Source organism: Onychomys torridus, chromosome 17 (genome assembly GCF_903995425.1).
Source record: "Onychomys torridus chromosome 17, mOncTor1.1, whole genome shotgun sequence".
NCBI lineage: Eukaryota > Metazoa > Chordata > Mammalia > Rodentia > Cricetidae > Onychomys > Onychomys torridus.
The window spans coordinates 20,619,399-20,763,577 of record NC_050459.1 but is presented as its reverse complement, the minus strand read 5'-3'; the positions used below and the strand labels follow the sequence as shown (position 1 = coordinate 20,763,577).

Here is a 144,179-nt window from a genome sequence, read left to right as displayed (position 1 = left end):
ACAAGAAGTTGACTGAGGCACCCCCACAGTGACACACTTCTTCCAACAAGGTCATACCCACTCAAACAAAGCCACACCTCCTAATAGTGCCACTCTCTATGAGATTATGGGGGCCAATTATATTCAAACTACCACATTCCACTCCCTGACTCCCAGAAGCTTGTAACAATATCATAATCCAAAATGCATTTAGTCCAAAATGCAAAAGTCCCCATAGTCTATCACAGTTTCAACAATGTTTTAAAGTCTAAAGTTCAAAGTCTATTCTTCTGAGATGCATGCACTCTCTTAACTGTAATAATCCCCTGTAAAATCAAAAATTTAAAAACCCAGATCCAACATATAATGGCATAGCATATACATTAGAATTCCAAAACGTAGGAAAGGGAGCATAGTGAGGAAATGCTGGACCAAAGCAAGACTGAAAACCAGCTGGGCAAACTCCAAATTCTGCATCTCCATGTCTAATGTCAAAATGCATTTCATATTTCTAACTTTATTCAGCTTTGTTGTGTAGGGTCCTGGAACCCCCAATTTGGATAACTGTTGCCTGCTTGCCGACCTTGGCCAGATGTCCTCCCTATGCTGATTCCCTGCTGGGTTTCCTTCTTTCTGAACGCTCAGCTTACCGGGGGTTCTTTGTTCGAGTATCCTGCATTTGGTGTAAACAGCTAAGATGCAAGAATGTAGAACACTGGGTAATGAACTTCTGCCCTCCAGGATTCTCCTATTGTGCTGTAAGCCTGTATTCAAGGTTTCCTCCCCCTTCAATAAACCGCATTCAGCATTCTGCTGAAATGAGTGAGCCGCTGTCTTTTGTCTCTGTTTTTGGATCCACAGCTCCTCGCTGGGACATGGTGAACAGGTGGTGGTAGCACAGGCACTACTGAAACATTGTTGACTGCAACATACTTCTTTCTCTTGGGCTGGTTCCATTCCCTGTTAGCAGCTTTTCCCAGCAGGTATCCCACGGCTCTGGCATCTCTAACATCTTGGGTTCTCCAAGGCAATCCAGCATTCAACTTCACAGCTTCACACAAGGCCTCTTCTGGGCCTCCATTCAGAGACACCCCTGACACATGCCTGGCCTCAGTGGCTTTCACTAGTCTCAGAGGCAAATTCCACAACCCCTTTCTTCTATCCTTAACTCTAAAGCCAGAACCGCATGGCCGAAGCTGCCACGTTCTGCTGCTTGCTTGGGCTGGAACATGGTCCCCTCATTCAATTACATCTTCAACTTTCTGTTTTTGATGGTTTCCTTCAATAAGCTTGTCTGTCCTGAAACTGGATCTATGGACCAAGCTGGCCTTGAACTCAGAGATCTTCACCAGCTTTGTTTTCAGTGATTTCCTTCAGTGCCTAAGCTTGGCTGTTCTGAGACTTGCTCTGTAGATTAGGTTGGCTTCAAACTCAAGAGTTCCACCACTTATGCCTTCCCAGTGCTGGGATTAAAGGTGCACACCACCATACCTGGCTCTAAGCATTTCTTTAATTCCTTTTCACAAATTGGAAACTTAGCTGGGTTGGGTCCTGAGGTCACCACTCCCTTTACTCCATTTCTTAATCTGTTTATCTCTTCAAACACAGGACTTAGCTCCATTCCACTTCTTGGTGCTCCTTTTCTCTTCAAATTTTACTTTTGTATTTTTCCTTTATCAGCTTGCTCCTTTTCGTTTTAAATCTTCATTAGCGTTAACACTAATGAAAAAAATGACAAGTGTCTATACTAGGCTGTTGTGGATTTCCTCTGCCAACAGAGTTAATCCAAAACTCTTCCCTTTAGGCTCAGGCAGACTCTTCAGACAAGGGCAAAAGGCAGCCACTTTCTTCACTATAATATCACAAGAATGATCTCTAGGCAACATATTAAAATTCCTCTCTGAAACCTTGAGCCAGGTCCTGACACTGCAAATCATTATCAGCACCATTGTCTAACATGCTCCTGCTAGTATACCCCATTAAGCAGTGCTTAAAGCACTCCACTGCTTTCCTAACCCAAAGTACCAAAGTCCACTTTACTCCAGATGAAAGTATGGTCAGGCATATCACAGCAATACCCCAGTCCCTGGTACCAACTTCTGTCTTAGTATGGGTTTTTGTTTTGTTTTGTTTTGCTTTGTTTTGGTTTTTTTGAGACAGGGTTTCTCTGTAGCTTTGGAGGCTGTCCTGGACTTGCTCTGTAGATCAGGCTGGCCTCGAACTCACAGAGATCCGCCTGCCTCTGCCTCCCAGTCCTGGGATTACAGGCGTGCGCCACCACCGCCTGGCTTAGTTTGGGTTTTTACTGCTGTCAGGAGACACCATGACCATTGCAACTCTTATTAAAACAAACAAACAAACAAAAACCATTTAATGAGGGTGGGGGCTTGCTTACAGTTTCAGAGGTTCAGTCCATTATCAGCATGATGCGGAGCATGGTGTCATGCAGGCAGGTGTGGTGCTGGAGCTGAGGGTGCTACAGCTTGCAGGCAACAGGAAGTCAACTGACAGTCACACTGAGGGAAGCTTGAGCAAGAGAGGCCTCAAAGCCCACCTCCACAGTGACACACTTTCTCCAAGGCCACACCTCCCAATAGTGCTACTCCCTTTGGGAGACGTTTTCTTTCAAACCATAAGCCAAGTTCTCAGTTCTTGCTCTAATCCACCTACCTAATGTGCCAAAAGTATCTCAAAAGTATCTTGATTTGTGGCTTTGTTGTGTTGCTACAAAGTTCATGAAAATTGCTACCTCACCATTAAATAGTATTTGGAGAGATCGAAATCTATGTTCCTGGGCTGTGATTACTCAAATTTAGCTTTTGTTTTTGTTGTTCTAAGAGCTGTTTCTTCTGCTTACCACAAAGCTGGGTTCCCTGAGTACCCAGTGAAGACTGCCATCCCTTAGTTGATTCTAAACAAAGCTAATATTCTAAGTAAATAATCCAATTATTTTACACTTTGTTTTTTTGCCGGAGCCGAGGATCGAACCCAGGGCCTTGCGCTTGCTAGGCAAGTGCTCTACCACTGAGCTAAATCCCCAACCCTTATTTTACACTTTTAAACTACTGATCCACATGGAGCATAGTGATACACACTTGTAACCCCAGCATTTGGCAAGTTGAAGACAGGATTGCTACAAGTTCAATGAGAGCCCAGGGTACCTAATTCAAAGCCAGCCAGAGATAAAAAGCCAAACTGTGTCTCAAAAAAGGTGAGGGGGTTTGGGGGCATGGGTTAGACATGGTGGCATGATAATGCCTCTAATCCCAGCATTTGGGAGGCAGAGGTAGGCAGATCAACCTGGTCTGCACAGTGAGGCCAGATGAGGGCATCAGATCACCAGGAACCAGAGTCACAGGAAGGAGGCTGTGAGCTGCCATGTGGTTGCTGGGAACCCAACTTAGGGCTTCAGAAAGAATTTTAGGTGTTCTTAACCACTGAGACATCTCTCCAGCCACATAAAATGTATCTTTAAAAAATTACTAATTGGGGGCCAGGCTTTGGTGGTACACGCCTTAAATCCCAGCACTCAATAAACAGAAGCAGGTAGTTCTCTGTAGGTCCGAGGCCAGCCTGGTATACATAGTGAGTTCTAGGATAGCCAGAGCTACATAGTGAGACCCTGTCTCAAAACAAAACAAAAAAATAATAGTAAGAAAAAGAATAGAGAATAGAGAGATTCAGATATAGCTTGGGGGTAGGGTGTTTGCCTAGCACCAAGAAAGAGATGTTCATAAAACTACCAAAATTCCATAAATGAGAAATGCTACCTATTCTCAGCATGGCAGTACATCAGAAAGAAAAAGCAGATCCACAAATGATACTTGAATAGCATATCTTTAATACTGTCTTAAAAGGTCTGCTACTCCTTGACTACGGTGTACTCTGAATATAAAATGTGCTTCTCCTAAACCTAAATAGAGAATTCTTTTATCAATATTTGTCTACTCAGAACATATTTTCATTTCAAATTTATGTAAGCTTTCTCACAAAGTCAGAACACAATCCACAGTATGAACAGAAACTGCAATATTTCAGTCTCAACACTTTTGGACATAAACACAGCACATTACTTTTGAACGTAAGTCACTTGAAGTAAATTAGATACAATTTCTCTAACAAGTGAAAAAAATAATTTTTATGCAATGGCTTGACCAAAATTGAACAGATAAGGGAAAAATTACTATATTCTGATACAAACCAAACTCTATGAAAATAATGTTAAAAGTTTGAATGTAGATTAACTACAGCTGTAGAATTAGATGCCTTTCGGTAGGGGATAATGAGAGCACATGAGGAACCAGGTCCCAATTTCATTTTCTGCAAGTGTGCACATGTGCCACAGTACACATGTGGAGGTCTGAAGACAACCCTGTGGAGCTGGTTCTCTCTACCTTTCTGTGGGTCCCAGGGCTTACTCAGGTGGCCAGGCTTGAAAGATAAGCACTGCCCCCAGGGGAGCACCTCAGTAGCCCAACTTTCTCCTCACTGTGAACAATACCTCTCTTTGAGGCCTTCATTCCCCAAGACACACCTCCAATTTTATAAAGTTATGGATAAAAAGGACCTACTTTTGAAAATCTACTTTATGAAGTTATTGATTAAACATGGAATGACTCTTCTGAAGACAGCAAAATAGTTTTCCTCAAATATTGACTTGACATTTCATTTTTGACAAGTGATTGAGAAAAATAAATGAAGCTCTGACTATAAATACAAATGTGTATGTACATTTCTATATTCTGAGAGGCTGTCCTATGATCTCACTTACACTTCTGATTTAAATAAGTTCTCTCAATAAAGGACATTAATTTTAACTTTGAAACTTAAATCTTCTTTACTATACCATTATCCTCTCTACTTCTCATTTTTACATTATTTCTATAAATACTTAACTGGAAAACAATCCACCATCTTGAAAACAATATACAACATCATATTAGTGGTCTAAGGTTTTTTTTAAATATTTTGTTAAAATGTAAAAACTCTGAAATTACAAACAAAAAAAATTACAATTTTACAGTATATAACTACTTTATTTTAAAAAAATATTCTGTTTTTTTTATACAAGTCATCAAGTGCTAGTTTTTCAAACGAACTCCTGTGTGTAGGCTAAAAGAGAGCATGTAGTCTTGTCCCACTAATACATCTCATTTTTCATGCTGGTACTTCAACAATTTCAAAGTAGTCATGGGGGAGAACCACATAGCCCCTCTCTGAGGCATCGTCTTTCTCTCTCTGGAAATGCACGACCTCCTTGAGCTTCTCCAGCTGTCTCTCCTGCCTCCTGCACCGCTGCTGGGCAGTCTTGAGTTTCTTCCGGAGCTTCTCCACCTGCTGCTCCAGCTGGTGGATCCTCTTCCTCTGGTGCATTGTGTCCTCCACAGTGTAATTGTGGTCACAGAACACCGAGAGATTATCGGGCGTCTGCAGAGGAGGCATTAGCAGCCCGAGAGCAGCATCAACCTGGGAAGTGGGGGGTGAAGGAGGAGAGGGAAGCTGTTCTTGGGGTTCCAGATCTTCCTTCTAAAACAGCAATACACAAGCACATGTGAGTTTAGTGACGAAATGATGGCATCAAAATATCTGTACAGTTTTAGCATTAGACTTTTTTGTCACTGCATGGTACCAAAAAATTCCAAAATGAGAAAACAGATTGTCTTGGAGGCGATTTTTACAATACTGGCATGGGATCCAGGGCGCCAGGACTTCAAAGCTTTTTATCACTAAAACTCTATCTTCCAGGCTAAAAATTTCAACATGAGGTTTTGGCTTGTTTGGGGATTTTGAAAAACAGGGTCCTGCTGAGCAGCCTAGGCTGGACTCACACTTGAGCTCCTCCTGCCTCCACCTCCCAAGTTCTAGGATATCAAGAATATGTAACCCTGTCTGGCATCAGTTTGCGGTGGGTTTTGCTCTTCTGTTTTTGTTTTGGGGTGGTGGTGATGGTGGCCCTCACTGTATAATCCAGGCTGGCCTGGAACTTACTATGTTTGTACCAAGCTAGCCTCAAACTTGTGGTGATCCTCATTGGCTGTTCTGGTGCTCGGATTGCAGGTGTGTGCCACCACAGGGCGTTTTCAGTCCTAACGCTACTTTTCTATTTGAAGTCCAAGTGGGATTTGTGAAACAGATAAAGTGATTTAGTTAGATATAAGTAAATACTAGACACCTAAAACAGGAGAGAAACCATTTGAAAATAAACTGTCACTAGGAATGAAAAATAAAACTTATCAACATGTAAATAAAGAAATAGAACTATCTTTAACTTACAAAACTAGACTGAGTTCTTTAGTGTGAGATATTCAATACATAGAAGTCTATGTTTTTAACAAGTATACTATTGTCAATAGTGGTTATTTTTATGTTTTCTTCAAAAAGATTTCTTTTTAATCATGTGCATATACATGTATGTGTCTGTGTGAGTGTCTGCCGTGGGGCTGGGAGTGGAGGTGCACGAGGCCAGAGATATTAGATCTCCTGGAGCTGGAGTTCCAGGAATTGTGAGCCACCTGGCTGGGTGCTAGGAATCAAATTCAGGTCTTCTGGAAGAGTAATACACACTCTTTATTACTGAGCCCCAACAGTGGTTACTTTCAAACAATGTGTTTCAAATACACTTGTTTTCTTATCCCTTCCGATTTTCCCAAAGTTTCCACCATGAACACCTTAGTTTCGTTAAGTTTTACAGTGTACAGACAAAAACCAAAAATCCTAGATTTGGGGAGGCAGAGGCAGGATCGGGAGTTCCAATTCAGCCTCGGCTATACAATGATCAAAGCCAGCCTGGGCTATGAAAGCCCTGCCTCACACAAGAGCTATGAGGGGAGAGAAGAGAGGGAGGAAGAAATGAACGGTAAGGAAGGGAAAGAAAAACAGCCCAACACTTAAAAGCCGAATTACCTTGTCATGTGGCTCCGTACAAAGAAATATTGTGGGCACGGCATTCTCCTTGAGTAGCTTGTTGTTACACTCTCTCTTAAAGCAGTCTGGAGTAAAATGCTCTGAACAGATACTGCTGTACTTGGTGGGCTTGAAGTTTTTCCTTCTAACAGCTGCCTCCCACTGTTTACAAAGACTGGGACGAGTCAGAGGAAACCTAAGAAGACACAATTCGGTTCTCTGACTTGAAGAAAAGGAGTAAAAAGCACCCACATGCTCCTGCTTATTAGCTTCTGTTGTTGTCGATGCACTCAGGAGAATCTGACTGAAGGTTAGCTCCAGTTACTTAGCTCATTGATTAAGGTTGATCTTTTCATAAGGAAGGCACCAACAGTTCAACAAGTGAAATAGACAGTGTACAGTACAATTCTACTCATAGAAAAACAAAAGTTGTACATATGCCTGTATCCTGAGATACGCAGCTAGCTCTTCCTGAATCAGCCCAATAAATATAAAGACGAAATCCTGACTGCCTGAATTACAGACAAATGATAAAGAAATAAAGGACATATTTTATCTCATCGCTAACTCAGCCTAGAATTGGGGACCCTTTATCTGTATGGTCACTATGCTTTTCCATGTCAAAGGCTTGGTGGCACGCTGGAGGGGCTGGAGAGGCTGGAGAAAGCACAAGAATGTTTCAATTTAGGCTCCATAGTTTTCCTACCACACAAGGTCTGCCAGACCCTGATTCTTCACCAAGACCTAACTGTTGGGGAATATTATTTTAAGGTGTGTTACTTTTGTTTTGTTTAACTCTGTGAAGCTGTGTTACTGTGCCTGTCTAGACACCTGATGGTCTAATAAAGAGCTGAACTGCCAATAGCAAGGCAGGAGGGGGCTGGCAGGCTGAGAGAATTAACACAAGGAGAAATCTGGGAAGAGGGAGGAGATGTAAGAAGGAGATCTAGGAGCCAGAGAAGGAGGAGGACTCAAGGCCAGCCACCCAGCTACACAGCAGGCCACAGAGTAAGAGTAAGATTTACAGAAGTAAGAGAACAGGAAAAGCCCAGAGGTAAAAGGTAGACGGGATGATTTAAGATAGCTGGCAAAAACAAAAAAAAAAAAACCAAGTCAAGCTAAGGCCAGACATTCATAAGCCTCTGTATGTGTGATTTATTTGGGAGCTGGGTGGTGGACCCCCAAAAGAGCAAAACCAACCAACGACACCTAACCAAACTTCATGTTAGTGCTTATTCTTTGCACATCTTTTGGCACTGCCACTATATACACTCTGGAAAAAACAAACAACAAAATCGTATTCCTAGAAAGAAGTACAAACCAGTGGGGACTTCTTATAAATCTTAGTATCTAGTCTCCCAGTCTAGGAGCACAAATGCTAGCTCTGTCAATCAAGGTCTCTGCCATTTACTGTTCTTTTACATAATGGATAAGATGCATGTTAGCCCTTCTGTTTTATTTTTCAACATCCAGCAACTCAGATAGTATCTTTAATGTGTGTCATCTTTAACTGTTCTCCAACTTTTGTTTTGTGTTTGTTTTTCGAGACAGGGTTTCTCTGTGTAGCTTTGCGCCTTTCCTGGAACTCACTTGGTAGCCCAGGCTGACCTCAAACTCACAGAGATCAGCCTGCCTCTGCCTCCCGAGTGCTGGGATTAAAAGCGTGCTCCAACACCGCCAGGGCACTAAATTGTATCATTTACCAGTGAATCTGATCTCTTAGTTCCCTGCATAGAGGGTCAGGAATTCTTTCAAAAACCTACTGTAAGACTTGTAACAATGAACGTGGCTGCTTAAGAATATCACATTTTGTGGACCATCATCAGCGTTAACAATTACTCGTAGCGTTAAATCTGCAGCTTTCTTACACTTTAAGGAATGTATTTTTCACCCTGGGATTCTTGTTTGCGGTACCGACCACACGAAGCAGCCCTGACGGCGGCGGGAAAGGCTGGCATTAGCTCCTTTACTACGGCGACTGAATAAAGTGTACGGGACCGTCCTCCTTACCACCACTGTGTGTGGGAAGACGGGGGTTCATCTTAGCCAAAGAGATCTATACCCCAGAGATGCTTAAAAGGTTGGTTCCTTGAGACTGGGTCTAAAAGCCCTCCCTGACATCCTGGTCAGATGTCAACCCTTAAATGCCGTGCATCCCTCCTAACCCCCAACAGCGAGGTCGGAAAACTCTCTTCCTCCTAAGCGTTTCCAAAGTTGATCCCTACGGACCATTTCTCCGGGGCGGCTCGTGACGAAACCCGGAGGGCGGCGAGAGGCCTCTGGGCGTCGCTCGCACGCCGGAAACCCTCCTCCTCCTCCTTCTCCTCCTCCGCCGCCGCGCAGAGCCCGAAGGCGCGCTCCGGGCCCCGGCGGAGGCGAGCCCACCGAGCCGGCGCGCACCGGGGGACGCGCAGCCGCGGGTCCCCGCCCCTCCCGCCGCCCGAGCCCGCCGGCCGCCCCGCCTTCTCCAGGTCTCGCGCGGACACGCGCCGAGCTCCGCCTCCGCCTCCGCCCGCCCGCGCGCCCCTGGCCCCGGCCGCGGCCGCGGAGCACGCCAGTTACCTACTTGTGGAAAGAGACCGGCTTGTCCTTATCGTATCGGTTCTTGCAGCCGTAGGCGGAACAGGACTGCACCATCCTTCCGGCCCTCCACACTTCCCTTCTGCCCGGGAAGCAGGTGGAGGCGGGGGGGAAGGGGGAGGCTCTCGGGGGTCGCTGCGCTCGGCTTCGACACGCTCGCCGCTTTCGGTGGCTTTGGTCAGCAGTTACAGGGGCGATTACCTGACTGTGGGGGTGACTACTCTGCCCGTTGTGGTGTTTGCTTTAGCAGAAAGACCACAGCTTTCGCCCGTCTCCCATCTTCAAGATGGCGGAGGCAGCTTCAGCCTCACCTCTCGCGAGGAGTGCGCTCGTGGCCGCTGATTAGCCGAAGGTAACGTTCCCAGGGACGCCGGCCATTGGCTGAGGCGAGGCTCTGGGGCGTGGTCACCGGTGCGGAAGTGGGTGGGCCCGCTGCGCTGTGGCCGGAAGGAAGGGCGTTTGTTTGGGAGCCGTGCTGAAGCAGCAGGTGTGGTGGTGGTCGCTGTGGCTCATTTGTCCGTGTTTTTTCTGCTGCCACTTGAGAAAGAACGGAAACCTAAAGGAAACGTGGGAAAGCGCTAGTTCCTGGCAACACGTATATATATTTTTTTTTAAGAGCGGCCGCGGAGGTGTCATTTCGTACAAACGGGATCCGATTCGGAACCCAGTTGAGAAAGCAGAAGCACTTCTGAACGCTGTGTCGTGTCGTGTGCTGTGCTGAAATTTGCGAGCTGCTGCAGAGTTTTTTTCATGCGGGAGAGAGGTTTTACGTCCTTGCCCCTCTGTAGTTTTGAGTCGAGCGCATTCTCCCTTTAGACTATTTTCTGCCCCCTTAAATATTGCTTCCCTCAGGGATCCATTTAATGCCCGCCATTTCTGCAACACTTTGATTCTTGAACCCACATACCATGATTTCCTAGCTCTTTTACTTCTACATACATGGGGCTTGCCTTCTGAGTTATCAGGTGTATGGATTAAGTATTCAGCAACTGCTTAAACCTAAAACCTTGGTATTACTGATATTTAAAAAAAAAAGAAAAGAAAAGAAAGAACTTAACTCAGTGATTAAGAGCACTTGTTACCTTGCAGAGGACCCAGGTTCAATTCTCAGCACCCACATGGCAGCTCACAACAATCTGTAACTCCAGGGGATTGGCACCAGGCACACACACGTGAACATACATATACGAAGGCAAAATACACACCTATGTAGGTCAGAGGACAACTTGTGGGAGAGACAACTCCTTCCATTCTGTGGGTTTAGGGGAGCAAACTTAGGTCATCAGCCTTAGTGCCAAGTGTTTTAACAGCTGAGCAATCTTGCTTGCTCCCAGGATTTTTTGCCCCTTCCTCAAGACTTAGGTTAATCTTATGGAATGAAAAGAATAGCTTTGGTCACTCTTTCATCACCATTATCGTTCAAGTCCTCAGTTTCCTACCCAACAACTCGTCAGCCCTAGTTTCCAGCTCTCTCTCCCCCATAGAAACATTGCCAGCTCCTTGCTTAAAAGCCTATAGACTTCAGGGGATACCTCCATACTGAATAAAATCCAAATTGCTTATGGTGGCCTATACAGCCCAAGGAACAAGTACTTCTGTGTTTCACCATCTTTCCCTGCTTGTCAAACTTCCAGAATTGCTCAAATAGGCTGGGATGACCTGGGATGTCCATCCCCTGACATCCTGTCTATCCTTAAGATGTATCTTATGTGTTCTCTTCTGCCAAGCTTTACTTACCTTCTCCAACTAAAGCATCAACCTTTTTTGTCCCTGTGAAATCCTGTACTTAGCTCAGTAAGTAATTATATGCTATAGTGTTTGTGTGCCTCATCTCAACTGAGGTGCTGTTGAAGGCAGCATCTTACTGAACACAGTAGCCCCAGCAGGTTTGTATGTCACAGATTGTTTAGGAAATGTTGAATTAAACGGACCTAGAAACTACCTAAATTAGCTTCAGAGTTAGAAACACCAGAATATTAACATTTTGAAAGGTACTGAGACTAGGTGATCTCTCTCTCTAGTCCACTGTAAAGATCAGGAGATGATTAACAGATTGGCTCCCCAAAATAATTTCACTTAGTTACCTTAAACTCCTTGCACATCAACTAGTTTGTTTGATAAATAATTGGAAATCTGGTGTGACCGTCTAAGGGCTAGGCTGTGTTTGTGAAAATGGCTGGTACACTCGTCTGCCTAACTTTTATGAAGCTCATATTCTGCAATGAGGAGAAGGGGAGGCAAACAGATGTGCAGAGTACTGTGAGGAGGCTGCAGTTTAAAAAAACGTGGGTGGGCTGGAGAGATGGCTCAGAGCACTGACTTCTCTTCCAGAGGTCCTGAGTTCAATTCCCAGCAACCACGCAGTGGCTCACAACCATCTGTAATGAGATCTGGCGCCCTCTTCTGGCCTGCAGTCATACATGCTGTATACATAATAAATAAATAAATCTTTTTTTAAAAAAAAAGGTAAAAAAGTGTGGGTAGGACTGGCCTTGAGGAGGAAGTAACTTTGGAACAAAGATTCAGAGTCAGTGAGTTAACTATGAGAACGGACATCTTCTGGACCCTGGAGTAGGAGGAATGGCGGGGGCAGATCTCCCGAGGCTTAGTGCCTCCGGCCTGTTCAAAGGAGAGCAGAAGTGTGTTGAGATGCTGAGTGCAGTAGCCTGTGGGACAAGTAGATGAGGTCAGAGAGGAAGGTAGAAGACAGCCTAAAGAGTTTTGTAGGCTGGGATAAGCTATTTTGCTCTAAATGGAGAATAGGCTTATTTGTCATGCTGAGGTTATTGTACTACTGAGCAACATCCTATGTCCAAAGCCAGCTTTTAAGCAAAAGGGTAATACAGTTTTAAACATACTCTGCAAGGTCAGGCTTCACAAGGAAAGACAAGAACTGTGCTGTGAGTTTGGGAACAACGTGGTCTTAGTGAATTCTAGCCAACCAAAGGGTACACAATCAAACCAATCCAAAATCACGAATTCTGCTGTATTGTTGAAATGGAAGTGGAGGTAACTTTAGAGTCTGAGACTGGTCTCTGGGAATGTGAGATACAAAGTGGGTGATTTAGGAAGTGGTCATCCCTCTTTTTCATTTATTTTTACATATTGTACACCTAATGCAGTTAGCCTGTTATGTCTGAAACTATTAGTGAGACATTAGTGTACCACCCATCTTCAGAGCTTATATTCTACAGAGGGGAAGATGGAATAAAACGTAAATTATACTGAAGTGCCTGAATAAGGGTGATTAAGAGAAAAGTCCCTAACTGCTATAATTAGAGTAGTTATCCCATACCAGGAACAAACATTTGCATTGGAAACCGCAGGCTGGAGTGAATGAAGGTGAGGAGGAGCATTACAGACACTGGGAGTATGTGGTACAGCACCAGCTTGTGTTTGAAAGTACAGCCAGCAGAAAAGGTCCAGGCTGTGGTGGTGGTGGAGCAGCACAGTTAGGAGAGGAACATCAAGTAAAGATTGAAGGATTCGAGTCAAGTAGTAGTTTGGATGAAGTTCAATGGGAGGCCAGTGAGCCATTTCAGGCATTAACCAATATTTTTAAAAGGTAATTCTACCTATTTTAAGAGCTGGAGAAGGGCAACAATTCCAAAACGAACCAATTAAGAGCCTGTTGCTGGTGAGCAAAGAGGTGGTCACTTGGGTGAAGGTGGTAGCAGAGATGCTGAGAGTGGTAGGATTCAAGATGTCTGTCTGTAGGGCAAGAGCCACAGCTCAGAGAGTGGTTGTGAGAAGTGGGTGGGGTTTGAGCACGGTTTCTAAATTAAACAACTGGCTTGAGCTTTGGCTATATGTATGGACGGAATGCAAAGGCCAGAGATCTACTCACAACAAAGTAGAGACTTGGAAGGGGTGGGAACAACTTAAGCTGGGGGCAGGTTGTAGGACTGAGGACACTGGAAGAGAAAGTCAAAAGTGGTGTTAGTATGCAGTCGAGGCCCATTAAGGAAAAACTTTGTGGTCCAAAGAATAGCATCTCTAGCCTTGGTGAAGACCTAACCATCCAATTGGGCCAGATCAGTCACTCACCAGCCAACAGCCTACCTCTAGGAAGGCAGGGTCACATGAAGACATGATAAAAGAGATAGGTGGAACAAGATTCTGCACTTAATCTTGCCAGAATCCCTGCCCCTACTGGTGTTGAGTAAGCCTACCTACTTTTCTTCTCCCTTCTCTAAGCATGCTTTCCTTAATACTTGGGATTTCCCCCCAACTTTTGAGGCCTCCTTACTTTCTCTAAAGCCTCCCTCCCCAGCCTATGGCTTGCTTGTCCACCGTGTGTTTATGCCAGCTTAAGTGGCACAGCTTGTCCCCTCTTCTCTATTCTTCAGGCAGCAGCTGACCTTGACATCCTGCCTGCCCTGGGCTTTTTCTTTTAACTTCTAATAAAATTTTCCATGATCTTCATTTGAGTACATTCTTTAATTCTTGTGTTAATAAGACTGAGAACTCCAAGAGGGAACTCCAGCTTTCCTATATTGCTGGTTCTGTGCTTAAGATTGTAAGCCACTAAGGAAGTATACAAGGATCACCCTAGAATGCCTGTTTTGTGGTCATTGATTCAATGTAAAACCAGTCAGGTTGTTAGATGGCTGGATTTTCCTCTCTTGTTCATTGTCTTTTATCTGTTTTATTGTTCATAACTTGAAAATGAAATACTTTTAATTTGTTGGATGTAATCTTTAATTGCCTCTATTTCAAAATGGTAAGCTATAGATTTGGTAAATTGCATATAATTTTAAGAATAAGCCTATTGAACTAAATACATTATAATTTTCTAAATAAAATATCTTCCACCCTAAATTTTTACTGTTATCTGCAAATTCATTGGTTTATTGGAAAAATAACTTTCACCTTTTTAAACATACTCCTTGACTGTTTTGCCTGTTTTTTATTTGACATTTCTTAATATTTCCTGAGGTTGGAATAATAGTGTTACTTATCAAAGGATAAGGCAGGGAAGTATTTTCCCTTTTTTTTTTCTTCCAGAGTCTCACATACCTTGTTATTTGATATGTAGCCAAGGATGACCATGAACTCCTAATCTGCTCTCCTCTACTCCCTGTATGCTGGAATCACACCTATAATCTCACCAATTTGTGGTGCTAGGAGTTCAGCTCAAGGTTTCACGGTTTCTAGGGATGCACTCTACCAACTGAGCTACACCTCCAGCCCCATTTTGCACTTCTTAAGATGACATTCCAGCTTTTTTGAAACAGCTCACTTTGTAACCCCTAGCTGACCTGGAACTGTCATATAGACTAGGCTAGCCTTAAGAGAGATCTTCTGCCTCCCAATTGAAGGCACACGCCATCACATTCATGTCCCACCATTTTGAAAGGGTTGGTGAAACTAAACTACATGTCCATTAACAGTTCAGTGAATAAAAATGGCATGGCCCACCATCAGCACTCAAAGTAATGAAGCTCTGGGCTGACCATGGAGCTCAGTTGGCAATGCTTCCCCTTGCATGCACTTAAACTGGGCATGACGACACACACTGGGAATCCTAGCACTCAGGAGGTAAGAGACTGGAGGATCCAAAGTTGAAGGTCATCCTTGTCTATCAAGTTCAAGACCAGCCTGAATTCTGAGACCATCCCATAAAAATGTCAGAACCCACAATGGATTATTCCTCCATACATAATGTTGAAGAAGCCAGACAAAAAAAAGAATAATATAGATGTTTGAAAAATATGTAGATGAAACTACAGTCAGGAGTAGTTACTTCAGAGGAAAGATTCGATTAGCAGAGTGCTGGCCAGTTTGTGTAGAACTCATTGGCAGTGCTGTATGGCTAGATAAACAGGCTTGATAAAACTGGAGCTGGACCCTTCCCTTAATAATCAACAGACTGAATACCAAAGGCTGGATCTGCAAGATCAGTTACTGGCCAGAAGAATGGAACCCGAGTCCTATCTCTGGCCCTGAGAGATGTGACATGCTGGTCTGCCTGTGAGGTTATCAATAATATAATTAAAGCAACCTGGCTCCAGGAGCCTGACTTCTTAAATGACTATAGTACTTGGCTTTCTGAGGGAGAATGAAGATGTAACACCGCTGCCTTGTAAGAGTCAAACCAGTGGGCCTGTCAACGACCTACACAAGACACACCCTCTGGAAACTGTTTTGTTTTAGAAATGGAATGCATCTTACCTAAAATATAGATCAGTACAATGGTCCCTTTGGTCATTGTGCACTCTCAACCTCTTGAGACTGTGTTCTACTTTACTCTGTAAAAAGTACTCAGCAATAAAACACCTATTTTTAATCTACTCTGTGTGTCTCATCTCAGGTTTTTTTTGGGGGTGGGTGGGTAGGGGGACAAAGATGAAAGGGATAGGTAGCTGAGGTGAACTCAGACCAAGACCCCAGTGATAATATAGTTTATACACTTTTTGGTGTTTATTTTATTTCTAAAAGAGCTTATTAAATAGGGCTATACAAAAGTGCAAGTGTGCTCTTTTCTTGAAGGAACAATAAATGTTTATAGACTCATTTGGTCTCTTTGACATTTCAATAAATATCAAAGGTCAAACCTTGGCTGTAACATCTGGCCAATCAAGAGAAAGAGATTAATAGGAACAAGAGTGTTAATTCTAACAATAATGTCTTGAGGGGTCAAGAACTCCATTTACTGATAGAACACCATTTAAGGAAAAATGAAAAAGCTAAATTTTAATCAGCAGTGGGTGGTGGTGGTGATCCCTATCAAGGAAGGGACTGTGAAGTTAAGGAAGACACTGTCTCAAAAATGTTTTTACGTGTATGAAATTATGTCCAGTGATGGTGATGCACATCTTTAACCCCAGCACTTCGAAGGCAGAAGCAGATGAAACTCTAGTTTGAGGCCAGCCTGATCTACAGAGCACAGACAGGGATACACAGAGAAACCTTGTCTCAAAAAACAAAAACAAAATTTAAAAAAGGAAGGAAATGCTTGGAGAATACAAACACCTAAAAAGACTGCACTTGAAATACACTTTAATAATGCTGTTTTGTCAGCTATAGACAAACGAGGATGTCTAATTTACAAGAGAGAAAAAAAATGAGTCATCTGGTTTCTACAAAACTGCTGTGAACTGTACCTCTCCCAGGTTCCCACGTGGAAGCCTAACCTCTACTGTGGCAGGTAGAGATGTGGGGAAGAGTCCTCATGAATGACATTAGGGACCTTGAAAGAGACAGGAGAGATCTCTCTCTTGTATGAGCATACAGCAGTGAGCAGGGCCATTACCAGAACCCAAATGTGTTGGCACTTTCACCTTGGGCTAAAGTACCCCAATGACTTTGTGTGTGTGTACACACATGGGAGTGTTCATGAGATTATGTGTACATGTGCACACAAGAGTCCAAGGAGGCCAGAACGAATCAGATCCCTTGGAAGAGTGACAGACCAATGGGAACCACTGTGTAGATAGTAGGAACCTGCATCCTCATCAAGAGCAGTAATTACTCTTGATGACTGAGCCTTATCTCCAGTCTCTATTTTTGATACAGCATTCAAGCTTTCTAGACCATACTTTCAGTGTGTGTGTGTGTGTGTGTGTGTGTGTGTGTGTGTGTGTGTGTGTGTAAGCTGTAGTACTGCTGGGCAGTGGTGGTGTTCACTTTTAATCCCAGCACTCAGAGGCAGAGCCAGGCGGATCTCTGTGAGTTCAAGGCCAGCCTGGTCCACAGACGAGATCCAGGAGAGGCAACAAAACTACCTGGAGAAACCCTGTCTTGAAAAAAAAACAAAACAAAAGCTGTAGTACTAAATTTAAAAAAAAAAAAAAAAAAAAAAAAAGCTTTAAAGTGAGATTCACAAATAGGTTTTGAATCCCCAGAAATTAGCGCTCACTTTATATACAAACACACGTGTACAGTGTTATATTTTAAGGATCCAGCATGACTGCCCATGGCCACTTTGGTTTTAACTGACATTTTGCCTACCAAATGACCCTGGCATTCATTCCAAACCATATAAACAAAAGTTATTACATGTCAGATGTTGGTCTAGGCTCCAAGGTAGAGTACTTGCCTAACTGCACAGGCCTTGGCCTTTATCTCCAATACTGTAGCACTAAAAATACGGAACAGGAAAAAGGCCAGCCTGGCATTTTATACTGGCAACTGAGAAGACATCCAGACTCTCTTAACTGACAATTTAGTATCAGTGGTTTACAAGAAGGCCACACTTGTATAGCTTAGAGTAAGCCCTATTCTTTCTGGGGTGCAGCTGCCAAAGGTTACTATTTTTCTGAACACTAGCTATTTTTTCCCTTTAAATTGTGTTTTTAAACTAATTGGGTTGGGGATGTCGCCCAATGCTTGCCTAGTATAAACAAGGCCCTAGGTTGGATTCCAAGCATAATAAATGAGCTAATTAAAGTCCAGATTATTAGATGTCAGTGACCTTAAAACATCTGATGGAGGCAAGAAGAGGGCTCAGCAAATTAAAGACACCCGATGACCTTAATTCAGTCTCCAGATTCCACACTGTAGGAGGAAGAAATGACTTGTAATTCGTCCTCCGATCCCAAGTGCAGTGGCATGCATGGAACAGCACAGACATATTTTTTCCTCCATCTGTCCCTTAATCCTTTACTGCACCATGGTATATATCCTCTAAAAGACTACTCGGAGAAAGCCAAACATGATGGTACAGACCTGAAATCCCAGCTCTTAGGAGCTGGAGACAAGAGAATCAGCTATCCAATGCCACCTAACCTAGGTGGCCAGAAAGACTAAACAAGATCCCGTCTCAAAAATAGGGAGGTAATCCCATAGTCTCCAAGAATAAAGCCTGCACTTTAAGGGACTTTGAACAGATAACTAGTTTGTGTTTTGAGTCAAGGGCTCACTTTATAGCCCAGACTGGCCTCAAACTTGCAATGATCCTCCTGCCTCTACCTCCAGAGTGATGGGATTATAAGCATGTACCACCAAAGCTGAATTAGATGGCATGTTTCCTCATGGTGCACCCACTCTTTCAGTTTGGGATATAGGATATATCAGAAGATGCAGACAGTGACTGATAAAACCCAAGTTTGCTTAAGGTCAAGCACTGAATGCTTACAGCCAATATTAATGCCATGAAATGGTTTAAGCCCTTGCTGGCAGGCCTCAAAGTTTATTGACCTAATGCTGGAGATCTCTTAAGTCTTAATGTCTCAGAGCAGTGGTCCTCAACCTTCCTAATGCTTCGACCTTTAAATACAATTCCTCATGTTGTGTCCCACAACCATAAAATGATTTTGTAATTTCACTACTGTGATGAATTTTTAATATAAATATTTGTGTTTTCTGGTGGTCTCAGGTAACCTGTGAAAGGGTTGAGAACCATTGGTCTGAGAGCCTTGGTACCTCTAGTTTCTCCACAGCTGAGTCCCAGGTTTATGGACAATAGTTTAACAAAATGGAGAGGTATGGAACACATAGTACACTGGAACTGGGGTAGGGCAAGGGATGCTACTGCTAACACGGGGGTGCAAAATCAAAATGCATTACCCAACATACAATTTAAACACACAAGAGCAAGCCAGGCAGTGAGTAATAAAGTGCAAGCTTGTTTAAATCTACACTCTACCTTGTTTTCTTTATATATTTGTTTACAGTAACCTTAAGAATGTTGTCAGATGTGGTGATACATGCCTTTAATCCCAGCACTCAGGGGGCAAAGAGAGGCAGGCAGATCTCTGAATTTACGCCTGCCTGGTACACACAGCAAGTTCCAAGCCAGCTAAGGATATACAGTGAGACCCTGTCTCATGCAAAACAAACTAAATGGGCTGGGGATGTAGTCCAATGCTTGCCTGATATAGACAAGCCCCTGGGTTTGACTCCAAGCACAATAAACAAGCCAATTAACATCCAAATTATTAGTTTCCAGGGACCTTAAAACATCTGTTGGACCCAGGAAGATGGCTCAGCAAGCTAAAGCACTTGCCACCTAGCCTGAACAATCTAGATTACTTTAGTGGATGGTTCTCCCCCACCCTCCAGTTCCTGAATAACTACTCCAAGGCTTAATTATAAATGATCAGCTGGTAGCTCAGGGTTATTACTAACTAGCTTTTTTTTTTTTTTCTTTTAGAGCTGAGGACTGAACCCAGGGCCTTGCACTTGCTAGGCAAGTGCTCTACCACTGAGCTAAATCCCTAACCTACTAACTAGCTCTTACTCTTAAATTAACCCATATTTCTCATCTATACTTTGCCACATAGTTCATGGCTTGTTGCCTCATTTTCTACACATTTTGCTTCCTCAGCAGCTGGCTGGCGGCTGCCTGACTCTGCAGCTCTCTTCCCTTCTTAGTTTGGTTGTCTTGCTCATACTTCCTGCCTGGCTACCAGCCAGTCAAGCTTTATTATTAACGATGAGAGCAACACACATTCACAGCATACAGAAGGACATCCCACAGACCAAGTTGGCTTTGAACTCAGAAATCCTCCTGCCTCTGCCTCCTGAATGCTGTAATTAAAGGTAGGTACCACTAAGCCTAAGTATTATTCTCAAAAGTGTCAAAATTATAGAAAGGAGAGCACATTAGTGGTTATGAGGCCAAGCAGTGGTGGCTCACAACTTTAATCCCAGCATTCAGGAGGCAGAGGCAATCGGATTTCATTCGAGGCCAGCCTGGTCTACAAAATGAGTTCCAGGGCAGCCAAGGCTACTCAGAGAAACCCTGTCTCGAAAAAAATTAAGAAAACAAACAAGGTTATCAGGGAGGGAAGAAAAGTGTGAGTGAAAAGGGGTATGAAGAATCCTTGTGGTGATAAAACTCTCCTACAGAAGTCTTGACTAACAGAATCAGTATCTTGGTTCTGATTCTAGTTGCTAATGCCAATGACTGTACTGTAGTTTTATAAGATGCTACCACTGGATGAAACTGGGTAAATTATACACAGGATCTTGTATCTATGTCTGATGCTACATATGCGTCAACAACTGTCTTTAAAGGCTTCATTTTAAAGATTAAACTGTTCTCAAGGTTGAATTAGCCAGGAGAGAGGAGAGAAAGACTTTCTGAATAGAAAGACAAACTGAAATTGGGTCAGCAAAACTTGAATGCAAGATGTGTGTTAGCCTGAGGAATGAGTGGTCAGCCAAGGACAATTCTAAAGAGATACTGTTTAAGAACTGGGTACAGTGGTTCACCCCTGCAATCCCAGAAAGGTCACCACAAGTTTTAGACTAGCCTGGTTTACTTATGCTAACAGGGCTCCATGGTGAGATCTCTGAACAAACAAACAAAGAGACATTGAGGTAACTTCAACCTTTTGTATCCAGAATTAACAGATTACCAAATTAATTTGCTTTCTTTAAAAACACAATTTTGTTTTCTTTTAATTTAAGAATATATAAACAGCTGGGCAGTGGTGGTGCACGCCTTTAATCTCAGCACTTAGGAGGCAGAGGCAGGCGAATCTCTGTGAGTTCGAGGCCAGGCTGGGCTACAGTGTGAGTTCCAGGAAAGGCTCCAAAGTCACACAGAGAAACCCTGTCTCAAAAAAACAAAAACAAAACAAAACAAAAGAATAAAGAGGCCAGGTGTTGTGACACACAGCTTTGATTACAGCACTTAAGAGGTAAGGTCAGGCATTTCTCTGTAAAATCAAAGCCAGCCAAGCTATGTATTGAGACTCTGTCTTAAAAAGGAAAAAAACAACAACAAAAGATCCAGGGCTGGCAAGATGGCATATATACATAAGGGCTGCCAAGCATGATGACCTGAGATCAGTCCCTGGAACTCACATGGTAGAAAGACAGAACCAACTCCTGAAAGTTGTCCTCTGACCTCTGGGAGCACTATGATATAAAAAAAAAAAAAAAAAAAGGATAACTAAACAAGGTCTAGGGATGATAGCTCACTAAGGTTGTCAGTGTGCTTGCCTAACATGCAGAAAGGTCCGGAGTTCAATTCCCAGCAAACCACAAACTAGACAGTGTCCATGCTTGTAATCACAGCACTCAGACAATAAAGGCCGGAAGAGAGGATATTTAAGGTTATCCTTGTTCATGGGCATTCAAGACCAGCCTGTGACAGATGAGACTATGTCTCAAAACAAAAGAGCCAGCAAGATGGCTCAGCAGGTAAGAGTGCTTGCTGCCAAGCCTGACAGCTTGAGTCTGATCCCTGGGACGTCCCTAGTGGAAGGGAAGAACTAACTCTCCCAAGTTGTCCTATGACCTCCACACACATGCCCCTACAACACACAAAATAAATGTTTGAAGAAACCAGACAAAAATTAAAATACCCAAACAAAATTAATTTGAAATGTGATGTGCTATTGGATGGCCACTGGTGATAAAGAAAACCACTGTGAAGTGGTTACTAGATGCTAGAGGCTGGAGGCAACAAGGAAAGATCATGTTTTACCAAATATCTGGAAAAGATCGAGTGTTTTATCAAAAGGAGATGTTTCAAGCCAGGCATGGTGGTATATACTTTTGTTTTTGTTTTGTTTTGTTTTTTTGTTTTTCGAGACAGGGTTTCTCTGTAGCTTTGGAGCCTGTTCTGGACTAGCTCTGTAGACCAGGCTGGCCTCGAACTCACAGAGATCCACCTATCTCTGCCTCCCGAGTGCTAGGATTACAGGCATGCGCCACCACCGCCCAGCTTTTTTAGGTTTTGGGTTTTTTTTGTTTTGTTTTTTGTTTTTGTTTTTGTTTTTGTTTTTGTTTTTTTTTTTGGTATATACTTTTAATACCAGCACTTGCAAGAGGAGCAGAGGCAGGTGAGTTCAAAGCCATTCTGGTTTTGAGACAGAGAGAGACTTGTCTCAAAAAACAACAAAAAAAGATGTTTTAGATAATAAAATAACCTATTTTTTTTCCACTCAAGAAAAAATGCTCTTGAAAAATCAAAAAAGGGAAAAAAAAAGAAAAAATGTATTTGATGCCTGTGGAGTAGTTATATGTTGGAAGGAAAAAACATAGATACTACTGTTGCCTAGCAAGCATTACAAGATTCTAACTTATACCCCTTTCTTTCACTAGGCGGCACCTTGTTTTTCTGTATATCCACACAAGCCGGAAGAGGGCATCAGATACCCTGGGACTGAAGTTAGCATGTGAATGCTGGGAATTGAACCTGCATCCTCCAGAAAAGCAGCCAGTGTTCTTAATCACTGATCTATCTCTTCAGTCCCTGGTCTCTCCTGTGCTCACACTGGACCCAGACTTTCTGGATTCAGGTGATGGGCAATGTTCACACCCTAAGTTGAGCACGTACAAATGTGTAAAAATATCACATTCTACCCTATAAAAATGAGAAAGGGAAAATTCTCCTCCTGTAGTTCATCATTAATACTGAGTTGAGCTGCAGCATAAATCAAAAAAATGTATAGCCAAAATTAGCACTGAGTAAATAAATTACAATAAAGTGGATATTATTTTGGACACACATCTATAAAGGAATTTATACGTACAGAAACAAATGTATACAATGTATGGAATATAGTAAAGAGTAAAATATTAATATCCAATATGTTTTAAAAGCTACCGTGACTGTGGTCTTTGAAGAGTTGTAAACTTTAAAGTAAACAAAGAAATAAACACAACACCTTAAAATTTTTAGATACACTATTTTTATTCCAAAGAATAAATGCTGAACAAACTCCAAATCACAAATTTGAAAGACGCCTCTGACCTTCTGCATGGGCTGAGGTAGGCGTCTGCACAGCTGTGGGGCTCAGGAACAGTCTGCTGTCCTGTGGACCACTGAGGATGGCAGGCGGCCGAACCCCTGTTCTAGTGAGCTGTTAACCTAAGTTTCCCTTCCTAGTCCCCAGAGAGCTGCTCAAACTGTTGTCGGTTCTGGGCTTATACCATCTCTTTTGTGACTGTTTTGTTTAAAAAATCAAATTGTTGCTTTTCATGACCTCTGAGCACAGAAGTATCACTGTGATGTTTAAAACACTGATTGGCCAGTCGGGGTGGCTCACACCTTTAATCCCAGTACTCAAGAGGCAGATGTAGGCAGCTCTCTGTGAGTTCGAGGCCAGCCTGGGCTACAAAGCGAGTTCCAGAAAGGCGCAAAGCTACACAGAGAAACCCTGTCTCGAAAAAACAAAAAACAAACAAAAACAAACAAAAAACAAAAAACACTGATTGACTGCATGTGCTTAAATACTTCAAATGGATTTTGCATTTATCTCTAATGATCAGTAAAGATGAGGGAGTGGGAGGTATACAATTCTAAGATATCAGTATGTTCCCTTTTGGTTTAGGAAGACTTCAGTCACACAGAGGTTTTTTTGCACAGTACACCCCTTTCCAGGTATTAGCAGTAACTCCAAATATTACAGAACTGACATCTGGAACAGAACGCCAGCACACAAAATCATTTCAGAATCACACTGTCGGTAGCCCACACTGAATTTTTTTAAAGGTGTTTTAAAAGGGAAAAAAATGTCTTCCAGTCTGGTAACAAGCTCCACTCAACAGCTTTCCAAGTTAGTGATGAGTGGCCATGTTTTCTATGGTGCATGCCACTCTGACTTGATTTGGAATATACACTCAAGACTGATGAAGCCTTTGATGAATTTTCCTTCTTGAGCTTTCTGCTCAGAAGCACCAAAACTGTTCCAGTGAAGGAATAATATTATGAAAACCTGACTTCCAAAGAATTCCAGCTTCTCCTCAAAGCTTTCATGTCTACCTAAATATCACTAGTTCCATTATATGTTAGGAAATAAAACAAAAATTTTTCATCCACAGGATGAAGATTTCATCTCTGAAACAGGAAGCTGATGACACCCTACCTTGCCTAGAAAATTCCCTAAGGATAAGAGGAAAAATGATGAGAAATTGCATTGATCGTGTTATATATAAGTGCTCTTTTTTGGTATTTTGTTTCTAATGGCAGACAACAGCTCTCTTAAGTCTAAATTAGGAAACAAATAGATATTTCATTCAGAATCTCATTATTTGGCAGCTAATCTGGTAAACTTGAGAATGTGACAGATTTTAGCTTTATGTCCTGTCCCTAAATACACACACTGATGCTGACTATGACGACAATAATTTCAGATGACCTCTGGGCATCATCTTAAACACTCCTATTAGCTGGAGTAAGGATCTCACGCTTAGGGTACTCACTCTTCTCAAACAGAGAACCACAGGCCCTACATTCTGTGTCACGAGCATCACAAAACAAGGAACTTCACCACATAGCCATCTCCTACACATTTCCTCATTCTGCCCAAGACATGATGAATCTGAGCCAAATAGTGCCACCTACAAGATAGTATTTGCATTTTCAGGGCAGCAGACAACTAATCAAATGTCTTCATTTTGCTGCAAGAGTTAACTCATACTTTGTAAAATATAAACACCGTTCTTACTACCTTCCCAAATCCCCTAACACCAACAGAAGTGAAGATCCTGTTTCCTCAAAAATGTGTCCAACTTCTAAGTGTTTGCAATATTACTTAGGTTCCTAAAACAAATAAGTTCCCTTTACAAGCTGCTTTTATGTTTTCTTTTTGATTGCAATTTATTTACTTTATGTGTGTGCGCACACATGGGCCACAGTGCACATGTGAAGGTCAGAGACAACTTGTAGAATCTGTTCTCTACTTCCACTATGTGAGACCCAGGGTTTGAACCTGGGTTGTCAAGCTTGACAGCAAGCACCTTTACCCACAGCCTTGCTTTTGGTTTGAGCAGGACATTACTCTAAAGCTCAAGTTGATCTGGAACTCATCATATAGCCTAGGCAGACCTTGAACTTTTGGCAATCTCCTATCTCAGCTTCCTGAATGCAGAAATTACAAGTATAAAGCCACTGCAACTAGCTACAAGTTACTTTAATATTTGTTTCTATAAAAAGGCCAACTCTTGGTTAAATGTCATAACTGAATGTCAAAAGTGCCTCCAGGAGATGCACTGTTTTTCACTTTGTTAATTCTCTTATTGATTACAGTGTTCCATACACTGAAATACATGAAGTTCAAGTTTCTTTCATTTTCAGCTGATCACAAAGAATTAGACAAAAATGAAAAAGCAGAGCTGCTCCAGGTCCACAAAGCATAGAAAACACTGAGACACTGGCTTTTCCCTAGTATCATACAATATTTGACTTTAGCAAAAATATTTAAATAAGTTTCAAAGTCCTCTATTAATGTATGGGTACCCACTGAGGATGATGATTTGTACATTTAGCAATATTGGACTATGTATCTAATTAAGCTAAGTAATTTGGAGAAAAAGAAAACAACAAAGTATCCTTTTTCAATTGGTTCCATATTTTTTTACAGATACACAGAATTGAGATAAAGCTGTAGATCACTATAATCTGATCTTAACATTAGAACTTGCATTATGTAAAAATTCCAGTTGTATATTGTTAGGCATTTGTCAAATGATAACCAAAAGCTTTAAGCTTGTAAAATAATAGTTGGGTGACTGGTATTGCCATGGATCTTTTTGTTGGATTTTTAAATATAAGCTCGGATAGTCTAGTAAACTAATTTTTCTCATCTAGCTAGTCTTTGGGTTATCACTTCTCGGTACATAATAGAGATGTAGATAAGCAACAAAAAGATAACAAAGAAGTCATCTAGAAAGCCCAGAATTCCAAACAAGGCTTCAGGTACAAAATCTAGAGGCGATATTAGATAGAAAAAAGCTCCCATTAAACAAAGCATTATCCTAATTCGGAACATCCAGAAGAGACCCCCAACTGAAAACACTTCCCTGAATGCATGTCTCAGCAAGGTGGGGAGATCCATGATTCTTTCCATAATCTGAAGGAGGAAAAACAAGTACTATGATTTAACATCTAATATATCAAATTAAAAAGTAATAAAATTTTTGTACAATGTACAAATTCAGCTAAGATGAATTAAGGTGTTTCACACACTTAATACCAGACTTTCCAATTATGCATTATACTTAAAAATAGTTTAGTTAGTAGATTCTTATAAAACAGGTTTTATTATAGACAACTAAAAAGTCATAAAGTACCAAAATGCTTAAAATGTGGGAGATTGAGTACACGCTATCTGAAAGTCTGATACTTCAAATGCTACATAATTTTGACATGTTCTGAAATATAAAAGGCTCTAAAGTCTAAAACTATGGAACCAAAATGTTTTGGAATTCCAAATGTCAAATTTATGATTTTATGATTTTCAGATTTGGGAGGCTCTATTTGTAAAAATCCATGCAAATACTCTGAATCTGAAAACTCTGATAAGTGGTTCTAAGTCTAAAGTCATGCAAAACTCGTTTTATCAATAATCTGACTTAACAAAATGAGCCAAGAAACCATAGGCCAAAAATGGTAGTTCACACTGTAATTCCCAGCATCAGGAGATGGGAAAGCAGGAGAATCAACAACAGCTCAAAGACCACCCTAGACTGCAGAATGAGACCCTGTCTCAAAAAAATAATAAAATAAAAATAAATAAATAAAATTAATATATAGGCTTACAGTCTGAGATTTGTTCCTAAATGCCAGATATACTATCAAGATATATCTGGGCTGGATTCAAAAGCAATCAATTATCACATGAGGTGACCTTGAGTTACAATTTTCTAACATGCTAGAGATAATTTAACAATAATTGAGTATTTAATTCCAAAACAATTATGAAAGATGTTGTACAGAAAAGACCATTGTAATAATAAGTAAGTAATAAAAGGCCAGACTATATACACTCCGTAACAATGGGGATTGAACCCAGGGCCTTGGTAAGCAAGTGTCCTACTCTCAGCTATATCTCTGTATCTCTTTTTAACTTTTTATTTGGAGAGCATCTCATCAAGTTGCAAAGGCTCACCTTGAATTTGTGATTCTCCTGCCTCAGCCTCCCAAAACGTGTCTGCTCCACAAGGCCTTGGTAAGTACTATACATTAAAAACACACTAAGGTGTGTGCACACACATGTGCAGGGCAGAGGTGTCCCTAGAGGATATGTGTAAAACAAATAAAATAACACGGGGTTGGAGAGACAGCTCAGAGGTTAGGAGCACTTGTTACCATGTGGAGGACCCAAGTTCAGTCTCCAACACTCACAATGGGCGGCTCACAATCACCATTCCAGTTCCAGAGACACTAATGTCCTCTTAGGCCTCCACGGACATCTACATGCTTGTGGTGCACATACACACATGCTGCAAGCACACATACATATACAGAAATAAAACTTTTTTAATGCTAGGTCAAAAACAGGAAAGGAATGGGCATGGTGGTACATGCTTTTAATCCCAGCACTTGGGAGGCAGAGTCAAGTAGACCTGTGTGATTTCAAGGCCAGACTAGTTATTTATCAAGTTCCAGACAAGCCAGGGCTACATAGTGAGGCTCTGTCTCAAAAATAAACTGTGGCCCCTGGAAAACTCTAACGCAGGGACTGGCGATGATGGTTAAAACTTGGTCCAAATCACATAAGACTTTGCATCTCTAAGAGCTGGTTGTAAGTCTGATTTTACAAAAAGAACTTAAAGGCTCTCTGACTTTGCACCTACTATACCATTACTTACAGATCTAGGCTGCCCTGAGAATCTCCGGTTATAATCATTAACATCTTGACGCAATCTTACAACATCCTGAGATTGATCATCTTCACCAAATACTGTTAGGAGTAGAGTTACCTGTGTATGACAGGAAAAAGCTGTTACACCTTCTGCACTATTATTATTACTTTTTCACTTTGTGTTGTTCAAGAGAACAAGAAAAGCTTCTGAATGTGTATTTCATTCATTCTTTTGAATAAAGGCAACATGGGGGAACAAGTAAATAATTACTGCCTTATAGTAAAGCATAATACAAAATGTAAATTTTAATTCCTCCAAGATAAAATGAGTTCCACATCTAAACACTTACTCTAAATATTAATTTTCCTACCCAATTCAGGGGCTAAAACCCATAGTTCTCTGGAAAATGCACACTTGGAGATAAAAGGGTGATAGGAAAATCTTCAGTAACAAAGTTAAAAATATTTTAAAAAACATTAAAAATATAGACCTATCATTTTCAGAGGAAAAATTAAGCATTTCTGAATGACTCATTTTTACACATATTCGACATATTTTTGAGTGCTCTTATAATACAGAAATTACAGTACTGTATGGCCTGACTCTGAAACACCAATTCCTTTTGTAATAAGCAGATATAAGTGTTCGTACTATCACTAACAAAGATTAGCTTTGCTACTTTCAAGGCCATAGTAAAGACAGCAGACCATTGCCTCAGGACAATACAGGGACCTTATAAAATAAGTATAGTTAAGAACATAACAATACGTAAAGAATAATCACTGAAATATGAGATAAAAATGGAAGGGACTCAAAACAGGTTTAGTCGGCTGGAGAGATGATTTATAGAGTAGGAGCTGGCTATTCTTCCAGAGATCCTGAGTTCAATGCCTAGCAACTATATGGTGACTCATAACCACTATAATGGGATCCAATGCCCTCTTCTGACTCACAGACGGACATGTGAACAGTGTACTCACATACATAGTACATAAATAAATAAATGTAGGTTTGGTTTTTAACCATTCTAGATGTTTTTATCCTTCCTCCGGTTAAGAAAACCACTGATCAGATATTTTTCAAACAGTTAAACGAAGGAGTGACTGAATGGTATGAACAGCAGACATAGTCATCCATTCCTTCACAGATTTGTTAGTAAAAATACAGTCTCTGAAATAAAGCAGTAATTTTAAGTCTCTAGCATGATTAACCCTTAAATGTCAAGACAGTCAAATCAAATCTTTAGAGATTTAACCTCATGGTGTTTTCCTTCTTGCAACTGTTCTTTTCTAAAAGCCCGAACTGTTTGTTTGTTTGTTTTAAATGCAGTCTTTTTAAGGAGTAGTGGCATATGCTTTAATCCCAGTACTAGGGAGGCAGAGGCAGGCAGATCTCTGTGAGTTCAAGGCCATCCTGATCTACATAGTGAGTTCTAGGACAGCCAGGGCTGCATAGTGAGACCCTGTCTCAAAACGAATGAATGAATGTAGTCCTTCAATAAATATTAACTGAGCATCTCCTGTGAGCTAGGCACTATGTTAGTGCTATGCATGCATGCATGGAAAAAAAGAGGACATAGATTCACCATGAATGACCTCAACATTTACAGAGAAACAGGGAGGCCAGCCTGTTACACCGCCTGTTATATGATACTGCAGGTGGTTTTACAACGAAAATAAACTTTTCCCTGGGATGTCTAGTAAACCTGAGGAGTAAGGGAGTGTTTTCAAGTTCACGTACAGAGAGGAGTGAGTGACAAGTGTGCTCTAGTCAGGGACAGGAGCCTACATCTGATCTCCACGGCCTTTTGTCTGGCGAGACAAGAGGTACAGCAGCACTTCCTGTCTTGCCTGCAGGTTGAAGGACTAGAGTTATGGAAGTAACGGCTATCCGACAAGACAGCTTCATCACCTTACTGATCCCTGCTCAGTTTTCAGTGCAGCATGCACACACTCTAGGAAGGCCATGGGTGAAGTCAAAAAGAGGGGCAGAGCCGTGTGTGGTGCTTTGAACAGCCATGGCTCCCACAGGCTCAGAGACCTCCATGCTTGGTCACAGAGTGATACTACTTAACGGGTTGGGGGCGTGGCCTTGCTGGAGGAAGTGTGTCACTGAGGGTGGACTCTGGGGTTTTACATGCTCAAGCCTGGCCCAGTGTCTCTCTTTTCTGCTGCCTTCGAATCTGGATGTAGAACTCTCAGGTGCCTCTCCAGCACCATGTCTACCTGCGTGCTACCATGCTTCCTGCCATGATGATAAACCAACTGTAAGTAAGTTCCAATTACATGTTTTCCTTTTTAAGAGTTGCCGTGATCATGGTGTCTCTTCACAGCAATAGAACACTGGCTAAGACATGGTGGAACTCAGTTCAAGGTACACTACCTGGCCTCCATGTTTCTGGCAAAAGGTAAGAGCTACTGGCAGTTAGCTTATGGCAAACTGATTGCCTATGCCACACATCAAATTAGCCACAGAAACAATGTAAGGGGGGAGAAATCAACTTCACTTCTAACCATGGGAGAAAAAGGAAAAAGTGAATGAGGTCAAGTTTGTGACTACAGAAATAAAAAGGAAATGAGAAGAAAATCTAGCTCTCCTGCTCTAACAGTAATGGGAAATGATAGCTAGAACAAAGGATACGCACATGTAAGAATACCTGTGAGTTTCATTTCTAAGGTTCAAAGAACATGGTGCACACTAAATATTTCTAAAAGGAAGAACATATTTTTCTAAAAGACAACAGTATGTAGGAGATAACACGCTGCCATGTGATTATCTAGTTCATTTATTCCTTTGCTGATCATACAAGAAAGGCTTAGGAGTTGGGACAAACTCATTTATCACTTGCTTTTCACTACAACTGTAGGAGTTCAAATAGAATTCCTTTTTTATGATACTATAATGATTTTTTTAATGTATTTTTTAAAAAAATTAGTGAAGTCACAGACAGTTTGTAAAACTACAGTTTGGCTGAAAGGGTAGCTCAATTTAAATTTTAAAACTGCCAATACTGGGCAGGAGAGATGGCTCAGTGGTTAAGAAAGCTTAGCTCCTGCAGATGACTGGGTTCAGTTCTCAAACCTAATAGGGTAGCTCAGTCACTATAACTTCAGCTTGAGAGGATCCAATACCTTCTTCTGACCTCTACGGACTCTTGCACACACAGGATGCACATACAGACACTCAGGCACATACATATAAAACACTTGAAAAAAAAAAACTACTAATGTTTATGAAATGACATAAGTGATGCTTTATATATATAGAAGAACACTACCGTTTGTCTACAGATTGGACAACTGATTGCACCAAGCCAGGACCCATATCGCCAGTATGCAATTATGCAGGAACCTAGTGGAATAAGAAAATATCAACAATGAAGCTTTAAAGTCCATATATACTAGTCAAGTTTCAACAACTTAACAGCATTACCTTCCTGAAAACATTGCTTTAGTACACTGTTTATCTACATTATTAAATGTTCCTTGAAAAAAAATTTATTTCATCCAACCAAATCTTCAGGTAAGTTAAAATCTGGCAATCATTTCCAACTACTAAAAAACATTTTTATTTCAGCTACTAATTAAGCAACAGACATTTTTATACAATAAAAAACAAGTATTAACCCCCTCAGTTACTGAGGCCTCATAGAAAGTAGTTTCCTATATATAATAATCATGGTATTAAATATGATAAACTCTCAGATATTTTTTGTTCCAAATTTGACATATCACTGAACCAGCAGGGTGTTGCGACACATACCTATAATTCCAGTACTTGGGAAGCACAGACAGCTGGATTTCAAGTTAGAGGCCACACTGGGTTACCCAGTGAAACCTTGTCTCAACAATAAGGGTTTAGAAAGCCAAATTAAGTGAGATATGGTAGCTATAATCCCTTCACTTACAAGGTTGAGGTGAGAAGGTCAGGATTTTAAGATCAACTTCAACTACACAGCAAGTTCATGACCAGCCTAAGGCTACATGAGACCTTTCCTCCCTGCCACTCCAAAAAGCGAAAACAAAATCACTGAAATACTAGGCTTCCTTGATAAAATTTATATCCTAGTTCAATATTTGAAGTACTTACTTACTAGGTGATATTCATGAGGATGGGGGAGATGGCTTAATCAGTAAAGTCTTTTTTGTACAAGCATGAGGACCTCAGTTAGTTCCCAAGGGCCAATGTAAAATATTTGGACATTGTGGCACACACATGGGATCTCAGTACTGGGGAGGCAATGACAGGTGGATGGATCCCTGGGGCTCACTGGCCAACCAGCCTAGCCTACCTAGTAAGCTCCATAACAGTAAGAGGACCACCTCTCACCTCAAAAGAGAGAAAAGGTGAGACCTGGGGAATTGGCTGAGTATGTAAAGTCAGAGTGAGTATGAGAACTTTGATCCCAGTACTCACATTCATTTTACATTACTGTTTAAATCTGGGTTCTGCAGTATGGCAATATTGTATTCCCCAAAATATTGTACACTCTAATAAACTAATCTGGGGTCAGAGAACAGAACTGCCACAATATTAAACATAGAGGTTAGGCAGTGGTAGCACACGCCTTTAATCCTAGCATTTCAGAGGCAGAAATCCGCCTGGATCTCTGTGAGTTCAAGGCCACATTGGAAACAGCCAGGCATGGTAACAAGAGCCTTTAATCCCAGAGAGTGATGGCAGAAAGCAGAAAGGTATATAAGGCTTGAAGACCAGAAACTAGAAGCTTTTGCCTGGTTAAGCTTTTAGGATTTTGAGCACAGTTCAGCTGAGATTCATTTAGATGAGGACTCAGAGGCTTCCAGTCTGAGGAAACAGGATCAGCCGAGGAATTGGCAAGGTGAGGCTGTGGCTTGTTCTGCTTCTCTGATCTTCCAGTGTTGACCCCAGTACCTGGCTCCAGGTTTGATTTTTATTAATAAGAACTTTTAAGATTCATGCTACACTGCAGTTTGTACCTGAGATGCCAAAGCAGAAAAGGTGGCAATATGAACATTTCTGAGCCTTGCTGGCCAGCCAGCCTAGCCAAATAAGCAAGCTCCAGGTTGAGTGAGAGTCTCTATCTCAGAAATAAGGTAGAGAGTGTCTGAGGAAGACACCACCACATGCATGCACACCCACCCACCCACATACACAAACGAAAAAGACGATGGTATCCTGAGGACCAACACCTGAGGTTAACATGGGCCTCCACAAGCACCCACACACATGTACACTCATATGAACACAAATACACATAAACACACACACACACAACACACAACACACACACAACACACACACACATTCATGGGCAACAAAACAACCAAAGATGGCAACCCTGCCTGAAAGAAGACCTCAAAAGGGTTGGGGATTTAGCTCAGTGGTAGAGTGCTTGCTTTCACAAGGCCCTGGGTTCGATCCTCAGCTCCACCAAAAAAAAAAAAAAAAAAAAGTGTGTAAGGGCGCTCAGTAAATAAACACTTAACTTTAACCCAGTAAAATGAAGATTTTTACTGTCTGATGCTTTTAAAGAGCCAAACAGAAAGCTTCATGTATGTTAGGCAAGTACTCTACTAACTGAGCTACATTCCCAGCCCATGTTCCTGACTCTGACCTCTCTAAGTCAGAATTTAGAGGATGCAATAGCAACCCAATTGTGGGAAACAAAGTGACATACTCAAATCAGAAGATAGCTAGTCTTGTTTGTTTGTTTGTTTGTTTTTAAGATTTATTTATTATATATACAGCATGTATGACTACAGATCTCATTACAGATGATTGCGAGCCACTATGTGGGTGCTGGGAATTGAACTCAGGACCTCTGGAAGAGCAGTCAGTGCTCTTAACCTCTGAGCCATCTCTCCAGCCCCCCCCCCCCCACTTTTTAAAGATTTATTTATTTATTATGTATACTGTGTTCTGCCTGCATGTGTCCCTGAAGGCCAGAAGAGGGCACCAGATCTCATTACAGATGGTTGTGAGCCACCATGTGGTTGCTGGGAATTGAACTCAGGACCTCTGGAGGAGCAGCCAGTGTTCTTAACCTCTGAGCCATCTCTCCTGCCTGATAGAGCTAGTCTTCAACTGTGCAATGTGAAATGAAAAGGGGTAGATCTGTGCAGAGCAACCTGAGTCCAGCACTGAACTGAAATTCATAGGATAGCTAAGGTTTATTCAGGCAGAAAACAGAAGACAAGACACTTGTGTTCTTTACACACAAGAGTTAAAGCAGAAAGGAAGGGTCTGTGAGAATACTGGTGAGCAACCAATGGCATTAGCAGATGTAGTGGGTAGCCATCCCAGCATTGGCCTGGAAGTTCCAACCCCCATTGAGGCTTCAGTAATGATCACGCCCACAAGGCGGGGCAGAGGAAGGAGCGGAAGACCGAGGATCAAGAGGAGGTGGCTCTCTTGGTTCCAGGACACGGGACGCAGGAAGGGACCGAGCAGAGTTCTCCAGAGAACACCGCCGGACTGCGCCATACCTTTGCCAGACCCTGCAACCTACCCCTTCATTTGTAAGCTACCCCACAAAATAAACCTCCCTTTTAACTACGTGGAGTGGCCTTAATAATTTCACCAATAAGCAGAAGCTGACCAAATTAGGAAACAGCCAATTTACCAACTTCGAGAGGAATTTAAAAGCTAAACTGGGTTGGGAATTTAGCTCAGTGGTAGAGCGCTTGCCTAGCAAGCGCAAGGCCCTGGGTTCGATAAAAAAAGCTAAACCATCATCTCACACCTATACCTTCATGGAGATCTGTGTTAATTACGAAGTTTATTAAGTACTTTGGGCATTCTAATTTCACACAAAACCTGTATGAAAGCAACACTTTGGGGCTATAGAGATAGCTCAGTTGCTGAAGTGGTTGTCCCCGGAGTTCATGTGAAACAAAGGCAGGCCAGGAAGATAGGGAGCTGCATTAGTCCCCGAGTTTGGCCCTGCAGCATCAATGTAAAAACCAGGTACAGTGGCATGTTTGTAACCCCAGCATGAGGGGGAGATCATCGGGGCTTGTTGGCCAGCTAGTCTAACCTAATCACTGCACTCCAGGTTGGGAGAGGAACTGTATAAACTAAGATAAGCCAGATGTGGTAGCCTAGACCTTTAACCTTAGCACACTAGGGTGACTGAGGAAAGTGGATCTCTATGAATTTGAAACCAGACTGGTCTACAGAGTGAGTTCCAGGAGAGTCAAAGCTACATTAATAGAGAGACCCTGTCTCAAAAACAAATACACACCAACAACTAAAACCACCACCAACAACAACAAAAATAAGATTGGCAACAATACCAGCACCAATCTCTGACCTCAACACGTATGTGTGTATGTGTATACACACACACACTGGCACACACATATGTATGCGTACACAAATACATGAACCTGTACACATACAATTATGTACACAGGTGCATACATACACAAAAAGAAGACAGAATTTAATCTATTAGTGATATTTTCATCTGATATCATGTCTTAGCTTTATCTATGACCTTTTCACCCAAAAATTCAACCTACTTTGACAGACATTACACTCATTTAATCTCGAGTATCTTTTCCTGAAACGAGGGTGTGGGTGTCCTTATTTTGCCGATTATGTAACACCATTTGGCTTCACTGAAAAACTATGAGTCAGCAGATTAAATGCTTCAGTTCATCGGCTATTAGATGCTTGATGTTTTTTTATTCACATTTCTCCCTCCACAGAAAAAAGATACTTAGGTATCATCTGGTGCAAGAAATGAGTGAACTTACATCTGGGTCACAATCTTTCTGAACCTACTTAATTTGCCAAGTGAGACCACAGTCTCAGAGGCCTGAGAGTTAAACAATGCAGATTATAGATGCCAATGAGATGATTCTGTCGCTGTCACCATCCTAATTTACTGCAGAAGAGCAGAGGTGTTCTGCTACATAAAAGAATTACTGAACTAAGTGCTCTTGATACATGTGGTATTAACATATTGAACTACTGTCCAAAGAATTGAGAAATTGCATAACAAGTTTTTTACTTTTGAATTTACTAAATAATAAATGTGTTACATGGCTCAGCTGGAGGAGTGGTAGCTTAACAAGCACAAGGCCTTGGGTTATCAATCCCCCTCAGCACAGAAACTAGGCCTGGTAGTGCATGCCTGAAATCTCAGCACCTGGGAGGTAATGCGGATCAGAAGTTCAAGGTCATCCTGGGCTACACTACTCATTTGAGGCCAATCTAGGATCCACAAGACCCATCTCAAAAGAAAAATGTACCTAACAAGTAGAGCAGGATATCAGAAGCAATCTACCCTATTACCTCAGACCCAGAGGTAAAAGCAAGAACACAATACAGCCATCTTTCAATTGCCAGGATTATCCACTCAGTGAATTGGCTACGCCTGAGTTGGCAAATAAGTTCATTTTGCCTGCCAAGCCTCACAGACTGCTAACACCTGCTGGGAGGGTGACCAAGGCCCTGTCTAGATTCAGAAGGCAGGTCAGGTGGATCAGGAATACCTATCACAGGTCTGAGAGCAGCAAGCTGTCTCTCCTGACGGCCATTAGCTTCCCTCCCCCAGGTGATCCTTCTTATCCTGCTACTCTTCAGCATTCCCCAGACAGTTAAAAGACTGACACTGGGCAGGACAGATGCGACAGCCAACAGCGCACTTGCTCTCTAAGCTTGAGGACCTGAGTTCAGACCCCTAGGACCCATGCAAGGCTGGATGCAGTGGCCCATGTCTATAATCTCGGTGCCCTAGAGATGGGATGTGGAGATGGGAGAACAGGCAGAAGCTTGTAGGCCAGCTAGCTTAGCATCTGCAGAAGTGAACAAGAAACCCTCTCTCAAGGTAGAAAGGCAAGGACTCGCCGGGATTTGTCCTTTAACACCTCTACACACACCAGGACACCTGAACTGATGCACACAAACACAGAAAGTCTTAAACCGAAACAAAGAAAAGCTGAAAGATCCTAAGTAGAGCTCAGAGAAGGGCTGGGCAAAGTTCCTGAGAGAACTGTCCTCCCTTGGCAGAGGTAAATAATACATGCCACAGATAATTCAGTGTTCTACCATATGTTAGGGACTTGGGCTAAAAACCTTAGTGAAGTAGGCCAAGGTGGTACACACCTGTATCCCAACATTTTGGAGGTTGAGGTAGAAATGCCAGTTGGTTCCGTGCCTGGCTGGTGTACAAAGCAATATATCGTCTCAAAAAAAAAAAAAAAAAATCCAAACTAAAACCACAGCTGGGTCTGGCGGCATATGCTTTTAGTCCCAGTATTTAGAAGACAGAGGGAAGTGAACCTCCGGGTTTGAAGCAAGTTCTAGGCCAGCCAGGGCTACAAGATGAGACCCAGTATTTAAGAACAGAATCTTGGGGAGTTTGAAATTAATGGCTGATGGAACACAGAACTAGATTCAGTACAATAAGCACAATGTATGGAAAACTGCACTGCATGGTAGGGATTTCAAATATTCCTATCAAACACAGCAACATCAATAATAAAACTGTAAGAATTCTATGATGAAGTCAAACAAAGACACACAAGGGAGGATACTAATAAAGGATCAGGCTACGTTACAGTGTAGTCTTTAAGTGAAAACTCAGAACACACTGGGAATAATCAAGATCTATCTTAATTATATAGACTATATATATTGTATATGGACTGCTTCTAATATCCTACTCAGGCATTTTTATGTAGTATCTGTAGGTTCAAAAGTACATAAAAACACTGTTATGCAACTTGTGACTAACAGGAATACTATTACTGAAAAATAGGTCTAATGACTGGACATCTCTAACTTGGGGGCAGCTCTTAGAGTGTTCATCTTCTGTAAGCCACCGATCAAAGCAGAATTCAACACAGAGCTTAAAGGCAGATCTAGGTTGTTTGATGGCTGGGTTACCCATTATGGAATTTCTTGCCCTCTCTGAGCCTCAGTTTCTGACTTGTGGGTCTGGATGAGATTAAGTGTGTTATGCTTCCAGTCTGCATAGGGCCCCTCCCAACCTTGTGTGGACATAAGAATCAATGGTATCTTGATACTCTCTATGAAGTCTTTCTGGGAACCAGGAAAGCCAATGGGAGAAAGAAGGTACCTCTCATTGATAATGAAGGTGAAAATACTTCCTCTTTATGTGTTCTAGGTTTCTCATTCTCTATCTCCAACTCCTTAAGGTCACACAGAAAGAATAAAGACAGGCAGTAGAGGTTTGTGACTTAGTTCTTGAGAGAACAATCTTGCCATGGCAAGTTTGAATACCATATAAAATTGACAAAACTTGAAGGAGGACTCAGTGGACCCATGTTACTAGGAAACTTGAACTATTCATCCAAGAAACCCAGTGCTCATGATATAGAAGCTTAATGAGTTCAGCTTTTTGTCTAGAGCTTGGAACCCAAATGCTAACACACTAAATAGGAATAGTGCCTTAGTACCTGTCTGTCTGTGGGTATCCTACCACACAGGCACGGGTATGCACTTTTCTCATGTGTTGTCTTTCCTTGTACTGTTGCTGTCCTAACGGCAACTGCAGCTCCACTGCTACAGCGGTTTGCCAGACTGCAAAGGCTGCAGCCCGCGGGGATCTGTTCCCTCAGGCACCGGCTCTTTCAAAGCTTCCCAGGGAACTTATCTAAATCTCCTGTCCCTCTAAAGAACTCAAGATTCAAAGGCTGAGGGAGAATTCTGCTCTTCAGAGAGGCTGAATAGCATGTCGCTCCTCCTCTCCTTGCTCAAATCTCCCAAAAACCCTCCTCCTTCTCCCAGCCCCCACTTAAAAGTCCCCTTCCTCCTCCTCCCTACCACTTCCTGTCAGCTAGTTGCTGATGCAACCTCCTGACCGCAGGTGAATTTTATTTAATCAAACAAAATGTAACACTATTTTTGCATCATTAAACAAATGTTCCAGAGCATAAACAAAAGTAACACACATTAAATAATATTCTACTACCCTCATGTAACCCAGGCTGTTCTTGAACTTGCTGTCTAGCTGAGGATGACTTTGAACTTCTAATCCTCCTTCCTCCAGTGAGTACTAGGATTCAGGCCTGCACCGCCATGCCTGGTTTATACAATCCCAGGGATCAAGTGCATATGCTGGCACTCTACCAACTGATCTACATCCTCAGACCTTAGTATATTGACATCTAAATAATATACTATCGTTTGGATATCAACTATAGCAGGACATCAGAAGCAACCTCATTTTCTCAGGAAATAGGAGATGTGATAAAAAGAAAATTATCAATTCAGCCTATGTACACACATAGGTCATGCCTAGTCACTTTCAAAGAATGATGTTGTTTGCTTACCACAAAAAAGATGTCCACAGTTTGTTTCAACAGGAAAGGAGGCCTGATGTAAGCAGATTGGACAGTACATTTCAGTGTAGAACTGCTGTCGAGCAGGAGCAGGGACATCCTGGTGAGAGAACACGGACACGCATCTCAGAACGGAAATTACACACACACAGTAGTTTAAGGTCTTGCAAGACTGAGAAGCTTACAAAGTTATATTGTTTTATTTAAACTACTTGGCCTCCACCTTCCTTCCTAAACATAATTTGAAAACAAAATATAGATTAACTCAAAGTTTGTCTTTTACTTTATTACAATGCATATGTTATTTTGAGTTGCACAAGCTCGTCTATAAACTAGAGAATAAGAAACACCAGGCTTCATAGCAGAATTGTCATTAAGAGGCCAAAGAGACTTCATCTAGCAACTGATGGGAGCAGATGCAGAGTCCCACAGCCAAGCAGTAGCTGGAGCTCGGGGAGTCTGAGGAGGAGGGAGGAACGACAGGACACAGCCCACAGAATCAACTGACCAGACTCAGCTCGCAGAGATCAGGGAAGGGGTCTGATGTAGGTCCTCTGCATAGATGTTACGGCTGAGTATCATGGTGTTCATGTGGTACTCCTCACTTGGGAGCAGGGGCTGTCTCTGACTCTTCTGCCTGCTTGTGGGACTCTTTCCTCCTACTGGGTTGCCTTCTCCAGGCTGGCCTTATTGTAGCTTGTTATGCCATGTTAGGTTGATGGCCCGGGAGGCCTGCTCTTCTCTGAGGGGAGGTGGAGGTACAGTGGGGGACCGATCTGGGGAAAAGACTGGGGGGAGGGGAGCAGTGGGAAACTACAGCCAGGATGCAATATATGAGAGAATAAAAAATAAAAATCAATTTAAAAAATAAGAAAAAAAGAAAGAAAGATCAGGCTTCAGTGTAACTCAGGGGGAGAACACCCACGTAGCATGCATGAGGCCCTGGGTTTGATCCTCAATACCATCAAAAGAGAAAGAGAAGTATTAAACTATTATTCTTAGTATTCATTGAAAATTTTTTGAGACAGCGTTTTGCTATGTAGCCTTGGCAGACCTGGAATTTACAGCAGCTCTACCCCAGCTTCTCGAACGCTAGGATTGCAGGTAGGTGTCTGGCTTTGTTTCTTACATCCTTCTCCCTTAACAGCTGCCCTCTGAGAAGGGCTGCGTATCTGTTCTACCTTCTGTAAGAAGGAATTAAACTTCCGGTGAAGACTTGCTAATGTCAGAGGTAGAAAAGAGTGAACACTATTGGTAACTTGAGCTCGGTCCTTCACAAAGCCATGCCAGTAAACGTTAATATGCTTTTCGGTGCACATGTCTGCAATCCCAACAGCAAGGATATGGAGGCAGGAAGATAAGAAGTCCAAGTTAGCCAAGTTACCCTACCTAACAAGCCAGGCTTGGCTACATGTCTCAAAAGACCCCAAACCAATCAAATACACACATAGATGCAGATTCCTTGGTCTCCCACTGTTGTGATCAGATAGCAGTCCTGAGAGAAATGACTCAGACAAGAGCACACATCAAACACCATTCTGAAATGTAAGTGCCATGAGGGCAAAAACTCCACTTACAGATTGATTGTAGTACCTAAGGACCTGGAAACTAACCAGCACCAACACAAAATGCACAGCTTCATCAAGGGACTGGAGAGCTGGCTCAGCAGTTAGGGGCATGAACAGTTCTTACAGTATGTATGTTCGGTCCCCAGAACCCATATGATGGCTCACAACCATCTGTAATCAAGTTCCAGAGGATCTAACACCCTCTTCTGAATTCCATGGCAAAAGGCACACACATGGTGCACATACATACATGAGGCAAAACATTTATATACAAACAATAAATTGGTATTAAAATTTATTTAAATAAAATAATTATCACCAAAAAAATCAAATTTTGTAAATACAAACTTAACTACAAATTGCATTAAAGAACTTTGATACAATGTTAAGAAATTAGAATTAGAATTTCATACTTCTTAAGACAGCACCAAATTACTAAAATAACCCAAGATGGTATAGTCACAGCAGTCCTAATGTTACAAAAAGAAAATAATAAAATATTTAAATATTAAAATAAAAAATCCTACCTTTAAAAAAAAAAAAAAGAATGTCCTGCCCCTTTCTGAACAGAAACAAAGGAAGAGTGTATGGGGGTCAGAGTGGAGGCGGGTGACTGGGAGGAGAGGAGGGAGGTTTACAAACTGTGATATGTAAAATAAATGAAAAAAAATTAATAAAAAAATTATCATTAAAAACCAACAACAACAAGAATTTAACAACAAAAGCCTACTATTGTAGCGCACGCCTGTAATCCCAGCATTAGGGAGGCAGAGGCAAGTATGTTTCTATGAGTTTGAGGCCAGCCTGGTCTACACAGCAAGTTCTAGGCTAGCCAGGACTATGTGATTCTGTCACAAACAAACAAACAAGAAGTTTCTAGCTTCATTTCAGTCAAGGCCAATGTTATTTCTCCACAAACAACAAATACAAAAATTATTCTCTTTTTAGAGCAAGTTAATAAAAATCATGCATGTGTCTGTACGGATTAAGACTAGTCAAGTGAATGCTGGGTTTGGTGGCACTTGGGAGGTTGGTTGGACTGAATGAGAATGGCCCCCATTAGGCTCATATAGAATTTGAACTCTAGCTGGTGACCTGTTTTGGGAAGGATTAGGAGGTGTGACCTTGCTGGATGAGGTATGTCATTGATGGTAGGCTTTGAGGTTTCACAAGTCCACTGCAGGCCCAGACTCTCCCACTCTGCCTCCAATTTCTGGATAAGATGTAAGCTCTCAGTTACTGCTCCAGAGTAACTGCCTGCCCGCCTGCCTGCTGCCATGCTCCCACCATAATGAACTAACCCTCTGAAACAGGAAGCCAGCCCCTAACTAAATGCCTTTTTTTTTTTTTTTTTGATAAGTTGCCTTGGTCTCTTCACAATAATAGAAAAGTAACTGAGGCACAGATGGAGACAGGAAGATTAGGAGTTTAAGAGCATCCTTAACTACCGATCACATTCCAGGCCAGGAATACATGAGACTGCCTTATTGTCCCTCCAATACCCACAAAAGAAGAAAATGTCAGCTGGCCGGGCGGTGGTGGTGGTGCACGCCTTTAATCCCAGCACTCAGAAGGCAGAGGCAAGTGGATCTCTGTGACTTTGAGGTCACCTGGTCTATAGAGAGTGTTCCAGAACAGTCAGGGCTACACAGAGAAACCCTGTCTGGAAAAAAGAGGGGGGGGGGGCTTAATTCGAAACTATATAACCTAAAGAACAATAATGTAATGTAAGGAGTAAAGACATGGATTACTTCTCAGAAGTTATTTTCTAATGACTCCTCACCACCGCATATAAAAGGAAGTTATAACATCCCCTTATATAAATATATACTCCATAACCATACCTGTTCTGTTTGAAGTTGCTCTCGAAGCACCCTGACTAGTTCTTGGTTTTCTGGATGAATGTTGTGCTGTACATTTCTGTTGGATAGAATGCAGTAAATTTTGAAATAAAAAAAAAAAACTATCTGATTAATCCATCTTCATTATCAGTTTTATCAGTCTAGTGTCCCGTCCCACCCCCATCCTCGCCCCCCCACCCCCAGCTAGGGACCCAACTCAGGGCCTTGCGCTTACTAGGCAAGCACTCTACCAATGAGCTAAAACCCCAACCCCATCAGTCTAATTTTTTACCACAAGCTGATGAGATGGCTTCGTGGATACAGACACTTGCCATGTAAGCCTAATGACCTGAGTTGGATCTCCAGAACCCATGCCAAGGTGAAAACAGAGAACTAACTACAGAGTTACCCTCTGACCTCCACATGCACACCATGGCAAGCATGCTCCAAACCCATTAATAATAATTAATAATTTTAAAACTCATTTATTTTGTGTATGGTGTACATGTGTGTCTATGTGTATGGGGGTGTGTGCTATGACACACATGTGTAGACAACAGTATAACTGACAGGCATTGCTTCTCTTTTACCATGCGAGTTCTGGGACTGACTCAAGGCATCAGGCATGGCAAATGTGTTTGCCCACTGACCCATCATCCGGGCCCAATGAATATATTTTTTTAATTTTAGAAAAAGAACTACATGGGGGCTGGAGAGATGGTCTAGTGGTTAAGAGCACTGGCTCCTCTTTCAGAGGTACTGAGTTCAGTTCCCAGCAACCTCATGGCTCACGACCATCTGTTATGGATCTGATGCCCTCTTCTGGCCTGCAGACATATAGACAGACAGAGCACTCATATACATAAAATACATAATTTTTCTTAAAAATATTAATGTAACAAGTGTAACTGATGACATACAACTGTACTCCAGCTCCAGGATGGTGTATTCTAGGCTACTCTGTGACAACTTCCTCCCAAATCTACAATTTAAATGATAAACGATAAAATCCAGATGCCCAGTATGTTGGGAATTTATTGCAAACTAATAATGTACAGAACAATTAACACATTTCTTTTGTGAAGTTTCTTTAAAATAAGCAGATAGATAGTTTTACATATTATACATCTGAACACTTCCACCTAACTAGGTCTTTCTCTTATTTTTTCACATTTAAGGAGAAGGGAAGACAGCAGAAATTAAAATCATATAATGCAAAAATGCCAAAACTAACTGTGCTGGTTGGTTTTTGTCAACTTGACACAAATGTAGTGATATATTACATACCTTAATAAAATTTTCCTGAAGATCAGAGAACAGAACAAGCCACTAGATTAAACATAGATGCCAAGCAGTGATGGCACACACCTTTAATCCTAGCACTTGGGAGGCAGAGATCTCCACAAAGAAAGAGACTCTTTCCTTCTCAACTTGCTTTTGGTCATGGTCTTTATCAGAGCAACTTTCTTGGTCATGGTCTTTATCACAGCAAACTAAGAACATGAGCACACACATACCACTAACATCTTAGCCAGTATAATGGAAAATCAGAAGCAAGAAGCTGGCAGCTAATAAAAAAGAATGTGACTAGGCCAGGAGAGCACTGGTATCAGTAATGAGGTGGGTTTTTGTTTAGGTTTGATTCACTTTTTCTAACTATTTTGCATGGATTATCCATACCACTGACTAGTTGGTGGATTCAATTATAAAAATTTTTAAAATAGCCGGAGTTGTGGCGCACGCCTTTGATCCTAGCACTTGGGAGGCAGAGCCAGGTGGATCTCTGTGAGTTCGAGGCCAGCCTGGTCGACAGAGCGAGATCCAGGACAGGCACCAAAACTACACAGAGAAACCCTGTCTCGAAAAAAAAATTTTTTTTTAAAACTAGGATATGCTTATAGGAAAATTAATATTTTAATCAAAATGGAAACTATGAATTTAAAACTCCCAGGTAAATAAGGAAAAATATGGTAGCATTCAAAGATTAATCGAAAATAAAATGCTTTAGAACATACATGGAGTCACTGAGACCAGCTATTGCTAGGAAGAATCAAAGAGTCATGGACCTTTAGGAAGACACACCACTTATCCGTTGCTCTCACCTGAAAAGTGCATACAGGAGAGTAGCAATCAAAGTGAAACTGACCACCACGGCCACAAGTACTTGGTCACTTACTCCTTCTATAAGGGAATCATCTTGCTGCAAACTTGGGACTTCACTGTAGTATTTGGCCATTACAGGTCTAAAATAAGAAGCAAAAATGAAATATATCAATAAAAACAATATAAGTAGGGCTTACTTCTAACATATCTAATACTTACAGCATGCTCTTTCAATATAGGTACCATTAAGTATAACTTCACTTAAGGTTCCTCTATTAATTATTATTATTATTTTTTAATTTGCCAGAATCATGATTTGGGCAAGATGAAATGCTATTTTCTTTAAGGAAACTACTTTTTATCACCCATATATGTATTTTTAAAGTAAAAATTTTAAAAATACCTCTCCTGAAGAGCTGGAGAGATAGCTCAGTTGGTAGAATACTTGCCTACCATACACAAAGTTCTGGGTTTGATCTCCAGGACTTTATAGAATGGAGTGTAATAGTACATGGAGATCAAGGCAGGAAGATCACTGCAGGTTCAAAGCCAGTTTGGATTACATGATGAGTTCCAGGTTAGCCTGGGCTACAAAGTAAAACCTCAGTCTCAAAGGTAGAAAAAAAAATTGAAACAAAACCAAAAATAAATTGAGACATTTTCTTGGTTTAGGTTTAGATCCTTTATGAAAAGATATTCTCCTACCCCAACTGCTCTTTTCTAAGTCCTGATTATCAAATAAAGTCTCCAAGTAGGCCCAATCCCCCTGTCTTACCCCTTAAGAAGGAAACATAGTCCTCTACAGTACTGTGTTACCCAGCACATGCTCTGCACACAGAACTTAGTAAAACCGACTTCCCAAATTCTAGAGAAAAATGCTAGCACCCAATGCTACAAGTATGATGGGGACAACCCAACTACACTGTAGGTCAATCACCAATAATTCTCCCCAACACCCCAGTGAACAAAACTGTAATGTTCAAACTTATATGATAACTAAAGAGCAATGATGGGCATATTCAATCAAATATGTAACCGTATAAATAAAGTCCTACGTTTATGTAAAATATTGCATTGAAAAGTTTTATCCAGGGCTAAGGATGGAGTGCTTGCCTAACACTCATAAACCCGGTTTCAATCCCGACCACAAAATACACGGGCCCTCACCTGAAATCCCAGCACTTGGGGAGGATCCCCAGCAGAGATGGGAGGAGCAAGAAGTTCAAGGTCATATTTGGCAACACAATAGATTCTAGTTCAGGGTGTACATAAGCCCGTCTCAAAAAAAAAAAAAGTAGTTTTATCCAAAATCATTAATCTGGGTGGATCTCTCTTAAGAAGAAAATACTAAATCTCTCTTAAAAAGAAAATATTAAGTATGGAAAACCAATATCCTTGAAATGGATCTGAATTAGCTCTTAATTACCTCCTGCAGAAGAAACCTGAGTAAAGAAGTGCACCAAGGGTGGGTTTCCTCAACTTAACACTCGTATACCAGGAACTTTTAAAGGACAAGTTTCAAATTCCCATTGTGAAGCTTTACACAAGGAGACGAGGGGGGGGGGGGGGGGGGGAGGACCCCCGCGGACACTAGCACTCTGCTTTTCGTATTGTCACTTGAAAACAGCCAAATGAACTGCTGGCTGAGGCTGGGGGAAGAAAGAGGGCATCTGAGATAATCTAAGGACAGGTCAGGTCACCAGTTAAGACTTTTTCTTTCCTAGGTATTCTCTCTTTAAATTAGAAACGCCCTGGCTGAGACAGTGCTGGGAAGGCAGTTTAGTTGGTGGAGTGCATCTCTGCATGCATAAAGCTCTGGGTTCCATTACTAGCACCACATAAACATACTGAGGAGGTACAGACAGGCGGTTCAGAAGTTCAAGGTTATCCTTAGCTGTGTGGGAAGTTGGAGGCCAGCTTGGGCTACCTGAGACCTGTCTCAAAAAATAGGTTATTTGTAGGTCGGTTGTGGTGGCAAATGCCTTTAATCCCAGCACTAAGGAGGTAGAGGCAGGTGGAACTCTGTGACATGGGAGCCAGTGGGTCTAAATAGTGAGTGCCAGGACAGCATGGCTATGTAGAGAAACCGTTTAAAAAAAATCAGAGAAAGCAGTGCTTTGCTGGCCAAGCTCATCAGTTGAGGCATTAGAGTTGCTTTCATTGTTCACATTTCTCCCATGTTATACCTTACACAGTCCATTTTGAGAAAATTGAATAACTGAAGCCACTGGGTAGACCCATTAACAGCACCATCTGTCAGGTACCACCCACCCAGCACAGACTAATAAATGACTTATTCCTGGAAGTAATAGGAGACATACTATTACTGTATTGGAATAAATTTAAAGTGTAAGGTCACAAGGGCACATTAAAAACATATCAGGGAAACCAGGAACAAGAACTTATCCAACATGGCAGATTACAGAAAATGTCACTTTCTCACCTGGACCCAATAAAGTAACAGACCTTACTAAGTTAAGGTTTCTATTGCCGAGACGAAACAACATGACCAAAGGCGGTTAGGAAGAAAAGGGTTTATTTGGCTTATACTTCAACATTGCTGTTCATCACTGAAGGAAGTCGGATGGGAACTTGAACAGGGAAGGATCCTGGGAGCAGGAGCTGATGCAGAGGCCATGAAAAGGAAGCTGTTTACTGGCTTGTTTTCCATGGCTTGCTCAGCCCATCTCCTTATAGAATTCAGGACCAGCAGCCCAGGGATGGAACCACTCACTATGGGCTGGGCCCTCCCCCACTGATGACTAAATGAGAAATTCTTCACAGCTGGGTCTCACTGAGACATTTCCTTAGCTGAACCTCCCTCCTCTGCTGACCCTAGCTTTCGACAAGTTGACACACAATCACCAGTACATATAACACTACACCTATGGTCCAATACTTGATGTGCGCATCCAAGACCAACACACAATCAGCCAGTACATCTAACACTACACCTATGGCCCAATACTTGATGTGCGCATCCAACACCAACAAGCAGAGGACTCCCTAATTCCCTGGAGTTTCGGCTTGGCTTGGTCCGTGATCAACGCAGCCTACTCAGCCTGCTCATCCACCTGAACCTAGGCAGGAACCCACTCTCCCTGAGCACTCAGTCTGGCTTTTCCCCTTACAGCTGGACCCCAGCCTCACTCTGAAGGCCTGACTCCAGTAGCGCCATCCTGGCACTGGACTGGTTCATGACCTAGCCATGCGGCTTCTCTCAGCCCTTTTCTGAAATCTTTGGAGCTCCGCTGCAGCCTCTTTAACTGTAAACCACAGAGACACACAGATCCAGTTACTCGTGCCTTGTGAGCTGTGAGATGAGTTAATGGTACTAGTGAAGACTGGATTAAAGAACCCACTTTTGCCACAGCCAGATTACCAAAGTAGGTGGGACTATTTGGCAAGCTGATGTCACTGAGCCTTGTGTATTTATTGTCATTCCATAGTTGGACTGTGGGAAGACACGAACGCGGTCATCTGACTTGTGTGCTCACAACCAAATCCAAAATTTGTCGCATGGAATGACAATACCTTCCCCTGAGCTCGTAGACTGCTGTGGTTGAGAACTAGCCTCCACCTGAGTAAGGCCGACAAAGACAGCTCCGAAAAGTCTCAACACATCCATCTTGGGTCTTTTCCTAACGCTGTCAGGGAAAGGGGTAAGGGTGATGGGCCAACAGAAAAACAAACAAACAAACAAACAAAACGGGGAAAGGAATAAATTCTAGAAATTCCCACAAAGGAAATTTGGTCATTCTCCAACCCCCAAGGTTCATGTAGCAACTTGGTGGTCATGTGGCTTCTGCAGTTAGTTTCAAGGAACTTTTAATGTAAATTCCGTCCTGAAAAGTAATTACAAGCACAAAGTAAACACCAGTAACGAACATCAGGCACCGTGGACTCAAAGACTTGAAAACTAGACACACTTTAAATCAATTGTATCAAAGCCGTGACAGCCTGAGCAGCTGGAGAAACGGGTGGTTTCTGTACATACTATGGTCCTTTCCTGTGGTCTTTATACATCGGTAACATCTGGTTACTTTATAAATCCCACAGTCCCTTGAGCAAGGCCCAAGTCAATGTAACATATACTTCCTATTTACTTACCCAACAAGATTTAGTCACTGAAAGGTGTCACAGGTTCTACAGAAACAGTTTAGTATGGAATGTGGGAACACTAGTCTGACAAAGATCCAGGGGCACCCACATAGAAGTGATAGGCAGGGGAGATTCAAAGTTAGGATTTCTAAAGGTATTTCTGCTCCTGTCCGAATAATGTGTGCAAGAAAAACCTTTGAGAAGGCTTCAGCTCAGATTTATTTGTTTGTTTGTTTGTTTGGTTGGTTGGTTGGTTTTTGTACCAAGGATTGAACTCAAGCCCTGATGTTTGTTAGGGTAATGAACTAGCACTACATCCTTAGCCCAGGATTTTTCCCATCTATAAAATGATCAATTACATGTGACCATTAAGCAGTAGTAGATAAAAGTTACCATTAAAAAAACTCAATGCTGTTTGGTAGTTCTAAGCGCTCAGTGAGAAAACCAACTTCTAATGGGGAAGGGGGAGGCTCCAGGAACTGCAAAACAAAGTGAAGGTGTGTCCTGGGAAGCTAACTTCTGAAGCACTCTAAATCACAATTTACATGACCTGGTAGTTGGGCATACCTTTTGAATCCACAATTCTCCTACGACTCCAAAGCATGTATCTTGTGTCTTGGTGTCTTGAAAACGCCAATACCTTTGCATCAAGGTCCAGGCAGAAGAATGTTTATTATAGCATTGTTCTGAGACGCCCTAAACCGGAACGAAGTGCACATCAACAGTATATAAGGCTGTAGTCACACAATGGAATACTAGACAATCATGGGGATTTGCAGATAATTTAATATCCTTTGAAAGCCAAACCCCACAATATGGGTCCATTCATAAAAGTTCAAGCTCCGACAAAGGAAAACTCTACTACATGCATACTCATCTGGGAAAGCTAAAAGGGAAAACAATAAAGTGCCTGTCCCCAAAATCAGACTAGGGTATGGTATGGGCGGAGGAACTCTTGAGAACCCGGCAATTCATTTTATTCACATCCCTCAAACACGTACGTCCTATGCACCGTCCTGCACGCCACATTAAGAACGTCCACGAAACCCTACAACGCCTGTCTAGAAAAAAAAATAAACGAAAGCGGGACAAGGATTGCACCTCAACGGAGCCACTTCCCAACACGACAAGCAACAGGCCTTAGGGACAGTCCGGGGTCCTTCCGCACTGGTGAACTGGCGTCCACCCTCTCTCACTTCAAGGAAAGTTTAGTGGGAGAGACGGCTCCAAAGGAGGAACGGCTGGCTCTCTACAGCCGGGCCAAACCCGCCCACAGCCTCCGAGACGCGCCCACGTCAGCCGCTCCACCTTCGCCCTGTGCCTCGGGGCCGGCTCGGGAGATCCAGGGCTGGAGCGCAGGCTTCCGGAGGAAGGCGGCGCGCGGAGCCCACCCTCGCGCGGAGGAGCGCGGCCCCGCGGCCCCGCAGCCCTACACGGCGCCGAGCCCCGCCGTGCGCGCCCCCACCACCACCACCACCACCGCGGGCCTATGCGGGGGCGTGGCCTGGCGCACGCTCGCGGCCGGGGAGGTGGGGCGGGGGAGCGCGTACCTCTCGGCGGCGGAGGAACTACCGTGCCAGTCCGCGGGACGGAACCGAGTTCATTTCCGGGGACTGCCTCGCTTACTCCTCTCGGGCAACCACCGAGCCGCTTCTTTAAGCGCCGGCGGCGGCGTCGGCGCACGCGCAGTGCGCCGACTGGAGAGCCCCACCAGCCGCCGCCGCCGCCGCCGCCGCCGCCGCCGCAGCAGCAGGGCTCGGGCGCGCGCCCACGCGCCGTGGACGGGCGTCGGGAGCGCGCTCCGCGGGGCGGGGCCGGGCGGGGCGGGGCGAGCGCGAGCGTGCGCAGTGGCGCTTGGGCTTCGGCTCGCGCAGGGCTGCGCCCGCGCAGGAGGGCGTGGGCGGGCGGCGCCGGGTGCGCGCACGGAGCGCGCGGCCCCGAGCCAGGGAGGGAGGGAGGGAGAGAGGGAGGGGCTGGTGACAGTGCGGAGCGACTGCCAGCGTCCGCGCCTCGGGAGCGGCCGGACGGAAGAGAAGGTCCGCCAGACGCCGGTCGGCTGCCCGACCCTTCGGACTCAACCCCGAGCTGATACGGCCGCGGCTTCTGGTTGGTTGGGGGAGGCGCTGCGGCCACCTCGAGGAAGATGTTTAACGTGGAGTCCGTGGAGCGGGTGGAGCTGTGCGAGAGCCTGCTCACTTGGGTACGTGGTTGGGGCAGCGCAGCGGGCCGGTGGGAAAACTCCGCAACCTTTCCCGGACAACCGGTGCTCGCCCCTCGGGATGAGCACCCCGGGCGACCTGCCGTCACATCCGGGGCTTGCGACGGGCGGAGCTGAGGAGCCGGTGCAGGCCGCGTCTACACCCGCGGGCCGGGTCAGGGTCAGCAGGGAGCGGCCGGGCTCAGGCAGGCTCTGGGCCCAGGGTCCAGGAGGAACTTGCCCGGCCTGAGATGTTGGCTGCTGTCCGAGAGGAAACCTGCCCGGTGGGGGCTAATGATGGGGTGCAGGCGACACTGTAATTAGGACTGTGTGCAGTGATGAGGCGCGGGCGCTTGGCTCCCCAGCTCCCAGGGATCCGAAGCGTCGGTTCTGCCCGGGCACCCGGTAGAGGCAGGCACTCGGGACCCCTGGTTACGACGCTGCTCGCCTTTGTTGTAGCGTTCAGCCAGGATGGAGCTTAGCCCCTTGAGGGATGAAGCCCTGCCCATTGGATCGTACATTGGAGGGTGGGTAGACAAAACATGAAGAATCACCCAGAGGCAGAACATTTGAAATGCGAGATGCATTCTGACTGTTAGGAAGTAAACGATGTGATGGTACTTATAAAAGGAATCAAGGATTAAAAAAAATTTTTTTTTAAGCTGGGAGGATTTAGGGAATTAGTAATGGAACTGAAACACTTTTTTATTTTTTTAAAGCAAAGTGGGATTCTAATTTGGAATTGATAAGGGTTAGGGCTATCGAATTTTAAAGTAAATACGTTGGATTTTAATGTCAATAGTCATGGCTTAAGCAGTCCTTTTCAATCGCTAGGCAGTTAACCCGTGTTTGTTTCTGGTTTTAGCAGGCTGGTTGGAAGTGGGTACAGGCATATGCAGAGCCATGGGATAAACCAAGTATCCCACTAAGAACATTCGTTTTACTTACGGCTAAAACTTGTTAACCATCCGTTTTAGAAAAACACAGATATATTTACAGAGGTTACTATGACCAGTGTTAATTCTGTCTGCTTATTGGGGGAGATGGTGGTGATTGGACCTCCTGCGTGCTAAGTTGAAGGCTCTACCACTAAGCTCTCCACCTCCCCTTTTATCCACTTTAAAGGCAAAATGCAAATATCAAAAGAAATTCTGTTGAACAGCGTCTTGGGGTTAGAGGATCCGGTCTCTGGAAGCTAGCCATCACTGTTTTGTTCAGGGGCACTGCTGAGAAGTTTGAGAACTGTTAACTGAGGTTGGTTGTAATATATGTAATAAAGGTAGAATCCAAAGATGTGTGTGCATTTGAGGTAGGGTCTTGCTGTGTAGCCCATTTGGGCCTCAAACTGTGACCTTGAATTTGTAGCAATCTTCCTGCCTCAGCTTCCTGGGTCCTAGGATGATAAACTTGCATCACTACACCCAGCTTGAAGTATTTTATAATCCAGGTATCGTCCTTTGAAACATAAACTTTCTACAATGCAGAGCTCTATGGTTTTGTATTAGATCATTTCCTGTAATTTCAGGTTGTTTGGAATGGTGCATAGTTAACATACTCTGTAAGTTCTAACTTCAAGCAAGAAGATAAGCTTTGCTGCTGTGCATCAAATAGGATGGTGATAGGTTATATAATGTAGCTAAGCCTCAGTCAACTTTCAAACTATTATTTAAACCAGGAAGACTTTTGAAAAGATGGGAAATGTTTGCTTTTTGTTTTTGTTTTGTGTGTTTGTTTGAGACAAGGTTTCTCTTTGTAGCCCTGACTGTCCTAGAACTTGCTTTGTAGATGAGGCTGGCCTTGAACTCACAAAGATCTGCCTGCCTCTGCCACTTGAGGCCTGAGATTAAAGGTGTGCACCACCACTGGCCAGCACGAAAAAGATGGAAAATGTTTTAGACTCAATCAGAATATAGCAAGCAAATTGAGCAGAGTGTGCTTAAAGTGTACCCCTGTGCTATGATATCTGTCAGTCTCTTATAAAAAGATATTGGCATGTGTGTGGCTGTGATGTGCACATGTAGGCATAGTTGCCACCACATGCATGTGGAGGTCAAGAGTCAGCGTTTTGGAGTTGGTGCCCTTCCATGGTTTTCCAAGCAACAAACTCAGGTTGCAAGTCACCAGCCTGCTGTGGTAAGCACCCTCACCCACCGAGCCATTTCAATAGCCTGTTGGTTTTTTTTAAACAATGATCATTTTATTTTTAAAATTTTTAGTATTTATTTGTGTGTGGGGGGGGTGTGCACAGACACACACACACACACACACACACACACACACACACACGTATCACAGCCCTTTCGTGGAAGGCATTGGCTTACTTAGTCAGTTCTTTCTTATTATTTGGGCTTTTCTTTTGAGAATTTCTTATATGTATTAATGTGTTTTTGATCAGATTTACTCCTCCCCTCCAACTCTGTTGCACCACTACTTGTCCCTCTCAAGTTCATGTGCTCTTTTCTCTTTTTAGCCTATTGAATCCATTTAGTGGTGCCGGTATATATGTGGGTGCAGGATTGTTCGCTGGAGCATGGATAACTTAGGGACTGCACTCTAAAGAAAACAGACCGACTCTTCCTCCTCCAGCAGCTGTCAGTTGCCAGTAGCTTCTCAGCAACATGACCTGGTCTTCATTCATTCTAGAATTTTGGCTAACTTGAGCGTGTGTAGGTCTTGGGCATACACAAGCCACAGCACATCCATTGTAGATTCTTATGTGCACCATCCCCTTCATATCCAGAAAACACGTTTTTGCAACAGTTCTCTACAATTTCTGGTCTTAGAGTCTTCCTGCCCCCTCTTCTGCAGTGATCTTTTTTTTTGAGCTGAGGATGGAACCCAGGGCCTTGCGCTCAAGCGCTCTACCACTGAGCTAAATCCCCAACCCCCTGCAGTGATCTCTTGAGTCTTAAGAGGAGAGGCTGTGATGGATATGTCCCATTTCTTATTCTCTGTACCCTGATCAGTTCTGAGTCTCCATATTAATTGCCCACTGCTACAGAAGTAAGCTTCTCTGATGACGGTTGGGAGCTGCACTATTCAGTGGGTATAAAGATAAGTGTTTAGAGGGCAGTTTGATACCTTGTCCATTTGGCAGAATAATAGTAAGTTCTCTCCTGGAGTCTGTGACCTACCCAGCCACATGTTCTTGGCCCAGTGAACAACATAAAGCATGAATTCTGGTTTATGAAGTGGACCTTATATCCAACCAGAAAGCAATCGCTTACTCCCATAACCCTGGTGCCACAATTGCACCAATGGGCATATCTTTATCAACCCATTTGTCATTGTAACTTTCAGGGTTCACAGCTGGGTAAGATGTGGATTATTTTTCTCTCCCAGCAGCCTACATAGCACCATGCAGCACTGTGAAAGCTAACCCGTAGGGATTAAGCTTCAAGGTCAAGACCAAGACCAGTTTGATTTCTCCATGTCCTGTGGCTCAAGAATGTAGTGTCTCTAGCAATAGGGTCTTACTTTCCAAGTTCTGGTGGGTAACTAAGAGCAGTGACAATAGTGTATTGTTTTATGGATCCAGAGGATCCCCTATGACTACCAGCTTAAAGAGGGGTAACCAAGTCTGGCACTGCCCAAGCCCAGCTTCTTGAACTCTGCATGAGTCATGATGAAAAGATTGCACTCTCTTGGGCCTTAGTTGACTAATTGTTTGTGTATGGTGCTGAGGATTAAACCTTGTGCTTGTACTGTTCAACTGAGTTATATAATTCCATCCATTTACCCAGGAAACTGGAACACAAGAAAGACTAGAGGGCTGGAGAGATAGCTCCACAGTTAAGAGCATTTGTTGCCCTCACAGAGGACCTTGATTTGGTTCCTAGAACCCACATGGTGGTTCACAACCGTCCACCACCCCCGCTTCAGGAGATCCGATGACCTCCTCTGATCTCCACAGACACCAGGCATGCATGTGGTGCACATACATTCAGGCAATACTTATACTTAGTCTAAAAACATATTTAAAAAGAACCTAGAATGCTGTCAGATAATGACATGAGACTAATGGGAAACGAGTCATAGTTGTGGTTCACTTCTGTGAAACTCCCCAATCGTTGTGTGTCCTTGTCTTCATACCACTTTAGTTATTTGGGAACCTGTGAAATGCAACTCACAGTTAGAATCTCCCCCATTCTGTTTTTCCTCCTTTGCCTAACTCCATCCTACCAACAAATTTGATCCTCTGATGAGAGAAGAAAGAAATTTCTGATGTACAAAGGTTTAAAGCCCTTGAGGGAAAATGTCTGAGTAGCATGGTGGTTGCCGGCTCCTGCTGTGGTTCTCATCCATTGTCATTGGTCAACATCACCCGGAACCTTTATGGAACCAGTTTACTCGGCCCTGGGGCTAGAGTTTCTAGGTCTGAGATCGGAGCTGAGAGTTGCAGTTTGTCATTTTCCCAGGTGATGGGCAGTTAGTACTCAAGACGACATTCGAGAGCCATTGCTCTAGAGCAGGTTTTCAGCTCACTGCTGTTTGGTATTTTTGGACTGAGTAATTGTTAGGGGCACTGTTGTGTGCATTGTAAGGTATTTAGTAGAAGCATTGCTGTTTACAAACTAATAGTACTTACCTTGCTATTCCAGACTCCTAGGGAGCAGAACATCCCTCCTGCTGGAGAACCACTGCCCTAAAGTTGCTGATTCCAAGTGATCTCATGCTTTTCTGATGCTTTTGCGGGGGAGAGGGAGGGGTTGGAATGCGTTCCCAGAACTTCTTGAAATTACAAGATAGGTTGTGCCCCTTCAGGTGGAATTTGTGCTTTGACACAGTGAAGTGCAATTACCTTTCTGTTTTACTGTGTGACTGTCCTGAAATGTCACAACTCAGACCTCATAGGACGATAGTTTATTTCTTAGTTGAGCTCTGTCAGTACTGAAAGCAGAGGTGAACATTGTTAAACTCTTCTAAGTAGCTATGCACCTCAAGGGCTAAACCAGAAAACAGTTGTTTAGAAGCTCCATCTTAAAAATCAAAGTCAAAATTTAGCTGTGAGTCCTGGGGTGGGGGCACATAACTGTGTTAAATTACTCTTTAAAATTCCCTCCTTTGAGCTGAGCTCATAGCCAGGTTTGTAGAGTACTTGCACAAAGCCTGAGTTAGCAGTGTGTAACCCGATGTGGTGGTGCACACCCATAATCTCAGTAGTCCACCTCTAATCCTCTCAATTAGGAGGTGGAGGCAGGAGGATTGAGGAGTTTAAGGTCATCCTTGTCTTTGATAGTGAGTTCTAGGCCAGCCTCAGATACATGAAACTCTGTCTCAGAAAAAAAGAAAGAAAGAAAAGGAAAGAAAACTATTTGATTTATTGAGTTGTTTCTTCTGACTGACCAGGAGCAATTTTGTAACCCTGAGTAGGAATGTAACTCAATACTAGAACACTTGTCCTGCATGGACAAGACTTGAGTTCCATTCCCAGCTTGAGGTAGGAGGGATAAGAGCTTGATTCCTTAGCCTTCGTACTACTTTAAAGGTTTCCAGATGCTAAAACTACTGCCTAGGTACCTAAGGATTATTTGATGCATTTATTAAAATAGATTAACAGAGATTAACTTGTTTGCACAGATATATAATCTCAGCTACGCAGGAGGTTGAGGCAGGAGGATTGTAGGATGAAAGTTTGGTTTTTGTTTTGTTTTTTTGAGACAGGGTTTCTAACTGTGTAGCTTTGCGCCTTTCCTGGAACTCACTTGGTAGCCCAGGCTGGCCTCAAACTCACAGAGATCCGCCTGGCCTTCAGAGTGCTGGGATCAAAGGCATGCGCCACCACCGCCTGGCTGGTTGAAAGTTTGTAGAAACTACAGAGTGAATTCAAGGCTGTTAGCAAGATTCTGTTTTGGAAACTTAAAAGAGGGCAAAAGAGATGGCTCAGCAGTTAAGAGCACTGGCTGTTCTTCCAGAGGACCCAGTTCAGTTTCTAGCACCTACATGGCAGCTCACAGCTGTCTGTAACTCCAGTTCCAGGGGAGAGGATGGCCTCTGAAGGCACTGCATGCACGCAGTGCATAGACTTACATGTGTGCAAAACACTCCTATACATTAAAAGAAAGAAAGAAAGCTCAGAATTTTAAGAGGTAGGATGATAGCTCAGTAGTGGAGTGTTTACCTAGCATGTGCTTGGTTCCATCCTCCAGCAACATGCACCACACACAAGGGTGGAGTGGAGGGGATTGTAACATCCTAAACACACCGTACAGGGATTATGATTCATTTTGTGGATCTAAGAAATGTTTCCAAAATAAAAACTTCTCAGATGACTATCATGCACACCTAGGTTTGGAAACTATTAATATTAATACCCCCAATTTTTATATGGAAAAAGCTGATATTAAAAGAGATGAGGTAAAATATCCCAGGTTATGTGATAAATTAGTAGTAAAACTAAGGATTAGAATTGATTCATTATATTCCAGGCAGTGTTCACTGAGCTTAATTGGTAAGCCCCTTATTTTGGGATGTATACCAAGTGATTAAGATGTAATATGTGGGGTTGGGGATTTAGCTCAGTGGTAGAGCGCTTGCCTAGCAAGTGCAAGGCCCTGGGTTCGATCCTCAGCTTTTAAAAAAAAAAGATGTAATATGTGATTGTCAGTGTTTCATCTCTTTTTTCCATGTATAAACCCACAAAAAGAGATAGCTTTTACATGGGCCATTAGTTTAGTGCCTATAAAATGAAAATGGGTGGTTTTTTGTTTTTTGGTTTTTTGTTGTTGTTGTTGTTGTTGTTGTTGTTTAAACTTACCAGTGTGGAGGCAGTTGCAGATAGAATAAAGTTTAAAATCAGACTGAGATGATCTTCACTTATTTCATTTGTGCCTTTTATTCATTTTCTGGTTTCCTCCCCATGGAGTCTCACTATATTTCGGGGCTGGCATTGAGCTAAAATTGATCCTCTTCCCTCAGTCTCCTCAGTAACTGGAACTAAAAGTATATGCTACCATGCCTGGCTTATTTGCTAACTTTTTTTTTTTTAAATCAAGACTCTGTATGTATTTAAGTTATGATTTTCTTATCTCCCAAATTCTTGTCTGACTAAAAACTACTTTCTATAAGAACCTGTGACATAAATCCCTTAGCTTCTGCTACCATAGTCATCATTACCTGAAAGACTCCTGCCCCATATAAACTGGGAAGTCATAACTATACTGTTAATTGTTCTTCTCTCAGGCAGGAGAATCAGGAGCTCAAGGTCACCATGACCTCTGATACATAATGAGTTGGAGGACAACCTGGGCTACATGAGACCCCGACTTTTATAGATAGTATGGTACAGAGAAACAGATATTCACCCATTTTTAGTAGCAGTTTATTGTTTCATGGTTTATTTGGCAATAGGTATTTTTAAAGTACTTAAAAATGAATATACATTTAACCTGGCAATTTTTTCCTAATCCAATAAATAAAAAAGAAAGGGGGTCACCTGAGTGTTACCTCAGTATTTCCATTGTTGCGTTCTGGTTTAGCCTTCTCGGTGTTACAGGCTGCCACAGCAGGCTTGTCTGCCTCTTTCCTTCCAGTATTTCCTTCATATTGCATCCAGTTTGGTTTGTACAGTTCAGATCACTTTCTTGCTTGAAATCCTTTACTTACAAACTACCATTACTCTTAAGAGAAATTCTAGATGTGACTTATCGAGCCTTGCCTAATGATACTTCTCTTAGCTCTTTCACATGCTTTATACTCCTCTGTGCTCCATTTCTTCCTATGATTTCTACCTGTCTGTTCCTGTAACATATCTTCTCAATGGGTATCTTTGTCCATACATCCCACAACACTTCCACCAAAATACAAGACCTGTATCAATATGCCCTTCATCTGTTTATCCTTAGTGATTTATTTCCTTTTAAATCTGGCTTGCACTGCTGGTTATCAGTTGGCTGATAACTGTTGGCTGTACTTCCTTTCTGGTCTCAGGTAGCCTTGAACCCCTGAATTTCTGCTTCCACTTTCCAAGTCCTGGAATTACAGATCCATTCCCTTAGGCCCTTTTCAGGTTCATTTCTTAAATTTCTCTTAACCAAAACAAAGTTAGTTGTAATTCAGTATATATTGGAAATTGAAATGAATTGAGTATCGAACCTAATGATGATAAATATGAATTCTATATCCATTTAAATATATTTTTGCCTTTGAGTACCAGAAGTCTCAACCTGGTTAGGCTTAAATAATAATTTTATTCTACATAATAGGAGATCCCTATTTATGAAGTTTTGTGGTTAAAGCTTACCTCAAAGACTTGATTCTTTGTATCCTTCCTCTCTGTCTTCCATTGTCCATTACATAGCCCTTAAGACTTACTGGACACCTGGTGGAAGGAAAGAACCAGCTCCCACAAGTTGTCCTCTGAGTGCCACATGTATACTGTGGCACCCACACCTGCACCCATACCTGCACATACATAGTAATAATAAACAAAAATTTAAAGGAAGTATTCCCGGAAGTAGTTACGATTGCTACAGTAATTGATGCAACACAAAAGTTCACATTAATAAGAAATGGACATTTCTTTGTCTGTACTGCTTTTGCCCTTATTATTCTTGAGTCGGTCATCACTGTTAGAGGGGCTGGAGTTACCATTATCTTCTTAGACCGTCATCTGTGAGTAGTATGATGAAAAGTCAGCCAATATCTACCAGTTTCTCTTAATATAGTTAACCATTGGATCTTTTTTTTCTTCTTCAGATCCAGACCTTTAATGTGGATACACCATGCCAGACCGTGGAAGATTTAACGAATGGGGTTGTGATGTCCCAGGTTCTTCAGAAGATGTAAGAATAAGTTACTTGTCTTTATGTGTGGTCTTACATAGAAACCTTTCTTAGATTGAAAAGGATTAAAAAAGTTGAAGTGTGAGAGTTGCTTTTCTATCATTGACAAAATACCTAAGGTAATCAGTTCATACGAAAGAAAGGTTATTTTTGGTCTTCATTTTGGGGTACTTCAGCCCTTGGTCAGTTGTCCCAGTGCTCGTGGGCCTCTGACAAGGCAGCACCGTGGTGGGAGCACTGGCAGAGGCAGCAGCTTCCCTCACAGCAGTCAAGAAGCCATCGGGAGCTGGAGAGATGCCTTCGTGGCTAGGAACACTTGTTCCTGCCCATGGCTCAGCTCTGGTTCCCAGCTCCCACGTGGTGGCTCACAGCCATTGGTGACTCCAGGTCCAGGGGATCCACTGCCCTCTTCTGGCCTCCTGGGCACCAGGCATGCATATGGTACACATACATAAATTCAAACAAAACATTCAGATGATGAAAGAAAGTGCATTTTAAAAGAAGAAGCAAAACAGGATGTTGTAGAGGCCCTACGAAGTTCCTTCAAGGGTGAGCTCTCCAGTCATCTAGCTTCCTATTCCATAGTCCTTACTCCACGAAGGGTCTACCGTCTCAGCAGTCATAAGCCAGGGACCAAAACGTCACATGCGACTTTGGAGATCATTTCAGATCTAAACTACAACAAAATGTGTGTGTAATGAAACAGGAAGCAGCAACGAGAATTTTGACGGCATGTACTTAGGTATAGATTGGTTACAAGTTTAGTTGGGATTGGATTGTTATTCCAACTTAGGTTGATAACCAGATTTTGTCATTATAGGACAAACTGAGAATGCTGTCTCTTGTAGAGTACTACTCTAATCTTAGCACTGACATCTTCCCTGACCACCAGTGTGATACAGCGATCGTCATATATTCTCTGTTCTCTGAGTAATATCTTATGTGTATTTGATTGTGCGTTTGTGACCTCCTCCGTCCTGGAAACACACAGTCTAATTTGATAAGATCTAGGAAGAGCCAGGAAGCTTGCTTTCTTTCTTGCATCCTAACAACTAAGAAAATACATAAGTTTTGAACCATATGAAATTACCATTCTTTGCAGTTTCTTTTGTTTTGTTTGCTTTGCTTTTTGCTTTTCAAGAAGGGTTTCTCTGTGTAGCCCTGGCTTTCCTGGCACTCGCTCCATAGACCTTGCTGACCTCAAACTCAGAGATCTGCCTGCCTCTGCCTCTTGAGTACTGCGCCACCACTGCCTAGCTCATTCTTTGCAGTTTCAAAGAGTCAGATATTAGTAACTTTCTCTAATTCAACTGTTGTTGTGAGTACTCTCGACTAAAAGAATGAAATGTTATTTGAGGTGTATGCAACATATCTGATTCTTCTTTTCTACATACTTTGAAAACATAATGATTCAGTATCTCGCTATGTAGCCCTGGCTGGCCTGGAACTTGCTGTGTAGGTCAGGTTGCCTGGAATTCACAGAGATCTGCCTTGTCTCTGCTTCCTGACTGCTGGGAATAAAGATGTACCCAATATGCCTGGCCCAGGGATTTTTTTTTTTTCTTTAATTTAAAGCATTATGTGTGAATTGGGTTTGGCATGATTTTTAGATTGTTTATACTTTGAAGCCCTAAGTACTTAACAGCTGATTTTAAAAGATTTATATATGACTGTGGGATTTTTCTCTAGTTCTGTTGAAAATCAGTATCATCTTCCTTCCTTCCTTCCTTCCTTCCTTCCTTCCTTCCTTCCTTCCTTCCTTCCTTCCTTTCTTTTCGAGACAGGGTTTCTCTGTGTAGCTTTGTGCCTTTCCTGGAACTCACTTGGTAGCCCAGGCTGGCCTTGAACTAACAGAGATCCACCTGCCTCTGCCTCCCGAGTGCTGGGATTAAAGGTGTGCGCCACCACCGCCTGGCCAGTATCATCTTTAAATGAATGCTTGAGATTATTATCTTCCAGTTACTTAAATGATTCGTACATGTGAGAAGTAGCTAAAATGTTTTAGAAAACCTTTTTTGTGTGTTTAGAATGGGGACCCATGTTTGAAAACTATAGTTTTTACTTTCTTCTAGAATTTAGCATGCTTGCATCTTTTTTCAGGCCATAGGCACACCTTTCTTTCTTTTTTTGAGGGGGAGGGGTTTGAGACCATTTCTCTGTGTAACAGTCCTGGCTGTCCTGGAACTGGCTTTAGGCTAAGCTAGCCTCACACTGACTGAGAAAGGTTCGTCTGAAACCTGGACAGCGCTGCTCTAGTTCCCTAAAAAGTACAGCATTTCTCATGAGACCGTAAGAATTAGAAGTGATGGTTTATGCTGTGAAACCTGTGATTTGTTTGTTTACTTGTTTGTTTTGCTTTGTGTGAAATAGGATTTCTTTCTGTATATAGCCCCAGCAGTCCTGGAACTCAATGTACAGATCAGGCTGGCCTTGAACCCCAGATCTGTAGGCCTCTGCTTCCTGAGTGCTGGAATTAAAACTGTGCCACCACACCTGGCAAAACCTGTGGTTTGATGTGCCTGCAGTGCAGATGCTTAGGAACAGTTAATGCATTGCACAGATCTGAGCTTAAGTTCCTTCTGCCTTTTATTTACTTTTGCTTTTTAATTTTCGCTGTGCATATTCCTTGTCTATAGTACCGTGTTATATACATATTGGACATATTTCTCCCCTCATTTCTTCCTGTCCAAAATTTTCTCATCTCACTCTCCTTCCCATTAATTCCCTAGACAGTTTTACTCCATTCACTACATACATGATTTTATGTATCAATGTAAAGTTTAGGAACCAAAGAGAGGAAAATATTTGTCTGTCTGATGTTGACTTAATTCATTTTCTCTAGTTGCATCCTTTTTGCTATAAATGGTTTGACTTCATTATTCCTTATGCTGAAAAACAGTTCCATTGTGTATATATACCATACTTTTTTTGTAGATGTTACAGGTATAATTTTTATTTTTGATGTCATAATATAATTAAATCATTTTCCCTTCCATTTCCTCCCTCCCCACATATGCCTCCTTGTTCTTTTTCAAATAAATAGCCTTCTTTTTTTATTAATGTTGTTGTATTCACACATATATACATATATACACATATCTATATTCATAAATATAACTTGCTCAGTCATTATATAGACACACACACACACATATATATATACATATATATATATATTACATATATGTATATATATTACATATATATTTATACTTGTAACTTGTATATATGTTTTTAGGGCTAACCATTTGATACTGGATAACCAATTTATGCCTAGCACATTTTCTTTACCCAAGGTTGGTTCTATAACTTACATGTTTTGAATAGTGCTGTAATAAGCACTGATGTAGAATTATCTCTGTGATGTGTTGCTGTGAGTTCTTTAGGTAAATCCCTAGGGTAGAACAGCTGGGTCATACGGGAGATCTAGTTTTAGTTTTTTGAGAAACCTGTGTGCTGATTTTAACAGTGACTCTACTAGTTTACCCACCAGCAATGTGTAAAGGTTCCCTTTTGTCCATATCTTTGCCAGCATTTGTTCTTTGTGTGTGTGTGCGTGTGTGTGTGTGTGTGTGTGTGTGTGTGTGTGTGTGTGTACACCAAAGGAAGCTAGGAACGTGTCAGGCCCTTTGGAGCTGGAGTCAGGTTGAAGTCCACATCCTCCCGATAGGGATGCTGGAGTGCAAACCCTGATAAGGCAGTAAGTGCTCTGAACTGCGGAACCCTCTCAGCAGGCCTTCGTCCTTTTCAAAATTTGTTCAACAAAATGTTATTTTAACTTAAGTCTGCTAGATATTCTAATAAATTCAGTTTTCCTCGGGAGAATGATATGGCATTAATAAATTAACAACTGTATACCTGTCTCATATTTTAATAATTCAGTGTGTGTGTAAACATATGCAGAGTGCTGCATATATGTCATAGTGCACATGTGGAGGTCAGAGGACAATTTTGGGGAGCCTGTCCTCTCCTCCTGTCTTGGGGTTTGGGGATTGAACTCTGGTTGTCAGGCTTCTATAGCAAATACTCATTTACTCATTGAGCCAGCTCACTGGCTCTCCCATATTTTTAAAGGGTTAAAAAAATCAGATAGCTGTCCTAAGTAAAATTAAACCATTATATAACATAAGAAGAAACTACTTCCAGTGTAAGAATTTGAGTGTATTAAATGATCATACCTAAAATGCAACTTTTGAACTTTGTGTTTACATTGGTTTGTTTAAAGACAAAACCAGAAAGTCTTACCTGTCTTCAGCGTCTCTATGTTAGTGTTTTCTTTGGCACACACACGCCCACATCTTCCTTATGAACATCTTTAATGCTACCCTGTGGTTGCCAAGGTGGAAGCTGTTTTGTTGTTTGACATCCTAAGAACTAGCTGGACAAGGAGACTTTCCTTCCATTTTGTTGTAATAACTGTTTTCACACTAAATCTGGACACACAGCACTTAACCACAAAGTCCAGAATGCTGAGCTCTGCCCAGCCTACCTAAGGGATTATTTCAACATCAGAATAATTTTTCTATTTCTATTAGAATCATGAGTTATTTTATACAGATTCCAGTAAAGTCGGCCTCAAAAAATTTATAGACTTCATTTAAATTAAACAAAATGAAATATGTCTGTATTTTCTAGAGTAGGTTTTCTGACTTGTGCACCTTGAAGAAGTCCTCAAGTCTTGCTAAAACATCTGTTGGAAGGCTTGTTTTATTGGCCAGTGAGTATTTAATTAGACAGGATAGCAAAGAATAATTATATAGATGTCTTAATTGCTATGTTGAATTGGCACTAGCATACTCTGATGAGTTGTTACTTATGATCTGCATGTGACCAAAATGCAGATATCATTCTAATAACTTTATGTAGATACAGTTTTGGAGATGTTGCTTATGGAGGTCACCCTCCAAACAAAATTGATAAAAATTGGTTACCTTTTAAAAATATATTAAAATTATTTTCTTTATTACTGTTTGTGTGGGTGCAAACACACCACAGTGTGTGTCCATGTGAAGTCAGAGACCAATTTTAGGAGTCAGTTCTTTCCTTCTGCAGTGAGTTCTTAGGGTCAAGTTCAGGTCATCAGGTTTTCACAGTAGTTATCTTTACCCTGTGAGCCATCCCAGCAGCCCAGTGACTTCTGAATACTAATAATTTGCTGTATAATAATTTGTGCAAGACTCCCTTGATTATTTTTCTTTTGCTATGAAGACACACCATGGCCAAAGCTATCTATATCTATCTATCTCCCCCCCCCTCTCTCTCTCTCTCTCTCTCTCTCTCTCTCTCTCTCTCTCTATATATATATATATATATATATATATATATATATATATAAATTAATTGGGAGCTTGCTACAATTTCAGAAGGTGAATCCATGACCATCTTGGTGGGGAGCATTGGCAGCAGGCAGGCAGACATGGCTCTGGAGCAGTAGCTGAGAGCTTACATCTTGTCTTCAAGTTGGAGGGAGAGACTGGGCCTGATGTAGGCTTTTGAAACCTCAAAGCCCACCCTCACTGACACACTCCTCCAACAAGGCCCCACCTCCTAATCCTTCCCAAACCATCCACCAGCTGGGACCAAGCATGCAAATACATGAGCTTATGGGGTCATCTCATTCAAACCACCACAAGAACATTTTTTGTAAAAATTCCACATTGAAGACTTACGGTTAGAACTCTCCCTAAGAAAGGCCAAAGTTTTAATCATTCCATTTCATGCCTGTTGTCCTGGATTACTTAAGAAAGAACCCCTACATATCCCTTTCCACAAACAATCAACATAGATTTATCATAATGAACATCATTCATAGACCTGCCAAACATGAGTCATTCTTAATCTCGAGTGTGATCAGTGTTATGCAGGAAAGCATAAAAGATGAAGCTCCAGGAGTTCCATCTCCCAATGGCACCTATTAGATAATGGCATGCAAGGGAGTGGTTTACTTTGTCTTTTAATTCTGTGGCCCTTCAGTGTTAAGCCCAGCATTTTCATGTAATCTGAAGCATTTTAATTACATGTAAGCATTCTGGGTTTGTTTGTTTGTTGTTGTTTTTTTTTTTTTTTTTCAAAAACTCAGCTTTAGATAATAGTTAGGGACTACTACAGTAACATTCCTCTTTTGTATACATTAAACCATTTGAAAGAAATGGATATTAGGAGATTCAGAAAAGAAAACCTGTAAGCAGAGTTAAAATAAAATGCAAAGTATCACTGCCAGCTCTACTGTTTTACAGTACCTTTAGAAAGTAAAATTAACCAGGCAGTGGTGGCGCACGCCTTTAATCCCAGCACTTGGCAGGCAGAGGCAGGTAGATCTCTGAGTTTGAGGCCAGTCTGACCTTCAGAGCAAGTTCTAGGACAGCCAGAACTACATAGAGGATCCCTGTCTCAGGGAGGAAAAAAAAAAAGTAAAATTAACATATACCTTTTAACATACTCAGGTTCACAAATCTCAAGAAAAATCACTTGTCAAAAAGTTCTAGAAAGCTGTGAAAAGCAATTACATATTTTCTTTAGGGCCTTGTGAAACCACATTTTGAGGAATTTGCAAAGTTTCAGTATCAAGTAATTTTCACATCAGTTTTATCTGCTCCAAAAACTATGGACAGAGTTTCCCTCAGATCTCCAACAGGGCTCTATACACACCATTTTCTTTCAGCCAAAACAGGCACTGTTCCTTTAAGATGTTAGGAGTGTGCTGCATACCTGCTGTGTGGTGTCTTCACCGAAGTGTACCGCATGTATCTAGGTATTGCCTGTTATGGTCAGTGCCCTCTTCTCTACATTACTCCCACCCATCCTTTGCCTTCCTGAACCCAGCCGTGTTCAGAACTCCTGAAACTAATGGAGTCTTTGTATTCTGAAATGATGCAAAGAGCAGAGACCAACACCTGCAGTCTGACCTGGACTGAGCAGATCAGCAGTGATGTCCCTCATGAAACAGAGCCTGCTGTTCAGTAGCTAGCAGTAAATGCCGAGTTTGGATGGAGACTTCTGGATGTTTATTGTATATGTGGCATTTTGCTGAACTGGTCTCTTCAAATCCCTGATCTGTTTAAGTAGGTCTCCCTCCACCCCCCATGAACTCCTTGTCCATGGTCCTGTCTGAAGTTTGCCAAAGAACTAGATGGAGGTTTGGGTCTTGAGGATGTCCACTATGGACTGCATCTTTTTGAGGTTGGCCATGAATATTTTGAAAATACAAAACACCTCATTCAAGCTAGATGTTACAACTTTTGTGTTCTAGGTTTGTCATTGGTTTGAAGTTCTCTGATTTACTACTAAATGTCATCCAGTTTTGAAGTTGTCTTATGTCCATCAAGAAGCTTCAGTGACTCTTGGCTTTGACACATAATTTTATAAATGAAATAATTTCTCATATTCACTGAAAACTCTGTCATAATGCTGTCCCAAAAGCACTAAGAAAAGTGTCTCAGTAAATCTTTGAATGTAGCAAACACATCCAAAGTTATGTCAAATGTTGGCATTTCGGTATATCAGAAGAAATCAGAACCGTTCTAACCGTGTTTCCTTATCCTACAATTGAGAGCTTTTGTGGAGAGTATTTGCCCTTTCAGTGCCATGAACAAAGTGCTCTCATGTGGACAGATTATTTATTCAACAGTAGGGTTTCTTTTACCATGTTATCTTCGGAAAGAGGTGGACCCTCGCCTTTGTGCCTGCTAAGTTCACGAGCTGTGGGTCAGCTGCCACGCTGCTGAGGAGGAGGATGCTCCACAGCTCTTAAGGCAGTGGAGCTCCTGCTTCTGCTCTGGTTCTTATTCTTGTTTCTTCCTCAGGAACAGAGCAGCACGTGTAAAAACAAGCTGGAGCGACTCCTGAGGAAGGAAGAGGTCCAAAAGAGGGGCCCCTGGGGGTTGTTTTTTCTTATGTACCATACAAAATTTCTTACATGGAAACCAAGTTTTTGGAAACTTCTGTAGCTTTTTCTGTCTCCCTGACGCCAATGTCTCTTCTAAAACCTTGCTTCCTTCAAGTTCCTTACGATGTCTGTTGGAGATTCTTTTTTTTTTCCTCACCATTTGCTGTGTCAGATAGGAAGGCTGCTGACATTTGTGTTGATTGTGTTGTCTGCCACTTCGCTGGAACTGTTTATCACACCCTTTTCTCTTAGACTCTGTAGTGTATTGTATATAGAATCACATCATCTAAAATAAGGATACATTGCCCCTTTATTATTGAAAATGGTTGTTTTTTTTTTTTTTCATTTCTCTGTTTTCCAAGTGTGTGTGAACAGTTTTAAAAATATTTACTGGCAGTTTGTATTTCTTCCTTTGAAAAATATTTAGTTCTGTGGCTTTTTTTTTTTTTTTAATCAATTGGATGGTTTGTTATTTTGTTGTTCAAACTTGAGAAATATTTTTTGGCTTTACTTAGTGTGTGTGCTCACACTCATGAGCACACCACCATATACATGTGTGGACCAACTTTTTTCTTTGGTTCTACCACATAGGGCCCTGGGGCGAACTCAGTCATCAGACTTGGTGACAGCACCTCCACTTGGTGATAGCACCTCCACCTGCTGAGCCGTCTCACCAGTCCCTAATTTTTGGAGTGTTTTTAACTAAACTTTCTGAAATATCTTAAATGTTTCTATTTTATTATGTGTATAGGTGTTTTGTCTGTATGTATGTCTGTGCACCATGTACACACAGTGCTTTCTGAGGCCAGAAAAGGGTGTCAGATCACCTGGAACTGGAGTTAAATGCATCCTGTGTGTGCTGGGAATCAAACCCAAATCCTCTGGAAAAGCAGGATTACTCTTAAGTAAGCCATCTCTCCAGCCCTTAATTTTAAAGATTGTCGATATTAATCCCGTCTGGTGAATAGTTGGCAAAGATTTCTCTCCCGTTCTTTATTTTCTTCACCTTAGTGCTTCTGCGCTCCCAACACTTTGAGTTGGGCTTCTTGTCCTGTTAGTTGCTTTTCTCCATTTCACGTACAGTAAGAGCTGCAGCGCTTACAGCGGTGTGTATGACCCAGTGATCTTGGCTCTTCGCACCCTGACCTTGCTCACTAGTAGTCTTTTGCAGTGTCTCCCTTGATCCTCAGGCATGTGAGGTCATCATCTACTTCAGGGCTTGCCCTCAGCCTGTGTGATGTTTGCCTTTTTCTCAGCATAACCTAGTCCAAGCCCTCTTTAATATTTACTACAGCCTTTATATTCCGCGTCACCATCTTGCTCTGTGGATTTCCACAAAACATTTGTTGAACGTGTGAATATAGAATTGCCTCTAAAAGGAAACCTTTATCTCCTTTTAACCTTTATTTCAAAGTGTTTCCATTCTTATTTTCCATTTTAGATACCATTGCTTCAGTTGCCTCCAGGCTCCTGCCTGGGCTTCCCCCACATGATGCTGTCACAGAGAGTAGTAAGCTGAAAGAAACCTTTTCTTCCCCAAGTTGCATGGTGTTTTATCATAGAAATAGAAATAGTTAACAGGAGTAAGACAGTGACCTAGGTTGTTCACCTGTGGTTTAGAAACGATTCTTCACATGCCTGTGCTGCTTACTTTAATATTCTGACATGTGGGGGATAAATAGAATTTCTGTTTCTCTTGTCATTATGGCTGTGAAATCTAATTATGATAGTGTATTGTCTAATACACATCTTGGGTATTCAAAAAGCCACTGGGAAACAATCAAGATCCATCTCAAAACGAAGCACAAAAGTTCAGAAAGACCATTAGGAAATAGTCATACCTAGGATAAAAGACAAAAATCACAATAGGTTTAAAGGTCTAACTTGGCTTTTATAGCCAATTCCAGAATTGGCAATATCACATTTTATAATAAGTGCTCTGGTGAGTGATTCTGGCAATAGAGATAGGTTCATAGACTGAAGACCAGAGTGTAGAAACTAGACAAAAAACATTTTGGTTACATCTTTTCTGAAGGTTTAAAGCAGGGGGCTTTTAACTTACCATGCCAGCTAGAACTAGAGATTGTCTCTCATCTCATGAATAATTAGACAGTTTAATAGCTTACCTTTGGCTAACTGATGTGTGACTAGATTTTGGGTTGTTCTGCTGGGCCTAATATAAACTCAATCCAGACCAATGACCTGATAAAAATTTTATGTAGCACTAAGAATCTTTCTTAAAAAACACTAAAAGTTTGCTGTTGAAAATGCTCGCTTAATCAGGCTGGGCTGGGCCTTGTGATACAATGCCTTTAATCCCAGTACTCTGAAGGCAGATGTAAAGGATCTCTGGGAGTTCCAGGCTAGCCAAGACCCTGACTCAAACAAACGAACAAACAAAATCCATCTTTTTTTTTTTTTTTTTTTTTTTGAGCTGAGGATCGAACCCAAGGCCTTGCGCTTGCTAGGCGAGTGTTCTACCACTGAGCTAAATCCCCAATCCCCAAAATCCATCTTTTAAAAGAAGTAGAATCAAAATATATTTGTGTTGAAACCCATATTAATGTGTAGGGGGTTGTAAAGAATATTACATTACTTATTTCTAGCTGTAGAAATAAAACTTAATTTCTTTTGGTTGTTTTTGTTATTGAAAGCATTTGACTATAAGAAAACAATATATTTCTGGAATTATATTAAGGATTAAAATTAATGTGTTTTTCCTTCATCTGAGCTGTTGCAAGCGTAAGTGCAGGCAAATAAGTGCACAGCTGGTTAAGGAGATTTGGGGGGGGGGGGTCGAGACAGGGTTTCTCTGTGTAGCTTTGTGCCTTTCCTGGAACTCACTTGGTAGCCCAGCCAGGCTGGCCTCGAACTCACAGAGATCCGCCTGGCTCTGCCTCCCGAGTGCTGGGATTAAAGGCGTGTGCCACCACTGCCCGGCAAGTAAATGGTTTTTAACAGGTATCAGAGCATAGGTGAATATTTTGTTACTTGTGAAAAACATTCCCAATGAGATTATTTAGTTGTTATTTTCATATCAATATAAAGCCATAATCTCTAAAGAGTTGTGAGGAAATTGTCTTTATTCTGTGTGAGTCTAGCCCAAGACCTTCAATAGAGAATATTTAGAAATTTTCTGTAATTACAAACTGCTAAAGCAAAAGTCACAGCTAGAGATGTTAATCTCACCAATCAAGAGTTAGACCACTTCTACAGTTTAAAGCCAAATTTGAAGTAAGCTTTAACTGGAAAGGGGGATGGGCTCTGGCCAGGTCCACCCAGATGCCCAGGAAATGGCCCAAATCAGGGTTTAGATCGGCTTAAATATTTCCCATCAGGTTCAGTTAGGAGCAAGTGTACAACCTTCAGCCTACATCCAATCAGGGGTAAGTGTACATCCTGTCATATTTCCACCTGTGACCCTCCCGCTCACATGTGATCAAGCACATCCAGAGCAGATGGGTCACACAAACTTGTTTAGGGGAGTAGAGAAAAATATGTGGCCTGGTATCTCCCATAAACCATAGCCTCCAGCATTTCAGGAACAATATGTCTTTGGGCAAGGGGCTTGCAGATCAGAGACATTTTTCTTTCATGGATCTCTGTGGTATGGTAATTAAAACTTAAAATGTAACTCTGGCTCTCACAGAGGCCTGCATATAGTCAAAGTTTATTGCTATTTATAAGCCCCACTGGGGAAAGAAAAAACAGTAGGAAAGAAAGTTGCAGGTGAGTATCTGTTTTGAGACAGGGTCTTGCTACATGGCTCAGATTGACCTGGAATTTACTATGTAGCCCAGATTGACCTCAAACTCACCTTCCTTCTGCCCCAGCCTCTGCCTCCTAAATGCTAGGATTATAGCTTTGTGCCACCACGCCTAATGTTCAGACTCCTATTCTGGGTATGTTCTGCTGAGGTAGTAGATTAGAAGCTACTAAATATGTGCTAACTACTTTGCTAAAATGTATTGGGAAACTCCTTGTGGCAGTTATTGGATAGAATAACAGTGAATAACAAGTGCCAGAATTTAATTAAATAGAGGGTACCATAAATGGTGGTTTTCTTTTTTTCCACTTGTAACAGTTTAGTGAGATGATTAGACACTGAACCTCCCATTTGTGTTGAGTTCTGCTTATTTGTTTTAACAAAAAGTGTATGCTCTCAACTCTGCTACTTAACTGCGATTGAATTTGGGGAAATTGCTTCGTTTCTGAGTCTGATAGTTCTTACCTGTAACATTTTTAAGTAAGCTTTCTGTTGGATGAAGGGACAGATACCTTAATGGAGGAAGAGTTGAGATATAATACAGTTCAGTGGTAAAGTACTTGCCCAGCATACACAAGGTCCTGGGTTTGACCTCCAGCATGGCTCAGGGGTGGGGCATTTAATCCCAACACAGATGCAGTATTTAGGAGGCAGACACCGGAGGATTACAAGTCGAAAGCAGGCCTCAAGCTCCAAAATAAGTGTGTTTGAAACCATCCTGGGCTACATGGGACCCTGTCTCAAAAAGAAAACCTGAATCAATAAGTGAATGAATAAGTAAAATAAAAGGAGAAAGACTATTTTGGCTCACATTTTCAGAGGTTTTAGTTCATGGTCTGCTTGTTCCTGCTATGAACTTGTGGTAAGGAAAAGTATTGTGAGTGCAGGAGGATATGGGTGATCAAAGCTGCTGACGTCACAGTACCACGAACTGGGGGCCAAGCCTTCACACAAACCTTTCTGGAAACTACTTCATCTAAACCAAAGCAGTGTTTTAAAGCATTTTTAAAGGGACTTTCTGGTTCAGTGCCTATGGCTTTTAGCAGTCAACCACATAGCACCAGACTACGAAAGATTAATACTTTACTGCCAGATGATTTCACTGTCAAAAATAACATTTTTCTAACATCTGAACTGATCTTTAAAATAACTTTTTGCTGTTATAGTAGAATCCCCTTTGTTTTCTTTGCATTGCCTGTTTTCTAAGAGATGTTAAGCAAAGAGAATGCTCGCTGGAGGGACATGTCTGAGGTTTCTTGGAAGTCCACTTCTCTGAGCGCTCACCTCTGACAGGGCGCTGCTTCTTGCCCCAGTGATGTATGCGTCCTACTTGCAGCCATCCATCTGTCCCTCTTTTTAACCACATGTAATAGGATCAAGGATGAAAATAGACTTTGGCCCAAGCTTGCTGGGGTTTTATACTGAGTCAATAACAGCCAGTCTTATTTAGACGTTGTAAAGACTTAGAACATAGCTGTAGTCATTTCCAGCTCTGTATTGGGAGAAACAGGAAGAGGTCGGTCCACAAAGACAAAATGGTATAGATGGAAAAAAATGTAAAAGAAAGAAGTCAAAGATGCTTGTTCCAATATTTGTGAGGCCCAGCCATCTTTTAAGTATTAGTACACACTTCTTCTTCTTCTTCTTCTTCTTCTTCTTCTTCTTCTTCTTCTTCTTCTTCTTCTTCTTCTTCTTCTTCTCCTCCTCCTTTTTTTTGCATCAGATTACCTAAGTTGTTTTCTCTTGGTGTAGAAAACCTTTCCTAGAAACACTAAATTAAACTTAAAAACAAAAATAGATGAGTATGACTGTCCACATGCCAGTTAATTAAGTTAGCTCTCTTTTACTACATATAAATGGATCAGATACCCAAATATAAGAGCTAAAAATACAAAAAGGAAAAAAAATTTAAAAGGAGTAAGTCTTTGTAACCTTGGCAGAAGTGTCCTAGATAAAAATGCCATAAGTACAAGGTAGATAAATTGAACTTTATCAAACTTAGAAACCTTTGTGTGTACAGTATGCCATCAAGAAAGTGAAAAGGAGGGGCTGGAGAGGTGGTTTAAGGGTTAAGAACATCCACTGCTCTTGAAGAGTACCTGGGGCAGGGGTTCAGTTCCCAGAACCTACATGATGGCTCAAAACCATCTGTAACCCCAGTTCCAGGGGTTTAATACCCTCTTTCTTACAGCTTCTCAGGGGCCAGGTACTCACATGGTGCACTTACATACATTGGGGCAAATATTCATACACATAAAATGTTGGAAGATTTTTGCTGACTGACAGAGATGACAGTCTCCCCATGGCCTGGCAGTTTATCTCAATATCTTGACAACATAGAGCTCCCTCCCTCCAGCAGGACTTCCTACCTCTAACCCCCCTTATCTAGAGAATGTCCCTGGGCCTGAAGGACTGACCTTATCTAAACCAGATGCCTGACTGATCTTGTAGCTTGAACCCTGGCACAGACCCTGCTGGAAGGCTCCCTTGCTGCACATGTGATGACTAAGACTTGTACAAGGAGCCTGACGAGAGGAGGGTGCCCCTTGCAAATTAGAGTTTGTCCTCAGGCTCCCCGACCCTATGTAGTCTTTATACTCTGGAATAAAGCTGCGCTGATCCACCAGTCTGTCTCCCGGAGGCCTCCCTCCGATCATGCTCATGGGCTACCCACTAAGCTTTCTGTTGCCCACTACTGCCTCCGATAGGCCAAGAGGGAAAGAGGGTCCCATACATAACCAGACAGAGATGAAAGAGAAAGTGAAAGGACGACTGGGATGGCTCACTGGTGTACGCGCTTCCTGTGGAGGACCAGCGTTCAGGTCCTCAGTCCGCTGCTGGGCAGTGTTCCTCCTCTGGTTTCCATGGGCACCTGCACACGTATGTACACAAACACATAGTTTTTAAGGTGAAAAGAAGGCATGAGCCACCACAGGCAAGGTTTATGTTAAACAGAATTATGTGACCCAGCAATTCCACCCCAGATGAACCATGTCCATACAAAAACTGGTACATGACTGCTAAGCATCGTTATTTATAATAGCTCAAAAGTAAAAACAACCCAAATACTCATCAGCTAATGAATGAATAAACATAATGAAGTAGTCGTTTATCATAGAGATCATTTGTGAGAAATGCATCTTGTGCAAACACAAAGTAGACCATACAATATTGTGGGTTCACTGTAGTTGACCGTGGATGGTCATGCTATGTGGTGCTTGGCCATTATCCCTAAAACAGTCAAGCCCTGATACATGCTACATTACACAAAAACCTTAGAGTCATACTAACTGAGAGAAGTCAGACATAAACGATCATATGGTTTACTGTTTTGTTCATTACAATGTTCAGGGCATAGAACAAAGAAAGAGATTAGATTAGTAATTTCCAGAGGTGATAAAATAAAATGAGAAAGACAGCTAGTGGATACAAGTTTTATCTTATTTTCTCTCTTTTTTTTTCTTTCTCTTGTGTATGCAGGTGCTTTTGCCCCATGAATATATATATAGATGTCTCCAAAGGTTAACATTAGATGTCTGACCTTGATAACTTTCATACCTTGGTTTTTGAGACAGGGACTCATAATTTTTTATTCTGATCTCACTGTTTCAACCAAGGGATCCACCTGTCCCCACCACCACTCCAAAGCCCATTCCCCCATGGACCCTGCTCCCTCTATACTTGGGTTAGATACACGCCTCTGCTCCTGGCTTTTACATGGTAGAATCCAAACTCAGGCCATCACTGCTGTACGACTTTTACCCACCGAGCCATCTCTATCCCTGCATTTCCTTTTCTATGAAGACACAGAAGCTTTAACATGCTGGTGGTGGTTGTGCAAGTCTATCAGTATTGTATTCTGAAGTGATTTATATATTCTAAATGAATAAATATATGATCTGTGAACTATATCTTAATTGATTTTTTAAAAAGATTTATTTATTATTATGTATACAGAAGAGGGCGCCAGATCTCATTACAGACAGTTGTGAGCCACCATGTGGTTGCTGGGAATTGAACTCAGAACCTCTGGAAGAGCAGATGGTGCTCTTAACCTCTGAGCCATCTCTCCAGCCCTCTTAATTGACTTTTAAAAGGAGATAAATGGCCCAAAAGGAGATAAATGGCCCAGTGGAGTGGTGCATGGCTTTAATCCCAGCACTGGAGAGGCAGAGGCAGATGAATCTCTCTGAGTTCAAGAATAGCTTGGTCTGCATATAGAGAGTTCCAGGCCAGCCAAGGCTACACAGTGAGACCGTGTTTTGTTTTTGTTTCTGGTTTTGTTTGTTTTAAGGCAGATGAATTAGGCTGGAGAGATGGCTCAGCAGTTAAATGTGCTTCCCGCTCTTCCAAAGGACCAAGTACAGTTCCCAGCACTGTATCAGATGGTTCACAATTGCCTGTAACTCTAGCTCAAGAAGATCCACTACCCTCTTCTTACCTCTTTGTGCACACTCAGTCACATACATGTACCCGTTATTAAGAGAATACAGATAAATTGTAAAAGATGAATAGACAAGTTCATATGTTATATAGTGGTTAAATATAGGGTTAAAATGATTTTGATAGATATAATTTATAAACTTATTACCGAAATAAGTACATTTATTTTTGTAACTTTTTTTTTTTTTTTTTTGGTTTTTCGAGACAGGGTTTCTCTGTGTAGTTTTGGTGCCTTTCCTGGATCTCACTCTGTAGACCAGGCTGGCCTCGAACTCACAGAGATCCACCTGGCTCTGCCTGAGTACTGGGATTAAAGGTATGCACCACCATCACCCGGCAAAATTTTTTAATCCTAAGTAGCCAGTTGCTTGTTTTAAAATTAACTGGAATAAAACTTATTGATTGAATTTCAATTACAGTACAAATTGAAATGAAATTACTCCCCTTCCCTCACTAACATTCCTGTCCCAATACTCTTCTGTATCTGGGTTGAATAGATACAGTCATGTCATGGAAAGATCTTGGACTTAATACTTGCTAGACCAGGACAAATAGATGTCCCATTGTGGTCTTGGACAAATCATTTCTTAGAGCTTCAGTTTGAAAAACTTAAAGTGATATTCATGCTGAGAAGTATGGGTAGTTTTGTTTTGTTGGTTGGTTGGTTTTTCTTCCAAATATCAATATAGGAGGATTTCCTAAGAAAAATAGGGTCTACCCTTGTTTGACTATATTTGCCTATATAACTTCATTTTCACTTTCTTGAAAAAGTGTGCCTTTTTAAAAAGGTTGTCATTGTTTTTTACTTATTTTGTATAGTTTTACGCTATCAACAACTCTAGTTTTGTTTACTCAACTATAATTCACTTTTAGAATATATTAACTATATATTAACATTGTGCCTTTTAGTTTTTTAAGGTAAAATATCCATTTTGTAATACATCTTATATAGCTAATTTATTACCAAAACTATTCAAAATGATTTTAGAAAACGTGGTGTTCCATCTGGTCTCATAGATTATTGAACAACTGGTATGTGGCATATACATAATTTTATGGCTCACTTAAGTGATGGCATGAGATGGGATTAGGTGTAAGCATGACAGCCACAGGGTCTTAATACAGCTTTTCTTTACTTGCAGAGATCCTGCATATTTTGATGATAATTGGCTAAATAGAATCAAAACTGAAGTGGGAGACAATTGGAGATTAAAGGTATTTCTTTTTGCTTTTACACCTGTTAAATCTTTAAATATTTGTGTTGAATATTGTCTTACTTAGGGTTTCTATTGCTGCAAAGAGACACCATGACCACAGCAAATCTTACAAAGGAAAATATTCAACTGGGCTTGGCTTACAGTTTCAGAGGTTTAGTCCATGTTGGGAAGCATGGCAGCATGCAGGCAGACATGGTGCTGGAGAGGTAGCTGAGAGTTCTTCATCTTGATCCACAGGCAATAGGAGGCAACTTTGTGCTACTCTGGATAAAGCTTGGGCAAAGGAGACCCCAAAGCCCACCCCCACAGTGACACACTTCCTCCGACAAGGCCGTACCTACTCCACCAAAGCCACACCTCCTAATAGTGCTACTCCCTGCTAGGCCGTTTTCTTTCAGACCACCACATATGTAATTCTTGGGTTTTGTTTTGTTTTTTTAATCTGATCATTCCAGTGAGATTAGAAGGTTACTTAGGAAGCCTATAGCAAAAATAATCTGGAATTTAAGATTAGTCGTAACTTGACACACTGCCTGGCAGGATATGCCATACTGCACGTCAGTAAAGCCTACTAATGGCTGGATCAGGGAGCCCATGTTCACACTGTAGCCCTACCATTTACTCTCTCTGGCAAGTGATGTAAACTTGCGTTGGAGCACTTCTTCAATGGTATGATGCCATTAGTTAAAATAAGATAATGTAGCATTTTGCCATGGGGAAAACTACTATTTTAAATGACTGTATCAGTTTTAAGGTATTCCACTTTCAGATGTTGGAAGTATGAAAAATAAACAGCTTGGAAGAGCAAGAAAGGAAATAAATGATGTATTTTCCAAATCCAAATGTTTGACAAAATGTTAATTTTATTTATAATAACTGGTTTTTGGTTTTGTTTTTTAGATAGTTTGCTGTATAGCCTAGATCTGCCTTGAATTCAGTTTCCTGCCCTTACCTCTCGGATTAATAGACATAAACAAGCACCCTATGCTTGTTGTTTTTAATAGATACCCAACGCTTTGGTTTATTCCTCTCTTTAAAATAAATGTTTCCAGGGGCTGGAGAGATTGCTCAGCACTTTAGAGCACTTGTTACACTTGTTACTTTTGCAAGGATCTATGTTAGGGAACCAGCAATCCACGTGGTGGCTCAAAATCAGCTGTAACTCCCATTCCGAAAATCCAGTATCCTCTTCTGACTTTGGAGAACACCAGGCACACACATGGTACACATACATGCAAACAGTCAAGCAGAACACTCACACACATAAAATAAATACCGTTTTAAATGCTTTACACCAGAAGGTTGCAGCCTCTTTCATTTGATAACCTCAAGCTGTATTGTCTTTTTGTTCTAAGATATATTGTTCTAGGACACACCCAGTTACAGGTTGAGCATCATCAGTCCTAAATCCAAAACATATCTGATCCCCCAACCATTTCATATAAGGAATTGTCATAACTAACATACTAAGTACTAACATTGAATAGATTCAGCCAGATCACAAGGATGATTGGCAGAATATGCACATTTAACCCAATACAAATTTGACTATATGAGAAGAGTCAAAAGCAGATGAGAACTTAAGAGTTTTTAATCAAACAGTGCAGTGAATCTGTCTATCATTTCACCCAGATAAACATGGCCAGTGAACTTAAGTTCTGGAGTGAGTTAATACACTGAGACACTATAAGATCCCTCCTCTTGCCTCATTTATGGTCCTCCTTAAAGCACTAGCAAAACCTTTGCAAGGCTTAATGTTAGTCTGTTTTAGTATTTCAGGATGCAATAGTAATTTTTTGTTGTTGTTGGAGAGGAATTGAGACAGGACTTCTATGTGTACCCTTGGCTATCTTAGAACTCACTCAAACTGGCCTCGAACTCAGCAATCTGCCTGCCTCTGCCTCCCGAGTGCTGGGATTAAAGGCATGTGCTGCCAGGGTTATAATTACTTACTTTGTTTGGTATTCAGCTAAATAGCTGCCTTTTTTTGACGGTGGAGGAATTTGGACATGTATTTCCTGGATTAAGACAACAAAGGACTGGAGAGATGTCTCAGCAGTTAAGAGCTGCTCTTCCAGAGGACCTAGGTTCAATTCCCTAACTTCCACAGCAGATCACAACCTTATGTAACTCTAGTTCTAGGGGATTCAACATGCATGCAAGCAAAACACCCATACATGTAAATTAATTTTTAAATTTTTTTAAAGATTTCCAAGGATAAGTTTCACAATAGTTTCTGTTTAATACTCTGCAGTTAGAGAAAATAGCATGAATTTAAGTTCAGGTCTTTAAGAATAATACATTTTATTTCCTTTTACTTATCAAAAGTCTGTATAATCTGTTAGGTGTTATTCATTTCCCCATAGTGTTATCACTAAGTAATATCTTTTCATGATGTTGTTACTTCAAATATTGTATTAAGTTTTATTTTTTATACAGTTTAAATATACATTATGTGAATTGGGCCAGAAGTATTTCAGATTTTAGAAGACATTTTTGGGGAGATTTAGGGTTTGTTTGTATGTTTAGAAAGTTGCATGAACTTGACCAATTGAACATCCCTAATCTCAAGATCTGAAATGCTCCAAAGTCCAAATGTTTTAAAGTACCAACATGCTGTTCCAAAGGTTTTAGAGTTTGGCTCATTTCAGACTTGAGAGTTGTGGTCTGGGAATACTCCGCTTGTACTTGCTCTGTGATTTACTGAGTTTTTAATGTTACTCTGTACTATTTTCTGTGCTTGCCTTTCACCCACTTTTCCTCTCTCTAAACAGATCAGTAATTTAAAGAAAATTTTAAAAGGAATCTTGGATTACAATCATGAGGTAAGATTTTTTTTTTCTCATTCTACTTGGAAATATTACAGAATAGTTTAAATTTTTTATAGTTTCAAGCTTAAGAAAAAACATTTCAAAATTAATAGTTTCTATCTTCCCCTATATAGCGTTGGTTCAAATAAACAGTCATCTCTTAGGTGGTGAACACACCAGTAATTTTCACTGTTATGAGTAACTTGTACAAGGTTATTAAAATATGTTAAATTCATTTCTATTATACTCTCCTTTCTTTCTGTACTTGTAAAGGTAGTTTAGAACTCATTTGGACTGTTGTGATTGGCCCTGCTGCTTGTGTTCTATTCTTCAGCAAGCTCTTGGGTCTTAGGTGAACTCTCCTCATCCTCTGAGATCAGATATATCAGAACACAGACATGGGGAGATATTCACATAGCAGAACTAATTAATTTCATGATCACAAATGCCAATAGGACATAACATTGCCTAGAAACGTGTTATTTTCTTGACATTTTTCCCCAGCAAACAAGAGACCCACGTTTATATCTATAGCATCTAATCTTCTCCATCTAGTAAGGGACTTTATCACAGTGTCTCAACTTGTGGGGTGAGACCCCACAGGGCTCACATATCACATACTCTGCATATCAGAGTTTTATATTACAATTCATAACAATAAAAATTACACATAGAAAGAAGCAATGACATAATTTCATGGTTGGGTGTCACTACAGCATGAGAAACTATATTAAAGGGTCATAGCCTCAGGAAGGTTGAGAACTACTGTTCCATCGCACCCAACTTAGAATGCAAGTCTCAAGCCTTGGTATCATTCTATAGTCCTTCCCATGGGTTTTCGGACAGACTTGCTGTAGAATACAGGTTGTCCAGAAACCCGTTTTATAGCCTAGTGTTATTAAAATTCCTTCTCAGGGAGAGATGTAAGCAACATCTACCCTTCTCTTAAAGTCCCAATGACAAATGGAGGCACAATTCCACCAAAGTTCACTCTTAAAAACCTGTGAATTTATTGGGCTTCTTTACAGAGCATAGGTAAGGGATTGCTAAAGGGATGTGGGTGCTTCTCTTCCCACTGCTAAAAAGGCCACACCTGAAAAGCCCTTACCCAGAAGGGATAGATACAGTCTTCATAGCCACATAGATAGATATAGTCCTTGGCCTGTATATACTACCCCTCTCCCAAGTTATGTGCAGTTAAGGTAGAGTTGCCTATAATAGATAGGAAACAGCTGGATACTCAGGTATCAGCAAGCTCAGCTGGATGATCTTTTGCATGAGGTGCAGCTGAGTGCTCCAAGATGGCTGTTGTTAGCTTAGGGGACTCATCACTCACTGCACCCAGGCTGGCCTCCGACTCATGGACAGCCCCTCTGCCTCTCCTTGTCTTACGCCAGTGTGAGCCATCACATCCTGCCTGATGATGATTTGATTGGTTTGTTTGCCTATTTGGTTTTTTTGTTTTTGAGACAGAGTTTCATGTAGGCCAGGCTAGCCTCAAGCTCAATATGTAGCTGAGGATGACCTTGAACTTCTGATTTTTCTGCCTCCACCTTCTGAATGCTGGGGATGTCTTTCTTTTAATATCATTAGCAAAATCTATTAGACCTTCAAAATGGAGCTTTCTCCAGCTCTGCTGCTACCACCCAGAACTAAGCTGTCCTTAGTTTGTACTTAGACTGCTAAAATAGTAGATGGGGTAGTTTGACTTTTCACTGTTCTGTCAAGCCAGGATGACTGTAAAGAAGTAAAACAGAGATTACATTAATTTCCATTTTTAGTCTTCCATGCTTCTTTGGGTTGTTTGTGCAGTCCGCTAGGAAGGAGGGTAAGGCAAGAGAATTTCTTCATCCTAGGAGTTTGAAGCAAACCTGGGCAACATCGTGGCTTAGGTCTTTTTTTTTTTTTTTTTTTTTAATGTGGAGCTGAGGATCGAACCCAGGGCCTTGCTCTTGCTAGGCAAGCGCTCTATCACTGAGCTAAATCCCCAACCCGTGGCTTAGGTCTTAAAAAAAAAAAAAAAAAAAAAAAAAAAGAATAAAACTACTTAGAGCTATCCACCTCTATATTATTTTATAGGATGCAAAATTGAAAATAAGCCACATGTCTTGCAACAAGGAAATTATGAAATACTTATTAGGCAAGTAGTATCCAACCATAAAAATGTTTTTATTAGTTCTGTATATGCAATATGGTAGCACTTTTGTAGACATCAACATAAATATACCTACAGAAACGATTATGAAAGTCCATGGTCTGACTCAAATCCTTGAGATGAGATCCATTTTAAAATTCAGGGGTCTTTCCAAACTCTAGAAACGTGACGTGATACCTATATCCTCTATTTTGTGAATACTCCCAGGGGGGTTTGAGTTAGGACCAGTTGTATTGAGATTCCTGCAATAAAGCATAAGGTTGCTCATTCTTAACTAGAATCAACAAGAATAGTAAATAAGCTCATGTTCTGTCTTCACCTTCCGCACACAGTCTGAGAATCCCTCACCCTGTTGCTATCACATTCCTTTTTTTGACTCTTGGGTACTTGCATTTCTCTTTGCTGTTTACTTTGTGAGACAAGGTCTCAGTGCACTCTGTAGACCAGGCTGGCCTTGAACTCACCTGCCTCTGCCTTCCGAGTGCTGGTGTTAAAGGCATTCCCACCAAGTCCAGCTTCTGGTTTACTTTTATATCGATGAGCACATTCTAACAATGCCATCTTCAGAAGTACATGCTGAAGTTAGGCCTTGACCTTTATTTCTTCCTTGAGTTAGGTTGGCTGTGAGTGGAAGCCATTGTGGCATTGTTCACCAGCTTCCTCTAGATTTCCTGCTGAAATCTCTCATGTGAATTCCTATTCCCTTTTGGCGACTTCTTTGTTGAGCATTGATTTGTTTTTATTTATCTCTAAGGGCTCATAAAAATGTGCTTTGATGCAAGGTGCGTTTTGAGCATGGGTTTTATTTTATTATGCTTGGCCAACACTCAGCAAATCCTTAAAAACTGAATATCTACTAGTTTTAGGAAAGTTTTTCTACTTTACTTTTTCTGTTTATTCTGCAGAACTCCCAGTGAGACTTTAAGCCTCCTGGGTTGATCTTTTAATTACTCAGATTTTTTTTTACTCAGTCAAATTTTCTTTTTACTGCTTTTATGTTTTATCTACTCCTGAGATAACTGTATACCTTTCTTGCTTGCTCACTGAAACTTTCTGTTATATTTTCTATTCTCATGAGTACATCTTTATTTTATTCATTTTCCAACCCTTTTGCTCAGTTTCTTACCAGTAGACATCTCTGTAATATATATATATATATATCTCTTTTTGAAATGGAGAAAAGCAGGGGAGGGGAGGCCCTTGTATGAGAGTCCTTTCTCACTCAGGTGACATTACTTAGGGGACTAGGATCCCTGGCCACTAAAGCTACCCCAGGTTAGTGGCTTCTGTGTCCTTTGTGTTATGAACTCAGAGATGAATTTCACAACCAACAGGTTAAGTCTTAGGAAGGACTTTTATTATAGAAGACAGCTCAAGAGGAAGGAAGCGAGCGAGGATTGCCACTGCTGGTCCCAGTTTCAGAGTTAGAAACTATACTGAGGCATGGGAGGGAGCTGCTCAGGCCAGTTGTCCCACACAAGGTATTCATTAACATGTTCACAACCTGCCAGCTAGACTGGAAATCTGGCACACCTTCAAGGATCAGAGAAGCACCTGGTCGTGCACTGGCTTCCAGGCAGCTGTGCTCATTAGGTTGCTGCGTAAACTAGAAGAATATAGCAAGAAACCAGAACACAAACCAGTTACCTCTGAATGTTTTTGGCGTTTCGGGCCTCTGGTCAGGACAGAGTTGTAATGGCTCAAGGACAAGAAACAGAACTGCTGGATTTTGAGGTCTTGAAGAGCTGCAGAACAGTTTGATTTTCCTGTGTTTAATTACTGCTGGAGAGTGATTTACCAGTGCAGGGGAGGAATTAAATTGAGTTGATGGTATATTCCTGTATAGCCAAGGGTAACTTTGAACTTCTGGTCTCTTCTGAGTGCTGGGATTATACCCATGCACCACCATGCCTAGTTTATGTGGTGTTAAGGATGGAAGTAGGCTGGTGCTCCACCAACTGGTCTACCTCCTACCCTACAGGGCTTTCACTGATAGGTTATCCAGCAGAGAAATTCCCATTTCTCTGCATATATTATTTCATTTGGAACTAAATTCTCCATTAAAAGGGATCTTCCATTCTCATTCCTGTTAAGAGTATCTCACTACCAACAGTTTTAGTGAAGGTAGCAAGGGAGAATCTCACTGTTGGTAGTGTGAATTCTTACTTAATCCCAAATGTTTTGGATGTCATTTAGTTTAGACCATCATGGTCTAAACTAAAGCTTTCTTAGAACAGCAGAAGGATCAACAGTGTATGGATTTTTGTTCAGTGCACACACCACATACCAGATTAGGGACTAAGTTGCTAGGATACATGATAGTTGTAATTTAGGTGTGGGAAATAAGAATAGAAATTGGGAGTGAGGTTGGCAAGTTGACCTAACAACTCTGGCCTTGACAGTGAATTTCTGGTGATAGCAAATCACTCTCTATTAAATATTTTATTTGGTGCTATAAATATGAATGTGATTATAATCTCTTTGTCTCCATTCAGATTTTAGGACAGCAGATTAATGATTTTACCCTTCCTGATGTGAACCTTATTGGGGAGCACTCTGATGCAGCAGAGCTCGGGAGGATGCTCCAGCTCATTCTAGGCTGTGCTGTGAACTGTGAACAGAAGCAAGGTAACTAATGAAAGTAATGTGTACTGTGTACTTCATATATAAAGCACCAGGATAAGTAGCATCTTTCCATGGCTACCTACCTCCTACAGCTTTGCTGGTAATTTGCCTTCAAGTTTAAATGAATTCTAAAAAGTAGTCTAATTTTGATTATGGTCATATTCCTTCCCTTTCTGTAAGACTGTATAATTGAATAATTTTTATATTGTTGTTACTCATTTTTTTTATGCTGGCTGTGGAACCTGGTGCTTTGTTTATACTAAGCATGTATTATACTATTAAAGTACATCCCCAGCCAGAATACATTCTTCTTAATGCATTTTAACTACATTGCATATGGTGACATTTATTGCTATTATTAAAATATTTATTTATTTAGTTTGCAAAATGATAGCTTAGGAACTATTTCTACGCTTCAGAATAAGAGCACAGACTGTAATGCCCAAACACCCTGTGTTCAAATATGGTTGCACTCTTACAGTCTATGGAGAGATACTGTGCAAATCTAATCTTCACTTTATTTTCTTAGTAAATGAACATTTAGTACCTACCTCACAAGATCATTCAGGGGTCTCAGTAACAAAACATGTAAAACAGCACAATATCTTATGCATAGTAATGTTTCATACAGTGTTAATTTCATGGAAATGGGATTTTTTAAGTATATGTTTATATAGTGTTTTGAAACAATAATTCCATTTCACTTATATAAGTTCTAATAGCCACAATTTTATTTTTTTGAGACAGTGTCTCTCTGTGTAGCCATGGCTGGCCTGGAACTTACTATGTAAGCCGTTGGCCTCATACCCACAGAGATCTGTCTGCCTCTGCGTCCTGAGTGCCAGGATTCTAGGGAGTGCCACCATACTTGCTATCGTCATAATTTATTTTATTGAAAAACTTTTTCATACACTATGTTCTGATCATGATTTCCCTCCCCCAACTCCTCTTGTATCTTTCCCATCTCCACAGTCATGCATCTCCTTTCTCTCTCTCTTTAAAGGAAAACAAACAGAAACAACACACACACAAACCACTGAAATCCATAAAAACACAAGATGATTAACCATAATACACAGACAAAGATGAGTGAGAAAAATATTTTGCTTAATCAAAGCAGTAAGAGGCAAAAAGTCTACAACAGTACAATTGAGTTCATTTTGTGTTGGCCATTTAGTGCTGGGCATGGAGCCTATTCCTCAGTGAGACCCATTGGAGAAAAGTAATTTCCCATTGTAAGTTAATTTTTAAAATGTCACTTATTAGGTAGCATTCATGTGGTGAGTCATGCTCATTCTATAAATATATGGGCTGTAAATTAGTAATACCACTAATTAGACTTAGAGAAGTTAGTAAGTTCTTAGTAGGTTAAATTCAGATTGCAGATATTAGAAAAAGTACAGTATTTTTATGTTTATGGCAATTCCTATTTGTGACATTGTTGAAATTACTTGAAGACCAGCTTTGATACATAGGTATTAATGTAATTTTTTTTATTTTTAGGGTTTTTTATTTTATCCCTTTGTAAAATGTGACTTATTTCTATGGGGATCACTTGTTTAAAATACATTCAAATTTACCATACATAAAGTAAATGCATTACTTTTGCTTTGTGTGTGTGTGTGTGTGTGTGTGTGCGCGCGCATTTGCATACAGAGGCGAAGTTCCCTGTTCTGGCTAGGCAGGATAGAGAGTTCCTAAACTCTTCCTGTCTGCTCCCAGTTCTGGGGTTACTGGCATGTATAGCTATCCCCATCTTTTATTTGGGTACCAGAGAGTCTAACTTGGTCCCAATGCTGGCACAGCACCCCTGCTCACTGAACCATCTTCCTGGGTCCAAAGTAGATTTGATTTATGTCACAAATATTTCCTGAACTAACATATGGAAGAGGACCACAGTACCAAACAAAACAGACTCAGGTTCCTTCATAGAACTTGAGCGGAGAAAAAAAAAATTGTAGCACAAGTATTTACAGAGTAATGATAAGTGATCTGAAGGTAAAATGTAATGGAAGAGTCTAGACATGGAGTTAGGAAACTTATTTAAGTAAAGCTCTGAAGGATGGTTGGTTAAGAATAACTCAAAGTAAGAAATACTCAAGTTAACTTTCAGAACCTTAGAGACCCCACACAACTAATTGTGTAGTAAAGAAAGAATTGAGAGAAGTGTTGCTGGAGAGCCGGGGTCAGGAGCTACTCAAAATGATAAGTATTTTGTCATTGCTTTAAATTGAAGCTGAGGGTTGCTATCTGTGTTTTGTTTTTAGTTCAAAGCTCCCCTACCCCGTTCACTCTTTTTTTCTCCACACCTGATAATGCAAAACCAGTTTGTACTTACTTGTTTTTATACTTTTTTCATATTCCAGTAGTGAGTTAGTTTAATGGTCAGCATTGTCAGGGCTTTTCCCTCAGCTCTCTGTAGGACTCCCATTAGGATTGCTTTAAATTGTATTTCTTTAAAAAGGTTTTAATGATGACACATTGATAGCCCCAGTCTAATCTAGGTAGCCATTATTGGTATGGGTTGATGGGTGCACCAGCTGTGACATGTCCAGAAGACAGCACTTCCCAGCGCTCCTTCCGTCCTCCAGTGCTTACACTCTTCCTTGCCCCTGTTCCACAGTGCTCCTGGAGCCCTAGAGGGATGATACAGAGGTCTCATTTTAGGACTGAGCACTCATCAGCCACTCACTCAGTTAGGAGTCTCTGTATTAATCATAGTAATCATTGCCCATTGAAAACAGAAGCTTTTCTGACCAAGAGTGAGAACAGCACTAATCTATATGTATAAGCATAAATATTAGATGACTATATGATAGCATTTCCATATAGCAAAACAAGTAGTAAATTAACCCCATCCAGGAACTGTGACCTCCCTCCGTAGCCATGGGCTTTTGACCAGAATTGCAATACCGACTATGGTTTCCTCCTGTGGAGCAGGCCTAAAATCCAGGTAGAAAGTGCTTGAGTACTCCCATAACGCCCAGGCCGCTGTTGCACTAGTGTCACAGCTTGTCTGGCTGAGTTGATAGCTGGTTAAAACAGCTGGTGCTTATATCCCTTAGTGCTCTGCACAGCACATTCCAGCATTATAGACGTTAGCCAGGAAGAAGGAGGAAGGTTCCAGTTGAACAGGATTTTTAATCTGTCACTTACCCAGATTTGTGGTATTCTCTGGTTTCAGGGATACAGAAGAGAACTAAGAATCATGTGAAGTGAGTTTCTTAATTGTTAATCACTAATTATCACTGTGAATGTATAATGTGGGTAGATAGACTAGGAGGCTCTCAGAAGTGCTTCAGTAATTTACTACCTACCTGTAGGTGAGATATTCTCTGCTTTGTCCTTATCTCCAAAATCCCTTAGTTATGAAGACTGAATGAAACTGTGTTTGCATTTGTGTTGAGGCATTGTTTCCAATTGGAAAAGTGAAAAGTAGTCGTAGCCCGACTGTATTTGCTGACCTCTAATTGGGGCAAATAAAATAGTGGTCAGTTTTAAAAGACAAAGATTAGTAGTAGAAGGCACTCTGATAATAACATCAACCTTGTGTTTTGGGTTTGTTGGGGGGTGGTAGGATTTTTTAACATTTATTTAGGGGGGGCACAAGATATGCCACAGAGTGCATGTGAAGGTCAGTGGACAATTTGTAAAAGTCAGTTCTCTCTTTCCACTCTGGATCGTGGGATCAAAGTCCAGACAGCAGACTTGGTTGGCAAGCACCTTTATTCACTGAGCCATCTCGCCAGCCCGGGATGTCTGCTTTCCATCTGCTACTCTACTAAGCAATAACAGAACAAAAAATACTTCTTGTAGATTATAAGGTTGGGACTTACAAATATTATAGGTTTTGCCAAGTTTCTTACTTGTAATGAATGTAGTAGATGTAGGGGAAACTTTTATTTCTTCAGCCCTTAAGCTTTCTATTCTTTATATTAAATCATACTAAAAATTTGATAGAATTGATGGTAAGCTCCCTTACATTGTCTGCCTCATTCTCCAGCATTGCCTCATGGGTTTCTACCAAATAGTCATACATAACTGAATTTAACTTGGAAGGTTTTAAAGTAGTGCATATGACTTTAGCTGTCATCCCCATTTTATCACTTAGTTCTTTACGGTGTTCGCGGGGAAGGGCCTTGACGTGGCAACACCGCTTCTTAACTAACGCTTCCCCTCTCATACCTACTAATGTCCTGACCTCTTTTTGCTGTTGCTCCCTTCATTTCCAGTAGTTGCCATTAAGCCTCCCTTCCCCATTCCAGTGCACTGCATCTTCTCTTCCATGTTCATTCACAGTCTTGAATTTTGAGGATCTGACTACCGTCCGAGTTGTGCTAGGTCTTGTGTTTGATGTCATAGTATCACAGTGGTGGTGTTAAAATACTTAAAACAAAAGCCAGTTACCTGCTGGGGAGAGGATTATGTCCAGCATTCCGGCAGATGGGTGTAATGACAGTGTTTGTACATTTCAGAAGTCAGAGCCTCTGTACTACAACTTTACGGGGACTTGTCGTGTTAATTTATTTTAGTGCTTAATAAGATAAGTTGGATCCAGAAATAATGGAAACTATTAGCAAGGCTTTGTCAAAGGAAAGAAATACTACTTCTAGAGTGACCGCACTGAGACCCTCCTGGTTTAGCTGGGGTGAAAATGAGAATGATGTGCTTTCTGCTTACATATAAAGATGCAGGCTAGCATTTGAAAGCCTAGGATTATGTAGTAGTTCAATTATGGGTTCAGTGTCTATCTTAAGTTCATTGTAGTTATTTCTTTCTATAGTAAACAAAATGAAGGTAAGAATTGATATAACGCAGTGCTTTGGTGTCACATAAGAATAAAACCAAAGTATTTTTACCATGTAATGCAGAATAATAAAAAAAGATAACCTTCAGCGTGTATGGGGAAAAAGTGATGTGGTTCTTTTCTGCCCTGACTTTGGGTCTCACTGTCCCACTGGTTTATTCCAATGTGTACTCACGCCGAAGCTGCATCCCTGACCTTTACCTACAGCATCAGCTTTATAGGACATGGTGAAAGGAGCCGATTGTGGTAGTATGTCCCAATAATCCAAGTACTTCGCAAGAGAAAGGCAGGAAGATCACAAGTTCAAGGCTGAACTAGGATCCAAAGTGAGTGGAGGAGAGCTAACAAGACCCAGTCTCAACCAAATAAACAAATGTGAAGCAAGAATGAAATAACTTTGGGGAAACGTTACTATTTTGGTGTTCAGTCTATGTTTACCTGTGGTACATTTTGGGGGCAGAGTAGCCACGAATATGGATTCTGACAAAGAATGAAACACAGAAACTGCTTGTAAGGGCTTATAGAGCACTAGCCTTCAGCCTCTTGAGCATCTTTTAACTTGAACAGTGACATTCCAGGTTATTCTCGTTTGCAGAGTACATTCAAGCCATTATGATGATGGAGGAGTCTGTTCAGCATGTCGTCATGACAGCCATTCAAGAGGTATGTTGATTAGAGTTGGTGACCAATTAAAGAAGAAAACAGGAGTTCAGACAAGATAAATAGCCACTTTAAAAAAGAATTCTATTTTTGCCAGGTGGTGGTGGTGCACCCCTTTAATCCCAGCACTTGGGGGCAGAGGCAGGCAGATCTCTGTGGGTTCAAGGCCAGCCCGGTCAACAGAGTGAGTTCCAGGACAGTCAGGGCTGTTGCACAGAGAGACCCTGTCTCAGGAAAAAAAAAAAAATCTATTTTTATTGTGTGTACCCTGTATCTTAATTAAGTTTTTTTTTTTTAAAGATTTATTTATTATGTATACAGAAGAGGGCGCCAGATCTCATTACAGATGGTTGTGAGCCACCATGTGGTTGCTGAGAACTGAACTCAGGACCTCTGGAAGAGCAGCTGGTGCTCTTAACCTCTGAGCTATCTCTCCAGCCCTTAATTAAGTTTTTAAGTACATTGTGTCTGTTGTGTGCATATTGATTTTATTCATTTCGCAAACACTTAGTTCAAACCCAATGTAGGGGTGGGGGTGCAGAAGCATCTGAAGGGAACGGCTTTAATGGACAGGAACATTAAACAAGACCACTCAGAGGAGTGAGACTGACCTTGGAAGGATGAGGTGAGGTGAGAGGAGAGAAGAGAATGGGGGGCGGGGGTAAAATGGTGTAGAGTCCAACAAGCAAAAGGAAAGCAAGACCTGCTGGTCATGGTGGTGAGTGTCTGGAGTTGTAGTGCTCGGGAGCTAGAAATAAAAGGGTCAGGAACTGAAGGTCAACCTAAGTGAGACCCTGCAGAGAGGGAAGGAAGTCCAGGGAGAGAAAAGGGCCTGCATGATGTTTTGTAGCAGCAGCAGTGTGCTGCATTTCCGGAATCCAGCTACATGATCATAAAGGTTACCAATATTTAAGAGTGTACCATGTTGCTCATCTGTTTATTTAGTAGGTTAGGTGTGTTCAGTGCACTTTTGACTTATGAAACTAGGGGGTTGGGTGTATGACCCCACTGTGAGTTGAAAGAGTATCAGATACGGAATTCTGGACTAGCTTTCCTGGTAAGTATAAAGTAGTACTTCATTATTTACTGTGTTTGTTTGTTTGTTGTTTCGTATTTCCATAGGGACTACTGAGCATCCTTTTATGCCTTTGTTGGCCATTTCTGTTACATATTTTAGAAAAGCATCACTTGAAGTTTAGTGATTTAGGGGGACTAGGGAGGATGGTGGCAGATGGTACTAGAGGTCAGACTCACGCCCCCAAGTATGCTATACCAGTGAGCTGTAGCTCAGCCCCAAGAATATCTGTAAGGAGTCTTTTTATTCATTAGATGTTAGTAGAAAGAACACACAAGAAAAGGAGATCAAGGTTAATGGTTTTGGGTGTTTTTTTTGTTTGTGTGGTTTTTGTGAGACAGGGTTTCTCCGTGTAGCACTATCTGTCCTGGAACTCACTCTGTAGTCCGGGCTGGCCTTGAACTCAGAGATCCACCTACCACTCTGCCTCTCAAGTGCTGGTATTAAAGGTGTGCGCCACCACTGCCTGGCTGGGGTTTTTGTAAGCAAGAACATGTAATAAATTGAACAGGGTTTGGGGGAGCTTGTACAAGACTGAATGAGGAGCATTCAGCAAGAGTGGCTTTGGGTGGGAAGGATTTCCTGTGTGTTAGCAGTGAAGAAGAAGGGGAAGCCATGCTAATGATTTTGTAGATTGGGCCATAGAAAAATTCTTACCTGGGAGTGGGATTTTATGGAATTAGGAAGTTAATCACGAAGAGAAATAGAAAAGAATTTAAAGGAGGCTGGAGAGCTTAGTGGTTAAGAGCACTGGCTGCTCTTCCACAGGACCTGGGTTTGATTCCCAGGACTCCTATGGTGGCTTAAAACTGTCTGTAACTCTAGTCCCATAGGGATCCAACAACTTTCTTCTGGCCTCCATCAGTCCAGGAATGCATGTGATGTACAGACACACACTCATATACATCAAGTAATAAGTAGTAAGGAAAAAAAGAATCTAAAGAGGATAAACAGCTTCCTGTCTGGGAAGCATTTATTTACTTTCAAGCAAATTTGAAGTTGGATGGAGATTAGGAACATTTACAGTAATGCCACTTTTGTTGGTTTGGGTTTGGTTGTTTTCTGTTGTTTTGGTTTTTTTCAGTTTTGTTTGTTTTCCCTCTCTCAGCACTTTAGTCAGGGTATATAGGCAGAAGATAGGTAGTTGGATTGATCTTTGGTTGGACTGATCTTGAATTCATATTTTGCTAGTTAAAAATGATGAGGTCAGAAGAACATTGATGAAAGTCACTGAGAAGGAATAAGTTATGAGATCTAGGTTAAATACAGAAGGTGATGGGTTAAACAGATGGTAGGACTGGAGATCACTCACTCGGTGGATTGCTTGTCTCACATACACAAAACCCTGGGTTCTGCCCCTAGCACATAAACCAGGCTGGGTAGCGTAGACATGTCTGAAGTCAGGAAGTGGAGACAGGAGGATTAGATGGTAACATGACTAGAACTTGAGGATGTCATGTTAAGCAAAATAAGCTAAAGACAAATATCACATATTCTCTCTCCTATGTGGAAACTGAAAAGAAGCCAGGCATAAAAACGGCACACACCCATAATCCCTGCATTTAGGAGATCGGGCAGGAGTCCAAGGTCACCCTTGGCTGCATAGTGAGTTTCGAGCCAGCTTGGGCTGCGGAACCCTCTCTTACCCAAAGCCAAGCCACCTGGGAGTAGGAGCGGTGCAGCAGTCTGAGCAGGGTGTCAGGGAAGGCAGGGAGGAGAGCAAGGGGGAAGAAAGGTAGAACTGTCTGTGCACAGTTTATGTATGCATGTGTGGAAAGAGAACTGAAGCCCGTGGGTACAACTAATGTGTCAGTAATTTTAATGTGTTCTCTCAAACAATTATTTCAGGAAATGGGTATGTTAGTTAGCTTGATTTAACCATTCCATGGTGTGTATTCCAAAACATGCTAACACCATACATGATATAATCTTTTATTTTTTTAAATAAAATTCCTTTTAAAAGAAGCTAAAGTCATCCTCAGTTATATAGGGAATTCAAGGCCAGTCTGGTTCATAAGAAACCATGTCTTAACAAAGGGGGCAGGCAAACACATACTCAGAAACAAGAGCTATGGAGTCCTGCTGTAAGGAGGGAGAATCCCCGCAGATGTCAGCAGAAGAACGAGAATTCAACTGTAAACTACAAAGTCTAAGAATGTAAGCGAGGAGACTGGCAAGAGTAAAGCAGGGTAGCACCAGGAGCTCGGGGAGCCGAGGAGCAGGTCCGCACCCATCAGCTGAAGTCCCTGCAGTGAGAGAAGGGTGCATTTAGAATGGCATGTTAGCTTTGCCTGGAGCAGGAGCTGCTGTGTTGGGATAAGATGAAGATAGGAGAAGAAGAAGAAGAAAAAAAAAACTAGACGGCCCTTCTCCCCACCCTTGGATTAGATATCTTCTCTCTGGATACTCTGTTACAGATTTTTTTTCATGTTACTGTATTTGCCTTTTTTTTTTTTTTAACTTGAACTCTGCTTGGGCCGTGGCTAGTACAGACAGCCAATTTCCACATACCTCAAATTTTTTCAAAGTGATTTTTTTCTTGGTGATAGAATAACATTATTTTATTTGGATTTTTTTTTTTTACATGGGTACTAGTTTTTTTTTTCAATTCAAAAAATCTTTTGTAAATTTTAGTATTTTCAAAAGAGTAGAGTAAAAGCTGAAATCAAAAGATCTCTGATTGTAACATCTGCATAGTTCTAATGGTGGTCATCCCCCTCCTCCTCCAGGACCTGGAGCATCTGAGGCTGCTCCTGGCGGTGCTCATGATGAGAATTCTGTGCTCTTTGAGTCTAAGATGCAGGGGGAGGGACATATGCACTGTCATTAATTTGGGGAAACACTGATGCTCGTATTTATTCCTTTGTTACACACAAAGTAATGAGTTTCACTGTGGCATTTTCATAAAAGGACATTTCCAGTTTTCTTGAGCTGCTGTTGCTAGAATTCTGTGCCTGTGGCCCCAGGCCTTGCATAGGCTCAGCAAGCACCGTGCCTCTTCTTGGTCTTATCTTTGGTGACTTCATTCATGAATACAGTTTGGTCCTTTTGATGACCCCCTCCCGTTATACTCTCTCATGCTCCTCCCACTGAACCCCTTCCCAACAAATCCCTTTCCTGTTTGCATAACTTTTGGGGGTTTGTTGCCGCCCTGTTTTGTGATCCACTGGGATGATTAGCATTGCTTGCGGGAGTGTGGGTGGAGCACGGCCAGCTACCAGTGGGCACAACACTGAGGAGCGTGACTCCCGCTCCATGTATGATTTAGAATGGAAGAAGCACTTGCTGTTGCTCCTAACAGTGGTAAGAATGAGTTATGCCTGATTCTACAGCGGGGCTCTCAGAGAAAATGAGCACCAGATTTCACATGTTTAATTTTAACTAAAGTGTAGACATTACTTGGAGTGAAAAACAGTCAGAAGAATTAATTACAGAAAACAGTAGCTTGCTTTTGTGTTTTAATTTGTTGTTATTTGAGTAGTTTCTGGGTACTCATTTTGTTGTTTACCTAGAATGTCTTTTTGTCTCATAATTATTTAAATCTTCATTTCAGCTAATGAGTAAAGAATCCCCTGTCTCTGCTGGGAATGATGCCTATGTCGATCTGGATCGCCAGGTATAGAATTGTCTTTATTCATGAACCAGTTGAGGCAGATGAATTTCAGGTGTTAGTGAGAAGAATGCAGTTGAAATTGCTTATAGAATACACTGATTAAAAAATTCATATTTTGCCTGAATTTAAGAACTTAAGCTGTTTTGCTAATTGATAGTACACATTATAATTAAGCTTAGACTTTGTAGTAAAGGTAGTACTGTGTGGGCCAGAGAGGTGGTTCAACAAATAAGGGCACTTGCTGGCAAGTGTGATGACCCAGTTCAATCCCCAGGACCTACTTGGTAAAAGGAGAGAACACAATATGTCAGATTGTCTTGACTTCAGTATGCACACCCTGGTGAACATGTATGTGTACACATGCACACACAGAGAAATGAATTAATGTAGCACAGAAAAAAAATATGGTAGTATTGCATAGCCCACTTTAAAACAGTTTCCTTTAATTTGCAATAATCCCTGTTTTCTAGTCATTATTTTCTTTTCACTCCATAATTTTCTATATAGAACAGGCTGGCCTCAAACTCAAAAGGATCAACCTGCCTCTGACTCCTAAGTGTTAGGATTAAAGGAGTGCGCTGCCACACTTGGCTGGGAACAACAGCTATATTTGAAAAAGAACTTTGCAATGTATTTTTAAGCATGAAATGCTGTTATAGTCAGTTTTGAGTTTACAGTTTTCTGCATGAGCAGAACTTTATATCTTTTGCTTTTTCTTGTTTTTGGCTCAGAGTTTCTAAATGTTATATTTGGATATGGTATAATTTTAATCCAAGTTATAATTTCCCTTTCTCTTTGTGGTATTGTTTCTTTGCTGTTGTGGGTACATTTTTGGTTTGGTAGCTTTATTAGACAAAGGTTTATATATATGAAATAAAGAGACAAAAATTTCAATCAGTGTTTTCATAATTTGCTAACTTAAGGGACTAGACATGGAAACATTTGATGTTAAAAATCAGAATAATTCAGATGTGGTGGCACACTTTTCAATCCCTGCACTCATGAGTCAGAGCCAAGCAGATCTGAGTTTGAGGCCATTCTTTCTGGCACATGTAGGGAATTTCAGGCCAGCCAGAGCTACATAGTGAGCCCCTCAGCAAAATGCCCAAAAACAAAAGGAAAACAAAAATGTCTTATTTTCAGTCTTTACCAAGAAGATTCTTGATTTTCCCTACACTACCTCCCAAAAAATAAAGATGTTTTAATTTTGTGTTGCACCTATGTAGTGTCTTCATTTTATATTGAAACTTCCTTGTGCTTTTTTGTTTGTTTGCTTATTTGTTTCTAACTAGTTAAAGAAAACTACAGAGGAACTAAACGAAGCTTTGTCAGCAAAGGAAGAAATTGCTCAAAGATGCCATGAATTGGATATGCAGGTAAGAGGTTCTATGTGTATACTACCACAAACACCATCAGATGTACTGGGGATTGTCACATCATACAGTTTCACTATAATATAACCTAATAAGACAAAATAGAAAAACAAGCAAATAACGTTCTGATTTAGAAGAGTATGCTACATAAAAATGTTACCTTTTTTGTAATTTAATTAAACTCATTATAAATGAATATTAAAATTCCAGAAGAAAAAAGAGAGGTGATGTCAGTGCTTGACGCTTCGTGTTGTGCCAGCAGACTCGCTTTTGGCCTTTCAGTGGGGTGGGAGTCTTTTTCTTCCTATGTGTTGCAGGGCACTGGGGTACTTTACCTGTGCCTTCAGAAGCTAGAGGACCATTCTGAGTGCCCTGCTGCTCTGCTCTCTCACTGCCCACCATATTCACTTGAGACAGGGCCTCTCAACAAACTTGAAGCCCACAGTTTTAGCTAGGCTGGCTGGCCAGCAAGCTCCAGGATCTGCCTATCATAGCCCCTCAACACTGGAGCTGTAAGCATGCATGACAACATCTGGCCTTTTCTGTGGGTTCTGGAGACCGATGTCTTCCAAAGTATTTGAAGTGTTTTGTATTCTCTGAGTAACAGCCCCAGCTGCCCTAGAACTCACTCTGCAGACCAGGCTGGCCTTATAGTTTATATTCTTATCACAAGTACCTGGGAGTTCATTTTCATCTTTGCCAACAGGTGGTTCAGTCTTTTTAAATTCTGCCCATTGTCCTGAGAGTTGAATTGATAATTTTGTGCCTTCAATTTGTTTTCACTTGGCGACTGTTGATTATTTTCTTTCTGTGTGCTTATTTACCATCTGCACATCATTGGTGAAGTCTCTTTCCAAATACAAAGTAAAGCCAGGTATGGTGGCCTAGAACTGTAACCCCAGCTACTTTGGAGGCTGATGCAGAATGGTCACTTGAGCCTAGGAATTTGAAGTACCTGAACAATGTAGCAAGATCCTATCTCAAAATAAATAGAAATTAATTTTTAACATTCTTACTCTTACATATTGCTTTGTATAACATGCAAAATAATGTTGATGTTTCAATAGAGATTGATTGTCCAAGTGAGGTCAGCAGACAGATCCACAGTAGACAGAGGCCAGCCTAGTCTACATAGTGAGTTCTAGGTCAGTCAGGCCTACATAGTAAGAACCTATCTCAAAAATTATTGGGGGATTTATTATTAAGACAACTCCATAGCTAAAAGGGGAGTTTATTTTGGGGTAACTCACAGCAGGTAAAGGGATAGGTTACAGGATCCGGGAGAGGTGAAGTGCAGTCCAGCAGTGTTCTCTGGAGAACTCTGCTCGGTCTGCCATCCAGCGTCCAGATCACCAGGATCCAAGAGAGGTGACACGTCCAGATCTCGGGTCTTAAGGGTTCCATTTTCCACCCCACCTCAGGGGCAGGCCATAGGTAGGCATGACAGTTACCGGAAGCCTCACTGGGGGTAGTACTTCCAGGTCAAAGCTGGAGCAGCTATGCACTGCAAAACATGATCAGACAGGTGCTTTAATTCATAAAGCTGATTCGCTAGAATTTGCGTTGAATAACCATTGTCCTTGTAATTCCAACAGGTTGCGGCGCTGCAGGAGGAGAAAAGTAGTTTGCTGGCCGAAAACCAGCTACTAATGGAGCGGCTCAGTCAGTCTGACTCCATAGAAGACCCCAACAGTCCAGCAGGAAGAAGACACCTGCAGCTTCAGGCCCAGTTAGAGCAGCTGCAGGAGGAGACCTTCAGGCAAGAGGCCTCGTGTTACAACCGGTTTTAAAGCCTAACCGCTCTTTGAAAGCCAGTGGAGCCAGGATGGCTCCCTGGAAAGATGCTTGTTTCCAGGCCTTGCTGCCTGAGTACACACTGCAGGGTCCACATGGTGAAGAAGGGGACCAGCTCCGACAGAAGCTTACCCCATCTCTCTCTCTCTCTGTCTCTGTCTCTCTCCGTCTCTCTGTCTTTCTCTGTCTCTGTCTCTGTCTTTCTCTGTCTCTGTCTCTCTGTCTCTCTCATTCACTAACACACACACACACACACACACAGACACACACACTATAGTTAAGAATGGCTAAGAATAGAGTTTCAGGACTTGTGGGTAACTGCAGACCCAGGTGACTGTCTAATGAAACAGCTTCCAGAGTCTTGGCACACATCATGAAATGCCTTCACATCTAGGAAAATTGCGTCAAAGCCGTGTACTCTGAAAGCATGCAGACGCTTGGGCTGCAGGGTATCGGTGAGTGAAGGGAGGAAACCAAGCACAGGCTCTGCGTCCCAGAGCTGCCCTGAGTGCCTGCCCAGGAGCTCTGGGGAACGCAGAGGAGGGCAGAACATTGAGAGAAAGGCAGGAAGAGTGAGAGATGAGTCCTGAAGGTGAGTTGAAATAATGGAAAAATGTGAAATGCAGGGGCTGGAGAGGCGGCTTAGCACTCCAGAGCACTTTGAGTTGTTACAGAGGACCTGTGTTTGATCCCCACACCCACGTGTCACTTCAAACCATCTGTAACTTCAGACCTGGGGTCCGATGCCGCCTTCTTGCCTCCACAGGCACCAGCCACACAGTGGTATACAGACATGCATGCAGGCAAAGCATCCATACACATAAAATCATTTTTTAATTTCAAATAAAAAAAAAAGAAAATATGAAATTGACCCCCAAATCTAAAGTCATTTTTAGTAAAAACAAATTACTGTAGCAGATGAAATTGGACTTAGGTTTCAACATTTTGTCACATATCAACAAGGGGTCCAAGGGTAGTAAAAAACTTAAATGTTAAATTTTAAACCATTAATAATACTGTCAGAAAATGTAGGATTAAAAGTAAGAAATGTTAGGAAAGGAGCAAAGCTCCACAGAGAAACCCTATCTCGAAAAACCAAAAAAAAAAAAAGAAATGTTAAAGTGTTCACTAAAAGTGAAAACTATGATGTATAAGATTCAGTTGAACTATATAAAATTTACAAATTAAAAGTAAGTAGTCAGCTTCATGAAATACTTTAGACAGGAGACAGGAAGGACCTTGTAAATCAAAGGAAGGTTGTATACGATCTAAACAAACCTGTTTAATTAGATAGGGAAATAATATTAACCCATGTTTGGGGGAAATAGTGTGAACAGAAATAAGACTGGATGATAGGCACCAAAAATGTGACGTTAGTTTATATGCACTTAAGTATGGCCTTTCTTTTCTTGATATATACTCTCAGTTAAAGTTTGGGATACTTTACTCTTGTCTCCTGCTGTGAGTACGTTATGCAGTCGATTAAACCTGTCACTGTGTCGGATGTGACGTGGGTGGTTTGTGGCTACAGAGGGGAGAGATGAGTCAAGAGCACGCATTCACATGCCTTATCCTTTGTTTTCTTTATTCTTCTAAGTAGAGTTAGGAGACACTGAACAGTGCCTTTTATCTGTTTTGTTTTGGTTGCAGACTAGAAGCAGCGAAAGATGATTATCGAATACGCTGTGAGGAGTTAGAAAAGGAAATCTCGGAGCTTCGGCAGCAGAATGATGAACTAACCACCTTGGCAGATGAAGCTCAGTCTCTAAAGGATGAAATAGACGTTCTCAGGTAAACGGTTTCCCCTCACGGGACTGTCAAACTCACTGCCACCCAGAACAGCTCCATCGCAGATGGTACAAGCCCTGGCATCTCTGATGTTTAAAGTTTCAGTGAATAACGAAGTGGCTTTGTGAGAACTTGAATTAATATGGCACATAAGTGTCAGATAAATGTTAACTACCGGTGGCCGTCACTTCACACATATCGAGCACTGGCTTTTCCTTCCTGCTGCTCTTGTCAGCCCTCCAGGCCTTAGTCTTTGTCTTAAACACTGGCTTCATTTCTTGGCTGGCCGTTTTCTTTCTTCCTGTCACATAGTCTCTGTGTAGGTACCTCACTGTTCACTATTCTATTTCGTTCACAATCTCATTCTCTTTGGGATCCTTGTTTTATTTTTAGAATACTAAAATGTACAGAGAATATGACATAGTTCTAGCCGGGCGGTGGTGGCGCACACCTTTAATCCCAGCACTTGGGAGGCAGAGGAAGGTGGATCTCTGTGAGTTCGAGGCCAGCCTGGGCTACCGAGCGAGTTCCAGGAAAGGTTCCAAAACTACACAGAGAAACCCTGTCTCAAAAAGCCAAAAAAGGGAGGGAGGGAGGGAGGGAGGGGGAGAGAGAGAGAGAGAGAGAGAGAGAGAGAGAGAGAGAGAGAGAGAGAGAGAGGGAGAGAGAGACCTATAATTCAGTCCTATTACATATGAGGGATCTTTCTCTCTTACCTCTGGCCTGCTGTTCACTAGTACATAGCCCTGTTTCCCATTTCTCTCCTAGCTGTTAAATGTTTGTATAACTCTTCTCATCTGCCTGCTACCCATTACTAGATGACTTTGCATCCTACCACCAAGAGGGAAGCCACTGTGCACTGCTAACTCTCCATGGCTCCTTGCATTCACACCCATCTTTCTTCTGTCCGTCCTGTACTAAGACCTTCATTGCTGACATTCTTAAGCATTCTTGCCTACAGAGGGATTGTGTTATATTGAGTATTCATTTTGAGTATTCATTTCTCTTGAATCTTACACACACACACACACACACACACACACACACACACACGGGTATCTTTAATATTTTTTTTAAGATTACATGTGTTAAATTTATACTCTCCTCAACCCCCTAAATTTTGCCACTCTCTTACCTCCATTTCTGTACTGAAATCTTAACTGGGATTCACTAATAACATAGTAGTTGTCAAAGCATTTGAACATGTCACAGTTTATTTTACTTTTCTGCTAAGTGTGATTTTGCTGGTTACCCTTTCCTTACGTTTTAGACATTCTTAATGACATATTTTTCTGTAATTTAGGTTATGATTTTTTTCTTAATCTTACAAAACCTAGATTCACTCTAGGTTTTATGATTTAATACATGTTAAGTCCTGCTATTGTTGCCTATTATTATTTACAGCTGTGGGTTGTTTCTGACTAATTTCCCATCTCATTTTAGACACTCTTCTGATAAAGTATCTAAACTAGAAGGACAAGTTGAATCTTATAAAAAGAAGCTGGAAGACCTTGGGGATTTGAGGCGGCAGGTTAAACTCTTAGAAGAAAAGAATACTATGTACATGCAGAACACTGTCAGTCTGGAGGAAGAATTAAGAAAGGCTAATGCAGCCCGAGGTCAGCTTGAGACATACAAGAGACAGGTAAGAGAACACACGCAGAATACTTCTTGAGGATGCCTTGCAAGGGCCACACCATAACACATAGCTTTCTAAAACTGCTGGTCACTTCTAGGCTTTTTGGCTAAAATCAAGTGAATACTCTAACAAGTTTTGTTTTTGTTATTTGTCTTAGTCACTGTGAAGAGACAACATTACTAAGGCAATTCCTATAAAAGAAAGCGTTTAATTGGGTGCTTGCTTGCAGTTTCAGAGGTTTAGTCCATTATCATTATGGCGGGGAGCATGTTGGCATAGAGGTAGACATGGGGCTGGAGAAGTAGCTGAGATTCTGCATCTTAATCTGCAGGCAGCAGGAAGAGAGAGTGAGCCACTGGGCTTTGCTTGAGCTTCTGAAACTCCAGAACCCACCCCTAGAGACATACTTTTTTCTACAAGTCCACACCTACTCCAACAAGGCCACCTCTAAATCCTTCTAATGCTTTCCAAAGTTCACTCCTTGGTGCGTAAGCATTCAAATGCAGGAAGGAGCCTGTGGAGACCATTCTCATTAACCACCACGTGATTCTTAACTGCTGTTATATTTATTTTCTTTTTATTACATTTTATTTGTTTGGTTGCAGAGGGCATAGGTATGCCTCAACATGCATATGGAAGTCCTAAGACCACCTGCAGGAAGGAATCTGTTCTCTCCTTTCACCACGTGTGTTCTGGGATGAGCTCAGATCCTCAGGCTCTTCAGCAAGGACCTTAGTCCCCTACATCATGAGTGGCTTCCAAGTTTCTTTGGTGGATATATTCTCTTCTCAGTACTCTATAAGTTTCAATTATATGGCAGACTTAAGGAACTTTCTGAAATATTGAACTTGAATGTGGATTAAATGTACTCAAAATAAGTATAACTAAAAAATTGTACTTGTTCTTAAAATATAAGCAATATGAAATGAGCAGTAATATATTTAGAGGAGAAAGTAGAAAGAAATGGAGAATATTATTAAAAGGAAAAGTCACTGAACATTTTTAGAACTAATAAAGCATATCTAATTTAGAATTAAGAGAAAATTTATGTCCAGAAATATTATAGTAAACTGCATAGAACACCAGTTCTCTGTGCCTATTCATGATCAAATTCTTAATACTCTTTTTTATGGACATTTTTCTTTCTGCAAGTTCTCTGTGTGTGCTCTGGTCATGGTCTCACATTCATAAAATGTGTTCTTCCCCTGACCTTGTGTGTGCTGGACAAACAGTCTCCTGCTGAGCTATATCCCTCGCCTTCAGTATTTTTGAGAGAGAGTCTTACTGTGAACCTTAACTAGACTTGCCATGTATCTCCTAACCCTTGACCCCTGTTAAACTCAAAGCTCTGGGTTCCTGTTTTTGGCAGTTGGCACCTCTCATTAGCCGCAGTTTCTGCATGCACTTCCCACCGGGGTTCTAGCCTCTTATGAGATTAGCTAGGTAATCTTTACTCTCACTGGTATCTCTTCCTATCTTTCCTTTCTGCTTCCCTCCTTCTCGATATTTTTACTAGAAATGAAAACCCTATAGATTCTCCAGTACTTGATGTCATCGTTCTAGATGACTCGTTTAGGAAGCCTATCTTACTACACAAATTTAATTCCTAGTTCTCTCCCTTCAGTCAGACTGATGGATTGTATAATGTTTAGTTAAGTATGGTGGGGATAGAGTTTTCATAAACCTGTAAAAGAAAATGATGGTTTTTTAAAATTTTGTTTAGTTGGGAGGGGCATGCTGGGGATTGAATTCAGGGTTTTGTACATGATAATAAGCATGAGCTCTACCATTGAGCTATATTCCACCACTTTGTTGATCGTTTCTAATGTTTCAAATTATAAAAATTAAGATTTTTATGTCATTTATATATTTTGTATCAGGTTGTAGAGCTGCAAAATAGATTATCTGATGAATCAAAGAAAGCAGATAAATTAGATTTTGAATATAAGCGACTAAAAGAAAAAGTTGATGGTCTTCAGAAAGAAAAAGATGTGAGTATGTAATGAGCATTTTGTTTTTCAGCAGTGCTAACATTAAGACTGCAATTTCATATGTTTTTGACTGCACTGACTCCTTCTTTTAAATGTTCTACTTTTAAGTCACAATGTCCCCTCTCTTTCTCAGAAAGAAGTAAAGGATAGAGGACTAGTTGTACTTCAGGTCTCAGTTGTACTGTGCATGTGTTTGTTATCATTAGTCTCTGCTTCTTACTCTTCACTTCCTCTCTGGGTGGCCCTCCTATCTTCTGTGACTAGTATGCAAAACACTGTTGCACCGTCGTTTAGTGTAGTTTTGCTTTTCGCGGTTTATGAGTATTTAGTCTTCATCCTGAATCTTGTTCATGAAAAGAATGTTAAGAAAACAGTTAAGGAAGGACTAAATAGCCCCGTGTCTCATGCTCACACGTGAATAGCATATTGCCATGTAATAAGGCACTTGGTATTGTAAAAATAGAAAATAGAAAAGACAGTCATTTTCATGTGTCTATTCCATCATCTCTCCATGAAAAATCCAAACTAAAAATAAGCCCATGTTCATTGTTTATCTTCTTCTGGAAAGGCCTAGACTACTGCTTAGGAAGTCTGTAGAGCTGACCTTTGTTTTTATGTTCCTTTAGAGGTTAAGAACAGAAAGAGATTCTCTGAAGGAAACCATTGAAGAGCTCCGTTGTGTCCAGGCTCAGGAGGGGCAGCTCACCACTCAAGGTAAAAGTCCCTGTAACCCAGGAGTCTAGCTCGGACATCAGCAGAGGTGTTGGCTTCACTTGAGATGAGTACACCAACAGATGAAAGTGAAAAATGAGTCAAATGAAAGACAGAATGAAATATTTTAACAGGCTGTGGTTGGAGGTTGGGTTTACTTAGCAACTTAAAAGCAATTTTGAGTTTCATAAGTCAAAATCATCTGCTAACCTAGACACTTTTATTATGAAAAAAATCTGTCATGGCTTCTTTAAAAGTATTTCAAAGGTTTTGGATTTAGCTCAGTGGTAGAGTGCTTGCCTAGCAAGTGCAAGGCCCTGGGTTCGATCCTCAGCTCAAAAAAAAAAAAAAATCTCTAGCCGGGCGGTGGTGGCTCATGCCTATAATCCCAGCACTCGGGAGCCAGAGGCAGGTGGATCTCTGTGAGTTCCAGGCCAGCCTAGTCTACAGAGCTAGTCCAGGACAGGCTCCAAAGCTACAAAGAAACCCTGTCTCAAAAAACAAAAACAAAAAAAAAAAAGTATATCAAAATTTCCAAGTTGGTGATTTCTGCAAAAAGTGGAATGGATTTGAAATCATTAAGAAACTTTTATCTGCGCCTGGAGAGGCTCCTTGGTTAAGAGCACTGGCTACTCTTGCAGATGACCTGGGTTCAGTTCCCAGGGCACCCACCATCTTCTGTAGCGCAGCAAGCACATGGCACACTCAACATCTGTGAACGTGAAACACTCACACACATAGAATAGAAAAACAGACCTTTAGAAAAAGACTTAGGGGTTCTTAGAAGAAAAACTGAGAAAAAAAGACACATGTGTGGCTTCTTTCTCCCATGGAGGATTACTTAGCTCAAGAGTCGCCCTCTTCAGTCACAGTAGGTGACTGATGACTGGTACAAGTTTCTCTTTTCAGTTACTGTGACTAGCCTTGGTTTCCCTCTCCTTGTTCCCTCTGAGAACTTCTTTATCTGCTTAATTTCATCTAATTCCTCAGTTGTCTCTGTCAGCTTCACCAGTGTGAATGTCAGCTACTGTGGATTGTTGTCTTACCACTCGATTTCCTTTCCTCTTGACCTGATTCCAGATCCTAATTTGTGTGCAGCCCTAATGAAGACAGCCTAAGTTCTCTATGTATTACATACATGCGTACATACATGCGTACATACATACATTCCTGGTTATCATCACCAAATGTACAGTATTTCCTACTGTGATTGGCTCCTCTTTGTACCCCTGCAATTCTTTCACTTTCTTCTCATCAGCTCTATATTAAATTGTTTCAGAGATTTCAGAATCTAGCTTGAACCTGACACTCTTTACTTTCAGTTCCTATGCTGTCAAGAAAAGACAGCTAGCTCATCTCTTTTAAACTCTCATGGTTATTATTTGCTATACAAAAATCTACATGGTTGAGCGTTTCTTTTGTGTGTGTTATTCCTCTAGAAATGTACCCAAATGATTAAGGAATAGTTCCTAAGAGCAAAATTGCAGAACTATCTGAATGTTTGGCAATATAATTGTAACATTTTTATTCACCAGTAAACTAAGTTATTAAAGAGCAAGGAAGAAGATACGAATGTGCTGGGTGTAGTGGACATACCTTTATTCCCAGCACTCAGGAGCCAGAGACTGGTAGATCTCTGTGAGTTCAAAATCAACCTGGTCTACAGAGTGAGTTCCAGACTAAGCAGAACGTCACAGTGAGACCTTGTCTCAAAAAGTAAAAAAAAAAAAAAAAAAAAAAAAAAAAAAAAAAAACCTATGTGAATGTTGTAATATTGAGTTTCATTGTAACATTGCATACGTGTATTTTGGGTTTTTTGTTTGGTTGGTTGGTTGGTTGGTTTTTGTTTTGGTTTTTCAAGGCAGCTTTGGAGCCTGTCCTGGAGCTCACTCTGTAGCCCAGGCTGGCCTCAAACTCACAGAGATCCACCTGCCTCTGCCTCCCGAGTGCTGGGATTAAAGTGTGCGCCAGCACCGCCCGGCAGCATGACATACGTATCTTTTGTGTTTTGGTCATTTTCACGCATTACCCTCTCGTGAGCACTCATACCCCTGCTGACTCCTCCCTCCCTCCCTCCCTCCCTGTGAGACTCCCTGCTGCAAGACTGGCTGTGACAGACCTGATCCTGTCCCGGCAACCACTCTCCTTTGTTGCTGAAGGGTAAAAAGACTGACCCTCCCTGCAGCTGTGGGTTCTTCCCTCCCCATTTTCTGTGGTATTGTCTGAGCCTTGGATGATGTGATGCAGAGGTCCCAGTGAGGTCTGAGGACTCGGTGGTCACTTATTCTCAGCAGTTTGACCAGTTAGGAATCCTGAAGTAACCACTACCACTGCAGGGGGAAAAAAAGAATAAAGCAAAGCAAAGCAACAAAAGAAAGCACTTTTCTGACCAGTGCTGCAAATAGGAAGTACTAATCTGTGGCACTAACGTGCACATTTAGGAGGTGTTTTGACAGGCATATGATATCCATTTAGCAAAACCATAGCAGTAGCTTCCCCGCTAGAACCTATGACCCCTTTCCTCCTAAGGCATGGGTTTTGTCTAGTTTATATACCAGAGCTAATGATCAGAGCCTCAATCCAACCAGACAGCAGTTGTTTGCCCCTGTTTTAGCCATGCCACTATCTCACAGTGGGCTCATTTCCCTGGTCAGGTCAACTAGTACACAAGGTCCACAGCCGAATAAGGCTATTGACGGTCATTTCCCCCCACCAGCCTGCATGGCGCTTTATGGCACTGTGAGTGCAGCTAAGCAAAGAAGACACTTGCAGCTCAGTTATAGCTTGATTGCTCTATTCTCTGCATCCAAAGCATATGGTGTGTTCACTCCCTTAAGGGAGTTCTGGTGAGCAATCAATAAAAATACTGTTTTAAGGGCCTTGGGTCTCCCTGACAAATAATTTATAGGTTTTGTTTTGTTTTGTTTTAATTCTTGATTTGCAAGTATGTGTGTGTTTGTGCGTATATATACACAAATATATATATTTGTAAGAATATGCATAATTATGGGTACATGGAGGCCAAGAGAGAGTGCAAGATTCCCTCCGAACTGAAGTTAGAGACACTCACAGGATAACCAGCTTGTCGATTTGTGCTGACATCCAAACTCACAGTAGACCATCTCTCCACCCTATTTTATTTTTAATACCCTTACAAAGTGTCAGATTTTTTCTTGGCTTTTTCATACAAACTTTGTTTTAGTTTATGCCCCCCCAGTCTCACTACCCACATCTCTCCATGACATTCCATCCCCAGTATTCATTTCACAAGTGTTCTATTACTCTCTCTCCCTTAAAGCCTCTCAGTTTTCTTCGCAGCTGATTTAAAGTCCACTGTGTGTATGTACCATGTTCTCACTGCCCATCAGTGTCAGCCACATGAACAAAATGAAGGGAAAATATCGTTGTTTCAGTTGTACAGAAAAGGGCATTTGACAAATTCCAATACCTACTCATGATTTTAAAAACTCAGTATGTCAGAAATAGAGGATTTTTCTCAACATGATAAAGAAACATTTGAAAAAACTCAGTGGTGAAAGACTGAAATTTTTTCCTCCAAGACCAGGAAGAAAACAAAGGCGTTTGCTATCACCACTCTCCTTCAGGATAGTGTTAAACTTTCCAGCCAGAGCAGCTAGGAAAAAGGGAGTAGGGAGGGAGGGGAAATGGATTGCATAGTTACATCCAGATGCAAAAGAATGAAACTGACCAAGGACCTACCTATGAGGGCTAATCTAGTAGAGGAACATGTGGATGGCATTGAATTGGACAACGATCCCTGCAGTTGGTGCCAAAGGCACAGGCAACAAACTAGAACATGAATGAAGAGGTTTGTCACTACTGAAAATGGTCATGTACAGAAACACTAGAGCAGAGGCAGTCTACAAAATGGAGAAAGGGTTTGCAGACATCTGAAGTGAATTAGTGTCCATGGCCTGGGGAGGTGGCTCAGTGGTAAAGTGCTTGCTGTGGAAGTCTGGGTACCTGAGCTGACTTGCCACTCAGTGAGAGACCCTGTCTCAAGGTATAAAGTGATGGGCTGGAGAGATGGCTTGGTGGTTAGGAGAACTGGCTGCTCTTCCAAGGGACTTGGTTGAATTTCCATCAACCACAGGGGCTGCTCATAACCATCTGTAACTCCAGTTCCAGTGCCCTCTTCTGGCCACGTCAGGTGCTTAGAACACACATGGTACGCAAACATACAAAGTGCAAGGTGATTGAGGAAAACAGTTGAAGTCAGTTTCTGCCTTCTGCATGTGAGCACACACATGTACATGAATACATGATATACACAGAACATCCAGGCTATTTGAAGAATTTATAAAACTGAACAATAATAAAAATAAAACCCATTTCACACATGAACAAAGGATTTGAATAGAAAGAACTATTTGTCTCCAAAGAAGACAAACAGATGACCAATAAACACATAAAATAGTAATATCATTCAATGATCACTAGAAAAAGACAAATCAATCAGTGATTACCACAAATGAATTAGTGAGGGTAAAGCTCTTCCCACTACCACCATGACCCCAAAGAAAGAAAAATAAATGTTGGTTTAGAATTGGTTGGGAGAAATTGAAACCATTATAAACTTCTGGTGGGATGGGGCAATACTATGGAAATAAATTTGATAGCTTTTTAAAATATTTAAACATAAAATAACATGTGATTCATCAGTTCCACTCGTAAGCACACCACCGAAAGAACTGAGATAATTGTACAAATGTAACGTGTGTGTGTCTGTGTGTGTGTGTGTGTGTGTGTGTGTGTGTGTATATATGCATATATAGAGACACACACTATATATATGCATATATATAGACACACAGCATTATTCACAGTCACCACAAAGTAGAAATAATGCACATCTGTCTACAGATTAGATACAATAAATGCACACAATGGAATATAATTTAGCAGTAAAAGGAAGAAAGTTCTGCAAAGTGCTGTAATGTGGACAGATCATCAAAGTGTAGCAGGAAATCTGCTTTGGTCTTTTGATAAAAACCCAGGAGCCAGATTTTGGGGTGAATGCTGAAAGATCAGAGAGACACAGGAACAAGCCACTGCCACGTCTCACCTCAAGGACTCCTCAGCCTCAAAAAGCCTCTAGTTCCTGTCTCCTCACGCCTTATGTACCTTTCTCCGCCCAGCCATATGACTTCTTTCTTAGTGCTTCGATTAAAGGCGTGTGACTCCCAAGTACTGGGATTAAAGGTGTATGCCACCACTGCCTGGCTCTGTTTCTTTCCTAGACTGAATCAATCTCATGTAGTCCAGGGTGGCTTTGAACTCACAGAGATCCAGACAGATCTCTGCCTCCTGAGTGCTTGGATTAAAGATGTGTGCCACCACTGCTTGGCATCTATGTTGAATCTGTTCTCTGATCTTCAGGCAAATTTTATTAGGGTACACAATATATCACCACATCGAAGTGTTGTGTTAACTAAGTAAAAAGACCAGTACATGGTTCTGCTTACATGTATAGACAGGCAACTCATTGACACAGACAGATGAAAAATAGAACTGGGGTTGCCAGGGAGTTACAGGCAAGAGGAGTGGAATAGCCTAATGGTTAGAGACTTTCTGACTGAGTTATTAAATAGTTAAAAACAGGTCATGGTAATGGTTGGACAACACTGAAGTATACTTAATGGTGTGTAGTGGACCCTTACAGTTGTTTGAACAATAAATTAACTTTTACTTGAGAAAGTGGGTGATTTTGCCTAGCGTCCACAGAGCTGGGTTCAAGTACCAATACCACAAAACAAACAACCAAAATAAAATGAAATGAAAAAGAACCAGTGAACTCTTTAGCTGTTAAGATTCATACTCAAGGTGATGCTTTCCTGCAGAAATTCTGTCTCTTACTTAAGAGACAGTTGTTTTTCCTTAACTTTGTATACTTCTCTGTGTATTTGTAGGGTTAATGCCTCTGGGAAGCCAGGAGTCTTCAGACAGCCTTGCAGCAGAGATTATTACACCTGAAATCAGGTAAGGAGGGTGGCAGTCGCTCTACTAAGTCCTTGTGGAGAACTTATCTCCAGTGTAAACAGAACCAGCTCCTCTTTTGGATGGGCATTTCAGCCTGAACTCGGTATTACAGTTCCTTGTTTTCAGCGTTTTAGAAGTTTTCTAAATTGTCCAGAGAACTAATTATTTTCCCTTGAGTGAGACAGTCTTTCACATTACAAAATCAAACTCATATATTGCACTTTGGAGCCTCAGCAGACAGCATGAAAATAGGCAAGACAAGGTACTTAGCTCTCATCCTAATAAACAATGACTAAGATTTATGAATTAACCCTGGGAGTAATCTGAAGGTACAGTGCTACAAATAGAGGAGCTCTTCCCATCTGTAACTCCTCCTCCTCCTCCTCAGCATCCCTCACCTGTTCGTCTGGACATAGCATCTTAGAGAGTTCATGTCCTTCAGTACATTTCGCAGCATTATGTGTATGAATGAAAAAGACAGGAGGGAACTGACTGTGCAGACGGTAATGATGACCTTGTGGACCTGTTTGTCGTTGTCCACCAGGTCCCATCTCATCACGGTGTGGGTGTGCGCCACTCCAGCCATGGCTCAAGTGTAGAGCTTAGAGGACAACTTGGGAATTGGTTCTCTCTTTGTACCTTGGAATCGAGGAACCAGACTTGGGCTGTCAGCCATCTCCCTAGCCCCTTATGTTACCTTTACTTTTCACCATCTGGGAACAAACGAAATTAGTTGAATGGATGCATACTTGTTCTTCATAAGTATTTACAATGGCTATATCCTTTATTCCAAAAGCAGTAAAGGAAGCCTTTTGGTAAAGGTTTTTTAAGCTAAAAAGGAGCAAGGATAACCCACAACTGATTTTTCTGTGTGTGATTAGATACAACTTAAATCTGCTCTATATCCTAAAGAGCTAACAAGAAAATGAAATTATAAACAGTGATGAAAACTTACAGTATATGTCATAGACAGTGAGTTAATATTTGATATTTTTCACCCACATCAGGGTTTTGGAGGAACTAGAAGCCTCAAAGGGAAAAGGGGGGGGGGGATGTCCTTAGAACAAATTACAGAATGTCTTCTGTGTAGAAATGTGCCCATCTTTTAACTGAAAATTTGCCTTTCTGGTAAATAATCTTAAGGAAATAGCCAACAATATACACAAAGGTATTTTATAAAGCTGCTCATTATTAAAATATTAAAAGCTTGGGGTTGGAGATTTAGCTCAGCGGTAGAGCACTTGCCTAGCAAGCACAAGGCCCTGGGTTCAGTACTCAGCTCTGGGGGAAAAAAAAAAAAAATATATATATATATATATATATATATATATATATATATATATATATATATATATAAAGCTTAAAATGTATCATCTAAATAAGTAACCATTGATTTATAACTTTTAGTACTGTGTCATTTAAATTTTTGAGATATAATATTAAAAGATTGTGGAATTCTAAGGTAATGAGCAAGTACCAGTACAAAACATTCTGCTCTATCCTTTTCCTTTGGAAAGCAAATATGTGTCTTACGTATATATACACAGAACTAGAAGGTTGTTTCAGCAACAGTCACTTTGCACTATATGGTCACAGAGTCATAGTTTAAATATTACATAAGAAGGGAAACAGGATTTGGAATTGTCTTGAAACATAGGAACTGTTTCTTCAGACTGTTCTTTCTAGAAGGAGTTTAGTTTGTACAGGGGACGCCTTCTGTACTCATAAGGCTCTGAACTCATTGCAGACACTCTTTTTCATTTGTATCCTGTGTATTGGTACTCCAACTTTATATAGCTGGGTCATAATTCCTATAGCGTCTTACTTAATGATCTAGATAACCAACTTGTATCTTTCTCACTCAGGGAGAAACTTATTCGTCTTCAGCATGAGAATAAGATGTTAAAAATCAGTCAAGAGGGTTCAGACAATGAGAAAATTGCCTTATTGCAGAGCCTTCTAGATGATGCAAACCTGCGCAAGAATGAGCTGGAGACGGAGAACAGGTAGCGTGTGTGGGTGCAGTGACTGGCCACAGCTTCTCCCTCTGTGCCTTGATTAGGGTATTTTTAAAGAGAGGCTTGGGATGGATTGGAATGATTATAAGCTAGTACATTTCTTGCTTTTTTTTTTTTTTTTATTAACTACAACATTTCTTCTTTTTCTTCCCTCCAAATCATCTCCTCCCCACTCTCCTTCAAATTCATGGCCTCTTCTTTCACTAATTGTTATTGCGTGTGTGTGTGTGTGTGTGTGTGTGTGTGTGTGTGTGTGTGTGTGTTTTCAGGGCTGACCATTTGTCCCTGTACAACCAGTTGGTGTGCTCTTCCCTGAAGGGCCACCTCTCCCATTCTCAGCTTTCCTTAGTTGTCTATAGTTTTTTGTGTACAGTTGAGGCCCCATGGGCTTTTCCCCATCACTTTGGCATGTCCATTTGTGTTGTCTTTGTTCAGCTTTTATGTTTCTTTTTAAGATTGTTTAATTTGTTTGACACAGTGTCTCACTATATAGTCCTGGCTGGCCTGGAACTTAGAGATCTGCCTGCCTGTGCTAGTATTAAAGCCTGTATTACCATCCCTGGCTTTAAAAAACAAACAAAAAACAAAAACAGATATCTAGAGGATTAAAAAATATCTGATACAGGGTTGGACAGATGGGTCAGTGGTTAAGAACACTGGATGCTCTTCCAGAGGACCTGGGTTCAATTCCCAGCACTCACATGGCGGGAATTGAACCCAACACACTCACACAGACTTACATGCAGGTCAAACACCAATGCACATAAAATAAAAATACATAAATCATTTTTAAAAACATATCTGATGCATTCACACTTTTCACAGCAATTGCTGTTTATAGTTGATTTTCACAAGCTAATGTTTGAAAGGATCTGCTGGTGTGGAGTTGAATTGATAAAGTATTTTTTCTCTCATTTATTATTTGTCATGACCTTAAAAGGAAATTTTTCCTCCCAAGAGCAGTTTAGTTATTTTGAAAATTTAAACTATTACATTAAAAAAATTCCATTTCTGCTTGTAAATTTTCCTTGTCTTCATGTTAAACAGTTTTTCAGAGTCAGTCACTATAAAATTAGCATGTTGTTATTGTTGTTGCTTTTTGTTTGTTTGTTTTTAAGACAGGATTTTTCTGTGTAGCACTGGCTGTCCAGGAACTCACTCTGTAGATCAGGCTGGCCTCAAACACAGAGATCCACCTGTCTCTGTCTCCCAAGTTCTGGGATTAAAGGTACATGTCACCACACCCGGCTTGAGAAATGTTTCTTAAGTAACAAATGTGGCAGTGTTTCCCTTTTCTTACTGTTGTTATGCTGTTATAAGCTGTCTTTTTTTTTTTTTTTTTACAGTTGACATTCTTATGGCATGTGACTGTATGCTCTGCATGACTGTGTGCTGTGGCATTTTCCCCAGGCAGGGTCAGATTGTTGGGATGGCTTTACCTAGTCTTGTAATACTAAGTTATATAGGTACTGAGGCAGAGTAGATAAAATTATAGAGGAATAGAAATATCTTGTGATTATAAGAACGTCGTTAAATATAATGCTCTGTGGAGCATTATATGTGATCACTTAGCAACACAGAATTAGTGCTTTTTTTTTAAATGAAATTTTAATTTAAAATTTTTTTAAGAGTTACTTATTTTTATTTTATGTGTGAGACTTTTGCCTGTGTGTGTGTCTGTGCAATACGGGCATGCACTGCCCACGGAGGCTAGAGATCCCTGGGATTGGAATTGCAGATAGTTGTTAGCTACCATGGGAATTGAACCCAGGTCCTTTTTAAGAGCAGCCAGTGCTCTTAACCACTGAGCCATCTCTCCAGCACCCTTTCTTTTCTTTTTTGAGAATTTCATACATGAGTACTGTATTTTCATCATTTCCTACCACCTGCCCTTTTCTGTCACTAACTCCTACCATGTCCCTCCTCTCAAATTCATGACCTCTTCTTCTGTAATTACCACACACACACACACACACACACACACACACACACACACACACACACACACACACAGAGTACTGAGTTCATTTAGTATTGCTCTTATGTACAGACATGCTGCCCACTTGGGGTTGGATAGCTGGGCAGGAGCACATTCCTGAAGAAAACTGATTCTCCCTCTCAGGAGCCATTGACTACCTGTAACTCTTTCTTTAGGGGTGAGGCCTTATGAGATTCCCTCATCCATATGGCATTATCAGTTGGTGGCGTTACTATGCATGTCTTGTTTAGGTAACCATATTAAGACTCTGGCACTTACAGTGATTTTTCCCTGATCCTAATTAAGGGTTGCATTGTAGATGTATCAGCTGCAGTTGGGCACCCCATGGTCACTTATTCTCTCTACTTTGATCAGTTGTGGATCACTGTGGAGTGTCCATCCACAGCAAAAATAAAGCTTCTTGAATAAGGTGTGAAAGCCACAGTTACCTGTAGGTATAAGGATAAGTACTTAGAGCAGTTAGAAATTAGTTTAGAAAAATGGCAGTCGTGGGTTCTCCTCTAGGGCCTGTGACCTCTCCAGCAATGGTCATTGCCTGGTTTTACAGCATGAGTTCCCTCACAGAGACTAGACCTTAAATCTAATGCACAGCTCTTGGTTACCACCAAGCCACAGGGCCAGTATTGCATCCTTGGGGATGTCTTGCCACTCCAGTCATTGTCGTTGTTGTGGTTTACAGCCTTCACAGTTGGCTAGGACTACCCATTGCTTTTCTCACTCAGGAGCTTGCACAGCACCTTCTGATCCTGAGAGCTAGTCTGCAGTGGGGAACTTTCCAGGGCAGTTCCAGCCTGATTCCTCCAAGTCCTGTGCCCAAAGTGTGTGGTGTCTTCAGCAACAGGAGCTTAGAAAAGTAGCAAGTAGAGAAAGGAAAGTCCTAGAGGACTATGGAAGAGTCTTGAGCTGCGTTCCTTGTTCTCTGTATTTTAAACATTCTGATCCAGTCTGCTGCTTCCTACTCTAAATTTCATTCCAGTAGAAAAAGCACCCACAGTTCCTTCATACTTTTTCTCCTAATTCTTGTTTTTTTCTCTTTGAAAACAAAACAGGTAGTTTTCACAAAACAGATAACTTAGTTTCTGTGTATTATTATAATTATTAACACATGTTAATTCACACATTTGTGGGTTTCACGATGGCCTTTTTACACGTAGAAATATCATGTTTTTACCATGCCTGTTTCCAGATTCCTTACTACCCATCTCACCCCATCCTTGTCACACACATGCGTGTGCCTTGGACCTTCTCTTGTGGTTTGTTTGTTTGTTTTGTGGTGCTGAGGATCGAACCCAGGGCCTTGTGCTTGCTAGGCAAGGACTCTACCACTGAGCTAAATCCCCAACCCCACTTCTCTTGTTTTTAACAGAAGTCTCCATTCTACTTTCTGGTTTGTTTGTTTGTTTTGTTTTGTTTTTGGTGGTGGTTTTATTTTTCTTCCCCTTTGTTTTTTACTCTTTTGGGGAGCCCACCACCCAGCTCCCAAATAAATCACACACAGAGGCTTATTCTTAATTATAAATGTCCGGCCTTAGCTTGGCTTAAATTATTAAATTATTACCCAGCTTTACTTAAATTATCCCATCTATCTTTTGCCTCTGGGCTTTTCCTGTTCTCTTATTTCAGTATCTTACTCTTCATGGCTTGCTGTATAGGTGGCCCCTGGAGTCCTCCTCCTCCTCCATCTACTTCTTCTTTTCTCCTTCCAGATTTCTCCTTTTATATATTCTCTCTGCCTGCCTATCCTTTTTCCTGACTTGCTATTGACCATTCAGCTCTTTATTAGACAATCAGGTGTTTTAGACAGGCACAGTAACACAGCCTCAGAGTTAAACAAATGCAACATAAACAAAAGTAACACACCTTAAAATAATATTTACCAGGAGGGTTGGGGATTTAGCTCAGTGGTAGAGCACTTGCCTAGCAAGCGCAAGGCCCTGGGTTCGATACTCAGCTCAAAAAATAAAAATAATAATAATAACAATATTTCCCAACACTCCTTAGTTTCCAAATATGAGAGAAAACTTTTTTTTTTTTTTTTTTTTTTTTGAGACAAGGTTTCTGGCTGTCCTGGAACTCACTCTGTAGACCAGGCTGGCCTTGAACTCACAGAAATCCACCTGCCTCTACTACTTTTCTTCTATGGTTATCTTTTTTCACTTAGCATGATGTACACCAATTCCATCCTACAAATGACAAAATTTCATTATTCGTCCTAAGTAAAATGTGTATTTATTCAACCGCTTCTTTATCTGTTCATCTGTTGATGGGCACTGAAGCTGTTAGCATTACTTAGCATTGTGAATAGTGCTGTGACAAACATAAGTATGTGACTGTCTCAGTTGTATACTGGCTCTGACTTTTGTGTGTGTACCCAGGAATGGCAAGGATGGATTGAATAAACAATGGTTTGTTTTATTTTTAGTTTGCTGATTTCCATAACTGTTTTTGCTAGTTTACATTATTCCTGACACTGTAGAAGGGTTCATTTGGCTTTTTTATATCTTTGCCAGCATTTGGGCTGGAAAGATGGCTGAATGGTTAAGAGCACTGACTGGCCTTCCAGAGGATTTGGGTTTCATTTCTGAACCCTCTTGGGGGCTCACAGTGGTCTGAAACTCCACTCTCAGTCCCAGAGGATCTCACACCCTCTTTGGGCCTCTGCAGGCACTGTATACATGTGGTGCACATGCATACATTCAGCCAGAACACCCATAAAAATAAAATGAATAAATAATTAACTTAAAAAACTATTTGTGGGGTTGGGGATTTAGCTCAGTGGTAGAGTGCTTGCTAGCAAGGCCCTGGGTTTGGTCCTCAGCTCCGGCAAAAAAAAAAAGAAAAAAGAAAAAAAAACTATTTGTTAGCATTCGTTGGAGACTTCATTTTTCTTAATTTTTTGGTTACTAATTTTGGTTTAGTTTTATTTCTTTATGATCACTGCACACTAATTCTTACCATATGAATAGCTGGCAGTGTTTCTCCTACTCTGTATGTTCTCTATTCTACACTCAGACTTGCCAGTTCTTTATCTTTGTTTTCTGAACTACTGGACTCCTGTTGAGGAAATTGTGTTAATGATCTTACCATGTTTCCTATGATAGCTTCAAGATTTTAAATCTTCAGTCCTTTTCAGTGGATTTTGGCACAGGGTGAGAGATGTGAATCTCATTTCATTCTTCCACATGCAGATATTTGTTTTTCTGGAACCTCCTATACATTGTTGGCTAGGTCTGGTTTTACCTCAACACTACACTTCTGTTGTTAGGACTTTCTGATGGCTTTAATATCAAATGAGTGGTGCCACCAGCATTAGTCTTTTTATCTGTGTGGATAATGCTATTGGAATTTTGATGGGAATTGCATTGAACCTGCAACTGCTTTGGATAGTTTGGGAACTTCAGCAACATTAATTCCCCTAGTCGGTCAGTGGAAACTCTTTCTGCCCTTTGTTAATCCTCTTCAGTTCCTGTCTAGTAATTTTCACCCTAGAGATCTGCCTCAGTTTTGTTTAGGTTTATTCCTAGAAATGGTTTGGTTTGGTTTGAGGGTTTTTGTTGTTGTTGTTGTTGTTTGGTTTGTGAGGGTTTTGTAGCAGTTATTGGAATCGCTCCTCTGGGTTCTTTCTGAGGAAGGTCACTATTGGTGTACAGAGTAACTACTGTTGGCAGGCCTTGGGGGTTCACATCTTTAATCTCACTCCTTGGGAGGCAGAGGCAGGTGCATCTCTCAGAGTCCAAGCCCATGTGGTCTACACGGTGTGTTCCAGGCCAGCCAGGGCTACATACTGAGACCCTGTCTTAGAAAACAAAAGGAAAGCTACTATTTTTGTATATTGACTCTGTATCCTAACTGATTTTTTGTTGTTGTCAGTTTTAAAAAGGTTTTTTTGGGCGGGGGTGGTGGCGCACACCTTTAATCCCAGCACTTGGGAGGCAGAGGCAGGCGGATCTCTGTGAGTTCAAGGCCAGCCTGGGCTACCAAGTGAGTTCCAGGAAAAGGCACAAAGCTACACAGAGAAACCCTGTCTCAAAAAAAAAAAAAAAGGTTTTTTTTGGTAGAATCTTTAGAATTTTCTTTGTATAGTATCTTGTCAACAGAAGTAATTAATTTCTCTCCTTTCCTAGGAAAGTTATTTGGAACTCTGAAGTATTACATAGCAAATAATTATGTTTATCTGCCAGACAGTATGTTAAAATTGCCTTTTGTAACCCTTATAACAGTATTTTTAGCTCCATCTTCAAGCCGAGGAAGCTGAAGCCTAAGAACATTCAGTGGTTTTCAGTTAGCAGGTTTAATTACTAAAGCCAGGGCTCTTAGCTCCCGAAGTCTACAGTGGCATTGCAGATTTTAAAAAGGCAGGGAGAGGGAAAGCCAGAGTGACGTCATGTTGTTTTGGTTTTTTGACACAGGCTCGTATGTGTACCAGGCTGGCCTCAAGCTTACTATATGGCTAAGGATGACCTTAAGCTTCTGACTTTCCTGCCTCCATTCCCCAAGTTTGGGAACCACAGGCATGTGCCACTATGCCTGGTTTATACAGTGCTGGGGGTGGAGCCATGCATCTAGGCAAGCGCTCTACCAACTGAGCTACATCTCCAGCCCAACAGTGAAATTTTAAATATAAAAAATAATATGGAGGGGACTGGAGAGATGGCTCAGTGGTTAAGAGCACTGGCTGTTCTTCCAGAGGTCCTGTGTTCAATTCCCAGCAACTACATGGTGGCTTGCAGCCATCTGTAATGAGATCTGGTGCCCTCCTCTGGCCTGCAGGCATACATGTAGACAGAACACCATGTACATAATAAATAAATCTTAAAAAAAAAACAAAAAACACTATGCAAAGTAATCTTTACTTGTGAAACTGTGAGGGTGCTGTTGCGATTATACGGTGCTACTACAGCCTGAGTTCTAAGCTTGCCAGTGATGCTTCAGTGAAATCAGTGTGACAGCCCAAGGGGAAGAAGTGTATGTGGAGAATTAATGTGTGCTTGCTTTGCAGGCTGGTGAACCAGAGACTTCTGGAAGTACAGTCACAAGTAGAAGAACTGCAGAAATCTTTGCAGGATCAAGGATCAAAAGCAGAAGATGTAAGTTTTGTTATATACCAACCATGCTCTGAAAGTTTCACAACTAAGAGAACCTATAATTTTAATACTTTATAAAATAAATTCATGTGTGTGAGTTGTAGGGGCAGTTGTCATGTGCATATGCACTCCACAGCTCACTGTAGAGGACAGGGGACAACCTGTGGGGCTTGTTTCTGTCCTTGCTCCATGTGAGTCCCAGGAACTAGTGACAAACCTCTTTACCATTGAACCATCTCTCAGGCACATCTCCAGTTTTTTTATTTGCTGATATCTAATAATTTAGCATTATACTTCTTATAGGGAAGAAATACCGTCTTCCTTTTCCATGGCATTCTTTGTTTCAAAGCCCTGTCTAATTGACTCTGCTAAGTTTTCTTGTGGTATCAGGCAAGACATTACATGGAAGAGCTACATCTTAAGTGTGTTCAATTCATAGTGAAGTAAAAGGTTCCCCCTCAAGCCAAAACAAAAAGTGTAAAGACACGTCCAAGAAGAAATTTTTAATATGAACTTGGTATTTAAGAAAAGAATGCTATCTCTAGCATCAGAATCCATGCTGACCTTTTTATAATTTTTTAGCATTCTGTATATCTCTGTCTTAGCTCTCCTCTGCTATTAGCACATTCTCACTGGAATATGGTACCTGTGCTGAGCGCAGGATGATGACTCACATCATCTCTGTCCACTAACCACCTTTCACAGTGCTTAGGATGCCTAGTAGACATCTCTGGCAACAAGAAATAGGTTATAATTGGTAAATCCTTTATATTGAATAAAACAAACATACACGATAAAACTAAAGCACAAAAATGTTTAAGAACGGTGTAAAGAATAGGGAAAATCAATGTTAAATAATCAGTCTTTTGTTTTCTATTGCCAATGCAGTTTTCTATAAACTCAGACATTTGGGTTTAAACTTTCTAGATTGCTTCCATTGACACAGTCAGTTGGAGAAATCTCCAGCCTTATTAACCTAGGAACAGCTGAGAAGAGAAGAGAGTTGAGTAAATTACTTTAAAAGTTTGGGAATATTAAATATAAAAGCCCTTGAGGCCTCAAACTTAGTTTTGTAAGTTTCTGTACACATAGATCTTGTTTAGATTGCCAGTGTGACCCTCTAATTCATGATTTAGTTTATTTCTTAGTGAGTTGATAATTGTCTTAGTTTCCCAGATCAGTTCACAACTACTGTTATTTTTAACAGCCATACACCTTTATTAAAATGGAACTATTTAAAATGCCAAGCCTTTCTTTTGTTCTTTTTTTTTTTTTTTTTTTTAACTTTTTAAAAATTTTGTGGCTCTGGGATTCAGATCTACCACTGAGCCATACCTCCAGCCCAGTGTCATGATTTAAAACAATCAAACAAACAAAACATGTTAAACTGGTAAATCTCAAAGAGATGAAATTAGTTCACTGAAATAATAATGCCTACTTAACAGTGTCGTAGAGGTGAGCCATAGGATGTCGTATTTCTTACTTCATTGGCATCTCTAGATCCCTTTTACCAAAAGAAACATAAAGTTCATTTGGGTCTTAAACATTTGGAGGTGACTGTTTTGAATTTGTTTTGGTAGAAAGGGGAAAGAGGGTACTACCCACATGTAAGCATGATGAGTGATCCAACTAGCTAAATGCAGTAGTGCAGTAAGGACTATTGTATGTACTTCTCTTGCTTAAATTAGCACATTAAGGAATTGTTTAAAGTGACTTGGGACATCCTAGTTAGTTATCACTGTGATAAATCTAATTAAACATATTATGGGCAATTGCTGTAGGGGATTATATTTCAGAGGTAAGATGCCAGCCCTATCAAATACTTGCATAAACTGGTCACCTCTTAACTGCCTATGTAGTAATGAGATGTCTAGCTCAAATCTAAGCAAAATTTCCTTCCATGTTCTTCTCCGCAGACAGAATTCAGGTGGAAAATTTTCTGTTTTGAAGATCCAGATTCCTTAAAGAAATAATTAGTTTAGTTCAGGATGTGTAGTTCTTTTACCCCATCAGATTTTTGATATTGTTCTCCTCAATAATCTATAATGTTGTATCTCAGGAGTGTGATGCATAGAGCAACCTCTAGACTGGATTCATCCCCTCTGAAGAACACATAACTGCTGCCTTTTCTATTATCAGAACAGTCTTTTCTTATAACCTTAAGTCAGAGCATGATGGTTTGCACATTTTTATTATTATTTTTATGTTATTTGTTTTTAGCATGGAAGCAGAAGTGCATTGTTATATCCAGTCATCTGGATAATTTGAGCTAGCCACAGTATATAAAACTTCAGAGAACAAGACAGGATGAGGAGGCCATAGAAGAAAGAAAAATGTACAGTTCTGAAAAAATTGCATATCTTTTACTTCTGTTCATGAGTTACTAAATCATTCTTCTCTTGGCTGCTGTGTTTGCTTCATACTAATATGTCCTCTCTGTCTCTTGGCATGGTTTCTGCTCAAGGCTATTGTAAGTATGGCTTCCTGTTCATTTCCATATACTTAGCAGTTTTTAAGTTTATACTTGATCTGATATTATAGTCGATGGTACTGAAATTTTAAAGTAAGACTCATGAAAAATGAATATTCTAATAGTTGCTTTATAAGTATATGCTCTTGACAATTAAAATCTTAGTCGATCCAAATCTTAATGGAGAGGTCCTTCCCTTTGTCTCCCTCCTGCTCTGCCCATTATAGTTAGTTCACTGATAGAATTGGCTTTAGTGTAGGCTTCCTTTATAATCTAGTTTCCTCCAAGCACACATTTTGATAGTTATAGTCTTCGGTTTGGAGAGGTTTTACTGAAACATAGAACGCCTGGAAGGGGGGCAGTTCATAGGGTTGGGGTCTCGGCCACACTGGATTTTAATTTTCAGTGTATCCCTTCAGTTACTAAACGTGCTTGGGTTTCAGCCTCCCTGGTGTCCAGCAGGGTTAATATTACTGTTGTGAGGTGTACACACTGTACTTAGCAGGCTTTAGTGTGCTGTCTGGCATATTAGACTTGTAGTTAGCTATTTGACTATATAATACATAAGAATTCAAAGTAATTTGTTAAGATCTAATCAAAACACAAAATTAAGAATTTTAATATTTCCATTTCATCCTCTTAGCACAAAGAGAACAAATAATGATTTTAAAACAAATGAAGATTAAAAGGTTATTATCTTTAAATAAGATATCTTATTTTTATAGACCTTACTCTTTTTTTTTTTAATAAAGTATTTTTTATTTTTATTTATTTTTTTTTTAGATTTATTTATTTAGTATACAGAAGAGGGCAGCAGATCTCATTACAGGTGGTTGTAAGCCACCATGTTGTTGCTGGGAACTGAACTCAGGACCTCTGGAAGAGCAGCCAGTGCTCTTAACCTCTGAGCCATCACTCCGGCCCCTAGACCTTACTCTTAATAAGATATCCTATTAGAGGTATCGTATATCTTATAAGAAGAACACATAACTGCTGCCTTTTCTATTATCAATACAGTCTTTTCTTATAACCTTAAGTCAGAGCATGATGGTTTGCACATTTTTATTATTATTTTTATGTCATTTGTTTTTAGCATGAGCAGAAATGCATTGTTATATTCAGCCATATGGATAATTTGAGTTAGCCACAGTATATAAAACTTCAGAGAACAAGACAGGATGAGAAGGCCATAGAAGAAAGAAAAATGTACAGTTCTGAAAAAATTGCCCATCTTTAACTTCTGTTATATGATATAAATAATATCTTTTTTAGATATTAAAGATATAAATAATATCTCTAATAAGTTATCTTATTAAAAGTAAGGATATTATCTTTCTGTAGGTTTAGGGACATTGTTCTAATTATAGTTACCATACTGAGAAAGAAGTAAATTTGAAATATTCCAAAGCTGTGTTAGAATTGATGGAATAAACTCAAGCTTGATGATACACACCTGAAATCCCAGATTTCCTGCATTTAGGAGGAGGGTCATGAGTTCAAGGGCAAACTGGGTTCCATACATGGTGAGTTCCTGGCCATTTCTAACTGGGAAGAAGTAGGTAGACGTGAGTTATTATATGAGGTGATCATCATTCAACAGGCTAACTAAACATTGGGGAGGTTTTTCCTCTCCTTGTTGCAATTATTACACAGTCAAGCAATGTGTTCTATAAGCCTATAGTAATTGGCGGAGTGTCAGTTATCACATAATTCAAAACTCATTGTTAATATTTACCCTTATAAGTGTTAAACTATGAGATCTGGTAGTCTTTTGTTATGTGTCTATTACTTATTTTATGTAAGTTTTAACTTCCTGCTTTTCAGGAAGTTTAAAACCTTTAAAAACAAAATTACCCAGTCAAACCTTCGTTCTCAGCATCTCAACATCTTGCCCTTTATATCTCTCATGCCATCAAATACATTATTTGTCATCAGCTAAAATATGGCAATGAATCTGAGATTTTGTCATAATGCAGAGAAAGCAGGGTAAGAAAAATCTGTTACTGTTAGAGTACTCCTTGGATACTGAGTTCAGGAATATTTGGGTCTCTATATAAGGAGCTTTTAAATTCATTTCCCTGTGTGTAATTTGAGAATTTATCTAGTTTCTATGTGTTTTGTACTGACTGCTCTCACTTCTGGGCTGCTCTCTTCTTTTATTGAAGAGGAATAAATTGAGGTACATGGGTTTTGAGCTCTTTGACCAAAGAAATTACTGAGAGCTTACTCCAAGTTGTTTACTATATACTCTTTAATTCTTACAAAATAATGTTAGTTGAAATGTTAAATAATGAGCTAATTTTTTATTTTCCATTTTCAGTCAGTTCTTCTAAAAAAGAAGCTTGAAGAACATCTGTAAGTAGACAACTTGTTGAGGCTCTTCACATTGCAGAACAAAAGCACTTTGTGTTGTGGGGGCAGCGGGTGTAGACAGTGGCATAAGTGGTCCTTGAAGATACAGGATCATTTCTACCCAAATCCCGCACATCAGTTCAGTGATTGTGAGCCAAGCATGGTGACTCACACCTGCAATCCAGGGACTGAGGCAGGAGAATCTCTTCCTTGTTTCAAGCCAACTTGGGCAACAGTGTGAAACTCCTTAGAAAGAAAGGAGTATGAGATGCTGGATCAAAAATCTCAGCCACCTTCTGTGACAGGCCAGATAGTAATTGTTTTAGGCTGTCTGAGTCCTGGCCTCTGGTGCAGCCACTCAGCTCTAAAAGCAGCTGTAGATAGTATTAAAACTAGTTAGGACTGTGCTGCAGTAGAACTTCACCTATGGGAACAGGTACCCCACTGCCTGCCCCTGACAGGCTGCAGTTTGCCAGGCATTGACTCTTCTATAAATATATTAAAAAAATATAGTTTTATTAAGTCTTTGAGAATTTCATACGATATATTTTGATCATATTCACAACCCCCACTCCTTCCCCTAACGCCTTCTCCCTACCCTACTCTACTTTGTCTTTTTGTTGTTGTTGTTGGTTTTTAGGTTTGAGTTGGTTGGTTGGTTGGTTGGTTGGTTGGTTGGTTGGTTGGTCGGGCGGGCGGTTGGTCGGTCAGTCGGTTGGTTGGTTGGTCGGTTGGTCGGTCGGTTGGTTGGTTTTAAGAAGACACTATCTTGAAGCAGATGTCCTGATCCTCTGGCTCTTAAAATCTTTCCACCCACATTTCTCCATGTTCCCTGGGCTTTAGGTATATGTGTTATAGCTATATCAACAAGTAAACATTTTAAAGTAGAGTGCTTGTTAATAGCATATTTTCAAATAAGCCTTTGAATTTCAGTCATCTTAAGTGAGACTTTTTAACTTGAAAGTGAAATAAATGCTTTAAATATTAGCTTGATTTCTCTTGAAGAAATCTTCATCTTTAGCTGGTTAACTGTGTTAGGGATATTTAATAATTTTTCTCATGCCCAGGAACAACCTTAATCTATCATTTTTCAGCAAAATTGTTTGCAGGCATTGAGTGTGGGGTGGCTATGAATCAGTAGCTGCTGAAATGTTACACAAAAAATAAGCATTCTCAGCACCAAAGAGAAAATTTTGACTTTTCCTCCATGATTGGAAAGATATTCATGTTTCTGAAAGTTTGATATATGTTACCATTTTTTAATATGTTGGATATGATAGACTCCTAGCCACTGAGACTTCTAGAAAGTCTAATAATAGATTCTTAGTGTTCTAGAACAATGCTACTTTCCAATCTCTATAAAGTTACCTAGAATGAGAACGTCGTACCAAATCTTGTACTTTTATATTTTCCATTCCTCTCTGACAAAAACTGAATACTTCAGATCATAAACCTACTCTTTAGCCATTATTATGTGTTCAGTTGTTTACATACTAAAAATCTTCAGCAGATAGGATCTTTTAGTGAAGATGGAGCCTGTTTATTATGTCTGTTGTAAAAAAAAAAATAGCACAAAATAAAGGTCTAAGAGAACAGAAAAACTATTTATTATCTCACAGTTACAGCCAACAAATTTGAGACCCAGTTGTCCACAGATTTGTTTCCTAGAGGATGAGCAGTATCGTGTCCAACACATCTCCTAGTTCTGGTATCCGTTTGCAGTCCTTGGTGTTCCTTTGGTAGCCTGTTTCCAGTTGACATTCTTCCTGTATAGTGCTTCCCTCATCCTCAAGGGATTTCTTCCAAGATGTTCAGGGAATGCCTGAAATCACTAACAGTTCTGAACTCTACATTTTGTTTTTTTTCTGTAGATAAATTCCTCTGATAATAGTTTAATTTAAAAAAAAACAAACAATTATAACACTATCCTAAAGCCGTTGTCCTAATAACCAGCTGGTTACTGTGACAAGTGGTGGCTAACCCTACACAGTGTGGATATGAGGACAAAGGGATAGTTCACATGGAAGTTTATCACACAACTTGGTACATCGTTTGACTTAAAACTTACTTCTGTCTGGGGGCTTTCATGTAATGGTTTGACTCCAATTGAGCATAAGCAACTGGAACCATGGGAAGCACAAAGCACTGTTCAGAGTAATGTGGACCTCCCTTTGAGGACAACAGTAATGGGCTCAGCATGGTCCCTGGCCCAGTACAGCCTCCTAGGAGTTAACTGTATCTACAAAGATCCAGTTTCTAAGTAGTGTCACAGTCACAGTCCGAGAGATTAGAACTTTCCTTTTGGAAGACAAGTCAACTCACCATAGGACCTCTGCTCATCTCAACAGTCAGTCACATACAGATTTAAAACTGCACTAGAGGCTTTTTTTTTTTTTTTTGGTTTTCGAGACAGGGATTTTCTGTGTAGTTTTGGTGCCTATCCTGGATCTCGCTCTGTAGACCAGGCTGGCCTTGAACTCACAGAGATCCACCTGGCTCTGCCTCCCGAGTGCTGGGATTAAAGGCATGTGCCACCACCGCCCAGCAAGGTAGAACTGGCCAGTGGAATCGAACCTGCGACATTGGCGTTATTGGCACCTAGAGACCATTTTTAAACACATCAAATTGGCTTAAAAATTAAATCAGTAAGAATTATTGCTGAAGCTGCTAATTCTCATTGACTGCTGATAGTATTTCTCAATACCTTTTCATATGGAAAAAGAGTACATACTCTGTAATATATTAGTTTTACTGTGTATACCTAAAATTCCTAGAGATAATACTGTCCATGTATAATAGGAAACCTTTAGAAGACCTATATTTAATGTTAAATGTAAGTAAGTGAAATGCTAGACATAAGTAATGTTTTTAGAATTAAGACAAAGGCAGCAACTATCATATAAATCAGGAGAACACTTAAAAATTTGGAGATTAGTTACCCCTAAGAAGAAGATGTGTGATTTCTAAGGTTTGGGGGATGATTTTTGGTTTTTAACCTTTTGACGGGTCACTGTGCCTAGTTATTTTATTCACATTTTATACATATATATATTAGATATGTATTATATGCATTAGATATGTGTATTGTGTGTTTGTGTGTGTGTGTGTGTGTGTGTGTGTGTGTGTGTGAGTATGTGTGTGTGATAGTTAGACCTTCAAAAATAATTTACTGCCAGGCGGTGGTGGCACACACCTTTAATCCCAGCACTTGGAAGGCAGAGCCAGACAAATCTCTGAGTTCAAGGCCAGCCTGGTCTACAGAGCGAGATTCAGGACAGGCACCAAAACTACACAGAGAAACCCTGTCTCAAAAAAACCAACGTCATCATCATCATCATCATCATCATCATAATAATAATAATAATTTACTGAAAAAGAAAAGGAACCAGGAGTGGTAATATATACCATTACTTCCAGCACTTGGAAGGCAGTGGTAGGTGGGTCTCTGAGTTCAAGACCAGCTTGATCTACAGTATGAGTTCCAGGTCAACCAGAGTTACACAGAAAGACCCTGTGTCCAAAAGGCATGGAGGAATTTATTTCAGTATCATGCTTTGAAAAAAATCAGAAGTAGACATAACAAAATGCTCAGTTATTATTGGTTATTTGTTTTAGCCATCTGTCTTATACATATTTACTGAGCAATTTAAAGAAAAAATTATGTATCACATTATTATGAAATTTTCACAAGAGAAAAAGTTACTTTCTGTTTATTCTTTTTTATATTGGAATATAACTTTTAGATAGTAATGTACATATCTTAAATTCCTAAACATTGGTTGTGAATGTTTACCTCCATATATAGATAACCTAAGTCAACATTTAATAGAATTCATCCTTCTGTCTCCCAGTTGATTGAGTACATCTCTCTGTATTAGCCACAGTGCGAATCTTCATCACCTTTTGTTAGTTTCAATGCTGTATGTGTCATAAACAGAATCATAAACTCCTGACTTCCTTGTTCTGCATTATTTTGTGAGGTCTGTTCATATGGCTGTATGTGTCTGTATGTTCTGTGATACTTGCTCTTTCTGCTAGTCTTTGTTTTTATTAGCTTACCCTTGGTGACAAGATTTTGCATTGAAAAGCTTTTCAGAGTTTGAAACTTAATTTTTACAGTATCCTATTCCTAAAGAAATTTTTGTTTCATACCAAAATAAATGGGTTTTGCCTATTTTTAAACTTTAGTCTATTTACCTTTGTTTCATAGTACTTGTGTGCAATGTGAGTGTATTCTAAATATAATGAATTTTAGTTCAAAATGAAGACAAGGATACAGAAACAAGGGCTGAGCATGCACTCAGAGCTGGAGAACTTGTGTAGCATGTATGAGGCACTGAACTGGATCTCCAGCCCAGGAAGGAAAAACAGAAGTGATGATGTGGTCATATCTTTTGTTGCAGAGAGAAGTTGCATGAAGCCAACAATGAATTACAGAAAAAGAGGGCCATTATTGAAGATCTTGAGCCAAGATTTAACAACAGCTGTGAGTCTTCCTTGATAACATTAGCCGTACACTATTCTATAGATAATGGTTGCTTTTTTAAATAGACTTTAAGAATTTCCCTTAGGGGGTGGAGAAGGTGACTTAGTGGTAAAGAGTACTTGCTGCTCTTCCACAAGATTGATTCCCAGAACCTACATTCTGGCTTACAACTCCTGTAACTCAACCTTCAGGGGACCCAACACCCTCTTCTGGCCTCCATGGACACATACACATATTTGACAAATACTTACACAGGCACATACATGTGTGCATAACTTAAATACATAAAAGCCAGGCGGCAGTGGTGCACACCTTTAATCCCAGCACTCGGGAGGCAGAGCCAGGCGGATCTCTGTGAGTTCGAGGCCAGCTCTGTGAGTTCAAGGCCATCTTGGGTTACAGAGTGAGTTCCAGGAAAGGCACAAAGCTACACAGAGAAAACCTGTCTCAAAAAACAAAACAAAAAAAAGAAATACATAAAAATAAAAACAAGTCGGTTTTGGTTGGTTTTTGTTTTGTTTTGTTTTGTTTTGTTTTTTAAACAACTTGTCAGGTGTTAGAGAGATGGCTCAGCAGCTAAGAGCTCCTGCTGTTCTTTGGGGGAACCAAAGTTTGGTTCCCAACACCTATGTCAGTTGGTTCACAACTGCCTATAATTCTAGCTTCAGGAGATCATCATTCCTCTGGCCCTGTGGGACCTGCACTCAAGTGTACGTACACAGAGACAACCAGATACACACACACACACACACACACACACACACACACTTAAAAATAATGAATTTTTAAAGAATTTGCCTTATTTCTTAAAGTACTGATTGTGATGGACATTATATGAAACTGCATACTTCCAATGTAATTACGCATGAGCTAGCCCCATCATACAGTTTTAAGTCTATTTGTACATATAGCTAGCGTAACTTTGTTTTTATGGAAGTAAGGTGGCAGACTTTGTCAGTCACAGGAAATTGGAGCTGTCCCCCCTCTGCCAGTCTACTTGACCCTCAGTCTCTGAGCTGAGCTGTGCTAGGAGACTCACGCAAGTAGAGTCATAGTTGTACTTTCCCATCTAGTTTATTTCATTAAGCATAATGTCTCTCTTTCATTTATTAAGTCTCAATACTGTGATAGGTATCAGAATTTAGACTAAAAAAGATCATACTGTGTGAGTATATATTTGTTTATTCATTCACCCATCAATAGATGCTTTTTACTTTATGTAGTTTAATACCAATATCTTTGTTTACTTATTAAGAGAAGCTTTTGGTAAGATAAAAATATGAATTATTCCTAAAGAGAAAATTATATGTAAGAATAGACCAAACAATCTCTCAGGACTACTATTTATTATTTCTTAAATAATTTAAAATACAATGTTATTAAAATCTAATTTTTTTATGGACATCTTTTTGCAGCCTTAAGAATTGAAGAATTGCAAGAAGCTTTACGGAAGAAGGAAGAGGAAATGAAGCAGATGGAAGAGCGCTATAAGAAGTACTTAGAGAAGGCCAAAAGTGTGAGTGTGAACTTGCAACTCTCTCACCGTACTGTCCAGAGATGCTTTTCTCCAGCCTGAAAGTCTAGTGTCCACATAAAATTATGTTCTTACACAGAGAATAATCAAAGTAATCTTCTAAGCAGAGAAAGATCCTGAGTAAGTAGTGATCAAAATAGGTCACCCCACAAATGGGTCAGCAAGTAGAAAATGTACCGTATGTAAGAAATAAGTGACAGCCACCACTATAGCCAGTAATTCGAGTTAACAACACATGGAAGAAGAAGAAGAAGAAAGCTTATGAGCTATCTGTATGAGCAGACAGGAACAAAGAAGGACAAGGTACAAGAGTCGGGTCTCTCTTTCCGCCTCTCTCGTCCGGCCTGGCAGCAAGCGTTTAGCCATCTCACTTGGCTAAGAACAAAGTATGATGAATGACATAAATGTATGAAAATACCATGATAAAAAATCCCGATAAATTATAGATTGACTTTAAAAGTTTATAAGGGGTTGGAGAGATGACTCGTCAGTTAAGAGCATTTGCTGCTTGTGCAGAGGACTCAGGTTCAGTTCCCAGCACCCACGTAACTCAATTCCAGGGGCTCCATTGGCAATTCTAGCTCCTGTGGGCACCAGGCATGCAGGTGATACACATGCATTACATGCTAGAGAAAGCCTCGTACTCATATAAATGAATAAGTCTTTATTTTTACAAAAATGTAAGGGGCTGGAGAGATGGCTGAGTGCTTCAGAACACTTGTGATTGCAGAGAACCCAGGTTCAGTTCTCAGTACCCACATGGTGGCTCACAATTATCTGTAACTCCAGTTCCCAGACAGCTTCTCCTTATCTCCATGGTCACATGGTGCATACATGGTCACATGGTACACAGCCATATATGCCTGCTGGGAATCAAACCCCTCAGAATCAAACCCCTGTAGCTTTGGAGCCTGTCCTGGACTAGCTTTGTAGACCAGGCTGGCCTCGAACTCACAGAGATCCATGCCTCTGCCTCCCGAGTACTGGGATTAAAGGTGTGCGCCACCACCGCCCGGCAATAAACCATTTTTATGTTGTTCTTTTTGTTTGTTTGTTTTTCTAGACAGGGTTTCTCTGTGTAATAGCTCTGGCTGTCTTGGAATTCACTGTGAAGCCCATGCCTCAGCCTCCCAAATGCTGGGATTAAAGGTGTGCACCACCACACCTGGCTAAAATAAATAAATCTTAAAAAAAATAATAAAAAAAAACTTTAATAAAAAAGGTATTAACAATGTACAATGCTACAGCCAAGACTTGATGCCTCCTAATGGACTATCACTGTCATCAGTGATTAACCTGAATCAGAGTCTTCTAGATCTTTCTTTACACTTAGAGGGAAAAAACATGAAGCTGTTTGAAGAAGTTAAATAACACCTTTGAGGGGTGGCTGGAGAGATGGCCCAGCAGCAGCTATCTATAACTTCGGTCCCACTGGATCCATACTCCCATTATATCTGATGGCCTTTTCTGATATGTCTATATACATGTAAACAAGACTCCTATACACATAAAGTAAATCTGTTTAAAAGTAAAGAACTCCTTTAGGAAGCTCAGATAATCTAGAATTGGGGATAAAATCAGTATTATGAGAGCAGAGCAGATGGCTCAGTGGGTAAAGTGCTTGATGCACAAGCATGGGGATCTCATTTCAGATCCCCAGCAGCACATAAAACTGGGCGTGGTTGCACACACCTATAGCCCCAGCTCTGAGGGGTGAGAGACAGGATGATCTCAGGCTTACTAGCCAGTCAATCCACACCATGGTAAATTCCAGGCTCAGTAAGAGACACTATTTCAAAAAGTAAGGTGTTCAAAGGCCCCCAAGAGTGACCCTGGCCTCTGCATCTCATTGTGTGCTGCTTGGGTCCTAGAACCCTGGCTAGGGTTGGCAAGAGAATCACAGACACACAGTGAAGTTGAGATCAAGTGGGAATTTCTAACTGCTGCAACCCAGAACCTCATCCTTTTTATTGCAGCCCAAGGGGAGGGGTTAGCTAGTCTCGGTAGGAGGTGAGCAGTCTCAGGCTGTAAGTATCCAGAAAGGGGAAGCCGCAGTTGCTAGTCTTTGCACTCACTGATCAATCGTTTATACACACTCATACTTGGACACCCTCAGGAAAGTATTTCTATTCCTCTTTCACCTGGCTCATGTGGGTAATAGCTCTGGGCCAATTAGTCTCTGAGTTCTTGATAGGTCAGGCTCATGTCAAAATACACTTACAGTCATGACTTCATTCACTCAGGGCATCCTCTGCTCCCTAAAGGTATGTATGCACATGTGCACGTGCACACACACACACACACACACAAACAAATTTAAAAATTTTTTTAAAGTCAGTATTATATATATATATATATAAAAGGAGAGGAGTAGAATAAAGAAGAGTGTAGGAAGCTATTCTGCATTGAAAGGAATCCTGTTGCCAGGTAGAATGCATCAATCTTTGAGTCTTAAATTGAGGACAGAGAATCAGTTCTAAGATTAGGACACTTTGGCCAAGTAATTCCGGCTACATCATAAGGCCAAAGCAAGAGGTTTGAAAGTTCAAAGCCAGTCTGAACAATTTAATGAGACCCATGTCTCAAAATAAAAGGTATAATGAGAACTAGGGATATATGCCTCATAGGTAGAGTGCTTTCCTAGCATGCACAAGAGCCCAGGTTAAGTCTCCAATCCCTCCTAACTGTAAAGGTGGGAGATGTAGGCCAGGTAGTGGTAGCACACACCTGCAATCCTGGCATTTGGGAGGCAGAGGCAGGCAGATCTCTGTGAGTTCAAGGCCAGCCTGGTCTACAAAGCAAGTTCCAGAAAAAGGTGCAAAGCTACACAGAGAAACCCTGTCTGGAAACCCTCCCCCCAAAAAAGACATAGGTGGGAGATGTAAACGTAGAGTAAATTCTGGCCATTTTCAGGATTGTTATTTACTTATGGGTAGTGGTAGCATTGTGATTGTGAAGTAAAAACCTTAGGGGTGTGCACCCTGAAGTACTTTAGGTTGTGTGTCACTGGGACTGTGAATCATTTCTAACACATAGGAGTGTTGAGGGAGGTCAGATATGGCAAAGGAGCCGCTGTTCAGTCCAGGTTACAAAGACAGAGTGGATTTGAACTGCTTGGGGTCTGTGTGTTTGAACGTTTGACAGTGAGGCTGGGTGGAGAAGAGAACGGCCTCTGCCCCAGAGACTGTAGTGAGTCAGGCAGAGCTGCTGCCATGTCCACACCGCCACTGCACTGCTGACGGGAGCAGGTCGGTCAGGCTCACCCCGGTGTGCCTTTCTGATTGCCTGTCCAGGGCTGGCTGAAACAGAGAAGGAAAGAGCTGTGAACAGCATCTCTTCAGCAGTGCTCACTAGTCCAGAACCAATTCTTCTATCTCTATCATTGAAAAGATTAGCAACTGTATTTCGTACATTGAGCTTTAGAAGTGCCCTTAACGGCTTTTGTGTGCTATTTTCCCTCTTCCGCTTTGTTTGATTGGGGTAGAGGCTGCTAGGGATCAGACACAGCTTCGTGCATGTCAAGACAGCGATAGCCAGAGCTCCATGTGCAGTTCAGCCTTCGGAGTCCCGGGGCCTGAGCCTAGGGCCCCATGAGTGTTAGGTATGTGCTGTAGCACTGGGGTGCATCCTAAGACTGCTGCTTACGTTTGAGGGGTTGAGGTTGAGTTTGGGCCGGGTTTGTTGTTTAGGTTATGTCTGTGGACTTTATGTGTGCTTAAGTTTTTCTTTTATTTTTGCAGGTTATTCGTACATTAGACCCTAAACAGAATCAAGGAGCAGCACCAGAAATACAAGCTCTTAAAAACCAGCTGCAAGAACGGGACCGACTGTTCCACTCATTAGAGGTCAGTTAGTACACTGTGCAGTAAATACTGAGATTTTTAGCTTTTTTGGAGAACCTTACTGTAGTATACAATTGTAACCTTGGGTTAGATAGTTAACTGTAAATATTTTCCTTATATTAAATTCATTTGTATCTTTATATGTGGTTGTGCTTCAGAAAGAATATGAGAAAACGAAGAGTCAAAGAGACATGGAAGAGAAATACATTGTTAGTGCCTGGTACAATATGGTAAGAGAAAAGTATTCCAGAATATATGCAAAGTTATATGTCATTATATTGCCTTTACTATAGAAATAACTTTACCGAAAGAATCGGAAAGTAATTTTCTCTCCTAACATTTACTAACAAAGCCTTTTTGTTGCCCTTAAAACTGAAAAGCGCCATACAGAAGGCTCAGGCATTGTGAAACCAGCATGCGCAGAGGGTAGAAAAGACCAGCTTAGTTGTTGCCCATGGGACCATTTGTTGAGGGGACGGGACGTGATGACACCTAAATGGAGGAGGCAGCAGCCCTTGCTGTGGGCTGTCTCAGGACCTTCTGCTGTCTTGTGGGATTTGCACGTGTTCACTTTCAGACTTGACCACTGAAGGTTTTGAAATGGAATATTCCAGTACACATGCAAAGAAACTAAATGTATGTAAGGAAAGGTGATAACTGTTCATTGGCTCATGCACAGTTATCAATTATACAGGATGAGGCGCCTTCTCTCGGACCTTTTTTTTTTTTTTAAATAAATAAATATTTTCTTTACTTTTATGAACATTGGTGTTTTGCCCACATGCATGTCTGTATGAGCTGCCATGTGGGTGCTGGGAATTGAACCCAGGTCCTCAGGAAGAGCAGCCAGTGCTCTTAACTGCTGGGCCGTCTCTCCAGCTCCTCTCCGACCTTTTGTTCTCCTTTTCTTTGTGTTCTTTCCAGTGAGACCATTTCTACCACTTTGAAATGTTAGGGTTTGGTGTTGTTTGGTTGGTTGGTTTTGGTTTGGTTTTGGTTTTTTGAGACAGGGTTTCCCTGTGTAGCTTTGTGCCTTTCCTGGAACTCACTTGGTAGCCCAGGCTGGCGTGCACCACCACCACCCGGTGAACCATTCGGGCTTTTAAAAATTATTTATTGTGCATGTGTGTGCATGCTGAGTGGTGGTGCTGTGGAACCCCTATGGAAGCTGTGAGGATTCCAGGGACTGAACACAAGGCGCTGGGCTTGCTTTACTCTCAGAGCCCTCTCACCAGCCCAAAGTGAGGGTTTTGAAACAGGAACTTGGGCTGTTCTTTCAGTTTTTCCCTTTTGTCTAATAGCTCTCCTGTTGGCAAAAAAGTACTGCCTTTGTGTTACCATGGGTACTGATTCTTAAAGGTTAATTCCCTAACCTTAAAATGTGATTTGATATTTATTAAAAATTTATGTTTAATGACATGTTGTATCTACAGTGCACCAGCGTGATGGTTAAAGTTTAAGATCTTATCATAATTTTTCTTTTAAAAGGGAAATAATTTTGAATGAGAATATTGTTAACAAATAAAATTTTCTTGAAAATTGAATTTAAAAGTAGAGAAAGTAAATCCCATCAGGGGGTTTCTCTGGGCATTAGCCCTAACCCTGTCTCCTGGAAGCCCAATGTTCCCAGTCTCACCGCCCTGTATCTCATTCCCTGTCAGCAGTTTCAGAGATCGCTTCCTACAGAGCCAGATGGATTTATTCTGTGACATGGAACGAAAGGATACTGCTGAGTTTAACTTTTCAGAGTGAAGGGGTAATTCCAAATAGACACATGTGAGTTCTACTCACAGAAGGTAACCAATAGGAACGTTATACTTACATTCAGAAAGTTTTGCATCTCAGACAACTTAAAAAGGAGTCAAGATGGTGACTGCTGGGCAAGGTATCAAGTTTCTTAACAAATATCTTTGTGTTGGCCACTGACGCCTTAAACGTATGTGAAACGTATAGCTCAGTGGTAGAGCCCTAGAACAGAGTACAGTCAACTGCTTGAAAAATTAGATTACGTGTACTAAAACATTGCAGTAGATATTTGCTAGTTTTATTCAAACCTTCACATGTATCTGTTAAGTTAGAGCTGAGTTAAAAAATATATTCTGGGGGTTGGCAAGATGACTTATCAAGTAATTGTGCTTGCTGCTTGAGCCTGGCGCCCTGAATTCAATCCTTAGAACCTATGTAAAATAGAAGGAGAGAGCCAACTCCATGCAGTTGTCCTTTGACCTCCACATAAACTGTGATACAGGCATCCCATCTGCATACATCCTGGATGCACATACATAATAACTACACACACAAACACAACCACCCCACCCCCTGAGCACATAACCCTGAGGCCAGACATGGTGACACAAGACAGTAATCCCAGTTTAAGGTTTGCTAGAATGACCTAGTCCTAGGCTAGAAGGGCTACATAGTAAGACTCTGCCTTAAAGAAGACAGTAGGGTGGTGTTGGTGGCAGCGTACGCCTTTAATCCTAGCACTCAGGAGACAGAGGCAGGCGGATCTTCATGAGTTCGAGGCCTGCCTGGTCTGCAAAGCAAGTTTCAGGACAGTCAGGGGTGTTACACAGAGAAAACTTGTCCCAAAACACACACACAGGGGGGGGGGTGGGTGTACGGATATATTCTAGGATTTCCCATTGAGGAAAATGGTTGTGTTCTTAGGTGCATAGGAAAGGCTGAAATTGTATTCAGAATGCAAAGCTGTGGCCAGCGTCTCTTCTAGGAGCTTGTTAGTAATGGAAGATTGAGTCTCTGCAGTCCCCTGCTGGCTCCTGTGCGTATCTCTTCTTTGTCCTCCTCTTCCCTGCACCGTGTTCCTGGTGAACCGCAATCTCAGGTCCTCTTGCTCCATTATTCGTTGTCTTAGTAAAAGAATACTAAAGCTGGCCCACTCCCCGTCTCCTGGTGCAGTCTTGTGATTTCAGTAGCGGGCTGCTGTTACTGTCACTCACTGGTTTTCCATATTGAGAAAGTACCCTACAGGTTCCCTCCCTCCTGTCACGGTGTAGCCTGGTGACTTTTGCCCTTTTCAAAGGTAGAAGTGACTTTTCTGCCTTTAAGGGGAGAGCCCCTCTGGTTGTGTCCTCTGTGTGGGTTGTCAGGACTTTCTTAGTTTATTTGAGAATACAAGTCTGCCTTGAAGTGAAGAAAACCAGCGTGGTGGTATGTATAGTACCTAGTACAGCTTCCCAGCGTAAGCAGCAAGTGCATTTGTGTTTTCCTTTTTGATTGGTTCTATGATTTCCACAATTTATGTGAATCGGCGCTACCAATCAATTGCACTTTTCTTGGAAAATCACTGTTTGATTGGAAGGAAAGTATAGGGGAAGTATTCTAAAAATCATTCTCTATTATCTCTTCTTTTGATTGTTGTAAATTCATAAAATTAAGCCTTAATTTTTCCAAAGGAAATTTTGTACTTAATTATTGGAATGAAAAGGATTTCATAAAATGTTAAGCCATAATAAGTAGAATTAATATTCCTAATAAATTGTACTTTGCTCTTCAGTGTGGTAGATTCTGCATGGTGGCATTTGTTTTGTAAGAATATCCCATGTTTTCGCTGACTGTTCTGTTTCTCTTTTAATGTTACAGGGGATGACACTTCATAAAAAGGCGGCTGAGGACAGACTAGCTAGCACAGGTTCAGGGCAGTCATTTCTAGCGAGGCAAAGACAAGCAACCAGCACGAGAAGATCCTACCCAGGCCATGTCCAGCCAGCCACAGCAAGGTAGAGAGCTCTCGCCATTAGGAAGTTTTAAAAAACATACTTCTGTTACGTAGAACGACATTTCAGGAAACTCAGCCAGCTTATTTTATTTCCCTTGTGTTAATATTTAGTGGTTCTCACATGAGGATTTTTCTCTCTCATATCTTTTAGTTTCTTTGTCCTTTGCTTTATGGTCTTTTCAGTTCCTTTTAATGTGCCAAAAATTTGTAAATGTACAATTAAAAGTGTTGTATAATAGTGTAATACTTTTCTTTGTATGAAAATGTCTTCTTCCCATTTGTGTGGGCTTTGTAAAGAATCCGATTTTCTGCCAATAATTGATACACAATTTATATTCTTTATTGTGCCTACTGTGTTACCACACTTTATAAGACTGTCTTTGTTTAAAGGGAATTAATCTTTTTATGGTGTAGTGATCTGTGTTTTCAATTGTTTCTTCAAATGCACTTCAGATAACTTAAATATTTACTGTACTATATGAAATGGTGTCGAGTGCACTTTTGCAAAGAAGTACATTGGCAGAGGCGCCAGTCAGATCGCATGGCACCTGGCAGGATCACTCAGAGGGAAGAAAGGAGTTTTCACGTGTTTTACTAGAAATTAAACTTATTCTAAGACTTCATTCATAAACATGAATATGTGAAATGTCACTGTTTCCTGCTGTCATGCTTGCTGGCAGCCATGAAATTGATGAAGATGTTTGGGTAGATGTTACAGAGAATAAAATTTGGCAGGATATTTTTCTTCCTTTGGAATATCTTCATAGTTAAGAATCAGATTCTAGCCACGCACTTTTAATTGCTCTCTACATGTAAAAGATTTATTTTTCATATAGGTAGCCTTATCTTTGGGGACTTATGCCTCATGTTTTATATATTCTGTGAGCCTTTCCTTTTCTCACTTAATCTTGATAGCTAACATCTTAATACCATCCATTAAGATCAGTACATGCCTTTCTGTGTGTACTATTATGACAGATCTCTACAGTGTTTAACTCTACCTATGAGTCCAAGAATTGGTAGCTGGAAAGATTTTCTTGGGTATTTGGTTGTTCAAATTGCTTACGTTGTATGCCACATTTATTGACATGGATGAATGCCTGTTAAGCAATCACTGTGAAGCACTTTGTCTATATAAGGTATTATATAACTTTAAACTATCATTTATTTGAAAATAATATACCTTTTGTCTTTTTCCATATTGATTTATGTGTTTGATCTCAAATTATATTTAAGTTTCCTCCAGCCTTTTTCTTGTTTCAAATCATCACATTTAAAAAAAAAAAGAAATCTGAAATGAGGTCAGAGGTTACGTTGATTTTAGGTAAGTCATCTACGTGGAAGGTGCATTTGATGTACTTACTGTCCGGAAGTGCTGGTGCTGTTTTGTTCTGTATAAAAGGCAGTAACTCTAATTCAAGTTGAAGGAGATTAAGGATTGTCAGAAACCATATGCAAGTGCTTCATTTTAGCTCCCTCCTTTTATAAGAAAACCGACCTAGAAATTTGTCCTGCATGTTTTGTTTTGTCTTTGCCAGACAGAGTCTCCATGTAACCCAGGCTGCCTTGAACACGTGATCCTCTTAGATTATAGGCCTGAACCACCGTCCTCAGCTCTTAGAATGTTTTTTTTTTCCTCCTGAGAAACGATTCTTAAAGAAAGGTACTATGACAGCATGCATTGTGCAGCATTTCTTTAAAAAATATTCACTGCAAATGTCTGAGCACAGTATGAGGCAGACCATAGAGCAGCGAGGATTAGAAATAGTGGAGAGCTATGTGAGGAAAAGGCGCTGGAGGGTTCAGGGCAAACAGACCCGATCTTTTAGGTCTGCTTTTGTTTTTATTTCAAGACAATCTAGCCTTGTTACCCAGACCTGCCTCAAATCCTTTGACTCAAAACCATCCTCCTGCCTCTGCCTTCCAAGAGGCTGAAATGATGGTGTGTGCTGCCACACCTACATGATATATCAAGTTCGAAAATAAAAGATTAAAAATTGGGCCCAGCAAAATGGCTCAGCTGGAAAAGAGTGCCTGCTGCCAAGGCTGAAGACCTCTGCTCATGGGTTCCTGGGGCCCAGATGGTGAGGGAAGAAACAAGCTCCTCCCCAGGAGGTCCTCTGACCTCCACGCTCACACACACAAAGAAGTCTGTTTTAAAAGATTAAAAACAGCTTACAATAGTCCTCACTTCACCTTTAGTTCACAGAATACCTGACTTGGGCATTTTTGAAAACAAGTAGTCTGTGGTCCGTACACTTAATAAAATAGTGGTTGTTGAGAAGTTGGGCTTGTGGAACAACATGAATGTGAAAACAAGAGACTCTGGAAGACTCTTCACCTAGATTTTACCTGTGAGGTGAAAACATCACAATGTTTTGATTCTCATTTTCAATTTACCTGCCCTCTATGTGCACACCTGCCTACCCAGATACTTTCTCTAGATGTTTTGGAAATGCTGCAAGCTTTCGGAAGGAAGTTTAGCCTCTGGTTTTCTTTCGCATCTGCTTTGTGTTAATTTCAGTGTTTATACCCTTCACTGTTGTTTGCTGTATTTTTAATGTTTGGTGGATTTCATTCAATCAATGAAGAAATATCTCATGATATTTCAGAATAAAATAAAGCATGCTTTCATAAGAAACAGCATCTGAGCATAGACTTTAGGCATCATAAAGCCAAGAATAAACAAATATAGCAGGGGCAGCTTTTCCATTGTGTGGCTTAGGTCAGGAGTTAGGGGGTCACAGTTTCTCCCAATAGTGATCAAGAATGTTTCGGGTACTCTGATGATGCTGTGTGGTCAGTGATGCTCAAGAATGTTTCCAGTACTCTGATGACGATGTGTGGTCGGTGATGCTGGGCTGTGTCTTCACACGCTTCTTCCATGCTGCTTTCCTGAAGCCTCCTAGGCTTGTTCAGTGTAGCTTGTCCTGGCGTTAGCAAGGGAATGAGGGCAGTAGGGCAGTGTCATTGTGTCAGGTTCTTAGACCAAGCTTATTTTCTGTGCCAGCTCACCAGGGTTTACCAAAGAGAAAGACAAAGCAAATACTAAAAAAATGACCATTTATGTTCCACATTATACATTGAAGATTAGAATAGGGAAACAATCCCTTAAATGTAATAGTTCCTTGCATCTGAAATGAAAATAGCTAATACACTTGCACATATTTGAAAATAATTTTTAAAAACTAGGGCTGGAGAGTTGACTCAGCATTTAATATCATTTATTGTTCTTCCAGAGAACACAGGTTCAGTTCCCACACAGAAGCACATAACCTACCAGCTGTAACTGCAATTCCAGAGCTCATGTGCCATCTTCTGACCTCCACAGGCACTGGGCACACATGTGTGTACACGCAGGCAAAACACTCATACACATAAAACAAATCTATAAAAAGAAAATTTAAACTGGGTCATAGTTTTCTTTTGTGTGATTACCTAACGATATAAAAATAAGTCCCTAAATAATTTATTCATATTCAGACTTAATCAGGATTGAATTATTTGTTATCTTGGTAAAATTAGCTTAATGTGATACTTAAGTTATGCGGATAATATTGTCCAATTTTCTTGAAGTTTAGTTAATGTATGTAGAACCCAGTTGCGCAATCGAGATAAATGGTTCTTTTGGTTTTTGAGACAGGGTTTTTCTCTGTGTAGCCCAGGCTGTCCTGGAACTCACTCTGTAGACCAGATTGACCTGTGCACCACCACTGCCTGGCAAGTCAAGCTAAATATAATTAGTCAGAACTACCAGACTCATGCTGTACAAATATATGAAAGTTAGGGATTAAGTCTAAAATAAGTTAGGTCTTAGTGAAAAGAAAGATGCATTCAATGAGCAATTTCTTCACCTTTTCAATAACAGTTCTTTCAGTCTTGTTAAGTAAAGGGCAATGTTCTTGAGGATTAGGATGTAGCTTACTTGGTATAGCACTTGCTTAATATACTTGAAGTGCTGGATTCAATCCCTAGTATCATATAAGAAGGATGCATATACCTGTAGAGAGTTTGAGGCCACTTGGGGCTACATGAGATTCTATCTTTAAAGAAGAAAAATATATATATATATAATATATAATATATATATATTTCTTTTGTAGAATCTCTTGCTCTCATATAAGCACTGATCTATTATTCTAGCAATAACCATATTTTAAGCTCTAAAATATTTCAGTTGAGTTATCTTTAATTAAAAACAAATTTTAAAGTATCTTCTTTACTCCCCACCTTTCCTCTTCATTTGTTCAGGTCTCATGGTACACGAATGTTGTAATTATTGTAATCCAGTTGGGAGATATGGTCCTGAACATCCACAGTCCATATCTCATAGAAACCTGGCTTCCATCCACTTGAGTTAAGAACATAATTGGACTCCACAGTAAGAGAGACATGTAGCATCTTTTTTTTGCTAAGGTAGAATCACTTTAGTGCCAAATGCCTTTGGTTTTCTGTTCATTAAACCATGGAAGAATAATTGGACCTTTTTTTTTTCAGATTTAATATTTTTTAACTGGGGGAGGAGGATTTGGGGATGTGTGCAGTGCCCATGGAGGCCGGAAGAGAGCACCAGCTCTCCTGGGGCTGGAGTTATGGGTGGCTGTGAGCTGCCCTGTGTGGAACTCGGGTCCTCTGCAGGGGCAGCCAGCATTCTTAGTCACTGGGCCATCTCTCCAGCCCCAAACATTTGGGCTTTTTATCCTCATATTGTGAAGAGATTTTTTTTCTCCTTTAGATTGCCATCAACCTGATTCAGCTTTGTATTTAACAGTGAAACATAAGTGATATCTAGGGTAATCCCAGAACTTAGGAACCTGAAGCTGAAAAAAAATGCAAGTTGGAAGCTAGCCTGGGCTATACAATGAGACCTTGTTTCAAAAAACAAAGTGTGTGCCAAACAAAATAGAATGGGAAGCCAGTACCTAGCGTACTCGACACTGTACATTCAGTCCCTAGTACTGATGAATGGATGAACTAAACATATAAATACATAAATAAAGTGGGTTATCTGGATCTATAAAAATTATTTTATCATGTTCTGTTTTTCTTTTCATAACTTAAAGGGGTTTTCTATCCAATAAAAGTAACTTTGTTAACTATAGTGCTATCAGAATTAAAAGGGATCCAACTCTTTTTTTGTTTGTTTGTTTGTTTTTGTTTTTTGAGACAGGGTCTTTCTACATAGCCCTGGCTATCCTGGAACTCACTATTGAGGACCAGGCTAGCCTTGGACTCATAGAGTGCCTCTGCTTCCTGAGTGCTGGGATTAAAGGTGTGCACCATCATGCCTGGCTTTGTGTGTGTAGCAAGTTTTATTTTCTTTATTTAGAAAGGGGTTTCAGAACTTATTCTTTTAAACAGATTTGAATATTCTGATTTTTTTTCTTTTTGGGGGGGGAGATAGAAGGAAGGCTACTCTCAATGCATCTCACACATTTTTTTACTTTTTGTAATGAATATTTAAGTGATGCATGCTTTTCATTGAATATTTGTCCAACTTTAGCACAATAATATTCTAAGATTTTTAATACTGTACAGCTCTCAGAAGCCTACAAAACATAAAATAGAGCCGGGCAGTAGTGGCACATGCCTTTAATCCCAGCACTTGGGAGGCAGAGGCAGGTGGATCTCTGAGTTCGAGGCCAGCCTGGGCTACCAAGTGAGTTCTAGGAAAAAGGCACAAAGCTACACAGAGAAACCCTGTCTCGGGGTGGGGGGGAACCCACATAAAATAATTTGCTAATAACTAACTCACTTGCTAATAACACGATAACTTCTTCCCTTTCTGTCACTTAGAATTATTAATCTTATGTTTAGTGTAATGTTTATAAAATGAAAGACAACCCAAATGTAATGGCACTTCTTGCTTTTAAGTCATTAATTATGTAATAGAAAGTGTGTTCTGATTATTTTAAAACAGCTTTTCAAGCCAAGTATAGTGGTGCATGCCCTTAATCCCAGCACTCAGGAGGCAGAGGTAGGAGGCTCTCTGTGTTCGAGGCCAGCCTGGTCTACAGAGTAAGTTCCAGGACAGTCGGGCCTACACAGAGAAACCCTGTGTCAAAAAAATAAAAAATAAAAATAAAAAAAAAAATAAAAGAAAAAGACAGCTTTTCATCAATCTTATTTATGTTATCATTGTGAGTAGAAAACCATAAATTTTCTATTTAATGTTTTAAAATATGAATATATGTGGACTCTTCCAATTACAGTAAAGTAATAGAACAAGGACATTGGTTTGAGAAATGAGAGGCCTGAACCTAATTATGGCTTGTATATGAGATTTGGAAACTAGGGGGGGTCCATAAATGCATATGATTTATATATGTGTATATAAATCTTACATATGTGTATATTTCTGTGTGTATATTATATATATACATGCATATTTCAAACTAGACATACCAAGATTTCCTTTACATGTCTCTTTACATTATTTTTCTGTTTTCTTACAGTTTTACT

General features: G+C 40.9%; 3 protein-coding genes across 6 annotated transcripts; 1 reads left to right on the top strand and 2 right to left on the bottom strand.

Annotated features, from left to right (window-relative positions):
* Positions 1-5,001: 5,001 nt before the first annotated feature.
* Thap1 (THAP domain containing 1) lies at positions 5,002-10,320 on the bottom strand. The gene is made up of 3 exons (XM_036166786.1): positions 9,449-10,320; positions 6,883-7,078; positions 5,002-5,505 (listed from the first exon to the last, which is right to left on the bottom strand). Exons 1-3 carry the CDS (start codon positions 9,517-9,519, stop codon positions 5,137-5,139), a joined length of 636 nt encoding a protein of 211 aa, XP_036022679.1. The 5' UTR covers positions 9,520-10,320; the 3' UTR covers positions 5,002-5,136.
* Positions 10,321-24,427: 14,107 nt separating this feature from the next.
* On the bottom strand, positions 24,428-50,653 carry Rnf170 (ring finger protein 170). Of its 2 annotated transcripts, none has more exons than XM_036166731.1 (8): positions 50,412-50,653; positions 49,429-49,557; positions 44,760-44,900; positions 42,661-42,736; positions 39,240-39,348; positions 31,229-31,302; positions 27,958-28,068; positions 24,428-26,216 (listed from the first exon to the last, which is right to left on the bottom strand). In XM_036166731.1, exons 3-8 carry the CDS (start codon positions 44,891-44,893, stop codon positions 25,947-25,949), a joined length of 774 nt encoding a protein of 257 aa, XP_036022624.1. In that variant the 5' UTR covers positions 44,894-44,900; positions 49,429-49,557; positions 50,412-50,653; the 3' UTR covers positions 24,428-25,946. The 2 variants fall into 2 exon arrangements, with proteins under 2 accessions (XP_036022624.1, XP_036022625.1); XM_036166732.1 differs by lacking the exon at positions 50,412-50,653 and adding an exon at positions 49,963-50,367.
* A 179-nt stretch (positions 50,654-50,832) lies between these two features.
* Hook3 (hook microtubule tethering protein 3) lies at positions 50,833-140,931 on the top strand. 3 transcript variants are annotated; one of them, XM_036209469.1, is made up of 23 exons: positions 50,833-51,061; positions 59,756-59,841; positions 77,078-77,150; positions 79,927-79,977; positions 84,613-84,745; positions 90,145-90,212; positions 94,838-94,900; positions 96,190-96,273; positions 97,866-98,029; positions 99,715-99,855; positions 101,296-101,497; positions 103,372-103,482; positions 104,109-104,196; positions 110,124-110,193; positions 112,059-112,199; positions 119,210-119,297; positions 121,759-121,764; positions 124,085-124,119; positions 128,520-128,602; positions 130,018-130,118; positions 133,877-133,981; positions 134,137-134,208; positions 137,582-140,931. In XM_036209469.1, the coding sequence occupies exons 1-23, from the start codon at positions 51,005-51,007 to the stop codon at positions 137,720-137,722; spliced, it is 2,163 nt and encodes a 720-aa protein (XP_036065362.1). In that variant the 5' UTR covers positions 50,833-51,004; the 3' UTR covers positions 137,723-140,931. The 3 variants fall into 3 exon arrangements, with proteins under 3 accessions (XP_036065362.1, XP_036065363.1, XP_036065364.1); XM_036209471.1 differs by lacking the exon at positions 50,833-51,061 and adding an exon at positions 51,483-51,585; XM_036209470.1 differs by lacking the exon at positions 121,759-121,764.
* The last annotated feature ends 3,248 nt before the right edge of the window (positions 140,932-144,179 follow it).

What these genes read in the sequence shown, in the direction of transcription:
- Thap1 (XM_036166786.1), bottom strand. Translation starts at nt 9,519, where the DNA reads ATGGTGCAGTCCTGTTCCGCCTACGGCTGCAAGAACCGATACGATAAG. An exon ending in AAGCCGGTCTCTTTCCACAA is followed by an intron (nt 7,079 to 9,448) that starts GTAGGTAACTGG and finishes GTGTCTTCTTAG; the next exon opens with GTTTCCTCTGACTCGTCCCA. An exon ending in GTACGGAGCCACATGACAAG is followed by an intron (nt 5,506 to 6,882) that starts GTAATTCGGCTT and finishes TTGCTGTTTTAG; the next exon opens with AAGGAAGATCTGGAACCCCA.
- Rnf170 (XM_036166731.1), bottom strand. Translation starts at nt 44,893, where the DNA reads ATGGCCAAATACTACAGTGAAGTCCCAAGTTTGCAGCAAGATGATTCC. An exon ending in GTCCAATCTGTAGACAAACG is followed by an intron (nt 28,069 to 31,228) that starts GTAGTGTTCTTC and finishes TGTCATACACAG; the next exon opens with GTAACTCTACTCCTAACAGT. An exon ending in TCTCAGGGCAGCCTAGATCT is followed by an intron (nt 26,217 to 27,957) that starts GTAAGTAATGGT and finishes TTCCTCCTTCAG; the next exon opens with ATTATGGAAAGAATCATGGA.
- Hook3 (XM_036209469.1), top strand. Translation starts at nt 51,005, where the DNA reads ATGTTTAACGTGGAGTCCGTGGAGCGGGTGGAGCTGTGCGAGAGCCTG. An exon ending in ATGTCGATCTGGATCGCCAG is followed by an intron (nt 94,901 to 96,189) that starts GTATAGAATTGT and finishes GTTTCTAACTAG; the next exon opens with TTAAAGAAAACTACAGAGGA. An exon ending in GCCATGAATTGGATATGCAG is followed by an intron (nt 96,274 to 97,865) that starts GTAAGAGGTTCT and finishes TAATTCCAACAG; the next exon opens with GTTGCGGCGCTGCAGGAGGA.